Source organism: Anastrepha ludens, chromosome 3 (assembly GCF_028408465.1).
Source record: "Anastrepha ludens isolate Willacy chromosome 3, idAnaLude1.1, whole genome shotgun sequence".
Taxonomy (NCBI): Eukaryota; Metazoa; Arthropoda; class Insecta; order Diptera; family Tephritidae; genus Anastrepha; species Anastrepha ludens.
Window position 1 is genome coordinate 108,416,810 of NC_071499.1, and position 121,896 is coordinate 108,538,705.

General features: G+C 36.8%; 1 protein-coding gene across 1 annotated transcript; it reads left to right on the top strand.

The window, feature by feature from the left end:
• The first annotated feature begins 47,105 nt into the window (after positions 1 to 47,105).
• LOC128858743 (rho GTPase-activating protein Graf) lies at positions 47,106 to 121,374 on the top strand. Its single transcript, XM_054095233.1, has 11 exons — positions 47,106 to 47,262; positions 47,471 to 47,644; positions 109,031 to 109,246; positions 109,336 to 109,407; positions 112,895 to 112,946; positions 114,460 to 114,746; positions 114,824 to 115,154; positions 115,241 to 115,346; positions 115,414 to 116,775; positions 120,594 to 120,673; positions 120,773 to 121,374. The coding sequence occupies exons 1-11, from the start codon at positions 47,119 to 47,121 to the stop codon at positions 120,871 to 120,873; spliced, it is 2,925 nt and encodes a 974-aa protein (XP_053951208.1). The 5' UTR covers positions 47,106 to 47,118; the 3' UTR covers positions 120,874 to 121,374.
• Positions 121,375 to 121,896: the final 522 nt, after the last annotated feature.

Here is a 121,896-nt window from a genome sequence, read left to right on the forward strand (position 1 = left end):
GGGCGACATTTCAATGATTGCTGCGATTTATTTCTGCTTCTGTGCATCTTCCAAACAAAATGTTTCGACTTTTTCAACAATTCCTGAGAATGTCGTTTTAGACAAAACAAATGTTTAAATTTAAAATGGTGTACGCGCCAATTATATATATACCTATATATAAATAGTCCCTCCAGTGAGACTTTTTGCAAATTTCCCTGGCCTTTAAAGAAATAATCGATAAAATATTTGGCACAGCTTCTTTGAATTGCAGGCCATTCAAGAGGGGGTGTTGTACCTACTCAATTTCTGCTTTATCTCCACAGCTACTGCAGAAGTCATTGTGAAATGCACCCATTCTACTGGCTAGGGTGCCAATAGCGCAAGGACCCTGCATAACTCCTGTGAGGACGCTGGTAGTTGATCTGTTGAATCCAAGCAATCCAAGTTTGTCCTTTTAAGACTCAATTTTTGGCCAGAGCGCTTTAGAGACCCTGCAAGTAGTCAGAGACGATCTTCTATTGGTTTCTGCTATTACGCTCAGGTCAATCGCAGTGTACGAGTACTTTATAACTTATTTAGAGGAATGCTTATGCCCTCTAGCACTCGCTCAAGGTCAAGCTCAGAGTTTTTCCTTGCACGCTCATCCGCTCTTTCATTTCCCTCGACTCCACAGTGGCCGGGAACCCAACAAAGTGTGGTCTTTTGTTGTTGGATGTGCGAGAGCGAACTTCTGCATTATTTAACACATCTTGAATTCAGGCCTTGATCGCTGCTCGACTATGAACAAAAATGGTAAGATTTGCTGTAGGTGAGCCCATCAGTCTTATGGTTCTTGCTGCTTTGGCTATGGCATAGATCGCAGCTTGGAAGACGCTGCTTCAGTCTGGTAATCTAACGAAGCAATTTAAAGATAATTGATCCGACTACACTCCCGATCCAGTACCATTGCCCATCTTTGAGCTGCCAGTATAAATGTGGTGACCATTATCATCTCATATGACTCTAGTCAGCCAAGCCTTCCGTTCAGATATTCGTATTTTATATTCTCTGCTCAGATCTATCTTGGGAACCAGATAGTCTAAAACACATATTTCAGATTCGACTAAAGTACCCACAAAAGACAGGTGGCTTGAATTAAAATTTTGGAGAGAAAAAGTAAAAAAGTAGTCCTAGGCCATATGAGGCAACCGGTGATCATTCAATGATATTTACTGTGTTTTTGCCCGAAAATTATTTACAGTGGTAGCCTTGGGAGATGGTTCCCTTTCTTGGCGCAAAATCCATATGTTTTTCCACAAACCTGGTCTATCTCTACGGAGTTTCGTTTTACATGCCACATAATATTTTTCATTTGCCGTTTTTGTTGTTATAACAGCATAAAAGTTCCTCGTAAATACTAAGAAAATTGGAATTTTTTATTTTTTTGTTTTTGTTTTTTTTAAGAAAGTACGCAAACAATTAAAAAAAAAATTGATGGTGTTTTCTTTTATACCGAGTAATAATGGGTTGACCTGCAACTCAAACGAAACCTACTTACACAAAAAAAAAATTTGATGGGCCCCTCTCCATTAAAAATAAGATTTCTTTCTAAAGCAAAAAATCCAATTTTTCTCGTGACCATCATAATTAGTAATAAAACACATTTTTATATATAAAAATAAAAAAAAATTTTTAAGCATTTTTTTTATTGTAAAGTAACCAAAAATCCTAAAGGAAACATTTATTTCGTTTTTCTTTGGACCGAAAATTATTTGCATTAGAAGTAGGAACGGAAAGAAAAACCTTCACAAAAAAAAAAAAAAATTAGAACAGCTATATCTCGGCAACCAATCAATATTTCCTCTCCACGATGTTATTGTGTAGTAGCGCATCTTCACCAAATTTCATCAAAATCGAAGCCACGAAGTTTTTAAGCGGATACACTTGACATGTTTTGCCCCACAAATGTCCATATGCAGGTATAGAACCTCTCTTGACCTCGTGCAAACCTCGCTCCAACATTCTTTTCTATTTTCCTGCCACTCAATGCTGATCCACTTCATATAATTTTTTCTTTCAATTTCCTTTAATTTGACATTTTTTCATTTCATTTACTGCTCACTCACTGCCATCTAATTTGTTCCTAACGCTCTCCCCATCAATTCATTACATTTGGCATTTGAGTAACAACATTAATTTCCGCCATTTATTGCAAATTACAAATGATGTGTCGTTTGTCATTTCGATTCTATTGGCATTTCTATGTGTGTTGTATGCCGCGTGTCATGCAACACAGCTGTAGCGTAGCGTAGGTGATGGACTGCGGTGCGCCGTATTCCAGAGGAATCCAGAGACTTCTATCGCTCGGTGGCGCGATTAAATGCATTGTCAGTGCCAATGCCACACCTTTTCTTTGTAGCGCTCAAATGCATTTGCACAATGAAATATGTGGCATAATTGCGGTCGGCGGCTGGTAGTCGGTGGTTGAGGATGCCACTGCCAGTAACACTGTCGTCGATCAGTAGGGAATTTTAATTTTACATTTTAATTGATTGAACGACTGCTGCGCCGCCTTTCTTGTTTGGTCGTTTGGTTGTTCGGGACACAAATGAAGGATGGCTGTTTGCTCAGCTGTGAAGATAAAGTTACTTGCTTACTGTCTACCTTTTTAAAATTAGTACTTATTGTAACGAATGAAAATTCTTACTTAGCTCATTGCGAATATGCAAATTAACACTTTCTTTTTCTTTTCTTTTCTTCTCTTTTTATTTACAGGTAATAATACCCGTACATGACGTTAATTTTTATGTGAGAGGTGTGACATGGCGTAAAGGTTGGAAATTCCACACTGGTTGTTTTTTAGACGAACTGACGCTTGAATGCATCATGCATTTATGCAGCTACAAAATGCACTCAGCCATTTGTTGGTGCGTTGGAGAAATGGCAGGCGTGAAAAGTCGCCAGACGCTCGGTCGGTCGGTCGGTTGGTCTATGGCGTTTGTGTGCTGCACTCACCCCATCGTCGTCGTATGGAATAGTGCATTGAATGATGACATGACGCGCCGCTTGGAATGTTTACGAAGGCGAAAGTGTTAATGGATTTCTTTGCTTTGTGTAAACATTTAATTAAGTTTTATTTATTTGTTGTTAGTTGTGTCGTGCGATGCGCTTCCGCAGCATTTCAAATGATTATATTGACGGCTGGTCAATACATACAATTAAGGTTAAATGGATATAGCGAAATATTTTCCTATACCGGCATGAAGAGTATGCGAAATAAGCTCATTTGCGTGCTGGTAATGGGTTACACAAAAAAGTGCTATTTCTATACTGGAACATTGAAACAAATACCTTGACTGGAAAAGAGATGGAGAAAATATTATCTATAGCTGAAAGTTGGAACACAATCTGCTTAAAATCTTACTGACTTTCTAATCCAAAAACCATTCTGATGAAGATTCTTGTCGCGTTGAATCCGAATCTGACCTCAGATAAGCCTCAGTATTCCGGTTTAATAAAATGTAAAAACACAATTTCTGGCTATGTTTGATTTTATGAAATACAGGGTTTGATTGAAAAGTAATGAGCCTTATTTTTTTAAGCAGTTTTATTAAACCTTTTGGCTTACGAGGGGTGCCTTTTATATGTCCGGATTAGAGAACAAAAACAAATTTTAATCATCGAAAATCAGTTTATCGTTTTTCAAAATATTCTCCATGAAGATCTATACACTTTTGCATGCGTTTGAACCAATTGTCGAAGCACTTTTGCCACTCTGAATGAGGTACCTCCAAAACATGCAAACACCGCAACCGCTTCTTCAGGTGTCGAAAAACGTTGACCTCTCAGTTTGTTTTTTACGTACGGGAATAAAAAGATGTCATTCGGTGCCAAGTCAGGACTATACGGCGGATGACCCATTAATTCGATGTTTTGGGTGCTCAAAAATGCAGTTGTTTGAGCCGATGTGTGAGAGCTCGCACTGTCCTGGTGAAGAGTGATCCGTTTTGCCGATTGGTTTTCCTAATTTTTTGGAAGACAACTGGCAAACAAATGGTTGTGTACCACTCATAATTTACTGTTCTGCGTTGTTCTAGTGGTACGGTTGCGACATGTCCAGTTTTTCCGAAAAAACAGGCGACCATTTGCTTGGAAGTGCTTCGTGCGCGAACAACTTTTTTTGGATTTGGCTCATCTTGAAACACCCATACAGTCGACTGCTGTTTACTTTTGGGCTCATACGAGTAAATCCCTGATTCATCACCTGTTTTTGAGCATTTTCTTCGACCAATCGACACGAGCCTTTTTTTGAACGATTGACAAATTGTGTGGGATCCAACGCGAACAAATTTTTTTGACAGTCAAATGTTTATGCAATATTGAATGTATGCTGGTCCCACTAATGCCTAAGATTGTCTCAATCTCACGATAGGTCACATGACGATCTTGCAATATCAGTTCGCACACAGCATCAATGGTTTTCGGAACAGCAACTGATTTTGGACGACCTTCACGAAATTCGTCTTGGAGTGAACTACGACCACGATTGAATTCACCATACCATCGATAAACACTGGTCCTTGATGGAGCTTCATCGCCAAAAAATTAATGAAGTTCATCCATGCAATGTTGCTGAGTTAATCCACGTCGAAAGTTGTAAAAAATAATCGCACGAAAATGTTCACGATTTAATTCCATTTTTGGACCGAGATGAATCTTTAAGTTACTGTAAACAACACAAATAGCGCTGGTATTTCAACTAATATACAACTCGTATACAACTAATATTCTTCAAAATAGGACCCTTGAGCGTCAATACACCGCTGGTAGCGGCCTTCCACTGCAGGAAACATTTTTTAAACTCATCCGCCGGAATCGCGTTTAATTTGGATCGCCTCGATGGAGTCGAAACACCTCCCCTTCAACTTTCTTTTCAGGCGCGGGAACAAGAAGAAGTAATAAGTTAAATTTAACTCTTCGTTGATCTCACGTAGACTAGCAGACGGTCAATGTTCAAAAATTCGTGAACCCGGTTCACATCTTCGTCTGTTTGCGTCGTCGAAGGCCTTCCAGATCGCTGTTCGTCTTCGACGTTCTCCTGGCCTTCCTTGAACGACTTGTGCCACCGTTTTACCTGGGCACTGGACAAAGATTGGTCCCCGTAAGCCTCCTTGAGTAGCCCAATGGTTTCGGTACACGTTTTGTTGAGCTTTACGCAAAATTTGATCGAGTAACGTTGCTCCAACGATCGCTGCATTTTCGCCACTGCAAAATCCTAACACACTTTTAAAACAGGTTTCACGTGCGGAGCGATGTTGACTGCACCGCTGTTGCCAGCGAACTGGGACCGGTTTCTAGTGGAAGGTGAAGGTCCAACGATCATTTTCCACCACCAGCCGATGCGGTTGATCGCTAGACAGACGCTCCGCGCGAGGAGTCAAAAGGACTTTCTGAGTCCTTCGTATATCATATTGGGGCCAAAGGGTTTTCGAAATAGCACATGAAGAAATGGCGCTCTATATTTTCTGCGCTTTCCTGAGAAATAATTTGTGCAGTTCCCCTTTAAAAACTGTCAGGAGGATAGGAGGTCTCTGAGGCCAATTCAGTCCCCTTCCTGGCAAGCTCATCAGCAATTTCATTTCCCCCTATGTTTCTGTATCATGGAATCCAAATCAGAGAAATGTTACGTGCACACCCAAGAGATTTGATCTCCTCATTCCAGGAGTTTACTAATTTCGTTCTTCACCATGGCGTCGTCAGAGCCTTGACTATCGACTTGACTATCGGAGAAAATGTTAATATCTTCCTCGCTCCCGCGTTCCCTAAGCAGTTTGCATGCCTGCAGGATCTCAAAGACTTCTGCTTGAAAAACACTAGCAATATTCGGCAGTTTAAAGGAGATAGATTGGCTGATTTAGAGAAAATCCCTGCTCTGACTCCCGATTCTATCTTGGAACCATCAATGAAGATAGAGGTGCAAACTTCGGTGCAGATTTTCCCCTCGATCCATACTTGTCTATTTGGAAAGATTGCCCCAGGCCGACCCTCAAACTCTTGTTTGCGGATAGAGAGATCTGTTCGAAATTCGGAGAAATACGGTGTTAACTGCCCGAAAATGCTACCATGCAAGTAAGTGCAAAAGGACATTTAGGGCAGAACTGGGGCAAGTTTTACATGCTTCGGTGATGCCAATGCATGCAGTCCTTTGCACCCTCCTCAGTTTAGTGATACTATAGCTCTTCCGAATAGCTTTCCACCAAACTAGGCATCTATACGTTAAAATTAGCAGAACCACTACGTTGTACATCCAAAGAGCGACCTGTGGCTTGAGTTCGCATTTATTGTCGAACATAGATTTGCAGGCCTTCTTTACCCGATTTTCAATGTGTAGCTTCCAATGGAGTTTGGAGTCAAGTATCACTCTAAGATATCTAACTTCCGATGAGAGCGGGAGAACGTGGTTGTTTAATTTGGGAAGTCGAAAGAGTGGAGGTTTATATTTTCTGGTAAATAGCACCAGCTCCGTTTTGTCAGAGTTGACTCGGAGGCCGCAATTGGCAGCCTAGACGTTAATTAGACTCCGTTAGAATTTTTCTGGTTGAATTTATTGAAGTCGCACGTCTAAGCCAATAAATTGTAACGAACCGATGCTTTAAGATCCACCATAAGATGTAGTTGTTGTCATGAGGTGTAAGGAGGTCCACTTTACACTTTATCACTTCTTTGCAATATTATACTGATTTCCAATGTAGTGAAACTATTTCGTTGCTCTAATAAGGCACTTGTGGATGGCTATGGATTCTTGGTCCTCAAGGGAACGCAAAAAGTAAGAGTTTCTATAGCGTGGTCGTGTTCTGACAGGAATGCAACTTTGGCAGAGAAAGTGTTCAACACTCTCCACATCCTCCTCGTTCTTCAGTCATTAGAGGGAAAAAGCAAACGCTTGTCATGTGTTCCCATTCAGCAATTCTGGTTGATGGTACCAACTACCAATCTCGGCCGCGATGAGGGACCTAGTCATGTTTTCCAAGCCAACATCATCCGGCCTTATGTTTTTTTTTTGTGGGCACGGGGGTGAGAACGTCTAATCCACAATCAATGCAATGGTATGTTCGGAGATTAAAAAATTCTCCCTCGCCAAAAACTCCATCCAGGCGATTCCTCCAATTCACTCTAGCCTATGCAAGAGATTCACCGAAAATCGGACCTCTCCGATCTGTGCCTTGTGCACATTTGAACGGTGTCATTCTAAATATAATGACGTACTTTGGCCTTTCAATTAAAAACTAATTGAATTAATATCAGCTTTTAAAATTAATAAAAAAGATGTTTAAAGTATTTATTAATCAATAATATATTTTCCTTCATTATTTACAATGTCTTCCCAACGTTAAGGCAAATTTTTAATTCCCTGCTCAAAAAACTGTTTGTCCTTGGTGCCAAAATACGCTTCGATATCCCTTTTTATAGCTTCTTTTGAGGAGTAGTTCTTGTTACTCATATGGGATTGAAGTCCACGGAAAAGGTGATAATCACAAGGTGCAATATCCGCAGAGTATGGTGTATGCGGCATTAGCTCCCATCCGAGCTTGTTCAGCTTGCCTTGCGGTATGAGTCTTGCGTCTATTCACTAAAGACGGCCGATTTGTTTTAAGTGGCTCATTCAGGTTGGATAGCTGATGGGAGTAATAATCAGCAGTTATTGTCTGGTTTGGTTCCAGAAGTTCATAATAAACAATACCGGTCATACCCCACCAAATAGGCAGGAGAATCTTCTTGTGGCGAAGGCCATCTCTATGTGTCGGTTCGGGCGTTTCACCTTTAATTAACCATTGGCGTTTACGAACAGGATAATTGTAAAGGGCCCATTTTTCATCACCAGTAACGGTACGATTCAAAAAACTTTCATTTTCAAGCCGTTGCAGCAGCTGAGAACACACATCCACTCTCTGCTGAAGATTGGTGACGGAAAATCTATGCGGAACCCATTTTCCCAGCTTTGAAACCTTTCCCAACTGAACCAGGTGCCTGTGAACTGTTCCATGTGATGAATTTAACCTCTGAGCTATCATATCGACTGTCAAATTTGGCTCAGCTTCCACGAGTTCGAGCAAGGCGTCGGAATTAAAGACTCCAGGACGACCAGCGCGCGGGGCATCCTCCACGTCGCAGTTACCACTTCGGAATTTTGAAAACCACTTTTGCGCAGTCCTTACACTCACGGTATCCTCTGCGTGAACAGTGTTTATTGCTGCAGCAGCAGTTGCTGCATTTTTACCACTTTTATAAAAAAAAAATACAAAATATGCCTCTTATACGCGTTCGAAGATTCCATTTCATTTTTTAACAACACGTGCTTCTATCCGCAATTAAAATCACTTGTTGAACGCACAATATATCAAAGAAAATATAAATAGTTCCGTTATATTCCGCGAATAATTTTTTGTATGCAAAAATCGTACAAAAGTTCGTGGGTAAAATACGCACGAACTTATGGACTGACCTGATATCTCACACACACCGGTTGGAAGGTTGGTCAATACCTTAAATTCACCTCGAAGTTTCTTCAGTGTCATAAACTCCTTCCTTGTTATTTATGTTTCACATTCGCCAAATTGAGACTCTCTCTCTTTAAGTATGAGAGGTCGTCCCATATTATTCCACAACCACCAAATTTGCCTGATGATATTTGATTACTGAATAAAACTAAAAACAGAGTCCGAGAGCATTAAACAAGCATTTAGAAGAGAATCGATGTGAGTCGCAGTGTGAACTGAAGGCATTTTAGTAAATATAATTTAATAAATGTTTCGAAAATTGGAAAACACTTTGGTATAAGGGTATTTTGTCAGAGCGGGCCAATTTTCAAAGGAACGAAATAAATTTATATTAAATAATAACAGAAACTATTAAATAATTAAAATCAACATACTAAATAATTGAAAAAATATTAAATATTGTAATAAAATAAAAAAAATTAAATAATAAAAAAAATGAAATAATAGAGAAAATTTTAAATAAAAAACTGTTGCATAATAAAAGCAAAAAATTAAATAATAAAAAAAGAAATTATAGAGAAGAAGAACAGAGAAAATATTAAATAATAAAAAAAATATCATAAATTTCTTAAATAAATACTATTATTATAATTGATGAAAAATATTCAATAAAAAAGATTTATAATAAAAAAAATTATTAATAGCAAAAGATATTAAATAATAGAAAAAAAGACAGTCGTAAAAAAATTTAACAATAAAAAAAAATTAGGTAATAAAAAAAATTAAACAATAAAAAACATATTAAATAATATAAAATGAAATTGAATAAGAAAACAAAAGTATTAAATAATGTTAATATATATACCTATATATAAATGTAAAAAAATAGCAAAGAATTAAATAATAACGAAGAAAAAAAGTAAATAATAAACAATGAAAAAATATTAAATAGAAAAAATAGTAAAAAAATATTAAATATATTTACAAACATTAAATAATGAAATAAAAGAAAACTAAATAATAAAACAACCTAAATAGTAAAAAAATTAATAATAGAAAAAAAATTAAATAATAAAAAAAATAATAAACAAAATATTAAATAACAATGAAAATCAATACTAAATAAAAACTAATAATAAAACAATAAGTAGTATATACATTTTTTTGTGGGTGAGGTAGGTTTCAAAGTGTCTCCGTACTTGCAGCGACCGTCGTCTACTGCGCTGAGTGGTGTGACCACTAAAACAATCCCTCCCTCTCCTTCTGGGGAGACACCCAAAATATTAAAAAAAAAAAAAATTAATAACTCAAAAAAAAAATTAATAGTAAATAAAAATTAAATATTAAAAGGAAATTATATAGTGCCAAAAAAATTAAATAATAACAAAAGTTTAATAAAAAAAATTAAATATATTAATAAAAAAAGTTTAATAAAAAAAATTAAATAATAAAAAAACATGAAATAATAGAAACAAGAAATGTTAAACAATAAAAAATTAAACAATTAAATAATAAAGAAAACAATATAACAAAAATATTAAATAAGAGAAAAAAATATTTAATGACGGAAAAAACTAAATAATCAAAACAAAAAACCTGAAATAATAAAAAGTATTAAATAATCAAAAAAATACTAAATAATAAGACAAAAAATTAAATAATAGAAATATATTAAATAATGTAAGAAACTTAAATAATAAAAAAAAGTTAAATAGCAAAAAAAAAAAATTATAATAAATAATAATATTATATTATATAGTAAAAAACTAAAAAAATAAATATTACATAGTAAAAATTAAATAAAGATGTGGAATTTACTTATTAATGTGATCACTTTAGTTCCTCTGCAAAAACTAATAATAAAAACATGAATAGTAAATAAAAATATTAAATAGTAAAGAAATAAAACATAAATAAAAATATTAAATAGTAAAAAAAAAATAAATAAATAAAAATTTGGAGTTCACTTATCAATTTGCTGACTTGAGTACCTCCGATTGAGGTAGCGCGCTCACAGAAATGTCTCTTCGAAATGGACAGATCTGAGTATGTTGCACAAGTGGATTATATGTATATTTATTTAAATTTCTTAGTTTAGATAGAAAAAAATTTCTTTAAGGAATCGTAACTTATTGCAATCAACTTAAATAGGATTTTCAAATACAAAAACAAAAAACTTTTTGATATATGTATATATATTTTTTAATTTTTTAATTGCTAAAATTGCTTAGATACATATTTTCTTTATCTACTGTATGTATTCACTCAGGTACAAACATCAGCAAGCTACCAGCTACTTCGCATTTACGCCAAAGTGAATGTCAAAGCCATGGATGAAATGAAATGGCAGTCAATTGCACAAAAGTGTTTCGCGTTAAAGCGGAAAAAATCTTAAAAACCAACAACAAGAACTACCACAAAAGGCCATATTAGTGTAACAGAAATAAATGTTACTGAAATAAAACTTTAAAGCGGAAGAAAACAAAATAACAAAAGCAGGTTTTCGCTCGCCCCAACTTGGCTTTGTCGCAAAGAGGCAACAACAATCAAATAAAAATATAAAAAAAACTTAAATATATTTAAACGACTCACATTCAACACCAGCAATCGCCGGCGCTGACACGGGCAGGCAGTCGCATTTGTTGCGCCCACGCCACAGTGGAAACTGCAGTGCTGTGACTACAGCCGGTGTCGCTGTTGTTGTTCTGCTGGTGGTCGCCTCTGCTGCACCAGTTTGACCATTTCCCGCCATTCAACGTCAGCAGTCAGTAGCCAGCAATGGAGATCAGCTGGTGTGGGTTGTGCTAGTCGGCTCTGACGCTCTAGTGCAAGTTGTGTTTCTGGCCGGATCAACTAATACAGCAAGGCACAACAGCAACAACCACCAGTTATGTGAACAGTTAGTTATTTTTAAAAGTTGTATGCACTTTAATGGCAACAACACGATTTGTTATGCGCATGAAAAATATGGAAGGCGCAAGTGTAGTTGTTGTTGTTGTTTTTGTTGTTGATATTGTTGTTAGTTTCAGCTCAAAGCTGACGGACGTCAATATGCCGTGATTTCATTCATGAAAATGCTCAATGGTCGCATCCTAAAGCAGATTTTCACTGACGTTTGCGCTTCAGATAGAATTGTTGTTGTTGTATGTTAACAACATAGCTGACTTTGGCTTGTAATGGTTCGTAGAAGAGTGCAGCAGTCAACTATTCATCGAAATGAACCATTCAGACTTACACAAGATGAGCTCCATTCACACCTTCACTGGTCACTGGTATGGGGAATTGTTTTGTAAGGCTTGCTTACTGTCCAGATAACGGATGCCGAATTATTATATTACAAGGAAGCAGAATTGTCGAGGGTATCTGCACTTTTAATAACTTTCGACTTAACTTACGAGAGCGCATCAATAAGTCGCAGACAGTTGAAGTAAGGTTCACTCCATTCGTTAAAAAAACGTTTTATTTTCCAACATATACTCCTTTTAGTTCGAGGCACTTCATCCCTCGTTTCTCAAATTTTTCGATGTTCTTCAAGAAAATTAATTTGTTAAGATCCTCGAAGTAGATGCCTCATCGATGAACTTGTCATATGCTCAAATATCGTATAGGGTAGTTGGGACATTTTGCCGCATTTGGAATTGGGTTAAACGTGAGTCAGGGTATCCGACAAGCAAGCGGCGCGTTGTTTTAATTTATAAGTCTGTAGCTAAGATTAGATAAAACTTTGGAAGCAGTGAAACTGAGTTGGAATGAAATGGTATAGAATTTTAAATTTACGGAGAATTTCGAAGCGAAAATATTTAAAGCATAGGCAGACACATGTGTAGTGGGGACTCATTACTCCTCTGAACGCTTGTCAGATTTTTTAAGGGGGTCCTCTAGTTTCTTGGGTCGAAAATATCGAATCGCCAAAAGGGAAGAAGGAGCAGCTCTGCGTGACTTCCAAGAAGAAGAGGAAGGCCTATTGTATGGTTCAGGCATAGCAGATTGACGGTAAGATGAAATTTTTACTATAAATCACATGCGCGAACTTTGAAACGCGTTTTTCTCGAAACACTATTTTTCAAAATAGTGACCACGATATTTCAAAAACTACTGAACCGATCTTGTTCAAATATATACCTCATCTTTAATATATTATAAGCCAGCGATTGAACTAGGATTATCATGATTGCTTCGATAGTTTTTTTTCTATGAGCGAAAAAATTAAGAAAAAATAAGTAAAAAATAGAATTTAATTTTCAAAAGTGTATACAAAAATTAATTTTTGTAATTAAGAATTCATTCTAGTTCAATCGCTAGTCTTAAATATGAAGATTAAAATGTCGTTTGGTTTTTCGATTTCAGATAAGCCAAACAGCCGCAATCTTGGTCACCGTCAAGCACCTCTTTTACTTTATGTCTTCTTGTCGGCCACTATAACTTTTATTCTATTATATATTTTGTCTTCAAAAAATTTGTAAAGCTCATTTAAATGTTACTAAAGATTATGTGAACACAATGAGATTTATTATTTTGATCGTTTGCCCGTTAAAAATTATTGAAAAACCCGAATAAAACAGACGAGAAACTAGAGGACCCCTTAAGAATCTTAGCAATTTGTCGAGGGAAAATGAACGTAAGATCGTCCGTTCTCAATATATCCGACCCAAAAATGTACATGCAATCTAAATCTGGCGAAAGCCAGAGAGCGGTATAGAAAATGCTCTGTAATATACTCATCATTCTCAAAGGTTGTACACAGTGGATCGTCCATCATCGACCATAACTATATGGCATCTTCATGGATTGTGTTCCTTAACTGGTCTATCAGGCTTATAGCTCACCCCTCCTCTATCTGCGCAAGGAAAAGGAAGAACTTTGTACCAACCGAGAACCTCTGAAAGAACACGCTCTACGTTCCATTTCAACTGTATGGCCTTCTTCTTAATTAATGCTGACCGACGCCAGTTGGACACACCAAGTGAGGCCAAGCCCTTCTCGACCTGATCTTTCCAACGCAGAGGAGGCCTTCCTCTTTCTCTGCTGCCACCAGCTGGTAGCGTATCGAATACTTTCAGAGCCGGAGCGTTTGTATCCATTCGCACGACATGACTCAGTCAACGAAGCCGTTGGATCTGTACTCGCTGCGCTATGTATATTTTGTCGCCTATTTTGCTCATATAGTTCATTGTTCCATTGCCTATGATACTCGTCATGGCTAACGTGCAATGGTCCAAAAATCTTCCGCAGAATCTTTCTCTCAAACACTCCAAGTGACGCTTCATCGGATATTGTTATCGTCCACACTTGTGCGCCATATGTTAAGATGGTCATGATGAGAATTTTATAAAGTGTTAGTTTCGTTCGTCGATTAATTTCCTACTCAATTGCCTACATAGGCCAAAGTAGCACTTGTTGTCAAGAGATATTTTACGTTGGATTATCGGTATTTATGCTGGTTCCTAGATAAATAAATTCTTTTACAACCTCGAAATCATAATTGTCAACAGTGACGTGGGTGTCGTTACGCGAGTGCGCCGACTGTTTGTTTGATGGCAGGAGGTACTCCCTTGTGTCCTCGTTCCCCACTAGACCCACTCTCTTTGCTTCTTTATCCAGTATAGAAAAGGCAGAACTAACAGCGCCATTGTTAAGGCCGAGGATGTGCAAGCAGCTCACAACTTCCGCAACTCCCTTAAGCATTCTCTGGGTAGCTTCCAAGCATCCGTTTGAGAGCGAGCTCATGCGAAAAGGCGAAACAACCCGAGAAATCTAGTTGTGCGATCTCTTCGTTAGTATGGTACTTCAAAGATTTCTAGAAGTAGTCTTCCCTCATCAGATGATGGCAAAGTTCTGGGGACAACTCAACTAAAAAGAAATTGTTTTTAAAAATTAATTTTAAGATGTGGAATACTATAAAAATGGAAATTCTACGGGAAAATCATACAAATACAGAGTTTAACTTGGAAGACGAGCTCACAATAAAGCCATCTCTTTGGAGCCTTTAGCATCTCTGCCTACTTTGGATTTAGAAATTATTTCCTTCTTAAATACAAAAGCATCTTCTTTGTTCAAACCTGAGTCCTCGTTTCAATCATGTTTCAATGATGTTTCAACCTTTCAACTACAAATTTTAAGTGATCGCGTAGGCTCTGTGAACTGGATTTGGTAAACCAATCTATATAACCTGCAACCCAGGTTTTAAGGGTGAAACCGTTGACAACCCTGCAATCGCTTTCGCATTTCTTCAAAGTGGCGTTTCATCTTCCTCAACCCATAGAGAGATTGAGGTGCACTACAATTCGGTTATTATTGCAAAAGAAGTGAGTGCGAAACCTAGTCCCTACCTCCTAAGATTAAAGAAATTAATTTATAAAATAAAGTAAAAAGAAATCCATAATTTTTTGTTGAGATGGAAGGATACATTCAGCATAGTTAATTCGATAACTTGTTGCCTTTTTGAAAGTACTTCCGTTATGGCTCTATCAGAGACACACTCGTTTCTATTCGTAAAAAACTAGGGCCGTCGATTTCCGTAAGTTTCCTTTGGATCGAATTTTTTAGCAGCATATTATTCGCAATAGACAGGAACAGTTAGTAATCAATTGGTATCAACTCCGGACTATAAGGTGAATGAATAAGAACCTACCAATCAAGCTTCCGGATCATCTCGTATGTCACTATCGATCTGTGTGACCAGGCGATGTCCTGATGGAACACAATTTTTGTCGTATTGGCTAAAGCTGGCAGCTTCTGAGCAATCGCTGTCTTCAGATGGTCTGATTGTTGCCAGTAGTGGTCCCAATTAAAAGTTTGGGGAACAATTATTGGTACATCATTTCCTCTGGAGTCCTTCAAATAGCTTTAGCAATAACTTCCTTACTGTCAATTCTCCCTTGGCAATCGTTTGCGACGGCTCACTGCCATTCGATCTTTCACTTGGCATTATTGTAGTAGACCTATTTGTGATCAGCAATCTCCATTTGCTTGAGAAACAGTTCAATTTTGTTAGACACAATTACTGAGGATTTCTTGCGTTAATTTGAGCTTATTTTTATCCAGCCTTATTCAAGTTGTATTAAATGGCTTTTATGATAATCTTTAGCTCATAGGCAATCGGAAAAGTACTTATGTATATAACGACCGGACTCGACGATTTCCCTGGTTTTATCAACATTTTCGACGATTCCGAAGTGTGGTGCATTTTTGACAAAACGGTTAGAGGAATGGAATCGATGAAACAAAAATTTCACAAGATTTTTCCTGATTAAGGTCATGGTGCCACGAATTCTTTCAGTTCTAACAGCTCGGCTTGTTTTTTTGCCTTCATCGAAAGCAAATTATACAATTTTCCCGTGCCCATCTTTGATGCGCGCTCAAACAATACCGAGTCACGAAATCACCGAATTGCCTCAAAGGTTTTTTTTGGTGCGAAGTCTTAATTTTCTAACGCCATCTGTCATAACCCAATCGCACTGATACAAGACGAATACAGATTACTAACGCCATCTATTGGAAAAACTTTTGGCTTATGAGTACTCAACTTTATATTATTTGTTATTGTAAGTTCTTTCCGCAAAACTATCCACGCCCTAACCAAAACCTTCGCTGATATTGAAATTGCTGCTAGTAAAATTGGTCTTAAAATCAACGAAGATAAGACGAAATATTTTGTTGCATAATTTACGAATCGAATGAATGTACCAACAAAACATCTGTGCCCACAGCTCCTACTGTTGATCTAAGCAGCTGCAAGACATCTAATCGGAAAATCGCTTATTGCGCTATGCTAAGCAAATCGCCAAAAGCACAAGCGGTGACAGGCAAACAGTTGAAATGGCAACTGGATGACAGAGGAAGCGCGGAAAATCAAGAATAGTAAAGGGAGAGGAAAGGGTTCTGCAGAAGATAGCAGACTGACTGAGAATTGGAGCTATAGTCAAATGGGCTGATGCAGTGACGCAGTTGACAGACTGACAATCCAGGAGGAACTGTAAACCATTCCCGCAACTTTGTCAGTGTGTTGTTGTTGTTGTTGCAACACAACAGCAACAAACCATTTTTGAACATTTTTCACTCGTATCTCTAAATAACTTATGAGCTTACGAGAGTTTGCGCTGTATTTGGGTGTGAATGACACATTGTTTGTTGTTATTGTTGTTGTTAGATTTGTTGTTGGCTTTGTCGGATGATGGTGCGCTGGTGGAACACGTTCTGGTGGAAGCACCATAGTGAGTGGCTGCCTGACTGAATGAACGGTTGGGACGCGCATGATTTTTTGTTGGATGGCTGGTTGGTTGCTTAACCGACTGAATGAATGAATGAATATCGGTCGTGTACGTTAGTAGGCTGGTGGAATATATCTGGAAGTTTATATGAATGACGTATTCAGCTCGAAGCTGAGTTGGGTCACTGATGGTGCGGTTCGTTGGTTGTTGGTTGGCTAGCTCAAAGAGTTTACTGACTGCCGGAGCGACAGCTGAAGTAACTGGCTGTCTGCCCGAGTGCTTTGCTGAGTACGCTGATTTGCCGTTGAAATGAAAGCAACTGTGACGGCAATGACAGCACAAATGATGAACATACTGCGGTCGCATGCGGCAACGGCAACGGCTCTTCTCCCTACTGCTCTTCTTCATTGCCATCGAGTGGGAGCTGTATTTGAAGCCAAGAGACCGAACTGTCGTACGGTAAATGGCGTGACGACATGGTAATTGGTTATTAGGTCATTCCGGAGGTAGTCCGACGAATAAATATATGTATGCATGTGCAGATACGGGTTTGGAGCAGAAGCTCAGTGGGCGTATGAATGTGCAATTTATTTAGTTGTTGTTTTTGCAGTTTTTTTTTGCTCATTACATTTATAGCACTTTGTAAATATAGAATGCGAAAAGTGTCACATGACAATTTGAAATTAATTACGTTTATGCTTACATAAATGGGAATTTATAGAGCGTGTGGGAATACACATTGATGGGATGGGAGATATTTAACTAGAATTTAAAGTAGAGTGAATTAAGTTGCATAAAATTCATATTAAAAATATCAATTCGCGAAGCAAACTGGGTTCGAAATTTTTGTTTTTTTGGTTAAGTTCCTTTGATGACGAAAAATAATAAATAAAAAATTTTACAAATTAAAAAAAAAATTTGTTTGCAAGATTAATAAACTTGGTTTAAAGAAAATTACAAAGATTTAAAGTGATTCGAAGAAAAGAAAACATTTTTTTTGCAAGATTAATAATTGTTTGGCTAAATTGTTAAACAACGTACTTAATGTCAATGGACAGATGTATAAAATAAAGGAGGAAAAAAAAAATGTTTTTTTAAGAAAATTAGAAATATTGGAAATGAGTTGAAAAAAAGGAATTATTTAGCTAAGTTCCTTTGATGGCAAAAAATAATTAAATAAGACATTTTAAAAACTGACAAAATTTCTTTTTGCAAGATTAATAATTTTTTTTGAAGAAAATTACAAATTTTTAAAATGAGTCGAAAAAAAAGGAAATTTTTTAGCTAAGTTCCTTTGATGATACAAAACCAAATGTTCATTTAATCCTTTAAGAAAAAAAAAATTCAAAAAAATTTTAGAACGTAAATATAAATATTTCTTACAGTTACAATATATCGTCAACCGTGACGACTCTATTCTTTGCGCTCGAGCGCTGGGAGAGGTATAGCTACGTTGTATTCAAACTTTAGACGCGTTTTTCTCAAAACTATATTTTTCGAATTGGCGTACACAATAACTCGAAAAGTTATTGACCGATCTCCCTGAAATTTTGCACACATCTTTTTTTGATATTACTTTCTATGTGAATTTACAATTTATCGAAAAATTTTCGAAGAAATAATTTTTTCGAAACAAAAATAGTAGGAAAACTCGCCCCAAAATTCATTTTTTTTAAGAATTTTATTCCGCGATTTTTTTTTTTCATTTATTGTTAATTCATATAGAAATTATGACATTATATATATATATATATTACTGGCGCGTACACACTTTTTAGGTGTTTAACCGAGCTCCTCCTCCTATTTGTGGTGTGTGTCTTGATGTTATTCCACATATGGAGCAATCTACAGTTTCAAGCCAACTCCGAACGGCAGATATTTTTATGAGAAGCTTTCTCATGGCAGAAATATACTCGGAGGTTTGCCATTGCCTGCCGAGGGGCGACCGCTATTAGAAAAATGTTTTTATTAATTTTGGTGTTTCTCTTATGACTTTAATAAACAACAAAACTTTTTTTTTGTATTCAGATCACTGATGCCGATCCTACAATACCCTCCGATTGAGAAGCCCCGATTTTAAGGGGTTACATGGGTTTGGTGGGTTAAAAATCGTCTTTTGGCTTATTAATTTCTACAACATCTCAAGAATATTGTCCTAAATTTTGAAGTCGATCCGAAAAATAGTTTCGGGATACAGCCTTCGGAATGTGTGCGCTGCAAGCCACTTTTATTGTTACTCAAAACTTTAAACGCGTTTTTCTCGGAACTGTGTTTTCAAAGTCGGTTGTCAAATGTTCTCAAAAACTACTCAACCGATCCTGATGAAATTTTACACAGGTGTTCGAGATACCACTTACTCGAAGGATTTTGTTTTTTTTTTCAATTACAACTATTTAAAAAAACCAAAATGTCAAGCAAATTTGACCGAAATTTTAATTTTTTCGGACAAATGTCTGCCAAAATTCCAATTTTTACTTTTTTTTCTTTCCTTCGTTCAAGCACGAGTTTATGGTCTTAACTAAAACACATTTTTTTTGTTTTTTCATTTTTAATGATCCCGTCAGGAGTTATGCTGACAACGCGGACGCACCTTTTTTTCGAGGGGTCACCGGAAATGACGTCACAATGGAGGAGTTTTAAGTTTTTTTTTTTTTGAAAATTTCAGAAATTATTCTTTAAATATGTATCTATAAGACAGAGGAAAGTTTGAATTAAATAAATAATTTTTTACATATTAAAATAAATATTGAGAATAGGCGTTTTTTTACCCGACGAAACCCATGTAACCCCTTAATGTATAAATAAACTGTATGCCAATTAAAAAAAAATATATATTGACTTCTACATTTTTAATAATTTTAATGAAAACCAGGGAAAATATGGCCGTTTACAGGTATCTGCCCCCTTAAAACGAGACCGGTTTGGAGTACGACGCCCAGGTATAAGCGCGCTGACCGCGTTTTTCCCGAAATTATTTTTTCCCAGTTGACGTTGGTAATTTCTCAAAAAGTACTGAACCGATTGATTTGAAATTTTTATGTTATTGAGTAGACTTGTGGCTCTCGTGTAGCAGAATTATAATTTTAAAAATTTAAATTTAAAAATTCCTTTTTTTTTTGTTTTTCCAATAAACAGATAAAATATCTAGAAAAAAAATTTTTTTTTTTGAAAATCAGCTACCCACCATTGAGACATATCTCCTGATGAATAAGCGGCCTTTTTTTGTTTTTTCAGACGTACCTGAGTAGCCCAATCAGTTACGCCAGTGGCATGTGTTACGTCAGGGAAAGCAATTTTTTTATTATTGTTATTGAAAAGAAATTTTTTTTTTTGTAAATAAAGAGTTGATCTCATGAATGAAAACGATTTTGAATTGATGCCGATTGTTTTTCTTGAATTTTCAACGCCTTCAATTTTCACGTCTCTATAGCAAAAAGGTGCCTTAACGTTTGCAAAATACAATTCAGACGAAAATGGACGGAAAGTTCAGGATAGAGGGGGCAAAATAGTTCATCCGTTTAAAAGAGGCGTATACTTGACTCTAGCAGGATGGAGAGGATTGTTTCCACAAAAGGAGCTACTACTATTACATTTACAGGCTCAAACTACGCAATTCTAATGAGCAGGTTGAGGAAATTCATCAAAAAAATGGAGAAAGCTAAAGTTGCGATCGCTGCTACCATACAAGAACTGGGCTTCGAACTGTTGTTGTTGTAGCAGCATAAATATTTCCCACGTGTGCAGAGGGAATGCTAATGCAGCGACAGTCCTTGGTTGGAATTAAATCCGGCTCATTCCGGTAACGTAGAATCGACTGTTGTAGAAAGATTCGAATTGCTCGAATGTGCGCCTTATTCTCCAGATCTAACTCCCTGCGACTTTTATGTCTTTTTCTCGCTTTAAGGAACAGCTCAGAGTCAAGAAACCCGTAGAAGCGCTTTTTGAGGCCCAATCATCGAATTTTTTTTTTAAGTTTAAGAACTTTAGAGAAAATAATATAATATCGATATGTTTCAGGAGATCATATAGAAAAATAATTTTAATTGAAGAAATAAATATCCCATAATATATCGTTTATTCGTACTTTTTTAATGTCCCTCGTAGGTATAACTATGGCAAGTCAACCAAAGGAAAGTGAAGGGTGATCGCCAAAAACGGAGCTGGCACCAACTAGTAATAATCCATAGATTTCGTAAGCTTATTTTTATTTTCAGTTTTATTTGAAATTTCATTTAAAACGCCCCTCTTAAATAATGATTAGCCTTCCCGAAACTGTGTCGCCTTGTTTCAATTCCAGCTGACAGCAGATAAATTGGTGAATTTCCAAAATAAGAAAGGGCAAAATAAAATCTCCGCCTAAATATCAATTTAAATATAAAAATAAAAATTAATAAGAGAACGCCCACTTGATTAGATTTATGTAGTGAGTGAGCGAGAATCAAAACAACTACGAAGAAATATAATTAAAAAAAAAACATCTATTTATTAAAACGCCATTTCAGCGTTTTCCAATAACCTAATTTTCAAGCAATTTTTAACTGTCAACATTAAGCGAAAAAGGGGCAGCAGCGGGTGAAGTGCGCGGGCGAATGTGTGTAAGAGCAACGGCAACTACTTACTTATCATTTATTTATGCTGTTTTTGTCAATGCGTGTGTTTCTTATTTGCAAATGGTTGTGGGCAGAAGAAGCAGGCGAGACATGCAACAATAATGTTGCTGATCATATTCTCGTGGCATCATCATTTTCGGCGCTATTTTAAAGCAGTAGTTTCTTCTTTTTTCACTCAGCCGATTCGCATCGAGGTAGCTTTACATTACCATTAGCATGTTTTTGCTTTTTGTTTACTCACCGTCATGTAAAATCAATTTGTTGTTGCATCAGTTTCATTGAACTCTTCCGATTATCAGCAGATGAGCCCAGTTTATTCCGCTACAGTAAACACGAAAAGTCAATAAAACAGTTTGCTTTATTTGCGTACCCCAAATTGAATTTGGTGGCTCTGCACGAAATACTCGGGGAAACTTGCTTGCAGATATATTTTGGTACAGGTGTATTCTACATAGAAGGAATATTTTAAAATTAAAACCTTCAGAAAAGAAATGGTGTTATGAGAATGCTTTTTGCTTTCCCACTCAACTATGCCCCAAACGGAGTAATGCAGGGGATTAAGGTGTGTGGTTTTAGGCGGCCATTATTTCGGTGTTATGTGGACATGAACATTTTGAGCTATCCAATCTTGTGTCGCCTTCGATTTGTGATTTGATAACATAATATAGACCACGAGCTGCGAAAAGTTACAAAACTTATAGGAAGAAAACCCATCTACAGCCATCCAGTGCTGTTGATGTAGTGAAGGAGAGAAACCGGATCTAGACTGGAGAACTACTTCAGGCTATATTCAAAAGGCGCATCTCCAAGAGGCTCCTTACTTAAGCGCCTAGCCGCCATAACCGGTAATCCGCAAATAAAGTTTTCAACAATCTCTTTCTCTGCTGGATCCCTACAGTATCTCCAATGGGAGTTATACGGAGCTTCCAGGTTGTCCAAGCTTCTCGAGATGAGTTCCGATCACCCGAGTGATTTCGAGTGGCGTGGGATCCCCAGTACTTTAAGCGTTCTACTTTTGGCGTACTGAGGCCAAAGTGTTTTTGAGATATTAGACGATGAGATGAAGCTCCATCTGGCTTGCATTTTTTAAGAAAGAAATTGTGGTCGGTCAAGGGGACAGCACTGCCTGAAAGGGGATAACTAAAACCAGTTCTGTCGACCTCTTCCTGGCAAGCTCATTGGAAATTTCTTTTCCCTCTAACCGGGAACCCAGATAAGAGATATGTTCGAGACGTTTGATTTCCCAGAAGAAATTTACCAGAGGAGAGCAGTTTTCAGCAGTTTAAACGAGACTGAAATATTGGTTGATTTAGAGAAAACCCCCGCTCCAATCCAGATTTCGTCTTGGATCTCTCGGTGTAAACGTACTCTCCTTGCAGACTGTCTTCCAATCCAGCCTGCTCGGAAAGATAGCCTTAGCATAACCCTCAAAGCTTACTTTGCGAATGGATTGCTAGGTACGAAGTATAGAGTAGGAAGGAGAAATCTGCAAAATGCTACCATGTCCTACAGGATATTGCCTCCAGAGGTCAACCTTCTTCAACCTAATAGCGCTCGGAGCGACAATGTATTCAACTTGAAGGTCAACGGAAAGTAAGTGCAGAATGACGGGTAGAATATGCCCGACTGCCGTCCTCTGCATTCTCTCTAGTAGTGCTATAGCCTTTCCGAAGAGCTACCCACCAAACTAGGCACCCAAATGTTAAAATTGGCAGAACCACTAAGTTGTATATCCAGAGTGCGACACGTGGCTTGATACTCGATTTTTTGACGAACATCGGTTTACAGGAGTAGAAAGCTATACGGGCCTACTTTCCTCGAATTTTGATGTGCAACTTCTAATAGAGCTTGGGGTCAAGTATTACACCAAGCGTGAGGAACTGGTTGTTTAATCTAGGAAGTTTAAAAGGTGGAGGTTTGTATTTTCTGGTGAATAGCGTCAAATCCGCTGTATCAGAGTTGACTCTAAGACCGAAACTGGCAGCACATAGACATAGTCTTGCTGAAAGATGTATGGGCTGTCACCGCGTACACTATCAATCCAGTGTTTCTTTACTGTCTCAAGAACCTCGATATATGCAGCAGAATTCACTCGAAATCCATGAGTAAAGAAGTGTGGTGGCATGACATGTCCTTTGTTGCTCACAACACCTAAAACCATAACAGTGACGGGCGCTTCAGGGTGTTTACTTTTCTTTAGAAGGTGTTTCGATCGGATAACTCGCTGTTCTCAAACATAAAATGCCTTCTGCGCACAGCATTCTTACTGGAGATCTTCATGGACAACACGACGGATAAGATCCACAAAAACGTTAAGCTCATTCGCATGGGTCCTCATTGATTTTGAAGGATTTGAATTCTGCAGACCGAACAGTTTTCGTGGTTTTTGTGTTTTGCAACAAAGTTTGAATCGTTGCCTGGTGCTTCCAATTCTCGGCGAATCCCATAGAAGAATGAACGGGAACTCTTAAGAAAATTAGTTTTCTAAATCGGTTTGATTTGCCCATATACCGACGATAACTGTATGTCTCTTCATTTCTTGAGTTAAGTTGTAGTCCTCCCCAAACATATTGGTTTTGCCGCAAAGAACTCTAGGTAAAATAGAACCTGATGTAATGCATTGAAGATAGTAGCGCCAGTCAATACAATTAGTGTTAACTACTTCAAAAACATTCATGAGCTTTATGGCTACATAGAGATAACGCAGCGAATAAATATCCAACGGCTTCGTTGGCTGGGTCATGTGGTCCCACTGGAACAAACACTGCGGTTCTGAAAGTATTCGATGGCGTACCAGCAGGTGGTATCAGAGCAAGAAGAAGACCTCCTTTACGCTGGAAATATCAGGTAGAGAAGGGCTTGGCTTCGTCCACAGTTCTTAATATCGCGGTAGCTCAACCTGGCAACCCAGTTTTCTACACTTTTTAGAGTTAAAACCTTGTGAATGGCCGTATACTCGTATACGGTTACTTAATGCTGTCCAGCTCACAGAGTCGATTTAGAGTTCATTTCTGCATTGGAAATTAATTAGTATTGGGCCCACGACTAAAACTCATTGCGGGCATGAAACGTCAAATGATAGAAAAGGTTTTATCTAATAGCGGTCGCACCTCGGTGGTCAATGGCAAACTTCCGAGTGTGTTTGTGCCATGAAAATCTCATCATGAGAAACTATCCGCCGTTTGGAGTCTGCTTGAAACTGTAGGTCCCTCTATATTTTTAGAACAACATTAAGATGCACACCACAATTTGTAGGAGGAGCTCGGCCAAACATCTAAAAAAAGGATGTAAGTGCCAAGTATACCATATGATCAGAAAGTACCGGGAATGTTTAAATAAAACAGAACAGAGTTAAATTTCAGGCGAATTTATTTTATCTCCTTCAAAATATGCCCCGTCTGAAGCAACATTTGCACAACGTTTAACCCAGTCGACCATGCACCCCTGTAGGCCGACAAAAGGATGGTCTTCAGCTCCTTCGTCGCATTCTCTTTGATCTTATCTATCGACTGAATTCTCCTTCCCCGAAGTGCTAACTTCAACTTGGAAAACAAAAGAAAGTCGCACGGGGCCATATCAGATGAATACGTTGCTTGCAGGATGGTATTTACTTGGGCTCAGTGCGATGGCGCGTTATCATCATGCAAAATCCAAGAATTGTTTGCCCACATTTCCGGCCGCTTGCGACGTACAGCATCTCTCAAACGCTTCAAAACGGATAAATAATATTCTTTATTGACTGTCTGGCCCGATGGACAGTATTCATGGTGCACTACGCCTTGGCAATCGAAGAAAACAATCAACATCACTTTCCCGGTACTTTTTGAGCAGAGGCTATATATTATAATTAAGTACGCACTAAAGGAATAATTTTCTTTTCTTGTGCTAAGTATTTATATTTAATACTCATTACAGCACTTTTGATGTATCGGACTCACTCTTTACTAAGAAAGCGATACTATGTATTCTTTCTTAAGAAGGGATTGGCAGTGATGTACGAGCACCTCTATATTTTTATTAAGCTATTCGATTTTTCTTTAGTTGAGTCGTTTAGATCCCGAATCTTAACAAAGGCAGACCATTCTTGAACCGGCGCCAATACAATAATAACTCCGCTGGGGATATATCTCAATTGGGCGTGGAAAGGGCTTCATTATTAAAAAAAAAATCCCGAAATGAACAGGCTATTTTTGCCACACTTTAATTGCGATATTATAGGTAAAAAAATCATTTGGTTAATGAAATTTTGTATTTATTTTTTTATTTATTTCACATGTTATAATGTTTTTTATATCGAGCGACCGCTGTACGTGTAATAAATCATTAATTTCTTAACAAAGGACGTCGTAAAAAATGTTTCTTTTTTATTTTTTGCTTTGTATTTAAAAAAATTTCTATGTGTGTAATTATCTCCATCTGATACAGCGCCTTCAGTTTGGCGGCTTTCATCAATTTTGACAAGCGTTTTTGTCGGCTCAATATTCCTTAAAATATTCTTTACTGCCTGTAGTTGTGCCACAGAATGCAGCTTCTTTATATTTTCATAAATGCTTAACTCAAAATACAAAAAGTCAATAAACACTTTTGGGATATTTGATTCTTTCTTTCCTTTCTTTCTCTCTGTACTTCTATACACTTTTTTCTTATCTTCGATCGAAAAAATCAACTACTGAGTCCATTTATTACGCGTGCGTTAATTGACTGACACCAATTCAAGCTGATGTAAGCCCAAATCAAGCGCTCTGTACTCGCTGGTAAAATTTCCAAAACTCTGATAGTTGGTTTTTTCAGCTACTTGTTTTACGCCTTAAACACTTTTATATTGCTGCGTTTTTCGATTAAGAAAAAAATTTAGATTTTTTTTTATACTTTTTTTTCCAGCTCGTAATGGCTTAATTGCTCCGATTTTTAATCTGCTTACTGTAGCGGTGCTTTGTTTTAGCGCTGAAAATTCTATGTTTTCTCGCATGTGTATTAATTTTGTAGTTGTAATTGTTGTTCGTGCTTTTTTCCCTTTGTCTTTGTTGCTGCTCATGTGCCAAATTTTGGTGCAGCCCAAACATGCGAGCACCACTCGATGACTTACTTGAGCCAGCCACACACCATTGCTCGCATTTTGTTTTAATTGGCTTTGAGCTGTCGAATCGGGTGCCATGCCGTTTTTGTTTTTTTTTGTTTTTGTTGTGAGCTAATTGAACGCGCACTTGGGGCTGATTAAATCAAATTAAAGCTCGGATTCAGCCGATTTATTGTGGCTTACATTATTTTTTTTTACTTTTTTTGTTCTTTCTTTTTTGTTGCTTGGTTGCCGGTAATTACTCGTGTTAATTGCTTTAAATGACAATTTTGAAGGGCGAAAATGCATTTAACGTTGATGGCTTTGAAAGGGACACATTTTTTATGAATGCTTTTAGGTTTTGTGTTTTTTCGATGACATTCAAAGCTCAGTCAGATTCTTGAACAGTATCTCAATTCGAACTGCGCTGGCGAGATCTTACTGAAAAACTTAGCTGTTGCTGTTTATATTTCTTCTCTATTACTTTTTTCTCTATTATTCACTTTTCTATTGAAATGAAAAGAACAAAATGTTAAGGTAGGTTCGGTTAGGTTAAATGGCTGCCCTTGCCTTAGACAAAAATGTAAAGGTAAAGATTTTGATTTTGCGTCGTAGTAGTTGTTGTTGTTGTTTACAAAAATCCTGCCCAGCGCAGTGAAGTTCTTGGTTCTCATCGTCAATCTCATCTAGCGGAAAGCCCAGTAAACAGGTTGTTTCGATATGGTTGGTCCAACGGGAAACGGCTGCTAGATGAGTGGGTTTAATAGGCTATATGTGGAGATGGTTAGTGTCCTGCGATGTACCTTCACATGCCGGCCATACGTTGAGTATGTCTGGGCCAATTTTGGCTTAGTAGGAGTTTAATCTGCGACAATATATCCAGACCGTAATTATGGCAGTTTTTATTTCGTTCCAATGCCTGGGTGTACAACATTTTCGGTGATGTACAGAATACAAAGGTAAATCGGCTCTCAGCAAATTTGAAGGAATCAACTAATTTGCTGGCGTACGAAGGTTGTTTGAAAAATCCGTGCAAAAATACAAACTACTTAATTTTTTGGGGTAAACCATTTTTCTGCTTTAATTCTTATACGCTTCGTCCAACGCTGTTCTAGTTCGTTCATTCCTTCGGAATAATAGGCTTAGTACAAGTCTGAAAAACAGTCTGCAATAACTGCCTCGTTTGAATAAAATCTTTTTCCGAACAAATAGTAGCCCTCGGGATGTGAAACGACTTGGAACCGGATTTCCATGAGTTTTGCGACCATAACTGATGTGGCGTGAACTGGTGCGCTGTCTTGATGGAAGAGAAAAATCACTTGGCTCTCTCGATTGGAACGAATACCAAACAATAAGAAATAGTGCGAATAAATTTCTATAACCCCAATTGTTTTTTTCTTTTTTGCTTAAAATATGCTCTAATATAAGGATGATGGATTAAATGGTATGACCTTCAGCTATGGTGAGCGAGTAACTTCGGCTGCCACGGCTGCTTTATGTTATTGTACAGGGTGGCTGATGAATTTTGCTACATTAAGAAACTCAAATAACTTTTTTTTCAGTGTATGGAATTCATTTATTTTTGTTTCAAGTTGAAGGTCATTAAATTTTATTAAATGTAGCTTAACTAGTTTTAAAAATAATTGAATTTAAATGCCCCCCATGCTCGTTGACACAAGTGCGGCATCTTAGTAAAAAGTTGTTCATTGCTGCTTTGAGAGTTGCGACAGGAATAGCCGCAATTGTTGCCCGAATGGATTGGTTTAGTTCATCCAAATTTGTTGGCTTTGTTTTATAAACTTCTTGTTTACATAAACCCCACAAGAAAAAGTCAGGTGCAGTAAGGTCAGGCGACCTGGGGGGCCAACGAAATTCGGAGTTTCTTGAAATCAGTTTATTGGGAAATTTTCGTCGCAACTCTGTCATAACAGTCTGGGCTATGTGAGACGTTGCCCCATCTTGTTGAAACCACACAGAGTTGAAAGGAATTCTCTTTCGGCGTAGTTCTGGATAGAAAAATTCTTTCAGCATTTTCAAATAACGGTCTCCAGTAACCGTAACGGTGTGACCATTTTCTTCAAAAAAATAAGGCCCGATAATACAGCGTGAAGAAACCGCACACCACACTGTCACGCGAAGAGGATGCAATTCCGTCTCGTGGAGTATCTGTGGGTTAGAAGTACTCCATATTCGACAATTTTGTTTGTTCACATTGCCGTTTAAATCGAAATGGGCCTCATCAGACATGAAAAGGCAGTTTAACATGTTTTGGTCTTCTTCCACCATTTGCAGGATCTTCTGGCGAAATTCCAAGCGAATCGGCAAGTCTGCTGCATTCAGTTTGTTAACCATTTGAATTTTGTAGAGAAATAAGTCTAAATCTTTGTGCATTATTGTTTGCAAAGACTGTCGGCTGACACCAAGTTGAGCAGATAAGCTTCTTGTTGAAACCCTTGGATTGCTTTGTATAGCTGCAGCTACAGCAGCGATCGTTTCCTCCGTCCGAACTGGTGGGTTTCGATGATAAGGTCTTCTTGCGACTGTTCCTTGCTCAGCAAAATTATTCACCAGTCTCATTATGGTCCATCTGCTCGGGGGATCGCCGCCAAACATCCGCCTGTACTCTCTCTGTACCAAAACTACGGACTCCAGTGCGTGATAGCGGCGGACTATCCAAATTCTTGTTTGCGTGTCCCAGTTATCCATTTTAATAAATTTTAAAGATCAATCTGCAAATTAAAACAAAAATGGAACAGATAACTTAAAAAGAAAAAAAGTTATTCAATTTTTTTTTGGTAGCGGCTTTCATTAGCCACCCTGTATTTCAATTTATTCAACTTTACTTATTTTGCTTTATTGTTTGTTAGTTTTTTTTTTTTTTTTGTTTTGTTAATTTCATTCCATTTATTTTATTCTCTTTCATTTTTTTTCTTTGATTTTTATATTATCCAATGTAATTTTATTTACTTTCATTTCATTATATTTATGCTTTTATTTTTCGTTGTTTTTTTTATTAGACTTTATTTTTGTAAATTTAATTTGTTTTCCGTTTTATTTCAATTCTTTTATTATATTTTAATTTAATTTAATTTATATTTTATTTAGTTTTTGTCTGAGTTTTTATATATTTAGTTGTGCTTTTATTTATTTAATTAAATTTTTTTATTTTGTTTTAGGTTTTAATTTTAATTTCTCATTTCACTCTATTTTATTCCATTTTTGTGTTAATTAGACTAAAACTTGTTTTATTTCATTTTTTTTAATATGTTTGTTTTTCATTGTATTTTATTTTGTTTTACTTTATTTTATTGGATTTTGTATTTTTTATTCCATTTTCATTCATTTATTCAACTTTATTCTTTTCTCTTTATCGTGTGTTTTTTGAATTTTTTTACTTCGTTTCATTATAAATCTTTAAATATATTTCATTTTATTTATATAATATTTTATTTTATTTATATAATTTTATTTTATTTTGTTTCAATTCAAATAGTTTATTTTGTTCCCATTTGATCTATTTTACATTATTAAATTAAATTAAATTTAATTTTGTTTTATTTTATTTTATTCAATTTTATTTTATTTTATTCAATTTTATTTTATTTTATTCAATTTTATTTTATTTTTTTTTCATTTTACTCTATTTTATTTACTTTACATAAACTTTATATCATTCCAATTATTTCATTACAATTCAATTCTATTTTATTTATATTTTTGTGTTATTTTTTCTACATTTTAAATAAAATATTTATTATACTTCCTTCTATTTAATTATTTTTTCGTTTTATTCTATTTTATTTTATTTTATTTAAAGGGTTTAAGAATTAATAAAGTTAAATTTCATTTTATTCCGATTCTTTTATTTTATTTTTATTTTTATTCTATTTTATTTATATTTTTGTCTTATTTTTTATATATTTTAAAAAAGATATTTATTGACGTGATAACGTCTTAAAATTCAATGTAGCCGGCTGCACGCACCCAAAAATGCGGCCTTACCTTGCTCATGCGGCGTTATTTTGCTTATGCGGCGTTATCTTGCTCATGCGGATTGACCTTGCTTGAACTGCAAGCGAGAGCGCGCAAAATATCATGAAAAATATGACCAAACGTTTTGGAACCAAGTCATATTTTCTGATGAGTGTAAGTTCAGTATCTGTGGATCTGATGGCCGTGAAAAAGTTTGGCGAAAAGTTAACGCGGAATTGGATCCAAACAATATGACCGGCACTGTGAAGCATGGAGGGGGCTCTGTGATGGTTTGGGGATGTATGGCTGCGAACGGGGTTGGAAACTTGGTATTTATCGAAAATATTATGGACCGATATGGTTACTTAAATAGTTTGAAAAATATTTAAAAAAAAAGCGTTACGAAATTGGGCCTTGGAGCAACGTTTATCTTACAGCAGGATAATGACCCCAAGCACACATCCAACATTGTACGAGAATAGCTGTTATACAATGTGCGAAAACAGCTGAAAACACCCCCACAGTCCCCGGATACCAACCCAATCGAACATTTATAGGAACATTTAATGCGGGAAATACGTTAACATCCCATTAGAAATAAGGAACAACTGAAAAACGTCCTTCAAGAGGAATGGAATAAACTACCACCAGCTGTAACTGAAAACTTGGTGAAATCAATGCCATCACGACTTAAAGCGATTGTAAAGTCTAATGATTATCCTACCAAATACTAGGATTTGATTTTAATTATGTTTTTGATTTCACAAATTAATAATATGATGAACTGTATACTTAGGTACTTTTGAGACATGCATTTTTATACAGTTTAATATAGAAGTCCATAATTTTGTTTCTTTTTTAAATTTTGTCCCTATTTGGATTAAATATGATTTTTGTATTTCATTCATGTAAATAAAACATAATTTTGTTATAACTTACAATAAGTTGTTTGAAAGAAACGATTGGGGGAAAATTGAGAACGTATCCGGTGTATACTTACTTCTGTTACTAACTGTATTTTATTTTATTATATTCTCATTTCTTTTATTTTATTTCGTATTTCCTTTTTCTATTTTATGTTTTTTTTGTATTTATTTAACATTTTACTTAAACTTTTTATTTATTCTGCTTTTATTTCCTTGTCTTTTAATTTCGTTTTATTTTAAGTATTATTATTATAAAAACAATAATTTTATTTTACTTTGATTGATTTTATTGATATTTTATTTTAGTTTATTTTGTTTCATTCCTGGCTTATTTCTTATTTCTTTTACATTATTTTATTTGACTTTATTTAGTTTTACTTCATTTAATTTATTATATTCCATATAATTTATTTTATATTATTTTTTGGTTCGTTTATTTTATTTTAATAGTTAAAATTTTGTTTCGGTTTTTTTAATCCTTTTTTTATTCAATTCCACATTATTTAATTTTTTAAATTTATTTTAATTTTTCCTGCATATTTCATTCCATTTTACTTGACATTAATTCGCATTATTTAATTGTTGATTTTTATTTATTACGTTTCTCTTTTCGTTCTTCGCTTTACGCAATACTTTTACCCAATTATGGTTTTTCTTCGCCGTCTAAATGAATGTTCAACCTAATTGCCAGGCGTAATCGTGCAGTTGCTGTGTGTTTTTACGGGCTTTATTTTTTTTATTATTGCCGTTTCGCCGTAAATTTCACCATGAATACCACGAATGTGTGCTTTCCGCATCTTCTCGCTCGACAACTGACAAATGATCGTACCGCCGCCATATATAATCAAACGGTTTATCATTTCGTGTCAATGATGGCGTCATGCAGCATAACGCGAAGAGAAGAAAAAGACACAAATACAACAACGAGCCAAACAAAACAAACGGAAAGTCATAATAAACAAATAAACTGTTCCGCAAAAAATGTTACAGTAAAATTGCATTAAGCAACAACAAAGACAACAAAATTGACTACGCTCACGGCTGGCGTACCTTCAGCTTGCGCCCATATGGAATGTCAAAGCCAAAATAAAACAATCCAAAAATACATAAAATGCTTAATGTTCGTAGACTTACCCGCCCGAGTGCCTGTTCGGCTGTTCTTCCGTCCGTCCATTTGATGCTGCAAGCAACGGCTTCGCGGATGCATGTCGCGCATTTTCGGGACGCCCTCAATTACTTTTCGACAAATGTTTGCTGCAGCTATTGTTGTGTTGTTGTTGCAGCTGCTGTTGCATTACGCTGCTTGTGCACATATTTGTTTATTTTCATTTTGCTTACAACATGATAAATGCCGCTCAATTATATTCCCAACGTTGGAAAAAGAAAAACGAAATATGGCAACATCAGCGCGGTAGTTACAGCGGTTGTCTGTCCATTTGCGTACAAATAAATTTCGTTTGCTCGTTGAAGGAAACAAATTTGCCAAATTAATTTCACCGTAAATGGAGTTTCGCGAACGGACACCAATGCGGTAGCCATTGACAGGCGAACAAACAGATGATTCCGACGTGGATAGTGGAAGAGGATGAGCTCGCACGCATGCCAAATTGTTTTTTAATAAACACGTACATATGCAGTTAGGAAGGCACGTGGCGTGAGTGGCAAATGTGGGGGTAGATGGAAGGAAAATACCTTCAAATATACCATCCAAAGAAATCCACTAGTAACTGGTTCGGTACTAGTTAATTTAAAATCACATAATAGGAAATTTAACCAAAACTCTACAAACTATGAAGTGTGACAGTTTAAAATCATTTGGTTAAACTTGAAAATTGGCGGCATTGCATCATTCAGGGAATGAACAGAGAGGTCCTTCCTTTAGTTTCTGTCGAACTATGAAGTCGATTGGGGGTAGTCAAAGGAGATGAAACCTGGATATTTGAATGTGAACAAAGGATACTTGAGACCGGTGAGAAAAGTCAACAGTGGCTGTTTTCTCTTATTTTTTAAGGAGTTCGACAAGAACTACAATGTCGTAATTATGTCTAATAATTTGATATTCAGGCACCCAGTGAAGTTGTGCAATCCTATGAATATTGCAAGAAACCAGTCATTCTTCAGAATAATTCCAGCTTCCAAGATATCCAATAATTAGTTAGGAGCACTCGAACCCGCAATGGACAAACCAAAACACAGAAAAATTTAAAAGCGTTTTTCTCAGAACCACAAAATTTTTTTTTAAAGTTGGTGGCTGCTGTAAATTCAAAGCCAATCAATTGATTTGAATGAAGTGCGGAGATTTTATTGAAAACCTAAAAAAACCGGTACTTGATGGTAGAACTGTTTTTTTTTTTGTTTGTTGTTGTTGAGGTGGTTGAACATTTCTGAACTGAAATGCTCCTAATTAGACCAGCACCGTTTTACTACCACTGTCTCGTGTGATGATGATGTTTTTTGTTTTTTTTTTTTGTTTTTTTTTTTTTGTTTTTTGTTTCTAAGTCAGATCCATTTAGTGAGGTCCAAGTATAGCAGCAAATCCTTTATCTTGATGTCTGAGATCTCCTTAATTTGCTGTAGGAAAGGCTTACCGAAGGATCGGAGTCGTGCCCTGGCTAGTCCCAGACAATCACATAAATAGTGGAAAAGACTTTCCTTCGCCCCTTCCGCTTGACAGCTTCTACAGATAGGATTGAAGGGATAGTCTAGATAGATTGAGTCTAGCTGCATGATCCCCTACTTTCCATTGTCCTGTAAGGGTTGCAGTGATACGTGAAATGTTTGGCCGAGAACATCTTAGCAGATCATTCGTCCTTTGGATTTTGTATGACGGCCATGTGTTTTTTGTTGTAATACATGTAGGTATTTGCTTCCAGCTTCTTTCGGCTAAAGCATGATAGTGTGAAGCAATGGATGCTTTTAGTGTGTTCAGTGGGGTGGAGACTGCCACCGCCTCTGCTATGTCTAGTGTCGAGCCCTTTCTTGCTAGCTCATCCGCTATCTCATTGCCCCGTATGTTCCTATGACCGGGAACCCATATAAGAGTAATTTCAAGCCAATGGCTGAGCAGTTTCAGCTCCTTTCTACACTGTAGGACCAGTTTGGATGAAATGTAGTTGGAGTCTAAGGCCTTAATAGCTGCTTGACTATCTGAGAAGATAGCTACTCTTGCACCAACTTCCTTGTTTTGTTTCGTCTGTTTTTTCTGGAATTTATATTTTTTTGTATAGGGTTTTTCAGTAAGAGCGCTTCAACTTTTGAATTTTTTTGAATAAAACTCAAACGGTTTGACTTTTTTAACTAATTTTTTTTTTATTATCGAGTTTGAACATATACATTTAAGTATGAAATTTGATTTCTTTTGCATGACCACCGCGTGCACGTTTTACGAAGTCCAATCGTTGAACCCAATTTTCGACCACTCTTTTGCATAAATCGGCCGAAATTCCAGCAATTTCGCGTTCAATATTGGCTCTGAGCTCACAAATCGTCGCCGGCTTGTTACTGTAGACCAATGACTTCACATAACCCCAAAACGGGACGGCTTGTTAAATGGACCGTAAAATGGCCGTAATGCTCTTAAAGTAGCAGCAACAGAACGATTATTTTCATAAAAAATTTGCACGATTTGCAATCATTGCTCAAGTGTGTAGCGTTCCATGATGAAATGTATACTAATGAAGTTTACAAATGACAAGTGAAAAATAAAAAATATTGCGTCGTTCGCCCTCCCTATCGGAAAAAAGTTGAAGCGCACCTATTAAACAACCCTATACAATAAATAATTCCTTGAAAATTTGAGTGCAAGCCGTAGAATTTTTTGAAGTAAGTGGCCTTGTTAAATTCGAGGATTGTCTTTGTTTGATGGATTTTATATGAAGCAGAAAAAAACTACGATGGTCTCCTCAAAGTATTATTTGTGAGAGAGGCTCGAACAGATATGGGCTATACCTTCCAACAAAAGATTTTTTTTTTTAACATTTTTTGAAGGCGGACATTTGAACATTTTGTAATGAGTAAATGTATCATTAAATTTTTGAAATGAAGTCAATTAAAAAAATTCAAAAATATTATTTTTCGTCTATGTGTCTACCCCAAGGTAGGAGTAAGTGATATTGCTTCTCATAAACCCTCCTAATGACACTGGGAATGCTTACAGGCATCTGCACCCGTCACTGCAGACTGCGTAGCGACTTTTTTTCCAGAAACATCACTATATTTGATTTTCGAATGCAATGCCAGAAGGGAACATCTCGGCCTGATATGACCTGTAGAATCATGGTGCAAAGATTTCAGAGGTTGGGTCAAGATCAGATCGTTGATCGGCTCTACGCGGATTTGAAAGAACGAAAAAACTCAACATAGCCTCCGCTTAAGCTGTTTCTTTGTCGTCTGAACAACAACAGATTGGACGATTGTGAATTCTGCTGCGGGTATTCCCGTTAGCGTGGCAGCCGAAATTACTCACTCAATTGCATGTTTCACCATAGCTGATGGCCAAACCTGGTGATCTATCACACTTGAGTAGAAAGGCACATACGAATCACCCAACCTAGCTCCATTCTAGGTTTATTGAGGGAGCTGAGGCACAAAAGTTATTGTCATAAGTAGAGAGCACAAATATTTCAAATATCTCTTTTTTGACCCATTTTATTCTGGGCGTTATCACATTTCTCTGGCGATATAAAATAGCCACTCCTATACCGAATTGTTTGCATTATAAAGAAGGCATTTGGCACATGTGCACTTCAATAGCCACATGTCGTATATAATTTCTGTAAATCTTCTTCTGGAACTTCTAAGATCTACAGGGTTGGCCATATTAAACTGACCCATTGAGTAACCCTATAACTTTTTACTGTAATTTCAGATCAGCTAATGACATACCGCGTTGGAAGCGTCAGTCGAAGGAGATTTATACCATGAAACAGTACACCCCAATAGAACGCGCTGAAATTGTTCAGCTGTACATTCAAAATTCCTTCTCGATTGTAAAAACGCAACGTGCGTGGAGAAAAAAAAATAAAGTGAAAAGTGCGCCGTCAAAGAACGCAATCAAGCAAATGCACAAAAGATTTTTGTCTTCCGGCACTGTGGCTAATACCCGACGTCCAAATAAAAAGCGGCCAAGACGATCTAACGAAAATATCGCGGCCGTACGAGCCAGTATCGAGTCATCGCCGCGAACGTCAGGTAATCGTCGTTCTGCTCAGTTGGACATCCCTCGGACCACTCTACGACGTATCATTCGTTTGGATTTGGGGATATTCCCGTACAAAATACAACTAAATCAACAACTGTTGCCGGCCGATAAGCCTCGTCGCTTGGAATATGCCAATTTTGTCGTCCGAATGGCCCAAACTGATGAGGATTTTTGGCATCAAATCATTATGAGTGATGAGGCCCATTTCTCCTTGAACGGAACCGTAAATAAGCAAAATTGCCGTTTCTACGCCACTGAAAACCCTCAAATTATTGAAGAGGTACCTCTCCACGACCAAAAAGTTACAGTCTGGTGTGGCATTTGCGCTGATATGGTCATTGGGCCGTTCTTCTTTGAAAATGGTCAACACCAACCATTGACCGTCAATCAAGAGCGTTATCGGGCCATGATAACCGATTTTGTGATGCCGATTGTTCGTGAAAATGGTATGGAGCACTTCTGGTTTCAGCAAGATGGCGCACCACCATACACAGCACGAGCCACCGTCAACTTATTGAAGACTTTGTTCCCTGGCCGTTTGATATCAAAAAGCGGCGATTTTGACTGGCCGCCACGATCACCGGATTTGACGCCACCGGACATTTTTCTTTGGGGCTATTTGAAATCTAAGGTTTACGTCAACAAGCCAAAGACACTAGGCGCACTTAAGGCCAATATCCGACGGGAAATAGCCGCCATATCGGCCGAGACGCTGGCCAAAACTATGGAAAACGCCGAAAAACGGGCACATTACGCTATACGAGCTAAGTGCGACCACTTGCGCGATATCATATTCAAAAAGTGATGTAAACGAATCTCCTTGAACTAAATTAAATGTTTTTCACAATGAAACACAAAAAAATTTTTCTTTTTCCATATTTTTTTAATAATCACATGGGTCAGTTTAATATGGCCAACCCTGTATATTATTTTGTTACACCATTCAGTTCAACAGTTCTTTTTTGCAAAGCTTTCATGCAACAAATTATATAGTCATAAAATTGGTTACCAGGTTTTAGGTTTAAAGTCGTTTGGAATTAACGGGGTTTTAGTTGATTTTGGAGTGGTTTTGAGGTTATGATCAAACCGTGAAGTTCTGGAAGTAAACCGACCTCGAATTCGGAATCAGCAGCCCTAAAAACATGCGGTAACCATAGTCAGACCACCAAGCCGATTTTGTGTTTTTTTTTTTTTTTGGGAAGCTGCGTTATTCATTTTCATAAACGATTTCTCACAACTAATACGATTTTTTTATGGTTTACTCTGAGCTAAAATGCCCGCCAATTGTTAAAAGTCTGGTTTCGCATTTAATAAGTACAGTAAAACCTGGGTACAACGTAGTTGAAGAGGTTGGACAAATGCTCGTTATATTTATAAAATATCAAATATCAAAAAAGATTCGTTACAAGTATAGTTTTTTTGGAGTTTTTATTTCCAGATCAAACAATAAAAATATTAAACATACACGAGTTTGATTTTTTTCATTAACGAACATTTCATTACAAGTTTTCAATTGCGATATTTAGAGCGTTTTTGAAAAAATAAAGTGGATATTATGCATCAATTGATCACTATGGATAAGACTTGGATTTATCACCAGGATCCTAAATCTAAAAAAGCGGCTAAAGAGTGGTTAACCCCGCTCTTCGGTAAGTTTGTAAGAGAAAAAACATTCTTTTTCATCAGAACAATGCACTGTGGCGGATTTTGTTAATGGCTAAAATCCATGAATGAAAGTTCGAATTGTTATAGCATCCATTGAATTCACCAGATTTCACCGCTAGCGGCTTCCATCTGTTCCATTTCATCAAAGGATTCGGTCAATGATGATACCAGCTGTGGAAGTGTATTTTGCTGCCCTTCCAGATTACCAATCCAGGGATGGAGTTCATAAATGAGAATCTCGTTGGCACAAGTGTATTGTTCAGCGAGACTATATATTGAATAATAAAGTGTATTTCAAACCATAAAATTGTGTTTTCCTTATCGAATCGCAAATCCTATTGAACGACCTAGTATATGATGCAGTGTAGAATGCTTCGCCTCGAAAAATCTTTGAAGCGGTTTGATTGCAGTTTTGTCGCATAGACAAAATGGCTTGTACCTCACTGTGTTACTCAGTTAGCGAGACTGACAATGTGCAATCGACATACTACACTTCGTAGTGTAGAGCCTTTTGCTAATGCGACTCTAACTATCACATTTTTCGGAGGTTTTCATGTAGGATTTTTCCCAACAACGAGACTTTTTCAGGGGCTTAGCAAAAATTTTGTTATGCTAAGTTTTTTATTTGATCAAAGTTCGTTATTCCGAGGCTTTACTGTATTTTTACAATGATACACTAAAATCCGGAAGAAGAATTTAGAAGTTTTTGTTTAAACAAAATTAACTGTATGTGAATTATTGTATGTACTTCAACGGTACTTCGTGAAAGATGCAACAGATAAAATTTTTTTAAAAAGCACGAACTGCCAACTCATTACGAATGAATCAAAATGCACGTGCAAATTATTTAATATTTACGTTATGAACAACGCCAATCCATGCAGGGGGAAATACATATATAAGAGTATCTGTATGTGTTTATTTTTTTTTCACTCATCTCAAAATAAACTCCACAGTTGATTTGTAATTAAACAGCTTGAACGACTAACTCATAGACAGCTCAGTAAATCTAACAGTCAGTTGCCGTTGAGCTATCAGGTAAAGCCAGCTGTGGCTGGTGCTTGTTTGTATGATCGCGCGTGTATGCAAATACTCTTTGTTTTCTCATTAAGACATTGACGTCGAGATACTAAACCCACCGCTTGCCCTTTTAGTTGATCCCTGGAAACGATGCTTCTATGTTCTAGTACGGAGCAATCGTTTTCTGTGCTGTCAGTCGGCCGGCCACACTTTGTATTTCATTTCATTTCATTCAACGCAAATGAATGCTTCAGTGATGAGAGATGAATAAACATGAAAACTAATAGTGAAAATATCATCAGCAGCTACCCTTTCTATGTTTTACACAAAATCGTGGATTGGCGAAGGTGCCAACTGGCGAGAGTAAGGGAGAGTGTATCCGTGTTGCTGGGGTAGACCGATGAGTTTGTGATATTTGCATAAGAAATTATTATTTGTTTTTTTTCCGAATAGAGTTCTGGTTCCTTGAAAGTGGTCTAGAGGGCCTATATGTACTATTTCAATAGCTCTCGAAAATTGTGTCCCGTGATATAGTCCCCCGTTTTTGGTGCGAAGCTTTCAATGTAAAAAATTCATCTCCTGTCGCCCAACCAATTCGGGGTTTGAAGAAGGAAGAAATATATGAGACCATTGGGACAAGGACATCATGAAGGTCCTTTAAGCAATGAAGGAAGGTGCTTAAGGCTCCGCGATCTTCTGCAGAAGCTCACTTATTGAGCGCTTGTCGATAAAGTAGGAGCTTGGCGCTTGGTCTTACCTCTGAAATCTGTAAGTTGTGTGATAATCCACCATATGACCAGCTTGTGGAGCCTCAGTGCGGTTTAAGTACTGCCTCTGTAAAGTCTGTGAATTGTGGAATAGCACCAAATATTTGAAGTCATAAACACCTGGCACATTTAGCTTGTGAGAGATCGTCTCTAAAAGGTTGAAACTCAGCTTGCATACCAAAACTAGTTGTTGTCCTTGAAAAGAATAGAAGTTTACTGTTCAGCAGTACAGTACACCTTGTTGTATATATATTAGGGCGGGTCGATTTAAAAATCGCTCATTGCTCTGTGAAAATCGTATTCTAGGGATCAAAATAAGAAACTTTTTCGAAGGAACCATACCTCTAAAACGAATTCTGATGTCCCCCAATTTGGGTCGTACCAAACTAGTTGTTGTCCTTGAAAAGAATAGAAGTTTATTGTTCAGCATTACAGTACACCTTGTTGTATATATATTAGGGCGGGTCGATTTAAAAATCGCTCATTACTCTGTGAAAATCGTATTCTAGTGATCAAAATAAGAAACTTTTCCGAAGGAACCATACCTCTAAAACGAATTCTGATGTCCCCCAATATGGGTCGAACGAAAAATCCCACTTTGACCCATTTAGAGTGCTCCAATCGAGTCCAAATGTATGACCGACCCCCACTAACTTTGGACGGCCGATCCACCCATGCCAGTGGCACACCCCTGGACCTCCCCTGGGGGGTTCCCCATACAATCATTTCAAAATATCACCATTTTTGGCTTTTACATGAGAAAATACACTAAAAGTTCGACCCAAATTGGGGGACATCAGAATTCGTTTTAGAGGTATGGTTCCTTCGCCAAAATTTCTATATATATGTATATTTAATCTTATAGCCTACGATCCTGCGAGGGTTTACTCACTCAACCCCAAAAACATGCAGCCCGTTTCCTCGTCAAATTCCAACTTATGAAGATGTCATTTTAATCTTCAGTCCCATGTCAGGTAACCAGTAAAAGGGGAATAGATTCTCCAGATTAACTTCAGAAGTCGCTCAGAGATCATCCGATTAGGAACCTGAACCTTTCTGATTGTTTTTTGAGATTTCTGCCATCTTTTAAACAGCTTTGCAGTATAACTTTGGGATGTTCTGCAAAAAGCTCTGTAGCTACCTTTCGTTGCCTTGAAGGCCTTCAGAAGAGTTGGGTAGTCGTTCGCAAGCTTTGATATCCTTTTAAGGGAAACCAATGCCTTCAGCGTGTTTGACATCTGACAAAATAAAAATATGCATTCTGGCCCAATTTGCGCTTCTACGCAGATATATGGGGACACAGAGTTCGTTTGTAAAACCGTCTGCTGAAATATGTTGTGTAAAAGCTTTGGTTTTACTGGAATGCTGATTCATATATTCTAGTTTTGGACTCGTTAGCAAAGCAAAATTTGAATCTTTCATCAAGAATTTATATAAAAGTTCCAAAGCTGAAAGTGACTTTCAATAATTATGAGTTTTAGTTTAGGGGTAATTAAAGTATAATTTTGGTGGCAAGAAATCCCAGTACTCGACTACGGAATCGCTGAAGAAGGGTTAGAGGATCCCAATTCGACCGTAAAACCCACCACTCTCCATGCTGCTTATACTCGTATTAAGCAAAGGGTCAAAGTTTTCAGCCTTTGCTCAGTCGTTTGGTAAACCGGCATAAGGAACCAAGTGATCCTTATAGTCATAATCATAAACACCTGGCACTCCTTTTAGAGACATGACGTGCTCAGCAATTCTCTGTATGAAGTATTAACCCTTTAGCTCCTCAATTGATGGGTCTTTTTGTCTCTTTTGTGGGAAAAGAGGAAAAATACTCACTACAGAGGGCTTTACGCTTTAAAATGTACCTCACAAATATCATATTTGCCATTAGATTCTACTACAAGCCTCTTAATACACAAAAACCCAACATTTAACCGGAGTTTTTTTATTTTTATTTTATTTCTATTTGATTTTTTATTTTATTATTATTATTTATTATAATAATATAAAATATTACACTAACTTAAAACCAAAAAAAAAGGACCACACTAGCTGCTTTTTTTAATTTTATTTTTACTTTTCTGATTTTTTCATTCCTTTTTTTAATTTTTTTTGTTTATTTTTTGTTTATTTTTTTTATTGTTTTATTTTTTTTTTTTTTTTGTTTTATGTATTTTTTATATATATATGTATTTTTTTCATTTTTATTTTTAATTTTTTAGTGGGTGAGGTAGGGTTCAAATGCTTTCGCACCTACAGCGATCGTCATGGACTGCGTTGAGTGGTGTGGCCACTGAAACAAACCCTCCTCTCCTTCTGGGAGGACTCGCTTCCCGCGACTATTTACTGCATTACTTCAAGAGGTCCCAGAACGACATCCATAAAAGACCAATACTATTCAATCACGTCTGGGTCCACTGTATTTGTAGCCAGTTTTTATGCTCTAGCCTCATCTTCTTGTATCTCTGTTTGTGAAGTTTCGCTTTGTTGCACTGTGTCGAGGTCTATCATTTTTTTCGTAGCGCGTCCTCTATGTATCTCTTTACCGCGTTCCAGCTGTCCTCGCGTTCGAGAATTTTGCTGCTTATATTGCTCGGCGTGATGTCATCAATCTGCTTCCTTAGAACATCTTTTTCCGAGAGCCATCTGTCACAAATAAAAAAAAGATTTATGTAAATTGCATAAATTCAAATTTTACAAAAACATTTTTTTCACTCACATTAACGAAATGAACCCTTCCAACACTTATTTTTGTTTCAAAGTCTTATTGGAGCAATGAGTTTTTTAAAAAAAGTTGATCTCATAAACTTGGCGCGCTTTGCTAAAGTTGGCCTAAATCGCGTAAGCGGTTGTCGCGTCGAAGAAGAAGAAGGTATAGCTGTTTGGAATACAGAAAAATACTATGCCTTGAGCTCGCCTACTTAGCATACCACCCTCGTATAGATAGACGTCAATGAAAGCGAGGGTGAGGTACATTAGCTGGGCACGACGCCATCTGACTTGAGGAAGTAATTTATTTGTTTGTATTGTTCGCGTTGATATTGTGGCTTTTTGTCTATTTAATTGCTGTAGTGGTTGTAAAAAGTGACCTTGAATACATTTACGGCGGAGAATTGTAAGTGAGAAGCTGGTATGCATAGATTGAAGAAAAAACACGTACAAATTTCCAACAAAGCAAATCAAATTAAGAGATCGAACAGTCAGATATATGGCCACAACTGTGCGGAACGACACGCACACCTACATAGTAACTACTTACATAACTGCTCAAATACGTATCTACACATTTTACTATAAATACTTTGTATGTTCACATTGATTTGCATTTGAATTCTTAAAGAATTTTATTGACACTCGTCGATTTTCGCATATGCGTTGGACGGACTGTGGACGCTTATCTTTCCATTAGCGGGGCGGAACAAAGCTTTTATGGCTGCTATTACGAGTAGAAATATAAGACTTTCATTGTGATAAATTCGATACTGCCAAATGAAGTGAAACTTTCACTTAAAAGCTTATTATTCTGCGCGGACATAATCGCTTTAGAAGTGTCAGACGTAATTGCGTGGACGCAGAAAACGAAGCAAAAAAAAAACAATCAAAAGAAAGTTTCATGCATGTGCGTGTGTGTGTGGCGATTAAGAAGAAGTCTTTTGGGCAAATTGAAATGCGCAGAAGCAGCAGCTGCCAGCAAAGTGAGTCAAGAGTGAGCACCGTTCATTTAATTAGCTACAATTTTACCCAGGGGTCAAAGCAATGGCGTGACTCTGAGCTTTGTTTTTTTTTTCTTTCTTCAATTTCATTCGTTTTTTTTTGTTTACAAATGTATACTTTTAGATGTTTCTTGCGCATTTTACTCACCAGCAGCTGCTCTCTACTATTTCCGAAGTAGGCTTCTGTGGACACATACGCGATACGAGATCAGCAGAAAAGATCAGCGCCTACCAACAACACTCGGCGTAACACAGCATCTAGAAATCAAGAAAGGTTTTTGTTTAAGCGTTTTATTGGAGATTTCACAAGAACAGAATCACGGCATAAAGCAGAGGAAAGATAAAACTAATAAAAAGAAAAAAAGGTTATGAAAAAAAAAACGAAAAGAAAAGCAAAACACAATCAAGAGCAGCTTCAACCAGCAACGTTCCTAATTAGGTCAACATCACAATCTCGCCGCCACTAAGCCGTTCATGACACGGCGGATTGTGTGATACGTGGCTTGGTACATACATATGTACATATATGTATATGTATGGTTGTGTGTATGTGCCTATGTTTGTAAGAAGAAGTTTGTGTTTACATTCATATATATCTTCGTAAGTAAAGGGTGATTTTTTAAGAGCTATAGGAAAGTTTTTCCAATAAAACACACTTAAAATTTAGAAAAACGTTTTATTTAAATCGATAGTACAGTCCATTTTTATTTAAATCGATAGTACAGTCCATATAATTTAATGTTTGAAGATTATTTCATGCAAATGTTGACCGCGACTGCGCGTCAAATGGCCCATCAGCTTAGTCCAATTTTGGCATACTCTCTCCAATGTTTCGGCCGGTATCTCACATATAAATGCTTTAATGTTGTCTTCCAATGCGTTAATTGAAGCAGGCTTGTCTGAATAGACATGAGCTTTAACATAGCCCCACAAAAAATAATCTAAAGGCGTTATATTGCACGATCTGGGTGGCCAATTGACTGGTCCCGAACGTGAAATAAAATGTTCACCAAACTCGCCTCTCAACAAGTCCATTGTTACGCGTGCTGTGTGTCATGTGGCACAATCTTGCTGAAACCACATGTCATGCATTTTGGGCAAAAAAACAAGTTGGATATCATTTCACGATAGCGCTCACCATTCACAGTTACGTTACGATTCGCAGCATCTTTGAAGAAGTACGGTCCAATGATGCCTCCAGCCCATAAACCGCACCAAACTGTGACCTTTTCTGGATACATTGGTAGCTCTTGCAATTCTTCTGGCTGATCTTCACTCCAAAATCGACAATTCTGCTTATTTACGTACCCAGCTTCGTCGCTGAACACAATTTTTCGATAAAAAAGTGGATCTTCGGCCAACTTTCCAAGAGCCCAATCACCAAAAATTCTGCATTGTGGTGGGTCGTTCAGCTTCAATTCTTGCACCAGCTGTAAGGCTTCACAGCTAAATTCTTTCGCTAAATTTTCCACGTTGTTAAGTAACAGAGACCCAATTGCTGCGAACGGCGACGAATCGATAATTGATGGTCATCATTAACACTGGCCGATACAGCTGCGATATTTTCTTCAGTTCGCGCTCTACGTAAGCGGGTTGGTGGTTTAATGTCCAATAATGTAAATTTGGTTCTAAATTTAGTCACAATAGCTCGAATAGCCGCTTCAGTGGGTCGATTAAACTGACCATAAAATGGAAGAAGCGCGCGATAAACTTTCTTAACAGAACACTCATTTTTATAATAAAATGCAATGATTTGCAAGCGTTGTTCGCTTGTAAGTCAAATAATGGTTAAATTATAGACCAAACTGAAGATGTTTGACAGTGAAGCAAAACTCGAAACGTGCGTCAGCTGTTTAAACCAACAGTTTAAAAAGATAATAGCTAAAAAATCACCCTTTAGATTCTACTGTGCATGTCTCTCCGCTGACGCTTTTCATTACTGGCAGTTAGAGTCGAAAAGCTTTCTTCGCATATTCTTCGCATGTGGTTGCTATGGGGTGGCCAGATAAGAACGACGCTAGATTCATTCCACGATAGTCTGAGCTATAGCTTCACATTTAATTCATGGATGATAACGCACCGTCTCACAAGGCTCATACTGTGAACAGTTTTTTGACCAAAAACTCGACAAATATCATCGAACAACCACCATATTCTCCGGATTTAGCCCCTGTGACTTTTTCCTTTTCGCAAAACTGATATTGCCACTCCGCGGACGTCGCTTTGAATCGATAGAGGCCATTCAGGAGAACTCGCTGAAGGAGCTGAAGAAGATCTCTTCATAGGCGTTTGATGATTGGACTAATCGTTGGCATATGTGTATTGCTTCGATTGGGCTTATTTTGAAGGCGACAAAATAAATTTTGATGATTAAACAATTATTTTGCCTTTTATTGAAGAATTCCCGGTACTTTTTTGACAGAATATAACTCGTTATTTTCAATGATGCCAACACTATTTCTGATATTAGCAAGCATCATTAGACTGTGTTCTGATGTGTTAACTTTTGTTGTGGCAGCTCGTAACTTTTGGTAGAGAAGTCGACGGGGAAAAGAGAGGGGACACAGTGTTGTTCCTGCTCGGACAGTACGCTTTGGGTACTCGTTCTTCCCAATGTGGGGACTAAACACAAACAAAAAAATGCAATCAAATCGCTTGAATGCTTCCAAATAAATGCATTTTTGGCAAGTCTTGTCTAAGGCTGCCATTGGATTCATCTATTTGCCTCTCGCTAATGCATGGCGAACTGAAGACGGCTTGTATTCAATATTGCCAATTGTCTTTTTTGATATAAGGCAAGTTTCATAACTAATACTAATTAATGGCTTCCAAACAAATGTCATTTCACAGGTCTTTTGCAAGTGCTGCCAACGTATGTTGATTTATACCAGTTGCTTCATCTACTCGCCATTCTTTAACGCGTGACAAATCGAAGACGGCTAATATAGTATTTATCGTTCAGGATAGTCAGTAACTTTTTTTTAATTTTCCGCATTATACAGGGTGGTCCATCAAACATTTCGTATTTGAGATATCGATTTTTTAACTCTGGTACCTAAAATTCACTTAAACATTTACAAATTGATTCACTTTTCGCTGGTGGAAAATTAAGAAATATGATAAGAGTTATATTAATGTAAAGAAATTTTCTAATGGAGCCCCTTTCCACCTCGGCGGTTATGCTAAAAAACAGAATTGTGGCCTTCGATGACCACGCAATCCACTCGCCGTCTTGACGAAACCGTTGGGTGCACATTTGAATCGGGCGATATCATTGGACCATTAGTTTTTTGTTTTTTTGTTTTGCGAAAATGAACGAGAAGCAGCTTTTACATTCAATGGCGATTTCTAGCACGCCATGCTAACCGACTTGTTGTCTTCCAAATGGAAAGGCACGACATAGACGACCGCACAACCAACTTTAAATTTATAAAAACACTATATTTTAATATCTATAACTTAAATTCTAAGTCTTCTATTATTCCCTCTCTCTCTCTCTTTCCCTTTATTTACAGTGTTGTCAACCCGCATGAAACAATTGGCCCACTTGCTGGACGATTTCAATTTCGAATGCATTGGCACAGCGCAAACAGATGACGAGAATGTCATTTGCGAAAGTCTGAAACATTTCGCCGCCATAATTGGAACTATTGAAGATGAGCGAGAAAAAATGGTGAGTCAACGCCAACAAAACATTTATGTTTATGGAATAGTTTCGTAAGCCTGTATTTGTATTTATTGGCGCAGCCAAAGGCGTGTGATTAAATCTAATCTAATGTACTTATTGAAACTTTTAACCAAACTATGCTTGCAAAAATATGTGCGCATGTTTGCATTTACCAAATGTCTCTAACTAATGGCATTTCTGCACAATTTCACAGCTGACGCTGGCGGATCAACACATCATCATGCCGCTGGAGGAGTTTCGAAAGAAACATATTGGCGGCGTTAAAGAGAATAAGAAAAAGTTCGACAAAAAAACGGAAAAATTTTGCCAGACACAAGAACGTTTCCTGAATATGTCGACGAAAAAGCCAGAGAACACGATACAGGAGGTGAGTGTAAATGCGGAAATATGTTTAAGGCGTTTAAGGTTAGCCGGAAAGTTAGTGCAGAGTTGGGTGGGGCGTGTGAAAGCGAGTGACGGAGTATAATAAAAATTGCAGTTTTAGATAAATTTGTGAAATTGTGCAAACTTTTGTTGTATGCAGACCGGATATGCTGTGAAAGCTTTTCCCATTTTTGAAATTAAATAGTTTTGTAGGTGTACTGCGAGAAAATATGAGTGAACCGAGAAAACTTTGGGGATTTTAAGGGCTACTAAAGTCATTTTACACTTAATTACATAATAAATGCAATTTAGACTTGCGCGATAAACTGCAAAGTTGTGACTATTTATTTAATTTCATTTAATTTTTTTATTTTGTATTTAATTTTTTTTTTTTTAATTTTCAAATTAAAATTGGGAATCGGAAGCTCTGCTTGAAAAAAAGATCAAATGAGTTTTTATATTATCCGGGCATAGCAATGCTGGGACATCAGCTTTCATGTTGCATTTGACATCCATTCTCAGGCAGCCTCCTCATCCGCATAAAAAAATCTAATTCACATTTTTTTTACTTCTTATTTTATAATATTAACCTAAAATTTATTTTCCTTACCAACCTCATTTTTATTGTTTTATTTTATTTTCTTTTGTAAATTTTTTTTTATTTTATTTTATATTTTTTAATTTTATTTTATATTTTTATTTTATATATTTTTAGTTTTTTATATATTAATTTTTTTCCCATAATTTTTGTGCTTTTTATTTTAACTAAATTAATTAATTTAATTTCAACTAAATTTTATTTCCTTAGTTTTTATTTCTTAGCTGGGTTGGTTGGTTGGTTTAAGGGTGACCCCGCATCGGAGTGCCACAGAGACCGCAAGTTGGGCCCGTTGTGTTGCCCTAGAGCTCATTATGTTATATGATTTCCCCACCTAACCGAGATTTTTATTGTAGATTTTGGTCAAAGATATTTATTCGTTTCGAGAATTTAATGAGAGATTCGATTTTCAGGTCCGAGAGTGCTGAAAGATTGTCAATTGTTGGAGAGCCTAGAAGAGCGAGTCGACTTCTGGCTAGACCGGGACAACTGCACAGCAAATGTCTGCTCGATACTTCCTCATCTTCGTCCTCGCAGTATCTGCACAGGTCGTTTTGAGGAACCCCGAGCCGACGTGCGTGAGTGCCCAAAAGGCAGTGGCCGGTGGCCGGTGATAAGAGATATTATATGCCTTAGTTCATGTTTCGATAGACTTATAAGGGTTTTTGTCTGTTTCAGATTGTAGGATGGCCAGATTTGTCTGGTCGTAACGCAAGTAGTTTCCACTCGCCACCTCCGATCAGCAATGCTGTGAAATTCTCGATCACTTCCTTAGTTGATTCTTAGTTTTTATTTTAATTTTTTACTTTATTTTATCTGAATAAATTTACTCCATTTTTACTATTTTTTCGTTAAGTTTTTATTTTTTTATTTTAAGTTGTCTTCCTGTTTTGCTTCTCATTGTATTTTATTTATGCTAACTTCTTTATTTTGATTTACTTAAATTTTGTTATACTTTATTTTATTTTTATTTTATTATATTTTTATGTTTTCATATTTTTTTTGTGATTAAATGGTTATTTTGTGTTTTAGGTTTTCATTGTAAATGCCTTATTTATTTTATCTAAATTAATTCATTTTATCTATATCTTTATTTTATTATAGTTTTTGTTTTAGGTTTTCATTGTAAATGCCTTATTTTATTTTATCTAAATTAATTCATTTTTTTAACTTAATTTTTTTATGTTGTATTTTAATTACTTTTCTTTACTTTTTATTTTATTTTGTTATTTTATCTAAGTTAATTTACTTTATTATTTTGAGTTGTCATCTTTTATTTTTATGTAGTATTTGAAGTTATTTTTCTTTATTTTTTATTTTATTTTATTTTTTTATTTTATCTAAGTTAATTTACTTTATTTGAACTTAATTTTTTCTTCTATTTTGTATTTGAGTTATCTGCCTTTATTTTACTTAATTTTTTTTATGTTTATTAATATTTAATTTTATTAATTAATTTTTTATTATTAAATTTTTTGTTTTAAATTATTTTCCTCTCTTTTTTATTATTAATTTTTTTTTTAATTATTTCCTTGTTTTGTTTTTTGTATTCTTTGCTTCTTAATTTTATTATTTTTTTATAATTTTTTTTAATTTTTTTCTTATTTCAACTTAATTTTGTTCTTTATTTTCTAATTTAAGCTATCTTGCTCTATTTAAATTTTTGTTTAGTGTTTTATTTTATATAAATTGATTAACTGTTTTTTGTTAATTTTTGTTTATTTTTTTTTTTCTTCAAATATATATATTCTTTTAGTTTGTATGTGTTTATTTATTTATTATTATTATTTTTATATTTTTTAATTCTTTTAATTTGTTTTAATAATTTTTTTTTATTATTATATTTTTTTAATTCTCTATTAGTATTACATTTTTCCTGTATTTTTTATTTTTAATTTTTTTATTTGCAGTTTAATGTTTTACTTTAAAATATTTTTTTTTTATTTTTTACTAACATTTTTCTATTTATTTGAAATTATTTTCAAATATTTTTATTGTTTTTTTTAATAGGACTATGAATAAGTTCGTGCGGGTTTTTTTCGAAATTTGAAACTTTATTGACGTAAAATGGTTACAAATTTAATATTCAAAATATTGTCCATCGCTTACTACTACTTTTTCCCATCTTTCTGGCAATTCACGGATTCCCTTTGTGAAAAATTCGGTCGATTTTGCCGCAATCCACGAATCGATCCATTTTTTGACTTCATCGTAATTACGGAAGTGCTGGTCAGCCAGGCCATGTTGCATCGATCGGAAGAGATAGTAATCGGATGGCGCAAGGTCTGGACTATACGGCGGGTGGGGTAGGACATCCCATTTGAGCGTTTCTAAGTATGTTTTGACCATTTGTGCAACATGTGGCCGAGCATTGTCATGTTGCAAAATAACTTTGTCGTGTCTATCGGCGTATTGCGGCCGTTTTTCTCGCAGTGCTCGGCTCAAACGCATCAATTGTCGTCGGTAGACATCCCCCGTAATCGTTTCATTCGGTTTCAGTAGCTCATAATACACAACACCCAGCTGGTCCCACCAGATACACAGCATAACCTTCAGGCCATGAATATTCTGCGCCGACGTCGATGTTGAAGCATGGCCAGGGTATCCATACGTTGCCCGACGTTTTGGATTGTCGTAATGGACCCACTTTTCATCGCCAGTCACAATTCGATGCAAAAAACCCTTTCTTTTGTGCCGTTGAAGCAGTTGTTCGCATGCCATAAAACGGCGTTCAACGTCTCTTGGCTTCAATTCATACGGCACCCAATGGCCTACCTTTCGGATCATTCCCATGGCTTTTAAACGTTTGGAAATGGTTGATTGATCAACTCCCAAAGTTTTTGCAACCTCTTCTTGCGTTTGAGCCGGATCTTGATCGAGCAATTCCTCCAATTCGGTATCCATGAACTTTGGCGGCGCACCCTCGCGTTCTTCGTCTTCCAAGCCAAAATCACCACTTTTAAAGCGTGCAAACCACTTCTGGCACGTTCGCTCAGATAGAGCATGCTCACCATAAACTTCCACCAAGATACGATGACTTTCGGCTGCTTTTTTCTTCATATTAAAATAATGAAGAAGAATTCCCCGCAAAAACACATTATTTGGCACGAAATTCGACATTTTCAAGTGTGGTAAAAATATTGTTGTTTACGCTTCAAATAAAAAACTTATACTGACGTTTGTGCCTTACGACAGTAGCTCTCCAATGAATGTTTGGAAATGTGGATCGATGGAATAATAATCAAGTTACGCCATCTGTTGTAAAACCGCACGAACTTATTCATAGTCCTATTATCTTAAATTGGGGTTTTTTAGTTTTTATTATAATTTTTTATTTTATTTTTATTTTATTTGTCACTTTAATTTATTTTAATTTTATCCTATTTTATATTATTTTATTTTACTTTTTGCACTACCTTTGATTTATTTCGTAGTTTTACTTAAATATTCTTCCTTCTGTTCGATTCCATTTATTCTTACCTGTTTAGTTCTATCCTTTTTTCATAATTTCAATTTAATAATTATAGTTTCTGACTCCCCACAAAAGTTGTTTTCAGTGCCAAAAATTTTCGGAAAAGCAATTTCTATGAAAGAGTTGAAACGGAAAATGCAATAAATAGAAAATTCATTCGGCATGCTAGCCGCCGGCTGCTTCCATCAAATCACCCGCGACCGTATCCTCGCAGTAGATTTCCGATTTTCCGCCGCACGGACTTTCCATTGCTACTCACTTGAACTTTTTCCATTTTTCAATTTCAACAAATATGGATGTATGTACAATATTTGCTATACATGCATAAAAACGCATACAAGCACACAAATACTCGTATATTCGTGGCAGACAGAAAATAGTAAATAGTTTTTGCTACTGCCAGAGTTCCATGACCTGCGCCAACAAAGAATTGCATTACTGCCCTGCTGCTGAAACTATTGTCTGTATGTACATATGTGACGCATAGTAAGCACTGCACAACCTACTCAACCCACTACTGGAAAGCGCACACAGTCAAAAGCACATACACCGTGTCAGTGTACACATTGCAACGTCATCGACTACCCTATGGGCGAGCCGACCGAATGTGTATACCAAAATAAATACACTCTGCACATATTTGCTGTAAATGCCACACGAAGGCAAATATATGCAAATGTGTGTGTAACTACCCGGTGAATTTTACACTATTATCCACTCAGCATACCGACTAACAACTATTCTGCCAGCCTCAAACACCCACAAATGCCCCCCATTGGGTGTTGCAACACAAAATCGCTTTGCTGCAGCCACTCACCAGCTTCGTTTATATGAGATTGTATTCTAATTTGTATGTACGTGTAGTTGTATATGTGAAGTGACTAAGTAGGAAAATCCATTGGTTACATATTATGCCTTTTTGGTCTGATATTTTTCGGGAATGCTGCTGAAGTCGGATCGGTTTTGTAATGAAGAAACGACTTTCGTGGGAGAAACAGTGGGAACGGAGAACCCCCGTTTTGATGCCATGGGCTGGTAAATTATCAAATCCTCGATTTTTCTGATCTACATAGTGTTGGTTTAGACAATTTAGATATAATTCCCGGTTTCTCCGACTTAGTGAAAAAAGAAAAAAAGACCGGAGGTAAGGACAACCTTGAATGGTTCTTTGATAAAACGATGATGATAAACGGTTCACTAGACAGGGCTAGCTTACTGGGCGGCGAGTTATTCCCGTAACGTGGAACGGGCTGCCCTCTTTCTTCTTTCCCTCTTCCTACCGTTGCTGCTGAAGTTAAATCAGTGTCTTTCGATTGGCTCGTGGACGCCTTTCGTTCATTGTGCGCCTACGGAAAATCATAATCAGAGACTTGTAAAATGATGTCAATATCGTGCTAGGGCTTGTTGTTGTTGTGCAGCATAAACATTCCCCATACTTACATACGGTGATTGCTGCTGGAGTGACAGTCCTTGGCCGGATATAAATCCGGGTCGTTTCGGTAACGTAGAACCGACTGTCGTGGAAACGCGCTGGGGCTAACTGTAGATGGATCACTGAGTCCAGCTGTGAGGTAACTAGACAGATTTGACTTAAAACTGATGAAAACAGAACTAGGTCTCTAATCAACGGAGGGGAGCCAATAGTACGGTAGTTGGGAATCATCAGAGCGGAATCATGAACGCTCACCGCCTAATAATGACAGCATCCGGGGAGGGCATGGGGTTTACTTTAATGACTTAAGTAACTACTGCAAGAGCGAGCAAGAAGCAGAGAGTGGATCGCTGTCTAAACTTTTATTTCCTTTTGTCGCCTTAGAATCCGTGGCTTCTCACAACATTTCATCGTTCGTGAGACGATGTAGTTTCACTATATTCGTAAGAGAGATGATGTGGTTTCACTACATTGGAAATTACAAGAGATGACTTGAGTCCAATCAAGTTGTGTCACAATGGTCCTTCAGGACTAAGTGACCCCTCTACAGCCTCTTGGATAGGGGTAACCATCATCACATGACCGTACGTGTTCTCACGATGGTCGGTTCTACGTTGCCAGAGTGAGCCGGTCTTATATCCGGCCAAGAATTTTAACTCCAGCAGTATTCCTCGCACATGTATGAGAAATATTCATGTTTGCAACAACAACAAGAACCTAACCTTAAGTGAGCGCCTTGTTCGTCGTGCCCTCTGATTTTTCTTTGCTTGTGGAGTCCGAAATATCACTTGGCTCCGGGATGGATAGGATTCTTCCTATTTTTGTTATAAGTAAATGTCAGCTGTGGCCGGTTTTCCAGTACACTGTGACTATTTGTATACTACCAAGAGGTACTTATTTATCTTCGTTCTTCACTAATTCAAGATACCAAGTCTTACAAGTCAGTTTTTCCACTGACTTATTGACCCACGCTCTTACCGCACTGCAATGATGGCAGGCTTATAGGTCTCGAAGAAATTCAAAATATGGATAGAGAGCTTTCATTAATGAGGGTTAGGGTAATCCGGATTCAAATCAGTTAACACAAGCTTGAAAGATGTATAGTGGTGACCGCATGCCAAAAACTTGCACTCGTTCCATAAACTTTTACATAAGGATTTTTTTGCGGGTGCACTGGCCTACATTTACTTAAGTAAATAGTACGATTAGTTCTAGCTGTGTTTTAGAAAATGTTACCTCATTAGTCCAAGTTTTTCTTGCAGGGTATTTTTGATTTTGCAATTGTCTTTGTGTATCTGTTGCCGGCAACAGCTATTACATTTTACGTTGCGTAAATGTGTAGCAACACTGTCTAAAACCGTTAAATTGCAAATATTAGACTGGTCTTCTGTCGTTAGAACCTCTCACCCATTCTAACACCGTCCACACGACCAACTTAGAGCTTTATTCGGCTATTCGCCTAGCAACAGCTGCAAAAAACTACAGGTAGTTGCATAATTTTAGGGGTCGCATACGTCCCACCGACTGGCTCACTGGCTGGCTGCATAGTTGCCTGATAGTTACAATGTTTCTGCAACAGAAAGGTGGCCTGCTGTTAATACTTTTATTGCGGACTTGACACTGAGCAACAGTGGGACAATTTTGGTATAATGAAAGGCATAAAGCTTTTACGCAGAAACTGGTTTCACTTGAAATAAGAGGTCTAAAAAGGTACCATCTGGAGACCTAAAAAACAAAAAAAAGAAATCAAATAAAGCGGAATTCCAAATTATCGACCGAAAATGCTTCTGATATGACTTCATAATTTCCCACTTGGATCCAGCTTGAAGCTTTCCGTCTCACATTGAATTTCATGACATTGTCTGGCTCTTAAATATCATCAAATAATTGTATATAAGCCACAATACAGATGCATCCTATTGTATTGCCCGATTAGTCGCGTATTTTTTACACCAGTAAGCTCTTCAGTATTTTACGCCCTATGGATGCTGAATAGTTTTTTTGATCTTACTCAACGACAGCTGCGTTAGGTTCTATTGTGGATAACTCGAATTGTTGTATTTTGCTATTCCTCGGTGCTTTTGTCGACATTTATGCAGACAATCTGCTGCCCTCGTTTTACAAAAATTAAGACAAAAATCATTTTTGCTCGCCCAGTCAAGTTCTTAGTCCCCACAAAGCAGTGCTGCCGTATTGTCTCAATTATCGTGTTCGCTCTTATAATTGTTAGATCCTCTTAAGAGGTGATCATAGATTGAGACACTGAGCAGAATCCCATTTTGCATCGATCGCGCATCTAAATCTTTTATTACGCTAGAGTTATATCCCAAAGAGCGGCGCCTAGATATAGAAAGAGAAGGAAAAGATATCGGGCTCAGAATAGATTTAGTGTACTGGATGGGTAGAGAGTGCAATGGTTTTATCTGAACGTCCTGCTCTTCGCATACTACAAATTTTCTTAACATTGTACTTTTTACCTAAGCCAGACCTCGATACCACATAGACTAAATTTACTGTGGTGGCAAGCTTCCGTATGCCTAAGTTTCCTTGAAACTTAATCACTTCCTCCCAGAGCTTTGACGAGAATTACACTGATTGTAGAGAACAACGATTCGAAGAATTACCCTTGGATACAGCTCCATTCATATGTAGTAAATTCTAATGTGAGTAGAGTATGTTCGTCCCATCCGTAGCTCAGCTATCCCTGCCATTTCGACTCAAAAGCCGAATGATAATTTTTTCATATTCATTTTTGAAAAAGTTTTAGTTGGATAACCTTAACGACAGAAAAATGGGACTTCTTTATACCGCACACGAATAGTTCAAAATTATAAAGTAGCGCTTTTTCTCTAACGGTTTCTTGCAATCGACTCCAGAATATACGAACCACACTAGCGACCTTGGATGCGATTGAAGTTACTTGAGGCATAAGATAAGGAAATGGTAAAAAACTCAGACCTTCCGACCATTACATTGCACTTTTCCTCTCAGAACAGAGAAAATCGCCAAAGCTTTCACCATTCTCTGTTCTTCTATAACTTCTACAAATTTAACGGGAGAGTCCCATGCTTTACATCTGTACCAACTTCTTTCAAAATAGTTTTGGTTTTTACCTGGATTCTTTGATTATTCTAGTTAGATTAGATTTTTCTACGAGATTCGCACTTCGACCTCATGCCGTGCCGTCTACTCATCACAGTACCTCATCCAAACCCACTTCCCTTATTAAACTCATGACGTAGCTGGATTGAGCGTATGTGCCTTTCTACTGGCTGCAATTAGCCGAGATGTCTGAAGCTCTTTGTGCTATAGCGGTACATTCATGGAAAAGATGGATTGGAGTCTCCTGGTGTTGGTCGCAGTAACGACAAGAATCAGTGAACCATATCCTGATCACGTGCAGATGACGACGCAGTCTGTAGTGGTCTGTGAGATTACATTCTAAATTTATGCTTGGGGAGGGTTATAAGACTTTTAAACCTCTTTCTGTTGTACCCTCCCAATAAGGATTTCACCTAGCGTATCCCCATAGTTTCGTGCCAGCAAACTTCCCAGTTACACGGGTACTTCATTTTGTTATCTCTAAAGGGTTAGACGAAGAAAGCGGCTTCCTAACCGTTTAAACATTTCCTTTACATACATTCCTAAGTTGTATATTGATACGGGAGGAGACCATCGGGAGGAATTTTTGATCTTATGGCAGGAGCGTTCATTAAGAGACTTCCATATTCTTCAGCTAAGGGCTTCTAAAATAAGCACATTTAATGCATACAAATATACCTTCAATGACTTTCTAGTCGTACAAGCTCGTATGTAGAGGTCCTAGGTCATTAGCAAGACCTTAGCCACTAAATAGGTAATTGAGTAGTAAGATCCCTTTTGGAGTGAACTTTGCAGTGACATAAACATCAGTTCCGCTTTCTAGTTCAAGTCGTACGAAACGAAGTTGCCCAGCCCAGCTTGATTAGTATTCAATGCAGTGCCTGCTGGTCGTGATAGATGAAAAGAAAAGTCCTTCTTATTGGAAAGGCCAATTGGTGGAGGGTTTTGGCTTCAATTATTGTATGTAATTGATGTCGATTAGCACAAAGAGCAAAAAATATCTCGTCTAACTAAAAATGTATTGAATTCAGCGAAAATGGGCTATAGGGAAGACGAAAACGCTCTCGCACGGGAAACTGTATGATCCAGTCACTGTTCTTTGAGTGCGTCAATCTTTCAAGAATATATCCGTATATTTATTACAAAGGACTTTAATTTGGCTTAACATGGTGTGACCTGTCGTGCTGTAATCTAAAGTTAAATACAGGTTAAACTATGTAATTTCGAAATTTGGAGATGTTTCAACAAAAGCTTTTGGATATATTTTGTAAAATAAAGTTGAGTCATTTGCGAACATATGTGAGCCTATTCAAGATGAAGTACTAAGCCAAAGTAATCTCAAAACTACCGAGGACTGCTAAATTAGCTGTCACGCAGAACAATGTGACCAATTTAGGGTTCTTCGCAAGGCGAAACTATGCAAGACAAAGTTTCATCAAAAATAAGAGGGAAAGAAAATACAAATATTTCTACTTGGACAATCAGGCATTAATCACCTGATGAAACAACTTCACCTTGTATAGAATCGCCTTGGTTCTTCGTCTTTGAAAAATATCCTAATTAAGCATTTAAAAGATTCCATGCGTAAAAGATTCCTCATTAGGCATAAGTTAGGAGCTGAGCCGTCTCCTAGACAGGTCAGAAGGCATCTCCATCAACTTACTGAAGAGATCTGGACGCACACACCGCAACCACTGGACTTTACTGCTTAACGTCCGGTCGTTCAAGTATAGTAGTTGGAGTATTCCTACAGCACTTAACTTTAGTTGAAACGATTCAATAATGTCGAAAGGAGAAAATTACATCGCAGCTCTGCGAAAAGCAATCATAGCATTGCAAAAGATCGGATTATCCTACAGTGCCATTTCAACACAATTAAACGTTTCAAAAACTTTGGTTTTTAAAGCTTTGAAATAGCAGAAAACGCTCACGCGAAGACGAAAAAAGATCGCGCGAATGGCTTAGCCACATAGATTAATGGGATGATCGTTATATGGACAAGCCAATAACGAAAATAGTAGTTACACTTTGATTGGCAGAAGCAGGGCTTCACGGTTGACTGACACTGCTATTGCTTCGAATTGAAGATTGAGGAATTGAGTTTGCTCGAGAGGACATATCCTGGATTCAGAATTTTATACAGCGATGAAACGAAAATAAATAGATTTGGCATTTGCTCCAGCACGGGGGAGGCCCAATAATGATTAGGGACTGCTTTTCGTCGAACGGTGTCAGGTCAATTCATCGTCTTGAAAGTAATATGGATGCAGTCAAGTATGTTCACATACTTCAAAACATAATGCTACCTTATGCGGAAGAAAATTTGTCGGTGCTTTGGAAATTTCAACAAGACAATGATCCGACAACACTTCTCGTGTTGCACAATAGTTTTTCAAAAACAATTCGATCACTGTTCTTGGTTGCGGATCTTTTAGAGCGGGGGCTGTATGGAGTTGAGTGTGCAAGATGTGAGGACCGCATTCTATAAATAGTTTTGAACTCAGAAAAGCTTGCAGATTATGATTCTGGATGTTGCCGGGAGATCTGATGGTCCATTTTTTTCCCCCCCACCCCCTTAGTATTCAAGTAAATGGACTGAACAAGTGCTTTGAAACCATTTCAATTATTGTTTTAGTGATAAAATTCAATTATTTCTTATGATTAAAGATAATTTTAGTTAGTCAATAAAAAAAAGTATAAAAAAACACATATTTTTGATAAAAATGAGAATAGTTAATCATACAAAAAAATACAAATAGTTAATCTTTTTTATTTTGGCAGTTATTATTAATACATTTGCACAACGAAATACAATTTAGTTGTAACTTTTTGCAAGAACAAGCCTTTGTTTGACAATTAGATGTACATTTGCAGGGTTGAATTAACAATTCCGGTAATGGTTGCTACGTCAATTGTCGTGGATACAATTTACCATCTTTTTTTCATAGCCTAATAAGGTGTAATCAATAGGCTGTAGTATTGTTTGGTCAGAATTTATCCATATACATGTTTGTGCTGAAGCTCTTAAAAATGTAAATGTAGAGCACCTGGTGTGCAAATTACTTTTAATAAATTTAAGCCAAAGCCGATATTTTGACAAATTAATTTATAGCGAAGTTCATCAGCAGTTAATGTTTTTTTTTTAGAAAAGATAGGTGCAAATGGTTTCTAATTCCGTTAACTCTTCGACTGTTAGGTATGGATTTCCTAAATGCCTTAGACCATTTTGCACAAAATCCAACGATGCAGCTTTTAAACTGTTTGTTTTTTAGCCCAATCTGCTAGTCGAATCGCAACCTTTTAGAGAGTCGGTTTCTCAGTAATCGTGAAGTATATATCATGAAACACTGATAACGCTCGTCGATTGTAATTTTCACTTAATTTTTTATTTTTAGCACTGAACAAAGCTTGCATAAAAATTTGCCAATTATTCGGTAAATGATTTTTCTTTAAAAATTGTTCAATTAAAATTTCATCACATAAAAACCCATTTGGCATTACTTCAGTACTTAATGTTTCTTTACGAAGTTGTTTTGCCACTTGAACAATGGAGTTCGTTGAAGTTATGGTACGAATATGTTCAATGACTTCATCCAGTGGTATGTTGCCCATAAACACTAATGATGATTTCGATCGATCATTTGAAAATGAAAATAAAACGTTTTCACCATACTTATCTATTAGTAGTGATTTAATATCACGATTTTCTACAACTGCATCTTCTATGTCAGTGAGTTCAGCTAGTCGCTTAGCTAATATTGCAAATAAATCGGCTGGATGTTCACAAGTGTCAATTTGTGTAAAAACATCATCTTGTCTTTTTCGGGTAGTATTTAAGATTTGTTCCGCTGCTGAAATTTCGGAGCACAAATAAAGTGTTTTGTTTTTATTTCTTGTTTGTTTACCACAGATTAAACATTTTAGATCTTTATTAAATTTTAAATTTGTTCTCGATGACCTTCGAGTGCCTTGAGTACCTGACACATTAGCTTCTGCAGAGCAGGTAGAAATATAAACATTCTCCTGCTTTTGTAGTGCCAATTCTCGACGTCTTATCTTCTCTTCGCTAATGTAACTTGCTATACAAGTTCGATGCCAAGCAGATTTGTATTCAGTAAAGTCTGCATTATTTTTAATTTTCTCACTAATGTCATCTTTTCTCCGATTTGCTGCTCTCTGAATATTTATAAATGATTGTGGTTTTGGATTCATCACTAAATTACCCGTTTCATCACAAAACAAACACGAAATTTCGTATAGTTTTCGTTTCTTTATATTTATCACTTCTAAAGACATTGTCCAAAACACTAATAAAACACTGAATTGTAAGAAAACTTAACTAAAATAATTATGTGATTACGAAAAAATAAACCGTCATGCGCCACGAAATATTTTCTACTGACTAATACGAGTGCTTTGACGAAATAACGCTTGGACAAGGTGAAGGGCGGGGGGAAGGGAAGGGACCATCACAGCTGACGGCATCATGTTTTTTTTTGTGTAGGGTCTCAGGTAAAAGAATTTCAGCATTGTTGCCGGCCCTCACATTTATCATACTCGATGTCCCTTAGCGCCTACACTATTTGAGTTAAATGCAATGGAACGTATTTGGAACGACGTAAAGAATGCGCTCAGTAAAAAGGCAAAGGCGCTGTGCAACAGCACTAGAGCAAACAGGATTTTTGACAAAATATTTTTGTATACTTTTCCCTTTCGCCTGCATATTTTATGATTTGACTATTATTTTGGTTCGTTCTTAAGTATTTTTATCAAAGGAGTTTCGCATTGTATTAACTTTCGTACATGAAGTAAAAACAAATATGCTTTTCCTAGACAAAAATATTGATTGATTGATTGATTGAAAACATTTTAAATATATAAAATAAAATCGTATATACAAAACATTTAAGTGATTTTATTTAAAGAAGTCTCAAATAGAGAGTACTGGGTATCGCTCTAAGTATTTTTCAACGACTCTGTATTGACTAAGGTTTTTTGCTTGGTTCTGACGAAATATTTTAATTTTATGAATAATTTCTGTTAAAGATATTTTTACTTTCAGTTTACATATCACCCATCCACTGTCCTTCATCGCTACTTGTCGTTTTAAATATTTATATTATTTCTTTTTTTTTTTTTTTTTTTTGCTTCTCACCTGTAAAAGTTTACAGTCTATTACTTCCTTTATACCAAAACTTTGCTGTCTAAAGTTTACTTTGCCTTCTCCTTCGGTTTAATCCTGTTGATTTTGCATGCAAAGCAGACATGTGGCTGGACTTTGCAGCGAAAGCCTTTGGAAAAATGAATGGAATAAAAAAGAGGAAATAGTATGTTTACGTGGTTTCAGCTGAGTGCAGCCACTCACCCATTACATTCATTTTGAATAGAGCTTCGAGAAGCCTACCTGCGCCAATATTAAAATCTCAGTTTGAATGCAAATTTACTGAGGCTGAAAATTGTTTGTGAAAATTTTGTTAAGAATGAATGTTTGCATGGATAATTGAATTGCATTTGTCGGTTGTTGCAATATGAAAATTGCATGAAAATATAATATCAATATGTGTTTGCAACAAAGGCTAAGTCAGCTCGAAATTGCCAGACTAAAATATGTTTTTACTACAAAATTCCTTAACATTTTCAGAGTTTTCCACAGCACGTGCGCCTTCACTCTTCATCTTGAACTACATAAGTGCCCTGCTGCGTTTATTTTTACATACAAATTGTTGTTACATACATACGTACACAAATGCATTGCTGCAACTCCCTTCTTCGGCTGTTGGCCGACTTTATTGCATCGATTTGTTAACTTCCACTTGAATTATGCTTTAGGCCGTAACTCTCTTCCGTACCATACCGCCTTTAGCTTTAATCTACAACACTTGTACACTTGAGATTTTTCATCATTGCTCGCTTGCTTGCCCCCACGTATATATACAGTTGTGGGCATTGAAATTGGGACCCTTTAAAAATTACGGTTTTTACTCATTTTGAGCGGAAAGTTTGGGAAGCATTTTAACAATAGGTTTTCAATAATTTGATTTAAAACAAGACATTCCAAAAATTTTCATTAATATTTTCTGTATGACTGCCCCTTGGTTGGTCCGAGTTCGAGACCTGCTTTGGGCATGAAATATCAAAGACCGTTGCAATGGAGTGCCCACTTTTCTTTTAAATATTTTTTAGTTATGTAACCTTATGGAGCCAATATATGTTTCAAATATTAGCTAAAACAAAAACAGTCAAACAAAAAACAAAATCATAAAAATCGGCCTTGGCATTTAGAAGAAGTGGGGTTACAAACACTTACTCACCGGAATTTTATGCCTAAACATATTTTGTTATGTCTAAGCTAAGCTATTGCGTTGAATTTATTTAATAAAGTTTGAAAAGTTTGAGTGTCTGATCGAATTCAGCTCAAGTTTTGGGTCTCTTCTTCAAAACTTAGGTCTTCATGAAATGTCGAAGTCTTTCAGTAAGAAGTTGGAAATATCCTTAATTAGGGATAAGAATAGAATAGGGATAGAATAGATAGCAGCAGAATCGTAATTAATGATCCCAAAGGACTCGTTCTCTAGGCAGTCGGTACTACGTTACCGGAATTTATTATCCCGGGATTTATTATTCGGATTTATATCCCGCAAAAGACTGTCACTCCAGCAGCATTCCTGTTACATATATGGGAATATTGCTGCTACAACAACAATAACAACAAAGAGTATTATATAAAATTTTATTAACATAGAACTATTTGATTCTTATTAAATAAGTTTTTAGTACTTTTTAGTAATTTGAATCTGATTATTTTCCAAAAAACTTATTAACTTAAGTTTTTATTGGCGCTTTAGTGCATTTTCTGTTCTATCTGGAGTCAGACTTCCTAGATTATGGTATGAAAAGCACCCTTAGATACGAGAGTCGTTTGAAAATACGTGCACAGAAACAAAAAATACGTAATTTTTGGGGGTAGATCTTTTTTATATTTCGACATAGCCTCCTTTCAGACTTATACTTCATCCAACGCTAATCTAGTTTTTTGATCCTTTCCGAATAATAGCATTTGTCCAAGTCTGAAAAATTTCCATTCGTTTTTGCAATCAACTCCTCGTTTGAATCAAATCTTTTTCCGCTAGCCATTTCTTCAAATTGGTGAACAAATAGTAGTACAGGAGATCCGAAGGAACCAAGTCTCGATAATAGGTGGGATGTGAAACGAGTTGGAACCCTATTCCCAGTTGTTTTACGATGTGAACTTTTGCGTTGTCGCGTTGCAAAATGACTTGTTTCAAAATCATTTGACTTCCTCGTTTCAAAGGAACACCAAGCCAAAAAAATAGACAGATATGGCTGAAACTTGGTGTGTGTTCTTCCATGAGACTTTGCTAATTAATCATAAATTGGATGCTTGTCAAAAGCGCCATCTCTCTGACTTTGCATGGACTTTTCAAACGACCCTATTAATTCTGATATAACCTTCTTCGAACAGGTTTCTCCTGGATGCACTCACGGACTCTTCTTCTTATGTACGATATCACATCGCTACAAAAAGTCTTCAAAATATCAAATTTTGTCTCTTCCGAGCAACTGACTTCTTGAAAAACAAAATTTGGTCCAGTTTTGAGTTTCTTTTGCAAAATCCATAAGATTTTTGGGCATTTTTGTACTCCGAAGTGAAGTTTTTGCGTTTAATCGCGCTTTCGAACCAGCGTACGGAATGAAGTATTCGACCTATGAGACTCATGGTAATTTCAGTATTAGTTATATTCTGAACTGATTCTCTCAGAGTAAGTAGTTCTCAGCTGAGGTTTTGGTTGTCGCAGAAAAAGAACTGATTCTCTCTTGAAGAACCAATCTAATTTCACGGCTCTTGAGTCCAAGTTTCTTTTAAAGTCTCCGGGCTTCAGATGATTTTTATAAAAATCTTCGCGGACAAACTTGTAGAGTAACTTTTGTACTAGTCTCAATATATTCTATTATTGGCTTTGGAAATTTGGAATGCTGTTTTTTCCATTTCGTTATTTTTTTTGTTAAAAATCGCCATATTTTAGCTTTTGTTACACTTTTGAAGCTACTGGTCACGAAAATAAGGCAAAAATGTTAATAAAAGAAGTATTCCATGTATTTTTGAAATAAGTTTGGTTTTGCTGTTTGTAGTATATTAACTTTGTTCGGCATCATTTTTGTAACACAAATTCGATCTTATCTTCCTGAAAATGCATCATGTGCCAACCATTTTTGTAGAACAAGGTTATAGCCCAGCACTTCTCAGTTTTTATTTTACAAAGAAACAATGTTTCCTACTCTGTTGTAGAACTCTTTGCATTTTGGATAAAAATTGCTTTCTGATAGAACTATTATTGTTAATATTCTGCAGTAGAATTTGACGGTGCACAATTTTGTGGAATACTTTAACCCTCTAATTACCATTATTACGTGCCATTTGGACCACTTTTTTGAGAAAAGCCCAAAAAGTCCTTTTAAATAGCATATTTCAGTATTTAAATGTTCAACGAAAATATTGGTTAGAAAATTTCAGTAGGTGTTACTGAAAACACAAAAGCTGTCAAAATAAGCGTTTTTACTCAACTGACGCAAATGGGCGCCTGCTATTATGATGCTAATTGCTGAACACAGCTGTTGTGCGAGAAATGCATCCCGACTATCTGTCCGCATTTTAGTGACCACGGCTGTACAATCGTATTCGTTTGCTATGTTGTTGCCCGCATTTGTTTCGTTAATGTCCGAAACCAATCGCCGTGGCAAGTGCAATACTACCACCTGGAGTTCCCAACGTTGTCCATTTCGATATATGCAGCTTTTTTACTCCTCAGCGAACTGCTTTCAACAGCTTAAATTTTATTGCTATTAGCTGCTGGAATGTGTTTTTATGTATGTTTTTTTTTTTTGTTATTTGTTATGCTGCAACACGCCCCAAAATAAATCGATTGCACTACTCTTTGGCGTACTTGGCTGGCATTTGATTGATTGGAAAATTTGTTTCACTAAAATACTTGTGTTTTGTTTTGTCTTTTTTAATGGTTGTTGCTATTGGAGTTGCATAGTAGTAAGTTACTAGTAACAGTAGTAAATGCCAGCAGTGTGGATTGTTGTTGCTTACATTAAGCAACAAGCTGCAAACATTATTCGGTGCTTTTAAGAAAATCCACGCACTGGAAAAAATTCTCGTAAGTGTTGGAATGCTAAAATTTCCATTTTCTGAAGATAGCTAAATAAAGGTCTTAAAATGTTTTGCGAAAATAGCAAAATAAAGCTCTTAAATTTTTTAGGAATTGTATCAGAGTTCCAGTAGATTTGGTTAAACTTTGCAAAACAGGCATAACCTTTTTATCAAATTCTACTTTCGGTTGCCTACAGCGCGTTCCAGACAAAAGATTCGTCTTATATGGAGCCTTCGAAATCAAGCAAATCCACTCTAATTCTCAAAAGTGTTTTGTTTAGAGTGCTGTTTGCCTTTAATGGGCAATGCTATTTTTGATACGGCTTTTTAGGCTGACTTGACAATTCGTTATTAATAGTCTCACGGCGGGAGCCCGTCAGCTCTTTTGTTGCCTTCAAACCATCACACAGTTGGCTTATTTTGAGCCCCTAATCCTTTTAGTAGAATTTTTGTAGCTATTCGCAAGCCTCGGTTCTCAAGCCATTAAATCAGGCTGATTGTTCGTAAATAAAGGTAATTTTTTATTGCTTTCATCTTTAGTATGAAAAATTTGAAAGTTGTCACAGAAAATAATTTATTTTTTATTTTTATGTTATGCAACGCTTTCGATTATTTTAAAAATTTTGTATTTTTTGATTTACATATTTGTCATATAACTCCTTCGTATTTTGGTTTGAATTTTCATTTTATTTGTATTTAATTTTTTTATTTATTAATTTTTTTTTTGTTATATGCTTTAATTTTTTTATTTCATCTTATTTTATATTTTTAATTTTATTATGCAAGTTTTGTGTTTTTTCAGGTCTTTAATGTAATTTTTTTGTTATGCAACTCTTTCGATTTGTTTAATACATTTGCTTGTATTTAATACTTTTTTATTTTATGTTTCTAATTCTTTTTTTATTTGATCTTTTAATTTTTTTTAATTTACTATGCAACTTCTATTTTTTTTATGTGTAGATGTACATTTTTTAATTTTGTTTTTGTTATGCAGCTCTTTCGGGTTTTTTATATTTAAATGTTCATTTTTTTCAAATATTACGAGAGGTGCCTTTTATATTTCGGGATTTGGCAACCCTGGTGCTGCAATCTGGCAACTGACAACTGTATCGCAAAGTTTGACATTTTTTGGCTTTTACGTACTCAGAACGTTTTGAAATACCAGCGCTGTTTTTTGTTGTTTACAGTAACTTAAAAGATTCATCTCGGTTCAAAAATGGAATTAACTTTCCACTTCCAAACAAATGGTCGCCTGTTTTTTCGGAAAAACTGGAAATGTCGCAACCGTACCACTAGAACAACGCAGAACAGTAAATTCTGAGTGGTACACAACCATTTGTTTGCCAGTTGTCTTCCAAGAAATTAGGAAAACCAATCGCCAAAGACGGATCACTCTTCACCAGGACAATGCGAGCTCTCACACATCGGCTCAAACAACTGCATTTTTGAGCACCCAAAACATCGAATTAATGGGTCATCCACCGTATAGTCTTGACTTGGCACCGAATGACTTCTTTTTATTCCCGTACGTAAAAAACAAACTGAGAGGTCAACGTTTTTCGACACCTGAAGAAGCGGTTGCGGCATTCAGAATGCATGTTTTGGAGGTACCTCACTCAGAGTGGCAAAAGTGCTTCGACAATTGGTTCAAACGCATGCAAAAGTGTATAGATCTTCATGGAGAATATTTTGAAAAATAATAAAGTGATTTTCGATGATTAAAATTTGTTTTTGTTCTCTAATCCCGAAATGTAAAAGGCGGCCCTCGTATATAAAGAGTGCAAAAAGGTCCATTTAATAATTTTGTAATTTTATAAAATAGTTTTTTTCTCCTAATTTTGCTACGCGGAATACTGTTCATCATGTAATTGTGGGACACCTCTAAAGTAAGAATGGCAGATGGAAGAGATTTCCTTTGCTTTATAGCTTTAATTGTTTTATTTTTGTTATAATATTTTTTTAATACATGCATTTTTAATGAAAGTAAATAACTAAAGAGATTTTTTTGCTTGCAATTCGTTAATTTTTTTAAATAAAAAAAAAAACAAAATTGTTGATTTTTTTTTGCTGTACAGAAACAAAACAAATTCTTCAAGTAATATAGTTTTTTGGTTGTGTTTTTGATATAAATCTGTTGTTTTTTATTTGTAGGTATTTCATCTTTCTATTCCCTTTATTTTTTTAATAAATAAATTTTTAATGAAAATAAATATAATGAAATTCCTTTATTTTAAAAAAAAAAAAAATCCTCAATTATTTTTGGCTTTGTTCTCGCTGTTTTTTATGAAAATACAACTTTGTTCTGAAGAAATGGTTACAGGTAAATCATTGAAAGTATTGCCCATCGCTGGCAACTACCTTTTCCCATCTTTCTGGTAGATCTCGTATACCCTCGCGGTAAAGCTGTGCATCTTTTGAGGCTATCCACGGATCAAGCCATTTTTGATGTCTTCATATGAATGGAACTGCTGGTCAGCAAGACTATGTGCCATCGATCGTAACAGGTGATAATCGGACGGCGCAATATCTGGATAATATGGCGGGTGGGGTAGGATTTCCCATTTCAGTGTTTCCGGATAGGTTTTAACGGGTTTGGCAACGTGAGGCCGAGCGTTGTCATGCTGTAGAATCACTTTTTCATGCCTGTCCGCGTATTGCGGCCGCTTCTAGTGCAGTGCTCGGCTCAATCGCATCAGTTGAAGTCGATACCGATCCCCAGTGATGGTTTCGCTTGGTTTTAACCGTTCATAATAAATAACACCAACTTGTTCCCGCCCGAGGGGACGACGTAGAAGCATGACTAGGCAGTCCCCATGACTTGCTTTTCTTTGGATTGCTGTAATGAATCCATTTTTCATCACCCGTCACGATACGATGAAGAAAACCCTTCCTTTTTGCCGCTGGAGCAGTTGTTCGCAGGCGAAAAAACGACGCTCGACATCCCTTGGTTTTAACTCATGAGGAACCCAAGTCCCCTGTTTCTGAATCATTTCCATACATGCAATCGCTTGGAAATGGATTGGCGAGTAGCTCCTAATGCTGAAGCAAGCTCTTCTTGCATTTGACATGGATCCTCATTGAGCAATGCCTCCAATTCAGCGTCTTCGAAGGTTTTTGGCCTTCTTTCATGCGGACGGTCGTCAACATTAAAATCACCGTCTTTGAAGAGACGAAACCAATCTCGGCACGTTGTTTCACTTAAAGCAGCATCTCTATAAACTTTTTTTAGCTCACGATGCGCTTGAGCCGCCGTTGTTTTTCGAATGAAAGAGGAAAATCAACAGTTCCCGCAAATGGCGATTATTTGGCACAAAATCAGACATTTTCACAAAACCAAAAGTATATGACACCAAAAAAAAAATCACTAATGTGTCGAAGCAGTTTGTTTACCATATGTCTAAGCTTGGTTTATGACGTTTAGGGTATGTTAGAATCGACTAGCACACACTGCTGGCGGCATCTGTTGACAAATAGCGGGCACTTAGTTGCGCACCTAATATTTTTAAGTATTTGATTTTCCATGCCCCTGTTTGTGTTGTTATGCAACGCTTTAGAGTTTTTAAACACAATGGTTTTTAATATTTAAATAATTAGTATTTTGTTTTTTGATCCATTATTATATGAAGAATGCAAAAAGTGTTCATTGAATAATTTTTTGAGATAACTTTTCCACGCGGAACCCTTTAATTTTTGTTTTTTAAAGATAAAAACACCCCTTAAATTTGTTAAAAAAAATTTTTTTTTGCATTACTTCTGACTCCTTTGTCTTTTTTCTTAATTTTAATAATTTTTTTTTTGCTGTGCAATTCTCTTTGTTTTAATAGAACAATTTTTATTTTCTTTTTTTGCGTTTTTTGTTTTTAAATTGTTAAATATTTTTTTTTTTTTGTTTTATAAAAATATTTATACTATTTTTATTTAGTTTTATAAAAATATTTTTATTTTTATTTAATTATATTATTTTAATCATTTATTTAAGACAATCCTTTCGATTTATTACACAACTCATAAAATGTTTTTTTTTTGCTTGTATTGTGTTTTTATTTGTTCGTTATGACACCCTTTCAACTATTTTAATTAAAAAAAATTATAAAAATAAAGAAAAAACACTTCATCTTTTTAATAAAAAAAATATTTTTATAATTTTTAGAGTTTTAAATTTGTGTGTGTGTGTTGTTGTTTATTTATTGTGTGCTTTTTATTAAGTTCTAGCTTAGATTGTTTTTTAAAAGGTGTAAATGAAAACAGTCCATTAAAAAAATGTACATCAAATTTTGTCCCCACTGCGCATCGACAATTCGGAGACACCCCTAATGTGGAAATGGAAGTTGCTATTGATTTTCAAGTTGCTGGGATTCTTCTTCTTCTTCTGCCTGTGTGTGTTTCTCAGCAACTGTATCAGCAACATTAATTTCTCACAGTGCAGCTATGAAGCCACTAACTACCCATTGGATATGTATAACAACCTGAACAAAAAAAATACAAATACAAAATACAAAAAAACGAAATCACTTGATTCGCTGCATCCACCGCCTATCAGTTGTGGGCCGTGGCTGCTGTTGTTAATGTCATAAGTTGTTGCTATGTTAACAAATAAAGCAGTTCTGTTCTATTCTGGTTATTGTTGTTGTATTTGCGTTAGTTCAATTGATTTCTGATTACATTTAAATTACAATGAACTGTTGTTTGGCGTAATGTGGCATGCAGCATGCGGCTTACCGCCCCAAATGTACGATGAGCGGGCCTATGCGCGCCTCAAATGTGGCCCACACTCCAGTGCATGCATGCACACATACATACATATATACATATACATATAGATGTACGCATGTATGCACATTTCACCGTTTGTTCTTTTGCCCGCTTGCTTAGTTGCTGGTCATTCAGTCAGTCTGTCTGTGTGTCTGTCCAACGAAATTAGTTTTTTACTGCTCTTGGTTCTGGCATTCCTGGCATGGCGTTGATATGGCAGAACAAGCATGGAGCACTTGTAAATATTATATGTGCACACTAGCTTGTAGTTATACATTTTTCGTCATATTCGTGGAATTCGTAACATTCACAATTATCTATTGTACACATATTTTTCGCTCATACTGTATGTTATTTTGCATTGCAATATTTTCCGTTTCAATTTTGTTTTTTTTTTTGTGTAGTTTCGTAGTTTCTTCACTGCTAACTATTTATTTGTTTACAAGTGGCGCTGGTGCAACAACAACAACAACAACAACCACAACGACATTCAGTAGCAACATTTGTTGTGCTGTTGTTGTACTCTGCTCTACTTGCTGCCTATTGTTTTGACGCTAAAGAGGTTAATACTCCTCGCAAACGCTACAGCCGCCCAATATTGCTCGCATCGCCACATAAGCAGAGAGCAACACTTGAGCTTACAAGAAACAGTTGCTGAAATTGGGCGTTGGTTTCGCTGCCTTTATTCGCCACTTGGCAGCTACTTGCCATTTTGCTTATTTTGTTCAAAATTGGAATGAGAAAAATACGCTGTGGTAGTAGCGGAAGCGTGGCTGTGTAAGAAATGGGTAAGTGCCAGTAGCTCAGTAAAAATGGCCCGCCAGCAGCAGTGTCAGTCACAGCGGAAACACAAATGGGGAGGTCCATGTCGAAATGGTTGAGTTCGAATATTCCCTTAGTTTCATTAAAATTTAAATACGCAAACTTTTTTAATTTAGAATTCATTAAGTTCAATGCAGTAGATGCTTTTCGAAAACAATTTTTAGTTTTTAATGAGTTATGAGTGATTTAAAGGGTGGGCCATGGGTTGCGCATCTTTTAAAATGCTATAAAAAGTACCTCTTGGTATTTTAAAGTACATTGATTTTTACCCTTTTAGGAAAAGTAAGGATAGGTTGGGACGGAATGGAATTATGGATGGTCCAAACTTTTTTCCAAGTACTCTAGCAATGTTGCCCATTGTACTTAAGACCAAGAGCTGGGATTTAACGAATAGAGAGAGAGACAGGTAGGATGGGAATTCGTTACTCCTCTTAGCAGTTTGAATGGGAATGTATTTTGTGCATTCAAAATACAAGAATCGTCTGAAAAGTGCGCGCAAAGTCAGAGAGATGGAACTAATGGTGCATATCAAGGCTATCTTTAGTTAGCAGCATCTCTTGGAAGAACACACACCAAGTTTTAGCCAGATCGGCCCATTTCTTTGTGTTTAGCATCCATTTCAATCGAGGCAGTCCATAATCAATTCAATCGAGGCCTCTTCTGCATTGGAAATATCAGGTCGAGAAAGACTTGGCTTCACTTGGTGTGTCCAAGTTTCGCCAGTTATCATATGAATGAAATGACTGACGCGCTTTGTTAAACTCGCTCAAAATCTCGTAAACGGTTATCGCGCCAATCAAGAAGAAGATGACCTGCGTATATGTCTCTCTATCATCTTAAGCTGAAACGATGAGTGGCTAAACAGTCAAAAATCTATCGCAGTGTAGTGGCTCGTCTTACCTGCTTTTAGTATGAAGACCACTCTTGCTGCGCTTCATAGTTTTGGTATGGGGTAAGAGGGAGAGAAGGATTTTGTGTGTGATTTTGAAGCATAGCTAATATATAAAGGCTCCAGATCAGAAATTTATGGGATTGTAAGGATACAGTAGCCCAAATAGAAGGAATTCTCCTTTCGATTATTTGTGAATTTTACTTCATTGCTCTTAGCTGCCATGGTTGGCTATACGGTAGTTTAACCTCTCGGCCTAAGTTTTTAGCACTTTTTCGATGGTTTGGGTACCTGTTTAACCTTTTGAGTTCTTTCGGGATTGCCGTTGTAACATCGATCTTTAATAGGACATCATACAAAGCTTCTAATGGTGTCAAATGAAATTAACAAAAAAAAAAAAAAAATGTTTTCCATTAGATCATACCGATTCATGAACTTCTCGTAAATTGAATGGACATGGAATGCCCCTGAAATGCAGTGGCAACTTTGTTAGCCTACTTGCCACATTTCACGCTTATCTATTTCTTGTTGTTTGTTAAGGAAATTCCTGCTATTAGCCGACATTGTTTTGTTAGTTTTCTTACACACAAATTTGCGAAGAAATGAGTTTCACATGAAAATGCATAAATGCTGTTGCAGTGGCAGTTGCTCCCATTGCACCCAGTTCCCAGTAAGTGAATCCCAATAGCACCCGAACACTTGCCGCAAGCAATGATGATGTTGCAGGTTGTTAAAAACAACGAAAACGAAATAAAAAAAGTTAAAAAAAAATATAAAAATAAAGATAAGAATTCAAAATAAAATAAAAATAAAAACAGCAAAAGATGCTTAGCGACCAAAGTTATTTGCGCTTGCAACACACAAATAGTTAAGTGGAATTGCTGTGACGCTTGTTTGGAGCGAATGCACATTGCACATGCAGATAAGTAGACATGTGTGCGTGTGTATGCACATGTGCATATCCGCAGTTATGTATTTGTGTATCTTTTACATTTTAACATTCTTCACGCCCGCTTGTTGTTGTTATTGTTGCGTGATTAGTGGCTATTGCTGTTTGATAGCTCCGCTGCGCTGTCCGCTGTCTCCTCTAATGACTTCTCGCATCTCCTTCTACGTCACCTGAAGCCCGCATTTCCCAGTTGTCTGTGTGTGCGATGATATCATATGTGTTGTTTTTACGGGGAAACGCGGTTATTAGGCCACAAATCGTTGAATTGTGGTTGGGGAAAATTTTCAAAATATCAACTCATTCATGTAATTATAAAAGTTAATCAGTCAAGTGATGGAGTCAAAAAGTGGAAGATGTGGAAGATGTAATAAAAAAGCATTAAATTTCACTGAAACCACTTGTAATGCGCTCAAAGTGCGAAAAGATAAAAACACTCAGGTCCCACGCCGCCAGTTCCGCACCCACACCATAAGTCACTTGCGGCACTTTAATTTTAGTTTTTCCCACTTCCTGTACTGTACTCTTTATCCTCTTCAGTTGCACTTTTCTTGCTCTTTTTGCCCCTTCTTTGCTGCCCTTATACATCCCATTTGCTGCACTGTCAGCGAAAATTGAGCTCAGTAGATAAATTGCATCTTTACGCGCACTTGAGACTTGCAGCTTACGACTTAAGGCTTTCGTCTGCCAACGCTGCAAAGAAAATAGAAAATGATGCCTAAAGGATGTTCAAAGATTTATAACGGCATATGTTTGTACTTACAAAAAATCAAAGAGATTCCAAAGCGCTCTCTTTGCTGGCAGCGGTACACGAAATAATTCATTTGCTTCTTCAAACGAAAATATATCAAGTGCTAAGTTAAGAGCTCAATAAACACTTTTAAAACTGCATAAAAATGTTTATTATTTTTGTTAGAATCGTCCACCCCCAATATCTTCATCTTTGACCGAGAGTACTGCGCTGTACTAATTTTCAATTACTCATTTACAAAACCAAAGTTATTAGGATAAGATGACCAAAAGATCTTCCACAAGTCGACAGAAGAAGAGGTCGGCCGAGGAAAAGATGGAGAGGTGGCATAGAAGACGATGTCAAAAGAAAAGTTGAAGACCGAGTGGCGGCGTGGCGGCCTTCCAACAGAAGAAGAGTTCGGCTGAGGAAGAGATGGACAGATGACAAAGAAGAGGACATAAGAACTGTGATGCCTATAGAAAAACTGCCAAAAGAAAAGCTGAAGAACGTGTGACGTTCTCCGAACTGTGATACTGTGATGATGATGATGTGAATTATGGGCATGACCGTAAATAAAATTAGGCAAACTCATCCTTCCAAGTAGTGCCAGCTTGAAATGGTACCCCAGGTACACTACAAGTAGCACTTACGTGCCGTTTTGATACCATAAAGTGGACCACTACCTGTGAAAGGATTAAGGGAGGAGATAAAACCGTCTACCGCCATCCAGTGCTGTTGATGTAGCGGAGGAGAGAAAAGGGATCTAGGCTGGAGAATTTCATCAAGTCATCCCCAAAGGGGACGCTGAGGAATCTCAAGCGCCTAGCCGCCAGAGCCCGACATTTGCAGAGAAAGTGTTCCACAGTCTTTTTCTCTGCAGGATCCCCACAGCTTCTGCAATGGGGGTTGTACGGAATTCAAAGCTTCTCCGCATGAGTGCCGATCACCCAGTGGCCAGTGATCACCGCAATGAGTTTGGAAATTGAATGGCGGGGGGTTCCCATCACCTTAAGCGTGAAATATACAAATTTTTGGCTTAAGATGAGCTGTATATTCGCTTATAAAGTTCGACTTATATAGAACCCTACTTGTATGTCGTGCCCACAAAGATTTTTCCGTTTCTAAAGTAGGTTTTATGAGGTTCCAAATTTTCTTCTCTAGTCGTCATGAAGAATGTCTCATGGCAGAACAGCAGTTTTTTTCTCAAGAGCAGTTTGCTCTTTGAAGAGTTTTTGTCGTTAGAGTTATTTTGTAGCAGTCATTTTTCAGACCAGTTTCTGTGATCCACTTCTTCATCTTCCTTGTTTTTGTCCAGTTGTACTTGGGGTCAGCGCTCCTAATTCGTAATCTCCTAATTTTGGATCTTGGCTCGTTTTGACGTTTGAATTTGCATGTTTAATGTCGCTTTCGATCTGCTTCGTCCATGTATGTTGCCTTAGCCCTGGCTTCCCCGGCGTCGTAACGATGTTTAGCACTTCCTTTATCTACTGATTCTCGTCTGCTGATATCGATGTGCACCTAAAACATACCAGAATTATTTGACTAATATTGAAGACAGAACTAGACCACGAACTAGCTTTCGAAGCACAGTCTATATGGGAAGTCTGAACCGCCCACAGGATTGCCAAAATAATGCTGCGAACTTGCAATATGAAATCAACCAACTTTATTTTATCACTCCTAAGGAAGGAATGTAGAATATTGGTTGGAGTACTGACGGAACATTGCCTCACTCCATATCACACAGTTAAAATTGGATTGGTCTAGACCGACGCATGTAACTTATGCAGACAGACGCATGTAACTATGACAGAAAGGTGTACGTTGGAACACCACTTCCTTTGCCACTGCGCTGCACTAAGCAGAACTCGTTACAACTGCCTGGTATCGGTATACTTGTCATATCTGAAGTATATTGCTGATAAAAGTTTGAACTGCTTATTAAAACTAAAACCCGCCTAAATAAGTATCACCAACTATGTTTAACACGATTCCAACAACAATGGTAACCCTACGGACCCTTGTGGTCTATGTGAGATCTATTCGGATGGGCCAGTTATACCTAATCTAATCTATACTAATAGCTAGACAAGTACCAACGGAAGTACGATCCGCTATTTATACTACGAACTCTGCATGGGATGATTTTTACTCAGTAGAATGGCACAAGCCTCAAGTCTATCAGCTAATTTATATTTTCTCGTTATATTATAAGAATTATTTCCGTGAAGGATGAAAAAGTGCAACATTATTCTGGGCACTTTGTGAGTGATATTTCATCATGAAAAGACTTACGCCTCAACAAGGTTTACAAATCGTGCGCTCTGTGAAAAGTGTTCATCACGCGCTCAGGTCAACTTATAGTGCAATTAAAGTCCATAACCGTCCTACCGAACGCACTATTCGGCAAATCATCGGCAAAATTGAGATTAATTCTACATTATTGAATGATACTGGACCGATTAGACCATAGAAGAGAATATTGCGGCTGTAAATGAGAGTTTTGCCGAAGACTCGGAACGAATGATTCGGCGCCCATCTCAATAACTGGGGCTATCTAATGGCACTACTTGGGCGATTTTGCGCAACAATCTTGGTTTAAAAACATATAAAATAACGCTACTCCAAGATTTTAAGCCGGCTGATCTGCCAAAGTGTCAGATTTTCAATCGTTGGGCTATTGAAAAAACTCGCCGAATATCCGCATTTCAGGACTTTAATTTTGTTCAGCGATGATACCCATTTTTTGCTTAATGGCTATGACAATAAGCAAAATTGTCGTATTTGGGCTGAAGAGCAATCCAAAGCTTTTCAAGAAAAGCCATTGCATCCATTGAAAACAACCGTTTTGTGCGGCCTATGGGCTGGAGGAATCATCGGTCCATTTTTCTTCAAAAACAAGGCTGGTGCCAATGTAACAGTGAATAGCGAACGCTATCGCGCCATAATAAAGGACTTTTTGATGCCAAAAATTAAAGTTCGTGATCTCCACAACTTTTGGTTCCAACAAGACGGCACTACTTGCTATACAGCCCGTGAAACAATGGATTTACTAGGTCGGCGTTTCGGTGAGCAATTGATCTCTCGTCTCGGTTGATCGGATTGGCCACCAAGCTCGTGTGATATAACACCGTTGGACTTTTATTTGTGAGGGTTTGTAAAGTCTAAATGCTTTGTGGATAAACCGGATTTGACTCAGGCTAAGGAAGCCTACATTACTAAAGTTATTCACGAGATGCCGACCGAAGTCTTCCAACGATTCATTCAAAATTGGTGTTTACGGAGCGCCGAATTACGACGCAGTTGCGGCCAACATTTGAAAGGGATTATCTTTAAAACATAAATGTCATGAATGGTTCACATAAAAATAGTAAAGATTGCTCAGTCAATTTGAATTTTCGTTGTTCTATTTTAATTCAAAATTCGTTACCTCTAAATTGATTATCCTTTATATATATATATATATATATATAAATCGCTCATTGCTCTGTGAAAATCGTATTCTAGGGATCAAAATAAGAAACTTTGCCGAAGGAACCATACCTCTAAAACGAATTCTGATGTCCCCCAATTTGGGTCGAACGAAAAATCCCACTTTGACCCATTTAGAGTGCTCCAATCGAGTTCAAATGTATGACCGACCCCCACTTACTTTGGACGGCCGATCCTCCCATGCCAGTGGCACACCCCCTGGAACTCCCCTGGGGAGTTCCCATACAATCATTTCAAAATATCATAATTTTTGGCCTTTACATGAGAAAAGAAACTAAAAAGTTCAACCCAAATTGGGGGACATCAGAATTCGTTTTAGAAATATGGTTCTTATTTTGATCCCTGGAATATGGTTTTCACAGAGCAATAGGCGATTTTTTTGCCTCCCCACAAATCGACCCGGCCTAATATATAGGTATATATATATATATATATATATATAATTAGCGCGTACACCCTTTTTGGGTGTTTGGTCGAGCTCCTCCTCCTATTTGTGGTGTGCGTCTTGATGTTGTTCCACAAATGGAAGGACCTACACTTTCAAGCCGACTCCGAACGGCAGATATTTTTATGAGGAGCTTTTTCATGGCAGAAATTCACTCGGAGGTTTGCCATTGTCTGCCGAGGGCCGATCACTATTAGAAAAACTTTTTGTTGATTTTGGTGTTTTACCGAGATTCGAACCTACGTTCTTTCTGAATTCCGAATGAAGGTCACGCACCAACCTATTCGCCTGATACGAGTATTTAACTCTTCAAAAATTTTATTGGTTAATTTAAAGTTGCGCTCTCTCGACTTCTTCAGTCACGTAACAAAACGAAACCCATTCATTTTCTAATTTGCAGACTGCACTTTGTTATATTAATTTTTAATTGTCGTGTTTTTTTTGCTGTAATTTTTCAATTTTATTTTTATAGTCCTCAATTGTTTTGACATACATCGTCTAACATTTCAAATAACAATCAATTCGAAGCGGTTGTATGTATGTTTTATGTGCATATGTATGTGTGTGTGTAAAAAGAAATCAACAACCTGTCAGCATAAATTAAAATACGAACGCAATATGCCACAATATACCAAAAGTGCATTCTAAAACATTCAAAACAAATGGAAAAAAGTGCATACGAAATTAAATACAAAAACATTGAACTGGCAATTAAAATCGAATGACTGTTTGGCGTCATTTGCCGCAAAAATGCTGACGTTCTTCAACTCGAATGTCTACACGAACACGGCACATTGAACTCGATCGGCGAAATTATTAACTCTTTTAGACACTGAAGAGGCACTAATGGTCGAACATAAGTTTTAAGTATTACTCTAAGTTGATAGCTTTTTTTTACTATAAATTGCAAGATGGTCAGTCTAATTACCTTTTCACAGAGCACAACATTCACGTTAATTGGTATTTAATGTTTTTATTAACCATTCAAGTAATACGATGCTCTTAATCTTCCAACCCTTAGGTTAAGCGATTTACAATCACACTTCGCGCCACTTCGTTATTCCAAGGCCTATTCTAGCTTCTGATTTCTGCGACGCTATGCGCGAGACTTTAAGAATCTTTAAATGTACTAGGAAAGCGTTTATAGTTATATTTTGAGTTCAAAATTGTAGTACGCTTCGATAATCTGGAATTCCATTTGTTACCAAAAGGCGCAAAAGGGCTCAAAGCAGTTTTGCCCGTTTCGGTTAGGCTTGGTTGAAGCGGTTGTCCACTGTGGGACACACCTAGGCTCATAGCTCACTGTGATGCCGCGTGGAGAACTTTTCCTTGTCTCTCCTCTCACCAGTGTACATTTCAAAAATTTTAGAAGATCCCTGATTTCCACAGATCTAAGATCTTTCTATTTATTAAAGAATTTTTTACCTAAAATGGTAAACCTATGTATGTGTGGATAGAACAGGACAATGGCACATAAGGTGCGGGATCGTCTCTTACTCTTCCTCATCTAGACAACATCTGCAGAAGTTATGTATTTACATGCCTATCCTCTGAACATGTCTGCCTGTTATACTAAGATTAGATTAGTTTAGATTTGTGGGGGGTTCGAAAAGCCCAAACACTCAGTCAGGAAGACTACTGCACTACACTCGAATAGACTACAGTGGAAGAAATAGAGAGACAGGATAGATAGGATAGATTGACAGGATAGACAGGATATGGATTGTATGAGAACAATTGGTTTCATTGATGAATCTTAAGAGGTCCCGTAGAGCAGGAGTATGAACTTTATCCATACTCAGTACATCGCACCCCAATAGCTGAAGTCTGATTTTAGAAAACGCCGCACAGCTGCAGTTGCCTCATTCTCAAGACAGAATAGTCGTATTGAATCGTCAATGATTCTCATGGTAGCCATAAGCTGACTACTGGCGTTGTGCGCTGTAATTACACCCACCAGTACTTTCTTCCTACTAAGTTTTGGGAGAAAGATCGCTAATTTTCTGCTTGGTTCTTTCACAAAGCACTTAACTATTTTGAAGAAGACCAACTCAGAGTTTTCTTGTAATACCACAATGTTCTGCTACCGGAATAAGGCAAACTTTGTTTTCTATTGCAACACTATCCCGGTTTGTCTTACAGTCACCGATTAATTTCGAAGAGCAACATGGGTTAGTTAGGGCTCTTAGTGCAGCTTAACTGAGATTAGTGTGCAGAGACTTTCCTTATATGGGCTTAGCAGAGATTTTGTGAGTTTAGCATTGAGAGCCGGTCACAATTGTCTGGCGATTCTGCATGTAGCTTCATTATGCCATCTTTTATTTGTTGCTCTTACCATTTTCCTTAAAAATAAGTAGCTGTCTGTAAGGATATGGCCATGACATTCCTGTGTATTTATCGGTAAATTTTGTGCCGAGTTTCGCTAGTTCATCGTCTCTACAGTTACCCTCAATGTCTCAATCGCCAGGAACCCATGTTACCTTTCGGTGAAACGACTTAGGCACCTCATTAAGAGATGTGCGGCATCTCATGGCTACTTTGAAGATTGTCACCGTTTTGTGAGGGATTTTATCGCCGCCTGGCTATCAGTGAAATTGTAAATATCTTCTCTAGTGTACCAGTGTCACTGCTTTTATTATTGCCATCAGTTCAGCCTAAAAAAGACTGCAAAAGTCGTTGAGTCGAAAGCTGAATGACGTCCTCAGATATTCGGAATATACACCTCCGCCCACCCTAACCTCGAGCTTTGAACCATGTGTGTATACATGAAAGGACTCTCCTGTCCTGTCTTATGTACTCGCTCTGTCTTATAATGTCCCGTTCCCACTCTTTTCTCGAGGGTAGGAGGGTCGTGAACGTGGTTATGGCAAGTGTAGGTGCGAGTGCATAGTCCACGTATCCGGATGCTCCGGTTTGCTCTGTAATCTCTTCATGTTAACGAGTTCTAAAAGGTGACAAAAAATTAATCATCCTATTTTGCTTTTGAATAACTTTTTTACTAAAAAAAAAAAGGGTTTTTAGTGATGAAAATCTTTATTTCGACCTTTAAGCGTTCATTTGCAGAAATATTATAAATCTTCCCATGATAGGGTTATTAATTTTGCGTCAACATTTATAAAAAATATAAAATCACATTCCTGAAGACGTATAAAACACTCAGTGATGATTATCTCCGATGAGGCGTCCCTTTGAATATTTGAGAGAAAGATTCTGCGATAGCTTTTTGGAACTTTTCACGTTGGCTAGGGTGAGTATCGCAGGCGATGGCACAATGAGCTGTATGAGCATAGACATAGCGCAGCAAATAAAGATCCAGCGGCTTTGTTTGCTGGGTCATGTCGCCGAATGGATACTAACGCTCCGGCTCTGAAAGTATTCGATGCGGTATCAGCTGGTGGTAGTAGAGGAAGAGGAAGGTCTCTTCTCTTAGCTTCACTTAGTGTGTCGAACTGACGCCGGCTAGCTCGAAAAAGAAACGACGGCCAAAAACGCGTAATCGGTTATCGCACCAATTAAGAAGAAAAAGATGATTATCTCCAAGATAAGCTTCAATATTCCCCAAAGGGTGTGACGTTTGCACTTTCCACTGCATTGTAAAGGTCTCTTAATGTAAAGTAATATAATTTTTAATAGTCGCGAATTTGGTGTCGTCTTTCCTAGATCTCTACTTTTATCTAAGCTGTCCTTAAGTATTATCATTAAGACATTTTCCACATCTAATCTGTAAGGTTTTCTAACCGTAGATTTTTTAAAAGAAATGTAATGAAAATCATTTGACACAAAATAGACCCATTAAATTCCGGTGGGTTTGAATTTTTCACGTGCGACCCAGCTTTCAATCTAACTAGTTCCTAGTATATGAGGCGCTGTATAGTCTCTTCCTTCATATTCTTGCCGCTTTTGCGGAAATGTTCGACCGTCCCGATTCAAAAGCCTACGTCGATCTATGTCGAAGTCAAACCACTTGTGGCAAGGTCGTTGTGAATGGCTGTTCGGAACTGGTATGAGCGTTTGAGTGACCGTAAGAATACATTAATTTTCACGGCACCTGGAAAGATGGTCAAGTGGCACGGCAGACTTGGATATACATATATTCTAAGGAAGGTCTTTAAGTAAAAGAGCCTCGCAAGATTCGTCTGCCTATCCTAAACCGTTGACACATACCCGACTAGAAATTTTGGTAAGGCGGTGATTAGGCGCAAATAAGGCAGACCGCATTCCAAATTTGCGCCTCATAAGGCAGCCAAACTAGGCCCAAGTCCCGAAAGGTATCGCCACACATCTCCCTCATTAGGCGCATGTTCGAAAAACCGAATTTCGGTAATACTCTGGATGCCCTTCTACAAATCAATTAGGGATTCCAATTTATGCCTAAGTGAGACACTGCCACAGATTTTCGTGACCACAACCAAATTTGTTATTGTTCTGGCATGCCAATCTTTGCCTTGCCTAACGTGGACCTGGTAAGGTAATAGTGGGGCGTGCCTCAGTAAGGCCTGCCTAATTGGGGCCTAACTGATTCATCGGCATGCCTCACTGTAATTCTAGTCGGGTAACTTTTTGAACTAATTCCATTATCTGCTGGATCATCCGTTCATGGATTTCTCAACATTGAACTATTTATATTTCTGAACCATTCATTGCCTACTGATTACCGCATTATTCGCTCTTTATTTGTTTAATAACAAAATTGGCTTGCAACGCACGCACCAATCACTTGCCCGTACCCGCAGAAAAAAATACCCTCTGACTTTCTGACGATGACACCCCTCTGACGGCACGACGTGTAGCATACGCCTTCTACATTTCCAGTTATTTTCCCATTTCTTAACCTCTACCTTCTTATCATTTAATATGCGCGAGTGCAACACTTGCCGGCAGCTGCTGCTTCTTCCACTCTGAGTATTTTCCTCATTTGGCATATCGATTTTATTCTGCACTGTGTTTATATACTCTATGTCCATATATTTGTGGATATGGTGATTTGCTTTTGCACTTCCAACTCCATTTTGCTACATCCATTTTGCTTACATCCATTTTGCTTACATCTTAAGCTAACCCCCTTCCATCCTTGGCTCTTAGTCAGTTTTCTTGTTTGTCTTTGAGTCTCGGTTATCCTTGCATATTTGTCATTCATGTGTATGTGGTTTGGTTTGTCCATTTTTGTTAAACTATTTTGTATTGCAGTTCCTTTTTTTGTTGTTTGTCTATCCACCGTAGCACGTGAGCCTTTTTCGTGAGCTCGGTAAAGTTTTTGCCTTGCATTTTTATTTTGTTTTACTTTGCTTGTTTGCTTCTACGTTATTTTTATTTTTTTTTTTTTTTATTTTTTTTTATATTTATTATGTTTTTTGTGTACTTTGTTGCTTCTTGCCTTGATTTTCGCGCTGGCTTCCTTATCGGTCACGAACGCCCGCTGTTGCTTCAAGGTTTTGTTTACCCGGCATTTTCATTTTCATTGTTGTTGTGCATTTGCTTCATACATGCCGAGTTTTTGTTATTGCTTTTACTTTTTGTTTTTCGTTTCATTGTTGTGGGCCCCATTTTACCGGTGCCAACTGCTTTAATGTTCAATGTATCCTCTGGCTTATCCTGCTTGCCGTGCTGCCGTCCACCCCTGTTCTTACTTGTATCTCTTTATTTGCATGCATATTTTTGTATTTGTTGTTGGTTTTTGTATTCAGTCTTCTACTTTCGTCGAATTGGAGTTCCAACCTAGAAACTTGGTTTGAGTATTGCATCACTTTTGCCTCCAAGGCACTGTCATTTCTATTCCTAATTCGAAAAAAGGGTGGTGGGGCTCACCCATTACCCCCTTTTTGCCGCAACCAGAGGTGTGAATGTTGCAAATGAAAAAGGAAAACAGAAAAGTGTAAGAAGAATGTTAAAAAATTTACACAGCAGCAATTGAAAAATGCAAAAATGTACTTCAATATTCAACTTCCCGTTCTTCGTTCTCCTTCTCTTTGGCGCTGCCATCAAAAACTCGCTTTTCAGTGGAGCTTCAGTCACACACCCCTTAAAGTATGCTATCCTTGTTTTCTTATTTATTAGTGAATGAAAATCATGCTTGTAAATAACAGCATCCAATCGAAAGGGTGGTTCAAACAAAAGTCTATTTCAAAAAACAAACCCAAAAAAAAATTTAAATTAAATTTTCCGGCCTATAAAGATTTTACACGAAGGAGTAAACTTTTGTCGCCGGTTCACTAATGGCTTGTAGAATATTAATCTTGTGGGTCGACCACCTACTGTATTGTCCGCATAAAATCGGTCTTTCAGGGTATAACACCAAACAAAAGCGGTCAAGCGAGTTAAATCACTGCTCTGAGGGAACAGACGTCATCGCCCAGACGGCTGTTTGCATTTTTTTTCTAAAAGATTCTTCACAGATGTTATAACGGGTTTCTGCGCTATTGCTCCTAGCCAGTAGAATGGGTGTGCCTCATAATGACGTCTGCAGGCCGTCAGCTGTGGAGATGAAGAAGAAATTGAGTCGGTATAGCACCTCCTGTGTGAATGTGTTGCACTTCAAAGAAGCAATGCCAAATATCTTGGCGACTATTCCTTAGAAGACGTGAGAAATTTGCAAAATGTCTCACTGGAGGAACTAGTTACGTTATTAAAAAGATCTAACTGGTTTAAGTAGCTTGGTTGACTAACGTAAGGGGGCATCCATAAATTACGTGAGGTGTTTTTTCCAATTTTCTGACCCTCCCTCCCCCCCTGGTGAGATGTCGTGAGATTTTATTCAACCCCCATCCCCCAATCTCACGTGAGATTTTTCAAAATGTGGGTTTCTTATGTAAACGCGTTGGATATTTATTGTAAAAAGAAAAAAAAGTTGCTTCGTGCTTTTATTTACTAGTTAAGACTAGTAATCAATATTGCTGAGAGTTATAAGTGTAATAAAAATTTAACAATAGAAGACTTAAATCGTAACTACTGCGATTAAAAAAGAATATCTACTCCAATTCAGTCCATGGAGAATCATGCGCGGTTTCAAGAGAGACTATTGGGACCAACATGTCCATATGATTTTTAGTAAAATCATGTGCTCCTTCAACTTCGTTCTAATCTAGACACTCTAAGCCGTTGACGCTTGCGCACAGTAACTCATTAGCTCGTCTTGTGACAATCCGTGAGGGTCGCACTTTGCGGAACATACGCGCTTGCTTAGCTGGTGCAATGTGAGCTGCTCGGCTGTGCTCTGCAGCTCTTGTGATAGATGCGAAGTAAATACCGCATGTACTAGAGCATCTTTTCTCTAAATCATCACGTATACTTGGGCAATAGAGATCAATAGGCGTGCTGATGAAGGCATTCAGCGGTTCAATCGGTACGCGTATTAGAAATGGAGCAAATGATTTTCCGTCATGTTCTTTAAAGTCCGGAATTGTCAAACGTCAACCTGAGTGATAGGGCGTTCGGCTCAAAGTGGCGCGAAAACAACCGACGGGCTACACTGTACCGCAAATTCAGATTAAATTGAGCTATTTGGTATAAAACAAATATGGTGGTTTGACAGTAGTAATGTATAACGTCGAAGTATGAATGAAATTATTTTCTTTTGAACGAATTAGTGAATGATCTTAATCATACTACGATTACGCTTGAGATTAAATCTTAAGCATGTACAATTTTTTTGTTTCAATCAGAAAAAAATTGCGTGATATTTGCCGAGACCCCCCCTCTCCCCAACGTAAGATTAGATGAGATTTGACTCGAACCCCTCCCCCCCTTAAACATCTCACGTAATTTATGGACGCCCCCTAAGCTATCGAAAATATTGGCAGTCTAATGGTCACTGTTGTATGGCTCATCTTGGCCCTGAAAGCAAGGTTCTCTCAGTCATGTTTAAATTTCAGCCCACAGTGGGTATTCAGGTCTCACCTTTGACTGAATTGACGATTTTAGCTGTATCAAGTATAAAAATAAGCACAAGTCACAAAAAGTTGTTAATCATGAATGAAGCAGAAGGAAAAGAACCAGGTCGAGAAGGTGGAAAAAGGAAGAGAGGGGCGTTGGATTAGAGGATGACGACCAACAGTGGCTAATTACGTTCGTATGAACCGCTGCAAGCTGCTGATGAATTTCACCAGGTGTGTGATATTTAAACCCGCAAGATTCGCAGCTGTAGCGAAAAAGTTAGAGTACAGATGTCTAAATCTTTGCCCGATGAGAGTAGGGCAGCTGAGAAGAAGATGCAGAGATGATTCTACCTAATCCTCCGGACAGCTTCTGCAGAAAAGACTTGAAGCAATCCCAAGTCTCACCGCATGGACACCTAACAGACAATGATCGGTAAAGATACCAACGAAATTCGAGAGCTGCGACTTTGTTAGTCTTAGCAGTTGCGTCGAGCGCCCCGATCTATCCGTGGCCAGAAGGATTTTGCGACATTACACGTTTGCGCTCTATCTTTCCAGTGGTTTTTTGTTTTGTGGGTGAAGTAGGGTTCGAAATGCTTTCGCACTTATAGTGATCGTCGTCTACTGTGTCGTATGGTGTGGCACTAAAACAATCCTTCCTCCTCTTCTGGGGAGGTTCCCGTCCCGTAACTACTACTTTCTGCATTACTTCGGGAGGGCCCAGAACGAGGTCCATAAAATGGACCAGTTCTATTCACCCACATCTGGATTCATCATGCTTGTAACCAGCTTCATTTTTCCAGTAGTAGACCACAGGCTTTTAAGCCCAATATTTTCATTTCGCAATGAAATCGCAGATGAGCCTAATATCGAAATATTTGGATGCAGTCGAGAGAGAAGTGAGGCATTTCCCGACCAATTTCGAACATACAAACAACGAGCCCAAAACCGTAATTGCCGCTTGGCTGACGGAATAGATATTTACGTCCTTTACGGTAATGAAGTAAGCAACCAATCCACTGCTTCCTTAATTGCGGCTACCTCCGCTTGGAAAACACTGCAGTGGTACGGAAGCCTAAATTTGAACTTGATGGGGGAGCTCCTCGCAGAATACACCCCCACCAGTTCTTCCGTTCAACTTCAACATCATTACTAGAAATGCCATATATATTAAAATTGTTCAAACGATGACATGATACTCACTGCTGGTGAGGACTTCGAGGGCAAGAAAGCAGTCGGTGTCACACAACAAAAATCTTCGATGTATGAGGAAACTTGTATGTATTTGAATACTTGTGTTTGTTTCCTCCGGTAGTAAAGATATCTAGTGAGAGAAATCATTCAGTATCAAACAGATGTATGATAAATAAAGAAGCTTGCATTTGCACCACCCTATACACACTCATATATGCACTTGTGTGTGTTTGCCCCGCGGCTATGGCGTTGATGACTCAGGTACTCCCATTAATGGGGGTTGATTCGCTTACAGCACCACCATCTCCAACTCCACTCGTTTCTCCCCGTGCCAGTACACCTTGCAATTCATTTCTGATTTTCACTCTCAGCTTTTTTCTATATTCATTCCTTCAGTCCTTCGTTCGACATGCGCTGCCGTTGGATTTTCTGCTTTTTCACTGCAATCATTCGCTTAAAATCCTGCGACAAACTTTCAACTACCCATTTCCAGTTTGTGCTGGCGTCCTTTGTCAAGGGCTTAAAACGCAAATCACTTTGGCTTTAATTGTATTCACCGACGATGTCTATCATTGTCTTGCAGGCTGTCAGCTCGGCTGTCGACTGCATTGGCAGTGCAACTGTATATGTATTGTATGTACCTATGTATGTATGTGAGGTAAGGTATACATAAGAAATCTAAGTTGAGCAGATTTGCTAGCGTTTTGTGAGTGTGTTGGTGCATATGCTGTAGTGTTCATTTTTGGGCGGAATTGGTTTCATTGCCAATCGCGCCTTCGGTGTTTTTGCTAAATTATCCGTATAGCTTTTATTGATGCTGTAGATTAATGGCCCGAACTATGAAGTAGATTTTGCCCACAGGTCTATGTAAGTGACATTCGATGCTGATTGACATGAAAATTATTCAATTTTTTTTTTGAAATTTGCATCGAAATAAGATTTTCTGAAAAAATGCAAAAGTCTTGGCCCTTGTGGGAATTCCTTGTGGAAAATTGTCACTTGGTAATTTGCCCGGCTGGAAATGACATTAGAGTCGCATCAGACGTGCAAACTTGCGAACTTAAAAAATAAAAAATAAATGATTTTTCGCTACTGCTTTGCCCGTCTCTTAGTACTAATCGCAGAGCAGCTCTTTCTACTCTCGGCAGGCAGGGTAGTAATAATTTAGCCTTTGAAGTTTCAAACAAAATAAGAAGAATATCAGCAAATTTATTCAAAATTAAAAGAAATCAACTAATTCTCATCAAAATTTTAAGCCTTTTAATCAGAATTGTAGAAAATTTTCGAATTCGTTTTTTTTTATAAATTAAATTTTAATTAGAGTTTTAGAAAATTTTGGAACAATTTTGTTTTTTTTTGGAAAATAAAATTTGGTTTAATAAAGTGTGGAAGTAGAAAAGAATCAACAAATTTGTACAAAATTAAAAAACGAAATCAGCAAATTTGTACAAGATTAAAAAAAATCAACTAATTCTGATCAGAATTTTTAACATTTTAATCAAAATTTCGAAAATTTTCGAAATTTTTTTTGTAAAATTTAGTTTTAATCAGAATTTTTTTTTTAGAAAATTAAATTTTAATTAGAATTTTAGAAAATTTTGGAACAGTTTTTGTTTTTTGGAAAACAAAATTTGGTTTAATAAAGTGTGGAAGTAGAAAAGAATCAACAAATTTGTACAAAATTAAAAAACAAAATCAGCAAATTTGTACAAAAGTAATAAAAAATCAACTAATTCTCATCAGAATTTCAAACATTTTAATCATAATTTTGGAAAATTTTCGAAATTTTTTTTTGTAAAATTAAGTTTTAATCAGAATTTTAGAAAATTTTCGAATTTTTTTTTTAGAAAATTAAATTTGGTTTAATAAAATGTGGAAGTAGAAAAAAATGTAGAAAATTAAAAAAAATCAACTAATTCTCATCAGAATTTCAAACATTTTAATCAGAATTTTAAAATTTTTTTTGAAAATTAAATTTGTTTTAAAAATTTGTGGGTTTGAAGATGCTCAAAAATCGCGTTAATTTTTGGTTTTTTTTTTCTGCTGCCGCCCTCCATATAAAAAATGTCGAGCATTCGATAGATGGAAGAAAATGCATAACACCGCTAACAAAAAAAAAATCTCACAAATCAACGCAAATTTTAAGCTACTTTAAATAGCCATGGTTAGGTTAGTTGTAATTAAGTGGCTAATCTGCAAAAATATCTCACTTAGACCTCTAGGGTCCATTGTGTTGTAACAAGCCGTTCAGCCTTCCTCTTCAAGGATGAAAAATATGTTAATCCTAGGCACTTTTATCGGGTTCTACAAAGAGCAGACGATATTATTTTATGTAAATTTTAATGCACGTCTTCCCGAGCTTTAACAAGCCTTTCAGCCTTTGGTCAGCAATATTCTTCAAGGATGAAAAATATGTTAGCCGAGGCACATTTGTCGAGCAGAACTGTGGCAAAGTAGGTATTCCACTCGTGTCGCACGCATCGCTCTGGACTAATTCCATTTTTGACTGCCGTGATGTGCGTTGGGGATACAGTACTCCAATCAATATTTTACAGTCTTTCCTAGACAGTGATAAAATAAAGTTTGCAGTTTTCGTATTCCAAGGCCTTAGCATAATTTTAGCAGTTTTGCACGAGGTTGAGTATTCCCACATATACTCCGTTTCCAGAGCTGGTCTCCTCATTTAGTTCCGTTTTCAGGAAGGAAAGTGAGTAAGAGAATACCTGCCTTAGCAAGCTCATTGGCTCTCTCATTTGCTCCTATTCTGGTGTCCAGTAAATACTGACCTGCCCATTCCGCAATTATTTTGGGTCTGCCTTGTTGAACACATTCCGAGTTAGCGCAAGGAGCCATAATTGCTGTAATATCCACTTGACTATCAATGAAAATGTTTCAGGGGGAGTTAATTTCAGAGTCAATTCAGCTGCTTTTGTGGCGGTATAGATTTCAGCTTGAAATATACTACAGTAATTGGTCAGTCTGAAAGCCTTTTGGAGATCAAATTGCAAACAAAAGGCAGCCGCTCCTACCCCTCCCGCCTTTTTAACCCATCTGTAAAGAAATTGTAGGATGAATGCTATATGGATTCTAGACCTTTCTGCCATCCATTTTGCTCTATAATGAGGCCAGGCTTTTTGCCAAATTTAACTTGAGGAATTACGTAGTCTGACCTTTCATTTGAATCCAAAATTATGCTGCGACTAGAAACCGTCTGTGAGAATTCTCTTGAGATCTTGAGTCTTAGAGCAGATCTTTTGGCTGATTTTTATCAGAAGTTTGATTGGATGCCACTTTAGAATACTTTCTATTGCCGCTGTTGGAGTTGTACATATGAATTTAATTCGATGGCTGTTGGATGGTATTCGTTTCGTTCTTGATCAAAATCTCACGGTTAATGAAGACACTCAAGGGCGGGCTTTAGGCTCGACCTCACTTACGGACCTCAAGTATCCTTAGAAACTTTGGGTTCATCCTCCTGACAACGGATCAGTGTGTACCCTCACTTAGTCCAAGCGGAACTGTCGGCAAGTCAGATGGCTCGAAGTCGGACGGAAGAATTGAAGGAGAAGTATTCTGCAAAGAGCTTCCCGTCAGACTCAAATTCAAGTTACCGGAAGCAGTTCATTGGCTACTCACTTGCATAATAACTGTTAAGAGGGCTATTGGCTCAATTACGGTGCATTCGAAACTGGTCAGGGAATGTCTGGTTTCACTTTCGATTGCATCTGAATTCTTTGACGGCATTGCGTGAAATTGCGAAGCAGACGAGCTGGCCAGGCAAGGGACCTGTGAGATAGTTTCTCAACGAAAGGAGAGGATCAGGATCCCCTTGACAACCTGCGATCTACTCCTCGAAGGGCAAGTACAAAAACTTGTAAGGTCGCGAAATCCTTCTGGACACGTGTTGATCGAAGGCTTTTGAGGTATAATCTGAGGATGGCAAAACCTCAGCTCTCAAACTTCGTCGGTGTCCTCACAGAGATGTCCTCACGGGGGTATTCGCGAGGTATACACGGCGTGAAGCTTGGAATTACTTCGAGTCCTTTTGACGTCAGCTGTATAGAGGATGAGCTTAGCTGCCCCGCTCTCACAGGATAAGATTTAAGCATCGAAATTCTTAAGCAACAAACTTGGTTGCGCAATCTCAGAAATGCTTATATAAAGATGTCAAAAGGCCGCCCATACTAATTTCTGTCAGACAAAATTACAGCGAGGCTGTGTGATAATGGTACAAAATTCCTGAGATACTTTCGCACAAATCATTTTGTTTTTCAGCGAACTACTTCACGTAAACGTCTCAAAAAGCACAAGTGATAATCCAAATTAACTGTCTGACCTTCTGGAAAAAATTCTTGGTGTACAATTCCATTGTAATCCATAAAAATCGAGAGCAACACTTTGTTTTTTTGACTGAAAACGACGTGGTCTTTTCTTGGCTCATTCGGAGCTCTCCATTCACTCGCCTGATGTCTGAAATTCGTATCGTACTTATAAACCCACGTTTAATCTCGTCTCCAGTAATGATGCGTTTGATGAATATTGGGTCGAATTTAGCCTTGGAAATCAGGTAAGTGGCGATATAAGCGCGGTTTATTTCTTGTATGAAATTTAGGTTCAACCAACTGCTGGGGCCAATTTTGCAGTAACGCAGCGCAAACCCAAATCATTAACCCCCACGTTCTGAACGAATCCATAAGCAATGTTCAAGTCCAGCTCTCTGATGGTTAATTTGCGGTTATCGATCAACTTTTCTTGCACTTCTTTCATGTTTTCATCAGTTTTCGATGTCGATGGTCTGCCACTAGGTTCGTCATCCTCGATGGACTCACGATCTCTTCGGAAGTGTTTTTGCCACTCGTAAATGGCTGTTTTCTTTACGTTATCATTACCGAAACAGTTGCCGAATATTTCTAAAGTTTTCATACCATTGAATTCAAATTCAAATCCATTTTTTAAACTGTTAAAATCGAAAACACGCGCAGAGGTGTCAAGATGGTATGTCGAGCTCCTGTTATTATGAACTGAATTCATTATTTTTTTGTTTTTCGCAGAATAGCTCGTAATCATCTCTTGTTTGTAAATATTTTTTTTTTTTACTAGATGAAACACCCGTTTTGGGTGTTTGGCGAGCTCCTCCTCCTATTTGTGGTGTGCGTCTTGATGTTGTTCCACAAATGGAGGGACCTACAGTTTCAAGCCGATTCCAAACGGCAGAATATTTTTTTATGAGCAGCTTTTTCATGGCAGAAATGCACTCGGAGGTTTGCCATTGCCTGCCAAGGGGCGACCGCTATTAGAAACAACTTTTTCTTTATTTTGGTCTTTCGCCGAGAATCGAACCTACGTTCTCTCCGATTTCCGATAGAGTGATTGATTTTGGACCACATTGTATGAATGCAAATACAGTGGACGCTCATCAAGGCAAACTAATTCAAACAAGTTTTGAAACGCGATGTGAAGTTGGAACCCTATTTTTATTAATCTTGCGACCACTTCTGCTTCAGTGTGAGCTGGTGAGTTGTCGTGATGGAAAAGGATAATCGCTCGACTTCCTCTATTCAAAGAAATGCCAAACACAGAGAAATATACCGATCTGGCTGAAGCTTGGTGTGTGTTCTTTCAAAAGATGCTATAAACGAATCATAACCGCGAAACGCGCCAGTAGTGTCATCTCTCTGACTGTGCACGGACTTTTCAAACGAGCCTCGTATGTATCCAACTGATAGATGATTTATTCATATAATATTTGTTGTTAGTAATAATGCCTACAAAGCTTTTGTGGAAATTACTTATTGGTTTGTTGCCCAGAACTGTCAATAACCGCCAATCGTGCGACCTCATAGCGCCAGTCAGTCTAAAAATATAGCTGGCTGCCGTTTCCTGCCATTACCTCCACTTATGCATCTACATATTGCACATATCCTTTATCGATTCTATGCTATTACCGGTATCTGCTGTCTGCCACTCAATTCAGTTCCAATTTCTATTTTTGTTCATTCACTATTCACAATTACATTTATTAACCCGAAATGGATTTGTAGTTCATGGCATTCAGTATCGGCAGGGGATAATGGGAATTGTATAGGGCAGCGGCCATGCAGTCAGTAGTGGTAGGGAGTAGATTTTAAAGAGGTCATAAATAGGTTGATTGCTATCGTAAATGCAATAGTCGGAGTCACATATGTATGTAGGTATATATGTATAGGTGGTTGGGAGGTGGCGTTTCGTGGGCAAAATATAGACTAGACCGACACAAAATTGCACACGTGCGCCCTGCAACTGCAATAATACCTCAAGAATACTTTTCTATACTATATGTATATGTATATATATATATGTGTGTGTGTGTGCTTGCAAGCAAATGTATTTAAATATAAAACATACAAACCAATGCTCTACGCTGGTACAAGGATCTTTGTTATCCGTACAAACCGCAAATAAAATTATCCTTTCGTTTTGTTTGCATTGTCTGTGTTGGCCTCCATCCGGTGTTTCTAACCACAGCAACAATCAAACAACACAGCCCGGACGGCCACTCGTGTGGGTGTCTGTTACAAGTGGGCGTAGAAAGCACTCAGGCTGTCAATTAGTTGACAAATGCAGTGCTTGACTTCTGAGCGCAAATCTAGCAACACACAAACATAGGTAAAAAATATGCATTAGTGTTGGTGTGTGTACTCGTGCACTAGTGGAAAATCATTTATTACAGCACAACTGCTGATGCTGTTGTTTATGGTTATGTGAAAAAGTTCAAGTGTCATCAAGTTATGGACTGAAGTGGCCTCAAGTATTTAATTAATTTTGCGAAAGCTTTTTTCATTCCAGTTACTGAAACATTTAAAATTGAATGGCTATAAAACCAGATCTAGTGGCATTATTTCTAAAATGCAATGACTAACATTTTTATAGCAAGTTAATGTCAAGCTTGCATTCACTTGAGAATCAAATCACAAATGAAGAGCTTTGTAAGCTTAATGTCTCATCTCTTGCATTTACTTGAGAATCAAATCACAAATGAAGAGCTTTGTAAGCTTAATGTCTCACTCACTCGTGCACTTACTGGAAAAGCAACTTTTTGAAATGCTTCCAATGAAGCTTTAACTTCAAACGTCCGTTATACTTTAGAACGGCTTTCTGTGCTTGGGAGCTTTAAAAAAATATGTTGCAAGGTGTAACCAGGTGTAACTTTAGATATGAAATTATTATTAAAGAGACTTTTAAGCTTAATGTCTAAGCTCTTCCACTTAATAGACTTTGTTTTTTATTGCAATGGATTTTGTTTTTACAATTTTTGCTAATTAGCTTTAATCCGAAACTTCCCTTGTTTTTTAGAACTTGAGTGACTTTCTGCACTTGAGAGCTTCTGCATTGGAAGATGGTGTGGCTTTATTTTCTTATTTTTTCAAGAAGTTAAGAAAACGTAATTACAGACTGACTACTAAAACTAAAGAATAATGAAAATATTAGCTTGGGGAAAAATAAATCCATTATTTTCTGGGTAGATGGCTGTAGTGATCGATATCTCGTAAAGTATCAAACAAACAATTTAAGGTTTATGCTCGTTGTCAAGGTGACATTTCTCACTACAAAAATTCTTTGCTGTTTTCTGCTTGTTCCATTTAGTTACAGGGTGTTAACAATGTAAGTCTAAAAGAGAAAATTCGGTACATTTTACAATTTGTTTTTTATTTTTAAAAAGGCGAAAATGCAAGCCAGGCCGCTGAAAATGTGAATGGTGCCGATACTTTAACAGCTCAATTTAATTACATTTTATTTGATTTTTCTTCAGTTTCTTTCTTTTTATGTACATCTTTGTTGAATCACATCCTTTTTGTAAATTTCTGTTTTATTTCAGTTTGTTTTGCTTAGATTATTTTGTTTCCCCCCCTTGCTTAAGGGGGGAGCCTGGTTTATAAGGTCAAAAAAATCAATTTTTTTTTCGTTTTAAGCGATTCCTAATATATTTCAGAATATTCACACAAAGTTACAAAGCCTGATTCTCAATATTTCCGTAGATACAAAGCCAAAGGTAGGCGAGCGTTGGGTTGTTACGCTCTGACCGGACAGCTATAGTACAAACTTTATCTTCTTTTCTCGACTTTTCATTTTTATGATTTCTTTGAATTAGCGTACATGAATGAAAAAAAACTAATGGACCTTTTGAAATGAATCATAGCTTGTTCCCTTCAGTATTAAATTCTCTTCTATTTGAACTAACAAAATAGATAAAAAAAAAATTTTCAAGACTTTTATACTAAGTTGAAGTGAATTTTTTTTTATAGAAAGGCATTTTTTTTTAACCTCCAAAAAGTTGAAATTTTGGAATTTCTCTCAGTTTTCTTAGTTCATCTAGAATAAAAAATCATGATAACTAGAAATCCATTTGAATTTTTTGCTTTAGATAATAATTACGAGCTGTATCTTGTACGCCAGTTGGAAACTCCAGCGTTGCAGCGCTCTACTAATTTCTATGTTAAACATTTTTTTCAACTTATTTTAACCAGTACCTAAATTTTTTATACTTTTTAAATGTTCATTAAAAGATAGAAAAAACTTTGCAGTGCTAAATTAATTGTTTCCTTAAAAAAAAAATCGCAAAGAGATGCAATTTTTAGGCCTCATAAACCAGGTTGCCCCCTTAATGTAGTTTTATTTGGAATACTTTATAGCATCTTCTCATTTATTTAATTTTTGGTTTTTTTAATTCAATTTAAGTTTTTTGTTTCATTTTATTTCATTTTATATTTGTATAATTTAGTTTTATTTGGAATATTTTATAACATCTTCGTTTATTTTACTTTCTCTTATTTACTGTTTTTCATAATACTTTATTTTAATTTTTTAAATTTATTTTTATTTTTTTCTTAATTTGTTTATTTTATATTTTATTTAATTTTTGGGTCATATTTTATCTTATTTAATTTTATTATGATTTAAACTGATATAGTGGTCTCTAATAATTTAGTTAGGCTTCAAAAAAAGGGAGGAAAAACCATAAAAAACAGCAACGTAAATTATTGCTTTTACTTACTTGTTTTATTTATTTGTCGATTTATTTATTATTATTTTTAAATTTATTTATTTTCAAATTTACTAATTTTTAAAATTCACTTATTTTTAGATTTACTTTTTTTAAATTTACTTATTTTTAGATTTACTTATTTTTAAATTTTTTCATTTTTAAATTTATTTATTTTAAAATTTACTTATTTTTAATTTTATTTATTTTTAGATTTACTCATTTTTAAATTTTTTCATTTTCAAATTTTTTTATTTTTAAATTTATTTATTTTTAAATTTACTTATTTTTAGATTTACTTATTTTAAAATTTTTTTATTTTTAAATTTATTTATTTTTAAATTTATTTATTTTTAAATTTACTTATTTTTAATTTTATTTATTATTAAATTTACTTATTTTTAAATTTACTTATTTTAAAAATTTACTTATTATTAAAATTCACTTATTTTTAATTTTATTTATTTTTAGATTTACTCATTTTTAAATTTTTTCATTTTTAAATTTTTTTATTTTTAAATTTATTTATTTTTAAATTTACTTATTTTTAATTTTATTTATTATTAAATTTACTTATTTTTAAATTTACTTATTTTTAGATTTACTTATTTTTAATTTTTTTCATTTTTAAATTTGTTTATTTTTAAATTTGTTTATTTTTAAATTTATTTATTTTTAAATTTATTTATTTTTAATTTTATTTATTTTTAGATTTACTTATTTTTAAATTTTTTCATTTTTAATTTTATTTATTTTTAAATTCACTTATTTTTAAATTGACTCAATTTTAAAATTCACTTATTTTTAGATTTACTTATTTTTAAATATATTTTATTTAAATTTTTTAATTTATTACTTTACTACTTACCACAAGGTTTTTTTTATTTTTATTTATTTTTGTATTTTGTATTTTATTTGATCTTTATTTAATTTTATTTTATTTTGTTTTGTTTTTTTTTTTCTCATTTTAATTTTTCATTTCATTTTCGTATTCCTTACATCTCCAACTTTTTGCAAACTTCACATTAATTAGCTTTTTCAAGACTTTGCTGATTTTTCGCTTAAACTACTCGCTAAGCTTTAATGCCAGTGCTTCACGCCGAAAAGTATGCTTCCGAGCGACACGCTCGCAACGTTGCTCTCCCTTTACTACTAAAGTCTTTGCACACTCTCAAAAAGCACATCAGATTTTTGTCTTCATTGGAGCTTCCTAATTTTGTCGCTTGCCGCCTTGCATTTATTCTCCGTTCATCCCTTTATTCTTATCCTTATTATATTTACTATTGTTACTATTGTTTCTATTGTTGTTGTTATGTTCACATACGAATGCTTTGTTTCTATTGTTTATATTAATGTTGTTGCTATTTGCGTGCGGATATTACTGTTTCGGACTTTGCGCCATCCGCCACCAGCGAATGAGTTGTGCTGGTCGGTGGTTGTTTGGTTGCTGTTGTTATTGCTATTGTATGCAAAATGGTAGTGTATGGAAATACTTTTACAAAGTGGTGACATTTGTAAAACAAATATAAAATTTTCCACTTTCGGCGCGATTGTTATTCCTGTTTTTGCGCACTTCTCGTCATACGCTTTGAGCTTTTCATATATGTATGTATTAGCGTTGATGTCTCTCCACGTCATACTCTCTCCGGCCTCTCCGGCGGTTGGTGTAAGTGTCTGTACTGTACTGTATCATATACATATATTGTATGTATGTATGTGTGTATTTTGTATATTTATTTTTGCTACATATGCGTATGTATTCATTCATTGTGTAACGCTTTGCTGTATTTACACACGCTTGCACACACATACACACTATAAATTCATACATATGGATACGCTCGTATTTTCGCGATACTTGAGCAGATACGAGCACCTTCTCTCGTTCGTATCCATCCATGCGCTACGGGATGAAAAATCAGTGTGTACGCGAAGCAGCGTGACGTGTTGACGACGAAAATTAGTTAGCTTTTCAATTTATTAGATATTTAGTAAAATAATATGATACAAATTCCAAAATATTCTAATTTAAATCTTTAGATTTTGGAAAATATACAAAATCTAACAGATTGCACAAAGTGTAGTGCGCTTTTAGGCGTTGAAAAGTGTATGCGTATGTTCTCGCTGTGGAAACCATCTGCAACGCAAGCAAAAAACACTTATCAAACCAACGTAATAAGCGAAGTGTAGTGAAGTGAGTGTGAAAAGTGCGTATACGATATTGTGACGAAGAAGAAAAAAATGAGGAAGAAGCGATTTGAATGAAATAAAATGCAACTTAAATTTTATTTTAACGGGAAAACCGCCAAGATTTCTATCTATTTACCCAATATGCACAACAGAGTTGCTTCCCTATAAGCCTCCTACTTCACTTGACATGCCCCCTCAGATATTCGCTTCCTTTGTAGTTCCTTGCACCCAGCTGCCTCAATTTTTTCAAGGACCTTTTACACAAACCAAGCACATCTACGCATTTCCTGCATATCCCGCTGCCCTGCTGGTGTCTAGTTAATTGCCTGCCTATTTCTTTAAAAAAATGTATTTTAATTTTCTACACAACCCAACTCCTATAAAGCAGCAGTTTCCTTTATCCAAAGAATCTCATCACGCGCCCTTAACTCTTTCGCATGCCAATAAGTATAAACAACTTCTACTATAATAAGTACTTTTTTTAAAGAAAAAAGAGGAAAATAAGGAAAAAAGAAAAAGTGCCACAATTTTTCCGCCAGTTCAGTTGTCCCGTCGTGTGTTCGGCGTGTGTGTTTGTTGGCCCTTAGTGCTCGCCTTTCACTTTGCCATTTTGCTGTTGTTGCTGCTTCCGCCGCTGCTGCTTATCTACGATATCTGTTGTAGCTGATTTTCTGCTGCGGTTAAATACACACACACTTCCATGCATACGTGTGTAAACATGTGTGCATTTTGTGGTCGCCACTTGCAATTGCCACTTGGTAAGTCATTGTTGGCAGACGTTTTGTTTTCTTTTTTCCCCATTGAATGGATGTTTAAAGGATTCTCAGCGCATTTGTTTATATGCAGTTTAAGCCTTGTTTATTTGTTCAATGGACTGTGCAAGTGTAGGTGTGTTTTATAGTATTACGGAATGTGTGGCATAGGAATTGAACTTTTTGGCACCCATTCATTGAATAAAACGTCTAATGCCAAGCAAATATTTTCATTTGCATAAGACATGCAAGGAATATTGTGCATAAAATCCTTATAAATAATTGAATGAAAAAATATCTAGTATTTTGCTGAATAAGCATAATAGACTTCTAGTCCACAACTGGTGCAAATGCGAACTAGTTTCAAAGTGTCAAGATTTTCATGCATCGAAAAGTGGCCAAATGTTATTAATCATTTTATGCCATAATAATTTGTTATTGTTTTTATAGCTGCATAAACATTCCCCTTACATGCACGGATAATGCTGCTTGAGTGACAGTCCTTGGACGGATCAGCGTTCCACTGGAGCCGATATACCTTTATGCGTCATGTGCTGTGACATACCGTATTTCAGCGTCTTGCAAAAAATTTCATAAAATTTCTATCCATTAGGTTTGCGAATAAGTTCGTAGCGTCAATAAATTAATCAATTATATATTCGCCGTTGCTGTTTATAGCCTCTTCCCACCTCCAATTTGTTGATGCCGTTCCACTAAAAATCGTCTGGTCTGGTGACAAAGAAGTTGTTGAGCCAGTTTTTAAGGACCTCTTTGTTATCGAAGGTAACGCCCTTCATATGGTTTGACAGGGAGCAGAAAAGATGGTAATCGGTCGGTGCAAAGTCCGGAGAATACAGCGGATGCCAAAGGACCGCCCATTCGAGCTCTTGGAGTGCGGCTTTGAGGACTTGTATAACATGAGGCCTGACATTGTCGTGAAGGAGTATGGTTTGACCAAGTCGATCAGGTCTTTTCAGTCGAATAACCTCATTCACACGGTGTAGCTGGGCGATGTAGTGCTCCTTGTTACCGTGCCATTCTTTTCGAGCATTTCCCAGCCCCACCAGACACATATCATGATCTTCTTTGAATGAATATCCGGCTTGACTCCGGCTTGACTTTTTGCTTAATATTGATGTATACGCACCATTTCTCATCTCCCATGACGATTCGGTACAAAAAGCGCTGTTTATGACTGCGTTTTGCTCGATGGCGGGCGAGATGCTGAGAAGCAACCTGAATGTGATTTTGTTAGATTATTTCGATGAGCTCGTGACAGGGTTCTCTCTTAGAAGGTGTTTTTTGACATAAATTGCATAAAATTAAAAAAGAGGTGTGTCCTTAAAACAAAATGCGTTAAGAAATCATAAAATTGATTTTCAAACTACATGAAATTAAAAGAGACTCAACCGAGTTTAGTCCTTTTTTTTGCTATGAAACTCTGAAATGTTTATGACCACTTCGCATTAATAATAGGACTATGAATAAGTTCGTGCGGTTTTACAACAGATGGCGTAACTTGATTATTATTCCATCGATCCACATTTCCAAACATTCATTGGAGAGCTACTGTCGTAAGGCACAAACGTCAGTATAAGTTTTTTATTTGAAGCGTAAACAACAATATTTTTACCACACTTGAAAATGTCGAATTTCGTGCCAAATAATGTGTTTTTGCGGGGAATTCTTCTTCATTATTTTAATATGAAGAAAAAAGCAGCCGAAAGTCGTCAACGAGTTCCAAGATGATGGAGTTAGCATGTTTACCAATTTTTATAAGCGATTTCGGCATCCCATGATCTTTGGAGCCTCTACATTCAGACGCTTCTCCTTACTGAAAGCTTTAAATCCTTTGCGCGGAATGTTGTTTAGTCACGATTGCATTCCTCAGTGCCGTTTAGGGCCCCTCTGGGCCATTCGATCCCATCTAAGATTGATTTTCAGATGCCTGATGAGCTTTCTGGGCACCTTCGCACTAATATACATAATCTTGATGGCCAAATGATTATTCGAAAGAGCTTTTGTGTATCCCGAGTAATATATCGTTTTAGCGCAACTGAGCGCTCTGGGTCAACTCCTTCCAAGGTTCTGGAATGCAAGGTATAAATTCTTAGAAGGTGTTAGCTACTCCTCTAACCTTTTAAAAAAATAAAGGGCTTGGCAGACTCCCAAGCTATGCTAATGTTTTTACTTGGCTTCTCTTTTCCATGATCTATAAAAGAGACTGTTTCGGAAATCCGTTTTTACTTCACCGCTTGAAACGACGTTATTATTTGTCTTTCCATGTGTGCAGCCAACTGGTACTCGGAGCATTCACCAAGATGGACCAAGCCATGTGAGTCAGTTTGGTCTCTTCTGTGCTTGTTAATACTATTTTTCAGCAGGAAACGATAATTACAGGTACTTTAGGTATACATCCGTTTCGTGGTGTGTTTTTGATTTTCGCTCGGTCGGAGTCACAACCATATTGGGTCTATGTCACCAACGCGACGAGTTTGGCACGTACATTCAGGGCTGCTCGCTTTTAGATGGCATGACAGCAATCGCGACATGCCAGAAACTTCTGTTGAATTTTGCTTCCGCGTTCTTAAGTTCTAGAATACCGCAGCCAACGAAGCTTAGGTCCGTGGTTTTTAGTTTTACAAATGTTAGTAAAATGAGTGATCCAAGGAAGGAACCTGCGATTGTTATCGTTAAGCTCTGACTCTTCGGAAAAGGAGCTGGTCATTTCACATTACCTGTAATGCACTATACTGAAGCAACTTGCATTATATTCCAAGAAGGAAACGATAGCGTGCATGGAAGATGGAAGTTAAACTGAACTGGTGCGTCTACTCATTAGAAGTTCATCAGCTCAAAAGAAGATGTTCTTGCATGGCAGTATTTCACATTCAATGTCAAAAGTGGCTAATTGAAGTACAGCTGTTGCAATGAAAAGCTCACTGAGGTCCAAAAGTCAGCAGACAGTGGTCAGTGTTGCCATCAACTACATACGTTAACGCACCAGAGCAGCAGCAGCAGTGGCAGCAACAGTTGTTGTTGTGTGTCCACTTCACTCCTGTGTAATAACCACTGCTGTCCCGGCAACAACAACAGCAGCGCGTAATAACGATAACAATTATCCCTACGGCAACACGCGCCATTGTCTCATATGTTGCACTGCAATTAACGTGATTTTGTGTCGTCATAGTTTCCACTTCACCCCACACTGCCTGCGGTACTTTCGGCAATTTCGTCCTCAGCAACTCAACAAGGAAAATGAAATTAATTACCGACTTGTGTGTGTATGTATGTATGTCCAGCTATAAAGTTAGAATGGGGGTGCGGTTGCTCGTATAGTGGCGACGGCAACAGTGTTGGCGCCGCCGTCAATGCCAATGCCAAAGGTCAAAAGATCAATTTTTATGCGCGCTGGATAAGTGCTGCGCCTTTTTGAGTGCTTTCTTCCGGCGCTTTGACTTGCTTACGCGCTTCCTATTTGGCATTTGCAGCGTTTATTGATACCTCTGTGTGGGAGAAGAATAAAGGCGAGGCATGGCGGATTCATATCTAAAAAATTTAGCCAACTTTTATGATCCTATGCAACTGCGAATTTCACACTCATCTGATTGGCTGTTGTTAGTTGCCACGTGGCAACCAGCGCCAACAAGCGCCGTTCAATGCATTAAAGTGTTAATCAATAAAAAAATTTATTTCATAATTAAAAACATAACATGTTCATTAGAGCGGATCAATTTTTCTAGGCATTTTCGGATTCTACATGAAATTCTGAGAACAAAAGTCCAAGGATCATAACTCTAAAGTCAAATTCGTTCCCCACAAGCTTTAAAAGAGACTATCGTTAATTATAATAAAGTTAATATGAAGATTTATATTTCCTTAAGTATTATGAATGTTAATTTTTTTAATACAAATTTGTACTTATACATATTTTGGTATGAAGAATTTATTTTTGATATCTACCTTTTATTTAAAGCGCCGCTAAATGGCAAACAAAGAGATGATTGATGGCTACAAAGCGACAACGATTAAATTTTACAAAATTTCAAAAATTTATTTTCAACATTTTTTCTAATCACACCTTTTTTTGCAATTAACAAATTTACAATTATATTGGTTTTACATTCTTTTTACTCAACACGGAAGTCTGTTTTTCTACTTTCTATCTGCAAAGCCATAACTCCCTCCCTATTTTCGAATTGATTAAAAATAGCTTCTTTTAAAATTTCTTACACTCAAAACTGATTTTAAAGCTATGATCTCCTTTTTTTTGGAACTTCAAGTAGCATCCAAAAATGCGTCGTTCCTATGGTGGAACAACAATTGGCCCGCCCTAATGTACATACACTATATTTTTAATGATGAAATAAAATTTTTTCTTAGAACTGTGTGAGGAAGCCGAATATACTAGGAACTTCAACGTCCACCCGTACAAATTGACCCGCCCAATTGCACCTAATGTGAATATGTATATCTGGTATTAAGTGAGAAATTCCGAAGTTTTTTTTGTATCTATTAATAAGTGAGAAATTTCAAATTTTTTTGCATATAATTCTTTTTTATTATTACAAAAAGTTTTTTTAATTGTTTTTCTTGATAAGAAAAAAAATTTATTTGGTTTTATGTACCTTAAATTTAAATTAAAAAAATTTTTGTTTGTAAAACCCAAATATGCTAGGAACGATGTTGAAGAAAGTCGTTGCATACAAATTTACCCGCCCTAATGTACATGTATATCTGCTATTAAGTGGGACACTTTAAATTGTTTTTTTTTTCATATTTTTATTATTTATTTGAAATTTTTTTACTAATTTAAAATTTTTAGTTTTTTAATTTTTTTAATTTAATTTTTTTCAAAATCATCTCATACAAATTAACTAGCTCTAATGTACATATACAGTGCCGCTCAACTGAATAGATTTGATTTCTTTTTTAGACTTAGAACATAATATTATATCTTCATAACGAGCAGTCGGATTTAAACGAACTAAATTTTGTTAAGTAAAACGATCAATTATTTATAAAATACAAAAGTTTTTTTTTTTTGGTTTGGTTTTTATATTTTTTTTTATTATATTTTCAAGAACATAGCTGAAAATCTACATTATTTTTGGCTCAAGGGAATAGGTTTGACCAACAAAATAATTAAAAAAAACCTATTCACAGCAATATTTCATGGCACTTGGTAACTTAAATAATAAAAGACACTATTTCAGCATTATTTAATATTTGGTATGACCACCCTTATTCTTAATTATTTCAAACATTCGAGTTGATAAGGAATCGTAATATTTTTGAATTTCACTCAGTGAAATAGTTGACCAGGCTTTTTTAATCGCTTCAACCAGGGTCGCCGAGTCTTGAAATTGTCTTCCCCCTTGTCTTCCCACTCTCCTGGATAAAAGTCCCCAAATGTTCTCGATAATATTTATGTCTGGGGAGTATGACAGCCACTCGAGCAAGTTGACATTCTGGTCCTTAATCCACTGTTTTGTAACCTGGGCTGTATGGATGGGGGCGTTGGCTTGTTGGTACGTCCATTGAATAGGTCCAACAACTTCGGAAAACTGGGGAAAAGCTTTTTTGGGCACAGTCTTGCAGACATTTGCATTCATCTTTGATGAAACTAACTGAAGCTCGCAAGTTCCATAAAACGATATGGCTCCCCAAACCATTACGCCTCCTGTACAGGAGTGATGACGACTCAAAAAGCATTCCTCTTTTCGAATATCGTGAAAATAATAGTTGTAGCCATCCTGTCTGTCGAGATTGAACTTTTTTTCGTCGGAGAAGACCACAGCCTTCCACTCCTTGTTCCATGTTATGTGATCCCGCACAAATCGAAGTCGCGCTTCCTTCCGAGCATCATTAAGAGGAGGTTTTTTTTATTTTTAACTCTTTAACTCCGAATAACTCGTTTTACCGTTGCCAAACTAGCATTTACACCGCATTCATCCCTGATTTTACTGGCAGAGAGGTGGGAATTCGAAGATTAGTCGCCTCTCTCATGCCGTTGTAGCATATTTTTTTCTCCTTTCATTTTTTTCTCGTAATCGGCTTCATTACGAAGAAAATTGCTTACCACGTTTTGGCTTCGACCAATCTTCTTTGCTATTTAATTATGTTTTAGGCCAGATTCAATATAGCCTTTAATTTGACCTTTTTCAAAATCGGTTAAAGATTTTCCTCGACCCATATTAAAAAAATGGTAGCAATTACTTTAAATTTAAGTATACCAAATAAATTAAATGTTTTCAATCACGCAGTCAATCAAAAAGTGAAGTCAAAGTTGTCAAACCTAATCAGATGAGCCAAAAATAGACCACACATTTAGCGAATTTCACGATGAAAGCAAAATTCTGATTTACCGTTGCATAGAACCCGTTACATTTTTTTGTTATATTATGAGTAAACAAATGAGTGAATCAAAATAAAAAGGAAAGAAGGAAAACATGCCATAGGAACAAAGAGAGAAGAAAAATAGAAGAAATAATTTTCAAACCTATTCAGTTGAGCGGCACTGTATGTCTGATATTAAGTGAGAAATTTCGAAGCTTTTTTTCTTACAATTCGTGTTATTAATTTTTTTATTTTATTATTTATATATTTTCTTTGAAATTTTTTTATTTTTTTAAAATGTATTTTTTTTTAATTTTTGTATTTGTTTAAAATTTTTATTTCTATTTTCATTTTTATTTTTAAATTTTGTTTATTACTTTTTTTAATTTTTATTTTTAAAGTTGTTTTTAGTTCGTTTTTCATTTTTAAATTTTTTTTTCCGTATTTTTATTTATTTGTTTTTTTAATCAGACACTACTAATTCAGTTATACTTTTACACACTAGTGTGTATTTGTGTATTCTTGAGTATGTGCGTCGTCTATTCTTGTCTTTTGTTTAATTTATTTTTATTTTTAAAATTTTTTTTAATTTTTATTTTTAAAGTTCCGTACAAACTGATCCGCCCTAATGCACGTATATTCCTGCTATCACAAAAAACTTCGGAATTTCTCACTTAACTCTTTATTAATTTTTTTATTTATTAAATTTTTTTTAATTTCAATTAAATTATTTTTATTAATTTTTGTGTTAAATTTTTTTATATTTTTACATTTAATATTTCTTTGTTATTAATATTTTCATATATATTTTTTTATTTACATTCAATTTTTTTTTTATTTTTGTAATTTTTTTTATTTCTTTATTTTGCTTTGCATAATTGAAATGATTTTTTTGTTTTTAATTTGCGCTTTTAATGTTTGTTTTAATTTTAAAGTTTTTGTTTTTTATATTTTAAATTTTTTTTTTAATTTTTTAGTTTTTTGTATTATAATTTTTGTTTTGTATTCCTTTATATGTATAATTGTTTTTTTTTGTAATTTTTTTTTTATTTTTGTAGTTATCAGTTTTTTATTTATCTGGTTTTAATCATTCACTACTGGCTCACTTATACTGTTACACGGTAGTGTGTAGTTGTGTGCGTTCTATGCCTCCTCAAATGTAATCTTGAATATGCGCGTCGTCAGTTTCGGTTTAAGGAAAGTGTGGTAGGACCAGCTTTTTAGTTGTTGTTCGTATCCAATATTTAATGTACGTACTAGCAGGCATGTCAAATTATCTTTAAAGGAAGTAAATGCGCGATTTCCAAATGCTCTCGTTTGTACCGAGGAATAGGCGCGAAATTTTTGTTTATTTATTTCTAAAGGGTGCTTTTAATAGATTTGAGATTATAAATTGAAGTAAAGGGTGATCTATTTAGAGTTTCGAAGTGAATTCGACTATAAATAACAAATGAATGAATATTTTAGGTTAGATTTATTGGAGGTATGAACTTTGATCGAATTTAAATATTTTTTAATGTTTTTTTTTTTATTTTTATTGGAAAGCATATTGATGTTTTTGATTTATGATTTCAGTTTGATTGCAAAATTATTCAAAGTAAAAATAAAAGTATGCGCATATTTAAATGAAATTACAATAGTTTTTTATGCAACTTCAATACCTCGCGTTTGGTGTCAAAAATCGATTAGTTCTTCGCCAATGCGTTTGTACAGCTCTCTAAAAAAATTGATACAGGGTCTTCCAATTGCAAGATTTTGAAGGCCAATGTGCATACAATTTTCTATAGAGTGATTCGTTGTCAAGTGATCCACGTACTCGTATTTTTAGGCCTTGTCGGCATTTCTTCTCAATATTGGTACAATAAGAAGTCGACTGAAAAAATTTTGAAATTTTTTTTTAATAATTTTGATATTTATTAATGTTACAAATTTTCGTATAGAGTTTTTAAATTGAAGTATGGTATCTTCAATTCTTTTAATATTTTTAATGTTTCAGCTAAATTATGATTTAATTTTTGGGGAAAATTTTTAATTATTTTCTTTACTGTTTTTGGAAACAGTTTTTTGGTACATATTTGAATATTTGAAAAGCAGTAAAAAATTGCTTCCGTAAGACGAAAACATCGATCCAGTGTAACTTCTTCTAACGGCAACCTCTATTAGCCGTCACCTTCTTTGAGCTAACATTCTTCTCTATATCAAATCTTGTGTATCGGAAGAAGTTACTCTCTTTTGAGTGGAGACCTCGCTTCAACGAACCAAAGGTAGACTGACGGTGACTTCCCGTCCAAGAGAGGTTTCACTGTGCATTGTACTTTAAGATCCGATTGGAAGATATGCAAAAAAGCGACTCCGACGTCCGGTAAAAACCAATTTTTTTTTTGATTTTCCCTTACAAAAATACTTTAAGTTGATGGGTGTACGGCTACCATTTTTTTCGGTGCGGTCTAATATTCAAGTGTGCTACACATTTTCTCCTCTAGACCTACATTAAAAACAGAAGCTTTTGGTATGAATGCTGAGAATTTTCAATTTACTATATTTTGGGTGAGAAAAATCATATTAGATTTCTAAAAAAGGTGAATACTAGGGCGGGTCGATTTAAAAATCGCTCATTGCTCTGTGAAAATCGTATTCTAGGGATCAAAATAAGAAACTTTGCCGAAGGAACCACACCTCTGAAACGAATTCTGATGTCCCCCAATTTGGGTCGAACGAAAAATCCCGCTTTGACCCATTTAGAGTGTTCCAATCGAGTCCAAATGTATGACCGACCCCCACTAACTTTGGACGGCCGATCCACCCATGCCAGTGGCCCACCCCTTGGAACTCCCCTGGGGGGTTCCCCATACAATCATTTCCAAATATCACCATTTTTGGCCTTTACATGAGAAAAGAAACTAAAAAGTTCGACCCAAATTGGTGGACATCAGAATTCGTTTTAGAGGTATGGTTCCTTCGGCAAAGTTTCTTATTTTGATCCCTGGAATATGATTTTCACAGAGCAATGGGCGATTTTTTTGCCTCCCCACAAATCGACCCGGCCTAGTGAATACCCTATAACAAAAAAATATACAGAGTCGAGACGCCTCAATAGAGAAAAAGTTTAAGTATAATGGTAGAGATAATGCGTGGACTCAATCCGCATTGTCTGCCTATCTACCGAGCCGTTTTCAACCAAGTGCAACATCCCAGTGTTAAATCGCATCATCTGCTTTACTCGGCGGATCTTGCGCCGTGCGACTTTTATCTGTTTCCAAAGGTGAAATCTGTATTTATTACAGCAAGATCATCTGATGATTACATCCACAGCTCGGGGGAATCAATGCTACCTTTACTATTGCGCTCCATACGTCTCGGTTCAATGCATGGCTTCTTCGTGGCTTGCAGGTGTATTAGAGTTCATTAAAACTGCAGAAGCGAAAGCGACTCGAAGGAATTGACAGCAGAATCTTTCCAGATCCATGTAAGATTCATGCATGGTATTAGGTGTGAAATCAAGCTAAGCTATTATTTATCGTCAGTTTCGTTATTTAGCAGCCACATTTTAGTACCCTCGGTGAGTTCTAATAATACATTGCTTGGATCTCGTCCAACTAAATCGATGGATTTATCTGCTAATTTATTTTATATTTTAATTTCTAGGCAACTTTTTAATATTTTCACACATTTGGCAAAATTTTCCAATTAAAATTTGCGCAGATAATATCTTTGCTAGGCTGTCAAGGATCATTTCAATTCTATCTCTCTCTTACATCAAAAATTTAATTGAAGAAGAAAGTAATATTTCCTTTCTTGTTATGGCGGTAGTTGCTGGGGGCGGGAGGTAAGTCCACGCTGGCGATATCCTTTCATGCAAAATCCAAAATTTTGATAAAAGTGCACACAGAAAATATAAAAGTTAATTAACTGCATTGGCGAGGAGGCGATTCCGCGAATAATGCATTTCTTTTGTTTTGGCCTTTATAATTATTTTCTTTGCATTCTTGCAAAGTTCAACCAAACTTACGCGAAACTTACGCTATAATTATACAATTTTAGCACCTGCAGAATTGAAGAAAACATATTCAACAATTAATTGCATTTCTTCTTCGAAAAATTGTCACAATTTCATTGGAATTCGCATTCATTGTTTACATTTTGTTTTTCTTGTTTTTGTTTTTACAGGCGGATGCCAGTCTGGGTATGCACGAACGTGAATATGTACAGGAGTCCTTGAGTTACGTGCTACGCATACAGGAAGTGCAGGAGCGCATCAAATTTGAATTTGTGGAAATCCTGCTTGGCTTCATCTCCGGCTGGTTGGTGTTCTATCATACGGCGCACGAACAGGCCGAGGATAATCGTGATTATCTGCAAGATTTACGGCACAAGGTGCAAAAGGTGAGAGAAAATCTTCAAATAATTCAAATCGCTTCTTATTTGAAAAAAGAAAAATATATACAAATATTTAATCAATTTTCCTTTCACAGACACGCGAGAATTTTGAAGGCACTCGAGAAAAAGTCACCGAATTGAAGACAAAATATATGGAAAAGAGAACGGTGAGGACTGATATGCTAATTATTGTTATTATAAAAGTTAAATCCATGACGGAGAAAATTATAAGCTTTTTATTCAAGCTCAGTCCACTAATTGCTAGAAATCGCACAAAAAAACCTGCCACTACTTCGTAGCTTCCAACGTTTCTTGTCTAAATAAGGGATCATGCATTTATTCCTTATCAAATCAGAGTTTCTTTATTGACTAGTTTAATTAACTTTAACCCTTTCAATACGGATTTTTTTAAGGGGGAAAAATATTTAACCATGAAAAGTTATTACTAGTGATATAAATAGTATATCCTCTTGTATAAATAAAGAAATTATTCCTAGGAATTGAGAAAATGTCCTGGGAAAACATTGTCCCGCCCGTAATGAACACTCAGTTGATCTATAATTGTCGTTTTTGCACTTACTGACCTAGCACGTGCTACGATTTAACTACGACTGCAAAACATGTGTAGAGAAAAATACAAAGTATAACGGGTCATACGGAGCATAATTGCTGGTATATCTCGTAAAAAACTGATGGGAAGAAAATACACAGCGATGCAAAGAAATATTTGGCATTTAGTAAAACGAAAACACTCATTGGGACATATGTGTCCCGTCAGTATTGAAAGGGTTAAAAGAAAAAAGGTTGCAGAAAAAAAGTTTGTTTTTGAGTCCTTGTTTGTGAGCTTTCTTAAGAAAATTTAACACAAGAAATTTTCTTGAGCGTTTCTAGGCTTAATGGCTTAATGGCATGGAGAAAATGCACAACACTTCTGCGCAAAAAAAAAAATTGTCAAAATTCAAAGCGAAATTAAACCCACTTTAAACTTGCACTTTGTTATACTAAAATTGTTTGGACTATAAAACTGCATACCCATAATTTTTCTGACTAAGTTAGGTTAGGTTAAATGGTTGTCTGAAGAGAGTGCTCACTTGGGCGAAAAAAATTAATTTTGTCCTTGCAGAGGAAAAAAGAATGGATGAAGGACAAAAGAGTGAGGAAATTCTGTTTATGAAATCTGAAATATTTATGAAAATTTCTAAGCTAAAAAAAAAAATTGTCAAAACTTCTCTATGTATTTGTGGAAATTTTTTTCTAAACTGATACATAGGTACACACTTGGAAACAGGTTTCAGAGAGTTCAAAGTATGGGGCTTATACGTATCAGTGGCTCTCTAAGAACCACACCCCCTGATGCTCTGAATACTCATTTCTTCTTATCTCCCCTAAACATGGTTGATAAACAGAATGCAGGTAACACTGCTGCTCGGTTTGCCGTAACGAATCAATGGAAGTACCTGTCTGGTTAGGCAACAATGTGACTACCTTCAGAGAAATCTATATTTACTCCGATAACCAAGCGGCGATTAAATCTCTTGGAGGCGTTGTCACTAATTCCGTCATTGCTCGAAAATGCCGGGCGCCTCTTAACGAGATGGCGGAATATTTTTGCATTCATTTCAATGGGGTATAGTGATATACCAGAAAATTGTAAGACAGACACATTAGCGAGAAAGGACATTACCAGTCGGGGCGTCAGGCGCTCAAAGGGCCTACTTAATCCGTCAAGGAAAAACGTTTCTATGTTAGTTGCTTAGATCACAGGCCACTGTCTCCTAGGTCGACATGCATTCGACTATTGCAGAAGCTGCAAGAATGACGAGTAGGAAGACATCTTCTTTATCACTGTTCTGCGTGGCATGCCACTAGATTTAGATACTTTAGCTCATCGTGAAATAAACTTTAGTTCATACCTACCCCAAAGGGCAGCTGTTTTCTTTTAACAAGCATTGCCATGGCAGAAATGCATTATAGGAGGTTTGCTTTTGTCTGTACGAGCATTACCACCCTTTTGAGGCGACCACTACTAGAAACAACTGTTTTTTTATAATTTAATGTTACACGGGTTTCGACACCGGATCGTGGGAATAGTCACAAGAAATTAGGTAGTTATAATTGTTGTTGCAATAGCTTAAAATATATCCCATATATTTTTAATGAAGGCTGCTGAAATTCCGGGTCGTGTCAAAAACACAGACCTAAATGTCTTGGAAATGATAGTATGGCGGGTTAAAATAGCCTTTAGTTACGTTTCCTCCTTTAGCCTGAGTACCAATAATTGGTTTCGTTCAGAATGCTTTTGGTGTCAGCTAAATTGGATACCTGCTGCAGTTGACTTGCTGAATGTGATTACCTGGCTTTTTCCAAAATTCCTAGCAAAATTTTTGTTTTCAGTTGCTAGTCTGGTAGTTTCCCGTGCCAACTTTAGTTCTTTCGCGACTCTTGGTTGCTGAACAGTCTAAGAGAACGCCATTAGCATTTTTGAGTGTTGAGAGAGCTCGTGAAAATCGCGCATCAGAAACTTCCTACCGTGCAGTTGTTATAAAACCACTAAGAGCCTTGCCCATGCAGAGCTTCATAAAGTGTTGTCAGAGATGTAACCGAAGGGTGGGATCAGAAAATGGACTCCTTCGTCGCGGTCGGGTGGTATTACTTCACGCAACCGGCGTATAACTTCGAAATTATATTATTGCTAGCATGGCCTTCGGGCATAAACTACGTTATTGCAATCGAAGAAAACAGTGCGGAAGACCTTCTCATTTTGGATGAATTCATCTTGCCGTTTTCGGTCTTGGCTCTTCTAGCTACTTTCTTCGAAATGTTTGAGCTGTGGGTTCGACTTGATACTCCTTTTTGAGCAAATCTGAATTGTAATTGATGCCAGTCTGCCAAATTTGTAGTCAGTTGCTTATGGTCGAACATTGTATACAGTGCGGTCGAGTGGTGGTGACTGAACTAAAGTTATGACATTTATGGGGGGCGCGACTTTCTAAATGTATTGAATTTGCTCGTTTTGTCCAGCGGCCCGCATTCCTCGTCTTACGCATCTCAAACAGGTGCATTTCGGTGCTGAACCATCTCCAAGGAGATGTTCGTTAAAGTGAGCCATGCGGTAGCAAACGAACAAAAACTGTTGAGAAGATGGGGTTCGGGTTACATTAGAAGACTTCTCGTTCTTATAGCAGGTGCAGTGATATTAGTGCAGCATCGTAGCATCATCAACTTGTTGGTACTGAAAACTGCACGAAAGCATCATATTGCCCTTCTAACTCACCATAGAAATGCTGTTCTGAGGGCACTAATGGAGCTCGATACAAGTATATTCTTATATCTTTACCCAAGAGACAGTTCGGATATACCTGCAAGAAGATGATTAGCTGGGTTAGGAGTTATCTTGCTAGAATAACAATAAAGTTTAAATTTTGAGTTCTTTTCTACTGGAATCCTGCAGAGAATATTTTTAATACTTAGCTCTTGTTTTTCATAAATGTAGATAAAAATCCAAAATGTTTCGAACCGGGAGAATATCTTAAATCTTATTTAGTTAAATTTTAGTTGAAATTATTTCATCGCTTCTCCTTTGTTTTGCACAAAAATTATTATTATACAACAACTAGAATTTACATATACTAATTTTCCATTTTTTTATTACAGAAACCAGAGGAGAAATTCACAAAGCGTGGCTATTTGTTTTTGATGGAAAAAAGTGAGTTTCAATGTTCGATGTTCAATATGCAATGTTCACCTTTCCCTCACCCATCCTACTTACTCCATTACATATTTATTTCTTGTAGGTCGGTGTTGCATGAATAATCTTATTTTTAGCAATACTATACTAGATTAGTTTTATCGAATCAAGCATAAAAAGAGTTCAGGAATTAAAGAGGTTGTAATTGTAGAGTTCAGGAATTCTTTAATTTTTTCCAATTTAAACTTAAAAGAAACGTATTGTCGAAACAGTAAGAGAGCCCTCGCTCGTTTTGGTGAATAATTTTACCAGCTCATTTGCAGAAGCTAATCGCTTGTTGCCAGGTCTAGACACAGTCTAGATACATCAGATGTGATAAACTGCATCGCTAAAGATGTATGCCTGAGCACACCTTGTTTTTCGCTAATCCTGATCATTTCTGATCGATCGTCCATTTCAATCTGTTGTTGACAGTAGAGGTCCAATTTGAATGCTTAGCTCAACGTGTGCAGCACTTTGTGGATGAGCCCACACACAGCAAACACCTTCTTGGCCAAAAATAAGGCTTGGCGACCGTTTGATCCCCTTCAGTGCGATTTGATTACGATTCTTTTCGGCTGTTGCTCTCGTATGGGACCCTTTTTCATGCCCAGTTACTAACCGTCTCGCTTTAGTAAGGAATCGCAAACTTCAATTCGTTTCAAATGGTTATTTCACGTCAAATCGGGTGCTACCCATATTAGCTTTTCATTGAGGCCAATCTTATGTAATTGATTCTAAATGGTATTCTGACTAAACTTCCGTTAATCTTGCGTATCTTCTTCTTCTTCTTAATTGACGCGATAACTGCTTACGCGATTTTGGCCGAGTTTAACAAAGCGCACCAGTCGTTTATTTCTTGTGATAACCGCCGTCAGTTGAACAGACCAAGTGAAGCCAAGTCCTTCTCCATCTGATCTTCCCAATACAGAGGAGACCTTCCTCTTCCTCTGCTGCCACCAGTGGGTACCGCATCGAGTACTTTCAGAGCCGTAACGTTTATTTCCATTCAGACGACATGAATCAACCAACGAAGCCGCTAGATCTTTTTTCGTTGCGCTATATTTATGTCGCCGCAAAGCTGTTACAGCTCATTGTTCCATCGCCAGCGATATTCCCCGTTGCCAACGTGCAAAGGTCTAAAAATCTTACGCAGAATCTTTCTCTCGAACACTTCAAGTGACGCCTCAACGAATGTTGTCATCGTCTAAGCTTATGCACCATACGTTAGGACGGGCATGATGAGATCCTTGTAGAGTGTTAGTTAATCTTGAGTCTGTACCCGCTAATTCACTTCTTTCAAGTGTCTATACTGTATCCGTTTTTATATTAAAATTATTTCTCTCACATTTATTTCACATTTATACAAATTTATTTTCACTTTCATATTTTATATATTTTATTATACTATATTTTCTTCGTTTTTGTCGATGTGTGTGACCCCCCTGATTAATACTTAAAATAGGCTCCCTTTTGAAAATATCTCTTCTAGAGCCATTCAAGGCAACATGGACAAAATACTATTGCACTTACAAGAAGCAAAAGAAGGAGTTCACTATGTTGCAATTCAATCAGATGAATCACAGCTCAACGCGTCCTGAGGGGCGTGAAGAGGAGAAACTGACGCTATACTCTTGTCATCCACGCAATTCCGAATTCGAGAAACGTTTCTGCTTCGATTTGACATTCAAAGAGAAACCAGGCATTGTGTATACATTTCAAGCGCTCAGCGAGGACGATCGGCAGACGTGGGTAAAAGCAATGGATGGCACCGAATCGGTGAGTGCTCGAAATATTATTTAATAGTTTTATGAAAAATTCTTATCTAATTGAACTTCTCTTTCGCATACTTGCAGACCTACTTTGCTCCCGGCAAAGTGAAGGCTGGCGAGGAATATCAGTTGGATGACATGGGCTTCGCTTTCGTGCGCAGATGCATCGATGTCCTGGAGAAGCGCGGTCTTGAGGATGAGGGTATCTACCGTAAGAGCGGTGTTGGCACGAAAATTTCCAAACTCCTGTCACTGGGTATGGATCACAAGAAGGCAGAGAGTGTTTTTAACGATGAACAATATCGGGATCTCATGGAGAGCAATACCATAGCGAGCGCATTGAAAACGTATTTGCGCAATCTAAATGAACCCCTGATGACATATCGCTATCACAGCGGCTTCATCGAGGCGGCAAGTAAGTGCAGTCTGGTTTTTTTAATAGTTTGGGAGTCTGGTTTTTTATAAGTAAATTTTATTGCCACTCTCTCTATTTTCATGCAGAACAAGAAAGTTTGAATCAGCGTGTACACGAGGTGCATAAATTGGTACACAAGCTGCCACAGTCGAACTTCGAGATGCTCGATCTTGTCATTCGACATTTGACAGAGTAAGTCAGCCGTGCCTTCGTGTAGTCTTATTTTTTATGTGTACTCTAATGCCCCTTTTCTTTGCAGAGTGTCACGCAAATTTGAAAAGAATAAAATGTCGGTCTTCAATTTGGGCGTGGTGTTCGGCCCGACACTGTTGCGCCCCCAGGAGGAGACGGTAGCTGCCATATTGGACATCAAGTTCAACAACATTGTTATAAATATTTTAATTGAAAACTACGATCGCATCTTCAAGAGCGACCCGAGCGCGCCAATGTTAAGCGCACCCAATCCCACTAGTCCGCCGACGCGCGTGCCACGTGCTAGTCAAGCTGGTAAATCACCATCAGCGGGCGGTGGTGTGGGCAACGGCGGACGCACGTCAATGTATTCACCCCAACAGCAAGTCTATCGACTTGTGACTAAGTCCAACTTCACAGATCCACCGATGTCGTCGAGCTTGCAAAACATTCCAAATGGTCTAATCTATTCGCATGGCAGTGGTGTCGGCGGCGGCGGTGGTGGTGGTGTTGGTGGCGGCGGGGGTGGTGGCAATCCAGCAAACCGCACAAACGGCGGCCTTGTAAGCGGCCACACCACCAATGGCGGTGGCGGCAGCGGCTCCAAAAGTCTTGGCATGAGCGTCAATATGGGCAGCGTAAAAAATTTACATTCCATGTCACAGAGTGACATCAGCGTGCGTAGTCTACGTGGTGGTAGTGGCGGCGGTGGTAGTGGTGGTGGCACTGGCGCCGTAAACAGCAGCGCTGCTGATGCCGTATATGGCATACTTGGTGGCGGCACAAACGGCTCCGGTCTAACAGCACATCATGCCACGCCCGCGAATGCAACACAACTGCGTCAAGATTACCTAATGGCCACAGCCACACCAGCGTCTACGGGTATTGGCGGAAGCGGTGGTATTTATTCCACCGCCTCAGCGGGCAGCACTACCCGACTGAATATGAACAATGTCTCCCCACCAACGATATCAATGCGCACCGAAGCGTTGTATGGCTCGACGGCACTGGCGGGAGGCGGCAGTGGTGGCGGTGGCGGTCAATCGCAGCTTACCCGCAGTCACTTGTACGCGCAGGCGAAACACTATTCACCTGTGGCAGCAGCGGCATCCACCTCTAGTTCCAATGAGAGTGTCTGTGATTCTTTATCGTCGGCGAATGGCATCGGCTGTGGAGGCGGTGGTGGTGGTGTCAGCAATAGTGGTAACCGTTTGTTAGGCGGTGGTAATTCACTGGACTATGTGCCACATTCCTCGCAAGCCTCTTCACTGTCGACGCTATTGGGCTCCACCTGCGACGATGTGGTGACGGCAACTGCAGCACCCTCTATGATTGGCGGTGGCGGCAGTTCGCCGAAGGATGGCGAGTATGTGCCGGCTAAGGTGCATCGCAACAAGGAGATACAACGCGAACTAAATGCGGGCACAGCGTAAGTGAATTGAAACTTTTTGTGTTAAAAAAAAAAAATTATTATTGAGCGGACTGCATTCCGCCTTTGAAACTACTTTCTTCGGATTACTTAGTGATCTTTTTTTAATTACTGAACCAATTATTTAATTTTTTTTAACTTGACTTGTTATCTACCGTCGTCTGAATTGATTTGAATAGATACTGATTGGGTTACTGGAGTTGTGTAAGTCACCGTCATGCAATCAATTAAATATTTTAAAGTTTAAGAAATTTGCAGCGAAAAGGCAACATTACTAAGGCATCTATTTGTCATTTAAAGCTCTCCGGCTCACTTGAGAGACTGCCTATGATTTTTAGTGTCCTTTTTGGATAGAGGTGGCTAATGCTACTTAGAACTATCGATTATTTAAAGTATTTTATTTTTGGTTTTAACTAAGGAATGCATTTTTCTCCATTATTTGCCACAATCTTAACCTGCCTTCAGGTGTGTTGAACCAAGCCTCTAAACCTCAGAAGAGGGCTTGCAGAACAAGTTAGATTGAAATACTTTAAAATCTCGTTTGAAGCGGTAGAAACCTAAACTGGTAAGGAATTTAAGAAATTATTTTGCCCGACCGAAATTGAGCCATAGTAATCTTGGTTCAAACAATTCCATATTGATCGGCTTTGTGCATCATTTTTGTTCCGAAAGCAACATCAAATTGACAATACGCACCGGCAGGATTGCTCAGCAGACTCTTTGATCGTTGCCGCATTCAAACAAAATCCCATTCCAAAGACTATCAAATGTGACCACTGAGGAAACCGCGAGCAGACAATGTAAATGCGGTAAATGAAGTCGACATGGATTTAAGGGGGGAAAGGTGATAGATTTCTTTGATCCCTTGTCAACATTTTTTGGAATGCTTCTGGGGTCAATTGTTGTTAGGGTTAAACTTTCAAATCCCCACTTAGATTTGTAAGTGGTTCGCTGTTGTTGTTGTAGCAGCATAAACATTCCCCATACAAATACGGGGAATGCTGCTGAAGTGACAGTCCTTGGCCGAATATAAATCCGTGTTGTTCCGGTTACGTTCTACGACGCGTGTTTTTTTATTTTTTTATTATTATTACTTTTTTTATTATTTGTTTTTTATTTATTTATTCTTTCTTATTATTTTTTTTATTATTTACTAGCTGACCCAGCGAACTTTGTTCCGCCCTAGAGGCAATAAAAAAGCAGATTTTTGATTTTATTAAGTTAATTCTTTTATTAATCAAGTATTTCAATGTAGCTTTAATAGATTGTATTCTTCAGTTAAGCACGTGCAAGAACAAACCACTCAGATGGTTTTCCGACCCGTGAACATGCTACATATAATTGACCCTGTGAGAAACATTGATTTTCTAGATTCAGACCACAAACTTTCAAGGATTGGCCTTGTGATTTGTTAATGGTCATGGCGATTGCAAGACGGATCGGTAATTGAAGTCTTTTAAACTCTAACGGAAGATCGGTTGGGATCATCGGGATCCTCAGAATGAGAACTTCTTCACCTTCGAATTTTCCTTTGATTATCGTCGCGTAAATCACACTGTTCATCAATTTATTTACCACCAAACGCGTACCGTTGCAAAGTTTTGGTGGGTTTATGCTTCAAAGCATGATTACTACGGAGCCAACATTTAGGCATAAATTGTGCGGTGGCAAGCCAGGCACATACAAGGAATAAAAATTCAATTGGATAGTTGGTGGCTTCATCTTCATTTGTTACACAGTCAATGGATTTGAATGAATGCATTGTTCCAATGATATCATTTTGAATTATGTAGTCATCTACATCTGTATTCTGAGCCGCTAAAATTGCTCGCTCACTCAACCATTCATTATTTTTGTAGTTATTAATGATGTTTGGGAATACTTTATTGATAAGTTCGTCTTTCGATGAGACAAAGTTACAGAAATTCTGAGGAAAAGAAATCAATCCGCTCGATTCGTCGACAGGTACTCGACCATTATCAATAGTCAGTAAATGCTCAGAGAAATCTTCAGTAGATGTATCATTAAGTAATGCAACTCTCATGTTTGTTGTCAGCTGAAGTTTCTTCACATAGCGCCATCGATTCGATGATTTGAGGCAAGCGTTTATTTCGTCAGCAGCCGTTGATCTTGGAATTACTGGCAGTGTTTGACGGAAGTCGCCCGACAGTAAAATCATTGCGCCTCCAAAAAATATCGAGTCATTGCGTATATCTTTCAATGTTCGGTTAAGTGCATCTAATGCACGTTTATGCGCCATTGTGCATTCGTCCCAGATGATGATTTTCGATGCTGATAAAACTTTGGCTATTGCTAAGTTTTTTGAAATATTACATGTTTGTTCTTCAATTTTTTGAAGATTTAATGGCAATTTTAATGCTGAATGAGCCGTACGGCATCCGTCGAACAATGTGGCTGCTATTCCAGAAGAAACAACTGCAATCGCAATGTTGGATTTCGCACGAACAGTGGCTAAAATTACTGGCATGCGGAATGTCTTACCACTTCCACCAGGGGCATCAAGGAAATATAAACCATCGTTTCCATCATCAATTGCCTGCATTAATGTATCATAAACTTCTTTTTGTTGGCGATTCAACAGTTGTGCATTCGTTTGAACTACTAAATCTACTTGTTGATCTCTGTTATTCGCTCGACGTTTTCGCATTGCCAACCGAGCCGTTTCACGGGCTGCCACGCTTTGCTCTTGTGATTGAGAAGTACGAAGTCGAGCCATACTAACGCGGCACTCTTCACGGGCAATTCTTTGTGCTTCTTCAGTCGTTTCATTCGCAATGTTTCGTATCCTTCTTGCATTACGGCTTTGTCGGGAAAGATTCGATCGTCTTGATCGCGGCATTGATAATGATGATTCAAAGAGAATACAAATTACTGTGATTATAGGTATAGTTCTGACAAAATTTATATTATCAAATTTTCTACTTAACCATAGACAAAATTACGTTTAGCTGTCATTTGCGTTTTGTTATTCCATATCAGATGCGCTTTTGTTTATAGTGACTTCACGGAAACGCGTTCGAGTGGGATAAAAAGTATCCTATGTCCGTCTCCTGGTTCTAAGCTACCTCTCCACCAATTTTCAGCCAAATCGGTTCAGCCGTTTTCGAGTTTTTTATTATTAATAATATTTTTTTTTTGATTATTTTTATGTATTGTTTTTCTTTATTTATTTATTGTTTTTTTTTTATTGTTTATTCTTTTTTATAATTATTTTTTTTAGTATTTATTTTTTTTATTGTTTATTTTAGTTTTTGTTTTTATTATTATTCCTTTTTTTATTTTTTTTTTTTTTATTATTTTTTTATTATTGTTTATTATTTTTTATTATGTATATTTTTATTATTTTTTTTTATTATTATTTTTTTTTTTATTATATTACATTTATTTTTTATTTTTTAATCTTTTTTATTATTATTAAAATTTGTTTGGATTATTTTTATGTATTATTTGGTTTTCTTTATTTTTTTTTTTTTTTATTATTATTCACTATTATTTTTATGTATATTTTTATTATTTGTTTTTTATTATTTTTTTTATTATATATTTTTTTTATTATTTAATCTTTTTTATTATTTTTTTTTCTGTCATATGCTCATATTTATGCCCGACAGTTTGGCATCCGTTTTTACATGGCTTAAGAGTATCTTTGTCTAGCCGCGGTTCAAATACACGACCTCCGGTACCTGCTTTAGTTGCTCAACCTAACCTGACTTAAATTTGTTTTCTTGAATTGACTCTCAAAAACGTCATCTTACGAAATACATATTTTTAATATGCTTTTTTCTTATTTCTTACAGCCGTGTGCGCACACTGTACGCTTGTATGGGCGAAAGCGAGGGTGAGCTGTCGTTTGAGCCAAACCAGATCATCACCAATGGTAAATATAGCATGAAAATATCTTCTTCAATCAAAATGAGTAACGAATATCCTTCTCTCTCTCGCTCTCTCTCTCTCTCTCTCTCTCACTAACTTGCAGTACGCTATTCGCATGAGCCAGGCTGGCTGCAGGGCACGCTTAACGGTAAAACCGGACTTATACCACAGAACTATGTTGAACACTTGAAACCATACCACTAGAAGTAGCAACTAGATATGGAAGTCGTTAGATACGTATATGTATATGAATGTTCAATAATAATTATATATATGTGTAGACCTTTAAAGATTTGTATGTGTATGTGAACCAATGGAAAGTGTCGAGAAGATTGCATGCAAATGCAACTGAAAGCGGCAAGCATTTGAAAATTGGTGTGATGTTAGCAAAAGTGCATAAAGTACTTTTAGTTAATTAGTTAAGTAGTAGCATTTACGAAGAGCGAAGAAGAGAAATGGGGAGTGAAAATCGGTAAAAACAGAAAACAGAGACATTAGCAAGAAATAGAAATCAGAAACAATTAAAATTTACTAAATGCAAATACCGAAATAAAAGCATCTGTAGCCACTGATAAAAGTTATAAATATTTCAGATTATAAATATTTGAACTGTGCAAAGGTCCATAGCGCTCGAACTATATGTAACTTCGTATAAAATTAGAAACAAAACAAAAAAAAAAAATCGAAAGTAGCGCGAATTCAAAAGTAGCGAACATTTTCAAGCGCACACACCCAAACAATACCTAAAACCAGCCCATATTAACAGATTTACAACAACAAAAACCACACCCATTCACAGATAAACACACGCATATGCACGCATACATGTTATGTGCGTACATATGTATATGTATGTGTATATATACATACAACCACATTTAGCCAGCATATAATACATACATACACACATATTTAACATATGTTATACATATATACGATATACAATATATAGTACATATAAATGAATATTTTTTTCTATTTTTTAATACATGAACATGCTTAAAAACAATAAGAACAACAACAACTACATTTGTATGCAAATATGTAACTCTTAAAATGAAAATGAAAATTAATAAGCGTTTTAAGCGTAAATTTAAAAAAATCGCATACAAAATAAAAACAAAAACAAAAGTAAATGATAACATGATAACAAAAAATGTGCATAAGAAAAGTATGTAAAATAAAGTAGTAGTAATATTTACTCACCTGTGAGTATGTTTGTATGTA

Bases quoted from the DNA above. Each gene is read 5' to 3' on its own strand.
- LOC128858743 (XM_054095233.1), top strand. From the start codon at position 47,119: ATGAAACAATTGGCCCACTTGCTGGACGATTTCAATTTCGAATGCATT. The intron at 114,747-114,823 runs GTGAGTGCTCGA...GCATACTTGCAG, and splicing joins CAATGGATGGCACCGAATCG to ACCTACTTTGCTCCCGGCAA. The intron at 115,347-115,413 runs GTAAGTCAGCCG...TTTTCTTTGCAG, and splicing joins GTCATTCGACATTTGACAGA to AGTGTCACGCAAATTTGAAA.